Genomic DNA, 121,896 nt, shown 5'->3' with positions numbered 1-121,896 from the left:
AGTGCTTATTTTTTTCAGCTCCAGGTTCAAGCTCAAAGGCCTAAAGTTATCCAAACATCTGATGAAGAGGAAGATTTTTGAGACTGTGCCAGCCTATTACATAAAGGAAACATAACCGAGAATTTTGTCTAAAGGTTTTTATTTGAAACAAAGCAAGAGCTTCTTTTCCCCACTCCAAATTAAAACACAGTGCAACAGGGGCCACGTTTATTTGGCAGGACAGTTCCAACATGTGAACATCCTCCTCCTCACTGTGGTTGGGGCGACTTGACCCATAAGCAGCTGTTCTTACACAAAAAACCCAAACTACGTGTCACACAAAAGACAGTGGTCTTGATTGTGGATGTGGGCCAGCATGTTCTATAAATGCTGAAAGGTGGGAGAAGCACAAATAAAACCTACTCTTTAAAAAAAACAAATAATTCAAAGTAGAATTTTCTATGCCCACTCCCTCCCTACTCCCACTTTCTCCAATAATAACAAGTAGCATCCAGATCTGGTTTGTGTCCTGACCACTCACAAAGTGTTGCCCCATAGCCCTTGCATCATTAGGGTTATGGATAATCACAGTTCATTTGCTTTGAAGAGATGTGTGTCTACTCCTTCCTCCTCTTCTTGCCTTCATGCTCATGTTCTTTGGGGCTGCTGCTGAGGGTCTTTGAGAGCCACCATGCTGTCTGGCTTCTTCCAAAAACTTGTCCAAACCAAAAGGTTCTTCCTCAGACTGAACTGGTCCTTCTCATCCTCTTGGCCTCTCTGCCTGTGGTCTGAACCAGAAAACTTGTCAGGAACAAATCTAGGGAACAAGGGAAAAGACTATGAACTACTTTGTTTTCACTGGTGTAAACACTGAGACAGAGTTGTATGGCTTGATACCTGCTGGTCTTTATTCTGGCTTCTAGGTCATCACCAAACATGTCCTTGTCTAGATTTTTACTGAACCTATAAATACTCTGGGCCATATCTTTACCACCTCTCCAGGCTTGGTCATAGACATTATAAATTTCATCTTCTCCACCTGCAAATCCACTGACCATACCCTATAGGAAGGTGAATGATATCAAATAAAAGTGTAAACATTGTGTATTAAAAGATGAATCTGACAACATTCATGTGAAGCATCAACTCTTGTTAATTTGTAGCTCAAAATTTTCCACAATCTGAACTGCAAATTTTAAAAAGGTCTTCATTGGAATGCGCGTGGTGGCTCAGGCCTGTAATCCCAGCACTTTGGGAGGCTGAGGAGGGTGAATCACTTGAGGTCAGGAGTTCAAGACCAGTCTGGCCAACATGGTGAAAGCCCGGTTGTTCTCCCCACATGCAGAATCGCCCCCAGTTCTTGGGGTTGGGGCTGCCACCTCTGGTTCCTTCTGGGCTGAGGTCAGCGGGTGAGCCACGCACTGGCAGTGCACCCTTTACTCCTTCAGCTGCCCATGTGGCTGTGTCTGCTGCCCTTCCTTGGCACTGGCTAAAGCCGAGTGTAAAAAGGCCACCTGCAGGCAAGATGTGCGCATTCTTGTAGGGGGATACACAGGACAAACGGGGCAGGGAGCAGGAGAGGAGCCCTTCCTTTGGGGCCTCAGAGGGCGCACCTGTGGGTCACACGGTAAAATGATATCTGACTACTGGCTCCCAGGGAAGGCATGAGGTTCCAGAAAAACCAGAAGGCAGGAAACCAAGAGCATAAGGGGGTCTGGGAGGGACCACAGTGGAAGGCGGCAAGGGTGGGGAGCTGGAGTCAGGCTCATCATGGCTGCCCAGCTCTCCAGGTCTTCCAGGATGCTGAGCATGGGCCGAGGCAGCTGCTCCTCCTCTTCCTTCCCCCTCCTCTTCCTCCCCTCCTCCTCCCCCCTTCCTCCTCCCCTTTTCCTTCCCCCCTCCTCCTCTTCATCCCTCTCCTCCTCCTCCTCCCTGCCCAGTCCATCTCCTGTGGGGGGTGGGGGTGTTCAGAGGGGTCCTCAGACAACCCAAAAAGGGAGGTACGGTGGCCCACCCCTGTCCCCACCCTCACTGTGTAACTGTGGGCCAGCCCCTTCCCAGAGGGGACTGAGCAGCTGTTCTTTATTTTCATTCATTTTTTTTTTTAAGAGCCAAGGTCTCAGTGTGTTGCCCAGGCACAGTCCCACTAGCCATCAGTGCGGGAGTTCTGACCTGCTCCCTTTCTGATCTGGGCCAGTCCACCCATCCTCAGGCAACCTGGTGCCCCCCCCCCGCCCCCCCGCCCCCGGGAGGTCACCATATCAATGTCGAACTTAGTGCAGACACCTGGTAAGCATAATGACCAGCTGTTCTAAAGGTCTCTTCCAACTCCTCAATCCTACACTGCCAGCAGTCCCCGCTTCCTCCTGGGGCTCTCTCCTCTTCCTCTGAGTGGTCTCCTGTATCTTCCCCAGGGAGAGCCATGAGGCTCAACTGGGCCTGTAGCTGCTGGTTCTGCTGGCTGGCAGCTTCCAGGTGCTCCTAAGGGGCCAGGAAAGAGGGTGAGAAGGCACGGAGGTTGCCAGGTTGTCCCCCTCAGGGCCCAGCCCTCAGTAACTCTCTCATCTGGGTCTCCTGAAACTCTTGGCAGACCATCTCAGCCACTGTTTTGCCCTGAGCTTCCTGTTGCTGCAGCTGGTCCACAAGCTGGGTCTGCAGCAGTAACTGTCTGTACAGCACCTCCTTCTCAGAGGTCAGCTGCTGATAGGCGGCCACATACTGCTGCAGGTGACCCAGGTACTGGTCTGGCTGCCACTGCAGAGTCTGAGCCTCTTGGCTCTTCAACTCCACCTGAAGCCAGTGGCTGGCTTCTAGATTCTGGGCCCATAAGTAGGGTAGCGAGGGCACTTTGGGGCTGTTGCCTGCCCAGGCTCCTGGCCCCTTGCTCCAGGCCTAAGTGACTGCATCCATTGTCTTGCCTTCTTCCCCAGCCTCAAATCTCACACCTTTTTTCCTACCATTTAAACTGTAGGCCACAGACTGGTGGAAAAGCAGAGGGAGCCAAACAGCATCTGCTAGGTGTACTACATGCCTAATGTTTCCACATATTATCTCATTTAATTCTCAGCACCTCTGCAAGGAAAATGCTAACTTCATTTTGAAATTAAAGAAACCGAGACTTGGAGATGCAAGGTAGTTCAATGGTGAGCAGCGGAGCTGAGGCTGGAATTCAGTTTCAATCTAAGGAGCCTCTCATACCACTGTCTCTTTCCCTGTGATTGGGGAACTCCATGCCTCTAGCTGGTATAATGATGTCCAGACCTAGGAGGAGCCCAGGGCTACCCACCTCTAAAATTCAGAGGGCAGGAAGCAAGAAACAGTCACGGCACTGCCCTGGAGGGTGCTGGGGTCACCTGTCCCCCAGGCTGGAGCTGTCTCTGGCCTGGCACCTCCCTTCCCCAGAGGCTGGTGCCTGCCTCCCAGCCCTTCTTTGATGGGGCAGGGGTTACCGTCTCCTTCATTCTCAGTCGGCTGCTCCTTCAGCTTGTGGTTCTGGGAGAGCGTGCGCCTGATGGTGGTGCGTCATTCTGGTAGGTTTGCCTGTGCGCCTCCGCCTGCTCCTCCCAGAGCCTGGCCTTCCACTCCAGCAGCTTCTCCTCCTGCTCCTGCAGCCTCTCCTGCTCCCAATTCAGCTGACTCAAGCCCTGATTGTCTTCCACCTGAGCTTGGAGTTGTCCTGCCAGACTCTTCAGGTGCTCGGCCTCGGCTTGTAGCTGATGCTCCACCTCTGAGGGCCCTGCTGGGGACTCCAGGCATGGGGGTTCGGCTGAAAAAGGAAGCAGACAATAAGCGCCTCTGGATTCTCAAAAAAGAAAAAAACAAAACAAAACAAAACACCTTCCTCTTGGTCCACAACTCCTCACAGGCTTCCCACACTTGGCCTCCCTGCTAATGATTTCTCACACCCGGATGGTAGTCAATCTTCCAAGCCACTTTCAGACAGAGAGCACTGTGGGTGGCTGACAACTGGCACTCCTCCTTCTTTGCTGATGGGGACACTGAGGCTCACGGAGATTACAAGACTTGCTGTCTCCTGCCGCTGACCTCTTTCCCTCTGCCTCCAAGCCCTTCCATGCACCCACCTCCCTGGGGCATTCTAAGCCACCCCCACAGCCCTCTGATGCCGGTCCTACTTCCAGGTCACCCCAACCCCAGCTCACCCATCTGGTTCTTCAGTTCGGCCAAGCTTGTCTCCAGCTTCTGTACCTGATGCGCTCATGCTTCTTCTCCTCCTTCAATGTGTGAACCTGCCCGAAGCACAGGGGAAAGGGCCCTGGAGAGATGAGCTGGTGGCTGGACAGGCTGCCATCTCTGTCTCTGCTCCTACCTCCACAAAGCCCAGACCTATGACTACCTCTGGTTGTACTATTCCCATCTTACAGATGCCCAGAAAGATCCAGTGATCTATTTAAGGTGGGGGGCTGAAGGGTCAGGTCTCACCTCCTCTAACATTTTCCACATCCTTTCCTGCCACTGGGCCCTCTCTCCTTTTATATGTTGAACATATTCGTCTCTCTCTAGCTGGAGTTGTTTAAGTGACTCCATCACCTGCAAGAATGGGCACAGCAGTTAGAAAGGGCTGTCACTGGTCCTCACCTGCTCTGACATCTGCATCCTCTGCCACCATATGGCGTGCTCTCCATGGAGATACTCAGCATACTGGTCTGTCTCCATTTGCAGATACTGCACCCACTCCATCACCTGTGAGAAAGGACACAGAAGTTAGGAAGGTCTGTCACTGGTCCTCACCTACTCCTGGCCACCTGGGATCATCTTCCTTCCATGTCCACCTGCTGAAGTGTGAGGTTTGTGATCTCCAGTTTGTTTTTCAGCTCCTCTAAGTCATGCTGCATTGCTGCCTTGTGGATCAGTATGACTACAAGCTGCTCTGCCTAAGCTGAGTTCTCCTGCTTCAGCTCCTTATTGCTGTTGCTATGGCCAGTGGCAGCAGAGAAAGGAATTAATGAGAAATAGAAAGGATTGCTTTGGTGACCAACCCTCTACCCTTGCCCCACAACCACAGAACTGTGGCACTGGAAGGGACCCCAGGAATCAAATGTCACAGGTGGCAGGCCAGAGAGAAGACATGAGTTGCCCAAGTCTACAGCATGAGTTGGGGCACAGATGGCACTAGAGTTTAGCGGTGCACACATGCAAACCTGTACAACCACCTCACCATGCTCACCTGCACCCCTCTCACCTTGCCCACGCCACCCACGCTAAGGGCCCAGACCCCCCATTCCACCTTCCCCCATCCTAGGTGTTCTTGTCTAACTGCAGCCTGAGGGCATCTCTGTCTCTGCTTAACTGGTTGTTGTCCTGCAAATACAGAAAGGTTAAGTCAGGATATAGCAGGCAGAGGAGCAGCTGGCCAACCAGGAAGACAGCTACAGTGACTATTCCACAGCAACACTTCATCACTCTCAATCATGCCTGACATATTTTCAAGGCATTTCCAAGCCCGTGGTCTCATTGTTTCTCAAAGAACTCAGTAAGGGTGGAAGGGGCACAGAAAGAGATCGAATTTGTAGCTGGCTCACAGAGGCCCAGAGAGATCAGAGAATATTGCTATCGTTCTTACCATTATGACTATCACTGTTTGAACCTTTACTGAGTGCTTCACCAGGCATCATGCTAACAACCCCATTTAATCCTCACAACCACCATAGGAGACAGTTACTATTATCACCTCTATTGTGTAGATGAAAAACATGGGGTATTAGAGGTTAAGTGCTTGCTCAAGATCACTCAGACAGAGCTGGGATCTAAACATCCAGGTATATCTGATTATCCATGCCCATGTTTTCACTGTGAGGCAGGAAAATAGGGTCTGGAGGCAGGGAACGTAAGGCCAGTTCACACTTCAGCTATAACAGGAAATACCTTCTCCATAGGGCATATGCGTAAATGACTTTGTAACTTTACTTCATCCTCTCCAGTTACATAGGGCGTATCTGAAGTAACCAATGGAATCCTCTAGGGGGGTCATTAAATCCCCCAAAATTTTGTAACGGGGTCCTTGAGCCCCTGTGCTCGGGCGCGCTCCCACACTGGAGTGTGCTTTCATTTTCAATAAATCCCTTCATTCCTTCCTTGCTTTGTGCGTTTTGTCCAATTCTTTGTTCAAGACGCCAAGAACCTGGATGCTTTCCACCTTTAACAGCTGGGGGGTGGGGGCACAGATAGAAAGGGGGATAATCTTGTGTTCACTTTTTGAAGAGTACATTTGCATAGTCCCAAACTCAGAAAACACAGAAGGGAAATATCTCCCAGCCACCCTGTTCCTCTCTCCTGAGTTTTTTTACGAATCCTTGCAGACATGTTTTATGTATATTTTCATAGTACACAGACACACACACACACACACGTGTTCCCACTCTCTACACAAATGGTAACATACTAAAGATACTCTTCTGTATCTTCATGGTACAAGTATCCTAACCCCCACCTAGAACTTGGTCAATGCCACAGTCAGGTAAGGGCAGGGCAGGCATTTGGCCTCCAAGCTCCGTGTCCAGTACTTGCTCCCCTCAGTGCCCCCCAATTCACCCACAGCAGCCAACACAGCCCTAGGATGCCTCTAATGACCACACACAAAAGCAGTGAGAAATGGCCCATGCTGCCTTCTGGGTGGGACATGCCTTCCTGCAGACGGGACCTTTAGGCTCACTCCTCCATCTGGAAAGCCGGGCTGCCAGGGTATGGTTAGGTGGTTGACTCACCCTATTTGCCTTCCTCTGCTCCCTCTCCAACTCTCCCACACGCTGTCGGAAATCCTGCAGGCGGCTGGTCAGTTCCTCGGCGTCTTCTGGAATGAGAGACGTTGAGATGGGGCCCAAAGGACTTCCCTTAAAGGCCTGTCAAAATGTCAAGTTGAAGGATGATGAGGTGCCCAGATTCCCACCTTCAAACTGCCTGGCAGCATGCTGGGTGTAGTACAGCACTGTCTGCCGCTGAGTTTTCTCACATGTAAGGATTTGTATTGCATGAACCCGAGTCTTTGGGAGAAAAACCAAGCCAGGCGTGATGGTTATTGCCTGTAATCCCAGCACTTTGGGAGGCTGAGGCGGGTGGATCACCTGAGCTCAGGAGTTCAAGACCAGCTGGCCAACATCATGAAACCCTGTCTCTACTAAAAATACAAAAACTAGCTGGGCATGGTGGCAGACACCTGTAATCCCAGTCACTTGGGAGGCTGAGGCAGGGAAATCACTTGAACCAGGGAGGTGGAGGTTGCAGTGAGCCAAAATTGTGCCACTGCATTTCAGCCTGAGCAACAGAATAAGACTCGGTCTCTAAATAAATCATTAAATAAATACATAATGCTTTCCATTTAATAAGCAGTCAAAGCCCTTGATCAGTTTAAAATAAATACAAGCCCCTTGTAAAGTAAGGCTAAATACTAAGTGATGGGGGAGAGAAAAAGGACATAAGTAATTCCTACTCTCATGAGGTTAATGACTAAATCCTATTTTTCTAGACTCACCTGGCCTCTCTAAGCCCTGTGAATGAAACTGAATTTCTCACTCAATACCTGGCTATGACTTGCAATCATGAAAACCAAGAGTTGTGTTATGTCACCGTGTATTGCTTGTAACCTGAATTCCACACTAGGCTGGGATCAAGGGTTGAATCTTTCATGATTTGCTCCATAACCTGTGTGCTTCTTATCCCACACCAAACTAAGCTTTTTTCTAGAGGTCTGCAATTTACAGTTAGTATATAATAGTGGTTTTCAAACATGTAGTCTCTGGACTAGCAGCTCTAGCAGCACCTGGGAACTTCTTACAAATTCTCAGGCCCCACCCTGGACCTGATGAATCAGAAACTCTGGACTAGGGCTCAGCAATCTGTGCTGCAGTAGTCCCTCCAGGTGTTCAAGAACCTCTGGCATATAGCAGGTAGTAACATGTGTTTCCTTCTGTAGGTCCAAAGCCAGGGATACTATATGGTCTGTCTCAATATGAAAAAAATGACATGCAATTAAAAGACATATATCTCCTTCCTACTCCCATCCTCTATCCAATGTGTTTTATTTTTATGAGTTAAATAAGAAAATGAGTGGCAATCAGAGATTTCATCTAAAATGTATATTTACAGGTATCAGTTCTCATCCAGCCTGATCTCATCCAATATCATTTATATCCTCTTACATGTAAAGTTTTAGAAAAGGATCTTCACAATGTAAGACTCAGGGATACTAGGAGTTCTGTAATAAAACACCAAGTAGATCAGAAGGTCCAAAATTACTGGAGAAGAAAACTGGAATCATCGGTTATATTTTCAAATTGCATTCAACAGGAAATTTAAGTTTTGAATTTTTTTCACCTTCATCTTCCAAGTTAATAGAATTAAGCCAAAATACTCCAGTCTTCCGAAGCCTCTAGCCAGGCAAAATTTTACTATATTACTTCTTGCTTTTCAACGGCTATAAAGCAGACTCATATTTTGTATAGCTGCAAAGATGTAGACCTAAACAGTTCCATCTGTTCAATATTAAAACAAAAGTCCTGTAACCTCAGTTGGTGAGCGTAATACTTCACCATTCGCCCCAAAGCCTCAAATATGAAAAGATACTAAGAACACCACTAGCAATCGAAACTAAACTCTCGGCCAGGAGCACTAGTTCATGCGGTAATCCCAGCACTTTGGCAAGCCAAGGTGGGAGGATTACTTGAAGTCAGGAGTTCAAGACCAGTCTGGGCAGCATAGTGAATTCAAATCTCTACAAAAGGTTTTAAAAATTAGCTGGGTGTGACAGCACACTTCCCGGGGCTGCTGTGCCATTGCTGGAATCTGCTCTATGGAGAGTATTGAGTACTCCTACCTGTATCACTTTCCCTGGCTGGAATCCTGCAATTGTCACAGTGGCTCAAGATCCAAGAAGGCAGGGCAGAAGCATCGTGTCCCCTTCCCAGTGGGTGCAAGGTAGGCCGGGGTGTGATGCACAAGCCTATGGGAGGGTGAGGGGCAGGAGGGGTGCATGGTGAGCCTCTGTTGCCTGCTTGCTGCCTCAGCTGGAAGGTCAGGACCCAATGTCTATTACAGGTTAAATTACAGAAGTATTTCGGATTTCAGATTTTTTACAGATTTTGGAATTCGAAAATCTGAAATCCAAAATGCTCCAATGAGCATGTCCTTTGAACCTGGCCTTCGAACATCATATTGGCACTCAAACAGTTTTGGATTTTGAAGCATTTCAGATTTGGGATTTTCAGATGAGGGATGCTATATTATCTTCTGAATGAGGTCACTCATTTAGGAAAGCCCAGAGTTTGGGGACATGGAGCTGCAGGCCAAAGAGGTGATTTCTGAGGTGGCTTCCAGTGTGGAAGGGCCTGCAATGTGGTTTAAGGCAAGCCACAAAATAGGAAACCCAATATTTAGCTAACGGAACACTGATAAAACCTGCTCAAGATGTCTGTCTACTAACACAGATGGAGCCAAGCCAATGCATTATTATCATTTTAAAAAGGCACCAATCCCTCTGTAAAAGCACTGAATTGTATCATGAATCATCGGTGGTGGTTTTTTAGGGATATAAAGAAGGTGTTTTCACAATAGCTCGCACGACACACTATCTTCCAAATCTCTAAACATTTCTCTCCCCAGCCCAGTCCTCTCCATAGTTGTCCAAATCCCCCCCCTTTTCTCTTGTTGTCTCCAAAACTCAAAACCATGCTCTGACTTTCAGTATCCTGCCCTCCCCTTCTTGGACCACCTGGGAAGCCCCCTGGTTCCCCAGGGTGTCCCCTCCTCCCCTCCTGGGATCCCTGATCTTTCCTCAAATGGACCAGTTTGGCCTCTCTTAGTTTCTCCAGCTCCGCGTCTCAACCTTTCTTCCTTCGCTACACAATAATGTCCAGGAGGCAAAGAGCCCGCAAACCAGGGAACCTCCCTTTCCAGAAAGGAGGAGAGAGGTGACTACTAATATATGGTTATGATTTTCTTCCCTGGCACCACTCTTTCCAAGGGCAGCGCTGAGCCCCAGTCCTGGCAGACCTCAGAACCAGGCCCTCATGAGCTGGGGCAAGTGGGTCCTAGGGAGCCTCTGGGTTGAGGATCTTGAGTACTACTCTGCAACTGCCCTGCTGATTTGGCTCACTGCAACCTCTGCCTCACGGGCTCAAGTGATCCTTCTACCTCGGCCTCCCAAGTAGCTGGGATTTGGGCTACCATGCTTGGCTAATTTTTGTATTTTTTGGTACAGAGGGGGTTTCACCTGTAGCCCAGGCTGGTCTTGAACTCCTGGACTCGACTGATTTACCCTCCTCAGCCTCCCAAAGTGCTGGGATTACAGGTGTGAGCCGCAGTGCCTGGCCTTGTGCCAGCTTTTAAATATCAACAAGGACAGATTAGAGAACAGCGGAAGAGGGTGAGCAGCATGATGAGGTGATACAGAAATAATTTCACATGAAGAACTGGGCACGCTTGACCTTTTTTTTTTTTTTAAAGCCATTCTGGGCTGGGCACAGGGGCTCATGCCTGTAATCCCAGCACTTTGGGAGGCCGAAGCTGGTGAAACCCCATCTCTACTAAAAATACAAAAATTAGCTGGGCATGGTGGTGGGCACCTGTAATCCCAGCTACTCAGGAGGCTGAGGCAGGAGAATTGCTTGAACCCGGGAGGCAGAGATTACAATGAGCTGAGATGGCGCCACTGCACTCTAGCCTGGGTGACAGAGCGAGACTATGTCTCAACAACAACAGCAACAATAACAACTCCATTCTGTGAGGGCTAATTAAGAAAATAGGGTCAGGCGCAGTGGCTCACCTGAGTAATCCTAGCGCTTTGGGAGGCCGAGGCAGGTGGATCACCTGAAGTCAGGAGTTTGAGACCAGCCTGGTCAACATGGTGAAACCGATCTCCACTAAAAATACAAAAAATTAGCCGGGCATGGTGGCGTGTGCTTGTAATTCCAGCTACTCGGGCAGCTGAGGCAGGAGAATCGCTTCAACCTGGGAGGTGGAGGTTGCAGTGAGCTGATACCGCCCCATTGCACTCCAGCCTGGGCAACGAGTGAAACTCTGCCTCCAAAAAAAAAAAAAAAAAAAAAAAGAGAATATATGTATGCACCAGAGCTCAACATCAGGTCAGGAGCATTTCTGAGATTTGGAGCTATTCAGTGATGGAAGTTCCTGGTACACACATCAGGTATTCACAATACCCTTTCTCAGGGGTTTGGTCACTGCTAGTGAGCCTGCCTGGATCAGTGTTTCCCAAATGACAGTCATTTGCATCTTTGCATTTTTTTGGGGGGTGGGGTGGGGGCATATCCCATACTAGATTTTTAAAAATTGACATTAAAAATACATGTTTAAAATGTGTAAAGTGCACTAATCTTAAGTGCACTGGATGTATTTTTTATTCATGTATATACTTTTGTTATCCATCACCCAGGTCAAAATACAGAACCAGCACCCAGAGCGTTCCCTCCTCTTCCTTCCCAGTCAATAATCGTCCCCTCCTACCTAAACACTGTTCTTACTTCAGTCACTGTCAACTAGCTTTGCACGTTCTTGAACTGCATATAAAGTGTCTCAATTTTTACTTAACATTTTTCTTGAAGTGCACTTGTTTTTTGCCACTTTTTATTTGACCTAAGAAATAACATTAATGAAACAATGGTTTGACGTGATAGGCATTTCCCTCCTAATGCGCACTAAAACACTTAACTATTTGAAAAAAGAAGTATCTTTGTGTGTCAACTAATATATTCTCCTCGGCCACCGTTGATACACGGACCACATTTTGTTTCTCAAAGCAACCAGACGATTTCTGAGGTCATTTGCAGCTCGAACACGGAATGACTTTGTGGTGATCGAGTAGCCAAAAGTTCACGGAACGCACTGTCACAATTGTGATTCCGCTATAGCGCCGTGCATCCATCCAACACTTGTTTAATACCTATATTTAATACCTAATACCTTAGACTGTCCTAGGTTGTGCACACAGAAGACTAAACCTCACTTCCTGAGTTGAAGTGGGGGAAATAGAGGAGTAAATCATTTCACGATGTGTGGTTAAGTGCTGCAGCTCAGGTAACCACCGGCACACAGAGAAAGGGCGGTTTCTGGAGACAGGGCGAAGAGGAGACCATGGGTGGGCATTTCCCAGAGCAGCCTCTGCCAGCCACTCTAATTTGATCACTTTGCCACAAAGCAGCAGCTGCAGTCAACCTCAGCCTCCCTTAGCAATCTGAGTGCCCCGCCCAGGTGCCTTACTATTGGTCTCGTGGAGCGCGATGGGCAGCTCTGCCGGCAATCCTAGCTCGCAGCCCTTGCTCTGCGTGTACTCACGGGAGGACTCGCAGGCGTTACCGCCCTCCTGCGTGCCCCGCCCACCACCTGGCAGCTTGTAGCCGGTGCGTAGGCCGGGCTGTGTGCAGGGCCAGCGGGGAGCCGGAGCAGCAGCGGTGAAGTGCTTAGGCTCCGCCGAGACTGCCGTGCCCGTTGCTCGCCCCAGTCGCAGCCTCTTTAGCCACCGCCGCCGCTGCTGGGGGAGCGGCAGCCTATTGTTTTTCTGCGCGGCGAAGGTGAGGAGTTGTCTTCGCCCGCGGGGGAGCCCCGGGAGCCTCACTGTGAGAGCGCAACTTGGCGGAGTTGGGGGAAGTTTTGTGATTTGAGGAGGGGTGGGGGTGCGGAGCGCGGCCCGTCCCCTGCGGCCGCTAGGTGGGGCGGGCCCCGGAGGAGGGTCGGAGGCTGCGCGGGGCTTCGGGAGCAGGCGGGACGGACGGGTAGCCGGGCGGCGCGGGGACCTCAGCTTTGCGGACCCCTCCTTTCTGCGCTTCACCCTTCTCCCGCATTGTCTGCTTGGGGCTCGGCGCGCCTCCCACTCCGCAGCCCAACTTGGGAGCCGTCGTCGCTTTCCTGGGGGGAGCGCGCCCGGCCGCGGATGGCCCCGAACCCTGCCCCGGGTCCCCTGGTTGGCGCTGCTGGGGCGGGCTCACTCCTCCCCTGGGGCCGGCGGCCGCCGTGTGGAGTCCGCGCCCTGAACAAGTGCTGCGGGCGCGAGGGAGCGGCTCCCAGTGGCCGACGCGGACGGTAAACCTGTCAGACGGCGCCCGCCTGCTGGGGTCTCCGCTGCTTCTCCGGGCTGCGGCCCGGCTGAAACCCCGCCGCTGGGAGTCGAATGACCTAGGAGACCTCTGCGGACGGTCCAACTTGCAGCTATACTTTGAGACTAATCTTATTTTTCTTGTAAAGGCAAACCGGTATGTGAAATTGAAAAAAGGAAAAACCCTCAATCTATCTTTCTTTCTTTCGTTCTTTCTTTCTTTGTTTCTTTCTTCTTTCTTTCTTTCCTTTCTTTTCTTACTTTCTCTTTCCCTTCCTCCCTCCCTCCCTCCCTTCTTTCTGTCCTTTCCTTTCCTCTCTCTCTCTTTTTTATTTATTTATTTTATTTATTTATTTATTTATTTTTTTGAGACGGAGTCTCGCTCTGTCGCCCAGGCTGGAGTGCAGTGGCCGGATCTCAGCTCACTGCAAGCTCCGCCTCCCAGGTTTACGCCATTCTCCTGCCTCAGCCTCCCAAGTAGCTGGGACTACAGGCGCCCGCCACCTCGCCCGGCTAGCTTTTTGTATTTTTTAGTAGAGACGGGGTTTCACCATGTTAGCCAGGATGGTCTCGATCTCCTGACCTCGTGATCCGCCCGTCTCGGCCTCCCAAAGTGCTGGGATTACAGGCTTGAGCCACCGCGCCCGGCCTCTCTCTCTTTTTTAAACTCAAGAAAGGGGGTAGATAGGTTTGTTTTGGAAATGGTTCTTATAGCAGAGTGATACCGTCACATTTAATGCCCCTTCTGTGAACTCAGGAATTCACAATGGAAGTTGGATTGAGCGGTATTTTGGTGTGCATTCTTTGCTGACACTCATTAATGAAGTTATTTGGAGAGTTGATTGCTTCAGTAGAGTAAAAACCAGTGTGCCTTTTTTTTTTTGTTACTACTTCCACCCCACCCCCCGCATTGTTTTAATTTTCGAGGAAGCGGTTTATTCAGTTTTTCTAAACCATTGGATTGCCCAGATGAGGACAAACGGCGCAGTTCTTGAAAGGTCATTATTGGCAAGTTTGTGAAGGAGCTAAGATCAGTTGAGAAACCAGTGTTACTGTTCTTGTATTCCGTCATGGACTCTTAGGGATTTGCAGACTGCATTAAGTACAAGTCTGGTCCAGTTTTGGGTGCACGTATTCCACTGAATTTGGTTCGTGTGGCTTATTATATGCACATGATTCTGTTTCAGTTCCCCAGATGGAACTAACTTAAATGTCTGTCATTCATAGTGACAAATGAACAAAATAGCCAGAGTGTCATTTACTGTTAACTTCAGTTGTGTTCCTTTACCATCTGCTAAATGAAAAAGAAAAATTTGAGAAATACTGTGTGTGTCAGTTTGCTGTGAGTGATTTCTCGTGCTAAGTGAGTCATGTGGAGAAGCGTTCCTGGGCTTTTCTGGTTTGGTGGGCCTTGTGTTCTAAAACCAACTTTCTTCACCTGATGAAGCTAAAGACAAATTTTCTTCAGGCACAGGCGTTGCACTTTAAAACTATAGAGCCAGTTTTAGGATTCACAATACTCTCTCGATGGCTTCCCTTCCTGGTTGTGTGGTTGTGTGTGTGTGATTGTGGGGAAGGAGTTGGTGGACAGGTTGGAAGGGATTGTCAGGGAGGGACACAATGTAAGCAAGTACTGTTTACAACATAACTTGATGAGTGCACCAGTTCCTTTCCTTCTCTGGGCGGTGATGGCATGTTTTCCTGTAGGTACTATTGTTTTAGAATTTCTTACACTTGGTTTGCCTTGACTAAATGGTAACTGCACACATACTGTACTATAAATGGACTCCTCCTCTAGTCCTTAACTCCTTGAGGGCTGTGATAGACCTTACTTAGCTTTGTACCCTCTTTGCCAGTAGTCTTAACAGTGCAGGCACAGTATGTGTTTGAATTGGGTAAATTATTTTTACTGCCTAGTGGTAGCTAGCGTACTCACGAGAGAGCCACTAACTCTGGGGACTTGTCCAGAATGACAGTTCACTTGCAGATCTGTGATGAAATTTACTTTAAAAGGATTTCTAACTTTTAAAAAAAAATCTGTCGGTTATTATTTATTGAAAGAAGTGGGGCTTAACTAGTGCTCTAAGGATTTCAACAAGAGATTCCGATTTAGAAATCGCCCCCCGCCCCCGGCCTTTTGGTGAAATTATTATTTTTTTAGAGTAGGAATCTCACTGTTTCCCAATTGTCTGCCGGGAACCCAACCCATCCTCCCACCTCAGCCTCCCACAGTGTTGGAATTACAGGCCTGAGCCATCCCACCCAGCTGGTGAAATTATTAAAATTGTAGTGACAACTGTCCCTCTATTGTGAAATTGGAAAAAAATTAGACATTTTAGGAAAACGTACACCCTTTGGAGCTAGGTAGAGTTCAGATCCCCACATTTCCATTGACTAGTTGCATAGCCTCTCAGAGCTTCAGTTTCCTACTCCATAAGGGTTAGTAACATGCTTTGCAGTGTTTTTAGGGATGAATGAAACTGTGAGGTACTTAACTGCAGTATTTAACATGAAGTAGGTAGCTATTTCCTGGTAGCTGTAATGATTATAATTTTGATACGTTTTTACATGACTTAAGCATTCTTAAAAGTCTGATGCTTCTGAGTATAGGGGCTTAGCTATTTCTTTCATAAAGAAGGGGCCCTGAGACTTGTGAGTCTTATGGTAATGCATTTCTTAGGTCGTGTAAACTGAAGGATAATGGAAACAATAGCGAGTTTATCTTCTCAGTCACCTGTGAGTCTTCCTTTGAGAGTGGGACTCGCAGAGTGCTTGGTGGGGTAGAGCTCTTTGTGACTATGGTATTTAGGAAATGGTGAGAGATGGATTGTTTTCAGTACATCAGTCATAAGGGGATATGAGTTAGTTCCGACTTTCTTTATTTTACCTTAGTCTTGAGAAATAAGAAGTGTGGATTATGTCTGTATTTCTCAGACTTGTTTAAGGTAGAACTGGACTGGGTGTTAACAGTGTTGGTTCAGTACAGAGACATGAGCAAATCACTCACTTCCCCTTCAAGATAACACTTTAAAGGTGCCACCATTTACAGAAGAAAGCAGTGATTTAAAGCGGCTATACCAGCACAGTTTGGAATACTTACAGTACCCGATGGAGTAGATACATTCTAGAAATATTTACTTGTAGTGGGAGTTGAACAGTGAGAACACATGAACACACAGAGGGGAACATCACACACTGGGGCCTGTTGGGGGTTGGGGGGCTAGGGGAGGGATAACATTAGGAGAAATACCTAATGTAGATGACAAGTTGATGGGTGCAGCAAACCACCGTGGCACGTGTGTACCTATGCAACAAACCTGCACGTTTTGCACATGTACGCTAGAACTTAAAGTATAACAATAAAAAAAGAAAAATAAATATTTACCTGTTAAGGACATTTTCTGTATATTTTATTCCATCTTTCCAATAGTTTTCTTATGAACAGATTATAGTAAACCTTTAAACATTATGTTTGATCAAACTTATAGATTGAGGATAAACCTTTAAAAATTATATTTGGTGACACAGAGTGAGGGTAAAAACATTCCTGACAAAGCTAGGCAAAGAGAGTTGGACTGTTTCTTTTTTCTTTTTTTCTTTTTTTTTTGAGAAGGAATCTCACTGTGTCACCCAGGCTGGAGTGCAGTGGTGCGATCTTGGCTCACTGCAACCTCTGCCTCCCAGGCTCAAGCGAATCTTCTGCCTCTCCCGAGTAGCTGGGACTACAGGCACGCACCACCATGTCTTGCTAACTTTTGTATTTTTAGTAGAGATGGGGTTTCACCATATTGGCCAGGATGGTCTCGAACTCCTGACCTCGTGATCCACCCGCCTCAGCCTCCGAAAGTGCTGGGATTACAGGCGTGAGCCACCGTGCCTGTCTGAAACTTGGACTTCTGATGTTCCCTTCTTTTAAAGTTAACATCTAGCACTTGAATAGACTTGGCTATTACTGATGGGGACAGGCATCCATTTGGAAGTAGCTTCCCTCTCTCTCTGTCTTTCCCAGGTTAGGCTGTCTTACTGCTGTAAATGGGGAGACAAGAGAAAGCTGTGGGTGGAAGAAAGTTTGTTTCATGGCCTGGCACGGTGGGTCATGCCTGTAATCCCAGCATTTTGGGTGGCCGAGGCGAGTGGATCACTTGAGTTCAGACGTTGAAGACCAGCCTGGCCAACATGGCGAAACCCCGTCTCTACTAAAAATAGAAAAATTAGCTGGGCATGGTGGCGGGCACCTGTAATCTCAGCTACTTGGGAGGCTGAGGCAGGAGAATTGCTTGAACCCGGTCGATGGAGGTTGCAGTGAGCTGCGATTGCACCACTTCACTTCAGCCTGGTCGACAGAGCAAGACCTTGTCTCAAAAAAGAAGAAAGAAAGATAGGGTCCCACTCAGTTGCCCAGGCTGAAACGCAGTGGCAGGATCACTGCTCACTGCAGCCTTGACCCAAGTGATTATCCCACCTCAGCCTCCCAAGTAACTGGGCTCACATGCATGCACCACCGTGCCTGGCTAATTTTTTTGTTTTTGTAGAGAGAGGATCTCTCTATGTTGCCCAGGCTGGTCTCAAACTCCTGGGATGAAGTGATCCTCTCACCGTGAACTCCCAAAGTGTAGGGCTTACAGGTGTGAGCCACCGTGCTCAGCCTGCTGGGTTTTTGATTGGCATTGCATTGAAGCTGGAAATCAGGAGGCAATTGACATTTTAATAACGAGCCATGACCATGGTGTATCTATTTATTTAGACCTTCTTAGATTTTTCATCAGTGTTTTGTAGTTTTTAGCAATTGGATCTTGCATGTATTTTGTAATCTTATATATTTATTTCATGTGTTGTGGTGCTGTTGCGAATGATACTTTTCGATTTCCAGTTGGTCATTGCTAGGATATAGGAAGATGATTTTATGTTACATGCTGACCTTGGATTCTACAACCTTGCTAAACTCATTTTTAGTAATAGAAGCTTTTTTGTAGATTTTTGGAATTTTGTGCATAGACAGTAATGTCACTGCCAAATAAGGGCAGTTTAATTTCTTCATTTTCACTTTGTATATTTTTATTTCCTTTTTTTTTTTTTTTTCTGAGACGCAGTTTCTCTCTTGTTGCCCAGGCTGGAGTGCAATGGTGCGATCTCGTCTCACTGCAACCTCTGCCTCCTGGGTTCAAGTGATTCTCGTGCTTCAGCCTCCCCATTAGCTGGGATTACAGGCGCCTGCTACCACGCCTGGCTAATTTTTGTATTTTTAGTAGAAGCAGGTTTTTACCATGTTGGCCAGGATGGTCTCAAACTCCTGACCTCAGGTGATCTGCCCGCCTCAGCCTCCCAAAATGCTGGGATTACCGGCGTGAGCCACTGCTTCTGGCCTAAGAGGACACACTGTTTTGTGGCTTATTAAGAGGTATTTGGTTAGTGTTAGACCAGGGGTTGGTACATTATAGCTTGCTGACTGGATTTAACATGCTGCCTCTTTTTATAAATAAATCTTTATTGGAACACAGCCACACCCATTCATGTACATGTTGTTTAACAGAGACCATATGACCTGCAGAGCCTAAAATATTTACCAATTTGCGCTCCACAGGCACTTTGCTGACCACTGCTGTGGACACCAATTTTAATTTAGGTATATAAACTTTTTTGTAGCTTCTGAGGTTTTGCATTAATTTTGGTCAGGCATCTAGGTTGGTGGAAGTGCTTTCTGTTCCTTCTCCCAAACCAATCACACAACCATGTAACTTCATGCCTGAGTTACTGTGTGGTCCTCTATAGTGATTGAGTTTTTACATAGTTCTTTGCAGGCAGCATGAATTTCAAAAATCTCCAAACTTTTGATATTGCTAATCTTTGTGAACTTTGCACACTCAGCGCTGGTACATTCTGATGATGGTGTCCACACTGCACTCTATGAAGAAAAGACTGATGATTGTTTATATTAAAATACAGGAAGAGAATTGTAGCAGCAACTTTTGCTTCTCTAATCAACACCGTAAAAGACACTATGTGTGGGCAGTGGGGGAGAATGTTAATTTATAAATTGAGATAGTTGTATTAAAATTGAGTGACTCTTATTTTGACATAAAGTGAATGTGTCTCTTTTATACAGCAGAAAACTATTAAATTTGTTTTTTCTCAGCATTATAAAATAAAGTGGAAAATGTGGGAAGAATACAAATCCTTAACTAGTGTGCTTCTGCTTATTTCACACCCCTCAAATTTCTGATTCCTTACAACTATAGCTGGCTTTACTCCTGAGTGGTGAAATTGATGAACATACTTAAAACCACATCATTTAAGACTTTGAATTTTGACATTTCCTCCTCTTCACAGTCTTTCAAATACTAGGCAACCTGTAGGGTTCCACTGTCTCTGTCATGTATTGTCCCTGTGTTACCTGAAAGCAGCCCCAGTGAATTGTGAATATGCTCAGTCATTTCACTGGCTACTCAGTGAGGAAGAAGTAGGATTTTCTCTCTTAAAATTCCTCGGTGAAATCACTGGATGGGCATGGTGTGTTTCTTTAATTTTCCTTTTGGTCAAAAATCTGACAAAGCAAAGACTTTCAGTGGGTCTTGGTCTTTCAATAGGTTTAGTTTTTAAGTGTGTTTACTCTGACCGAAAACTGCCTTCCTGTAATATGCTCCTTCCTTTAGAACACAGTTCTTAAGTAGAGTTTGTTTAAATGTATAAAATAAGTTAACACATTATATGCAGCGAGGTTTTGCCTCAGAACCCTGAGTTCTCAATGTTGTGGCCAGTTTAAGTGTCACCTTTTACTTTTAAAGTAAAAAGTGTTTTAAAAGGTAAAACATCTTTTACCTGTTTTTTCTCTTACTTGCTTTTTTATTTTTGGGGTAAATGATATCTTTCTCAGGGAGGCCTTCCGTCAGCACCATGTTTAAAATGGCATCTCCTTCATTTGCTATTCCTTCTGTTTTAGTTTTCTCTATAGAATTTGTTACTGTGTGAAAGCTATTTATTTTAATGTTTTATTTACCTGTGTACCCCTAGAATAATATCTATGGAGGTAGAGATTTTTGTCTGTTCCTTCTGTACCTACAGAATCTTGAGGATTATGGTGTCTGGCACATTGTAGGTGCACAATGACAGCTGAATTAACAACTTCAGGGAGAGTTTGTAGGATGGGGGCTCGAGGTGTAGGGCAAGTCAGTTTTTAGATTTGAGGTCATTAGCAGGAGATCCTCTTATGATATGGGGGGAAAAACACATGTTTTAACATCAGACTGGGTTTGAATCTGGTCTCTCCAACTTACCCTTTGACCTTGGTGTTAAATAATTTAACCTTTGAAAGATCAGTTTTTTCAGTAGTGAAGTAGGGGAAATAGTATCTTTTTAATGGGGATTAAATATAATATAAAATATAATGCTCTGTAAATGTTAGTTTTTACTTTCTCCTTGCATGCCAGCATTGGGGAAGTCTAAAAGCAACCTGAATTTACCAGTCTGTTCTGGAACCTTCTGGGGTCATTACTTTGATTCCTTTTGACAGATAAATTCTTTTCAGCAGCCTGTGTTGCCAGCATAACAATGTCCTGTCCCTTTGACCAGTGTGGGGGACAGACACTTTGTCATCCCTCTTTTAATCCGTGTATCAGAGCAACTCTTAGGAGGTCTGGCTTTGAAATATATTTAGAGGAGTTTATAATTTCAAACAGTTCAGATGACATCAGCCCTTTCTTATAGTCCTCTGAGTTTGCTCAGCTTCCTCGTTCCAGTGTGGTGGGAACCATTCAGTTAAATTGATGTTTGTCATCTTTAGGCATAGTCATCCTAAGTTTCTTGCAAATCACGAAAGATCAGAGGGCTGCTAGGTCACTAGTTTGTCTTTGTAGATTTCTCTAATCCAAGCTTGTACAACCGCGTCCTGCAGGCTGCATGCAGCCTGTGAAGGCTTTGAATGTGGCCCAACACAAATTCGTAAACTTTCTTAAAACATTGGCCCGGCATGGTGGCTCACGCCTGTAATCCTAGCACTTTAGGAGGCCGAGGCGGGTGGATCACCTGAGGCAGGAGTTCGAGACCAGCCTGACCAACATCTCTACCAAAAATACAAAAATTAGCTGGGCGTGGTGGCACGCGCCTATAATCCCAGCTACTCGGGAGGCTGAGGCAGGAGAATTGCTTGAACCCAGGAGGCAGAGGTTGCAGTGAGCCAGGATCATGCCACTGCACTCCAGCCTGGGTGACAGAGTGAGACTCCATTTCCAAACAAACAAACAAAAAATTGTGAGTTTTTCTTTTTTTGCAATTTTTTTTTTAAAGCTTAGCGGCTATTATTAGTGTTAGTGTATTTTATATGTGGTGCAAGGTAGTTCTTCCAGTGTGGCCCAGGGAAGCCAGATACCGCTCCTTTAATTTTTATGGATTAACAAGGTGTTAATTCCTGTATTTGTGTTTCACTGATATTTCTTCTGCTTGATGCAGGAACACTTGACAAGTTAGTTAAGGTAGATTGGTCCATAAATTTATGGGTTCTTTCATTTCCATGTCCTACGCAAGTCTGAGCAGGACCTGGAAAGCTGATTAAAAGGCCAGTGAGCACAGTGAGCTTAATTGTAAATTACATGGATATTTAATATATTGAGAAGGTCCTCAAACCTTTCAATCTTTCATTTTCATCCGTGCTTGCTATTTGAATCTGATGGGCTTGAAATGGACTGTTCTTCTTGTAAAAATGTTGGTTGGTTATTGCTGCCTTTCTCAAGCTTGGTTTTCAGTGTGGATTTCTGCAGATAATTTTTGCACCAAAAAGTACAAAGTCATTAAGTGAAAGCAGTCAGGAAGGAAAGAGTACCCTGAGCCAGGAGGTCTGCTGTAGCTCATGGGGTGGACCAGAGAATGAATGGGCATGGGCCCGGAGGTGGTTCAGTCAGTGTGGGAAAGCCACCTGCTTGTCAGCTTTCTACTGCGTTGTCCAGCAGAACACATTGAAGCTTGGGACCTGCAACTGGTGTGGAGATGATTGCATTTAGGAGGCTGATGTAGATTTTTTCCCTCTTAAGTGTGTGTTAACTGCTTTTTGGCAAAGTCTTGATCTGAGACATACACAGCTTGATCTGTGGCAGATCTGTGAGGATTTTAATATCGAGAGGGTTCTGTTATTTGAGTTAGGCATGATTAGGCTACCAAGGCATTGCTTTTCAGTGCAAACATTTGGTCATTTCAATTTATTGTTAGTGAGGCTTTTGTGATTTGTTAGAACACAGAGTTTGGGATTTTGTCTGTTTTTTGCATGTATGAATGACACTTTATACTGTTGCTTATATTGCTGGTTAGTATGTGCCTTCATTTACCTATTGTGAGTAAGAAACTTCCTCAGATCAAATTATAGAAACAGAACCAAGTGACTATAGAAACAGTCACTTGGTTCTGTTTCTCTCTTTAATATGTTTCTTATGTTTAATATGTTTCTTTGATATGTTTCTCTGACTCTTTAGTATGAGATCACTTTATACTCTAATTCAGGGTGTTTGGTAAAGGACCTACCATTGTGAGCGTTTATAGCCTAGATGAAGTCCTGGCCCAATCTCCAAGTTCAACTTTTAAGAACATGCTATCCTTAATGTTCAGCAATTCAACCCTGGAAGCCTTCTCTAAATCTTAATGAGATTTTTATGAGAATTCATTTAGTGAAAATAACAATCAGGGAATCCAGCTATTAACTCTGAGGAGGGTCATGCCTTTTAGTGGTTAGAGAGGCAAGCTGTGGCCTCCCTTCTCAGAGAAGGGGAGTTGAGGAAGAGAGTTCTAGTGGCCTTTGGAATCCTCGCCTCACTTTCCAGGCTCCCTAGTAAGACTGGAAGAAGTCCCTGAGTAAACAGCATTTTGTGAGTTTGAGGGACTAGGTAAAAACATACGTGAACGTACAATGGTTTTGCTTTGATAACTTTTAAATATCCTGTTGGTTGTTGAAATTTCTGTGACAGTGAAAGCTTTTGTCCTTATTTTTCAATTGGAAGATCTTTCTTCCCCACCTGAAAAGATGGAGTTTGGGATCAATCCCTGACCCCGCGTCCTTCCTGAATCTCTTAGTGTATAGTATACAGCTGGGCATATGGTAATCTCAGGGACGGGATTGTACTCATAGAGCTATGCTTGACACCTAGGACTTTAGGTGGCTTATGTATTTTTGATGACAACTTTTGATTTTATTCTCATTTATTCCATTTCTGTTTCAGTGTCTTGGGTCATGAAACTTAATCCACAACAATCTCCCTTATATGTGAGCAAATAATGAGATTTCTTTTCATTTTGTATTTATCTGTTCTGTTTACTTGTTATAATAAGCTCCCACTCTCACGTGATAGATTCTCAAGGAAAATTTTAACCATATATGCATGAATATATTGATGTAAGACACTTCAGAAATTGAGTTTGATTTAGTAAATACTAAATGGCTAATCTGTGCATGGAACTGAAAACAAATAATACCTGTAAGACTTGAGAGTTAATTTAGTCAGGGCGATAGTATGCACATATGAAACAAACTGTCCTGCAAAACAGTACTGTAGCTTCTTATTTTTTTTTTTTTTTTTTTTTTTTTTTTTTTGAGACAGAGTCTCGCTCTGTCGCCCAGGCTGGAGTGCAGTGGCCGGATCTCAGCTCACTGCAAGCTCCGCCTCCCGGGTTTACGCCATTCTCCTGCCTCAGCCTCCCGAGTAGCTGGGACTACAGGCACCAGCCACCTCGCCCGGCTAGCTTTTTGTATTTTTTAGTAGAGACGGGGTTTCACCGTGTTAGCCAGGATGGTCTCGAACTCCTGACCTCGTGATCCGCCCGTCTCGGCCTCCCAAAGTGCTGGGATTACAGGCTTGAGCCACCGCGCCCGGCCAGCTTCTTATTTTTTACCTGCAGTGCATTCCTGTAAAAGTAGTGTGGAGATCCTCCTGCTGCCATTGTGATTTACCTTATGTTGCAAGTAGGTGGAACTATGTCATTGGCAAGAGTGCTGTTTTCTTTAGACTCTGGGTGAAAGCTGATGTATCATCTCCCTAAAGTGAGGGACTTTGAAGGTAAAATTGAATGATTGAATCAAGGCTGGAAAAGGTAGGCTGTAGGTGACTATTCTTTATTATTGTAAGAGTGAATTAGTTGAATTTGGGTGGTGAAAAGTGCCCATTTGATGAGAAGCGAGCTTTGGGTTGTGGATGGTTAGGGCTATGAGAAGCCAGTAGTTGCTGGGTTGCTATGCTCTGGAGAGGGTGAGAAAATATATTTGTAATAGGACTTGATTCCGGCCTTGAAGAATATGGATCATTTAGTTGGACAAAATGTCCCCAGAATTAGTTGAATACAAAAGGCAAATGGTCAGGAATGGGAGGCAGTGAACATAGTGTTGGATGAATAGTGGGGAGATGGTCAGTGGAAACTGGCCCACCCAAGTTTGTGTCAGGTAATAATGGGAGATAAGCCTGAAAAGATGGATAAAGCTCAATTGTGAAGGAAGACAAAAGTGTGAGGGTTTTGTTTTGTGACCACGAGGAGCCATTGATGGTGTTTATTTTGAGCATGCTTTTCCTTTTATGCATTTATACATAAATACATAAACATACTGCTGTATTAATAATAGTCATTTACCTTTCCAACATAAAATGTTCATGTAACTTCTGCATAGCTGATTTTTATGTTAAATGTAACATGTCAAGAAATATATGTGTGTTTTTAGAAGTTGTCTTATGTGCTCATTTTCTTTCTAGGCTACTTGGAGATAGTTTATGTTTACCAGTGGGTTTACATATGAACTGAGTACCTTGGGTTACTTATTTTTATTTTTTTTGAGAGAACGGGTCTTGCTCTGTCATCCTCGTTGGAGTGCGGTGGAGCGATCATAGCTCACTGCAGTGATCATAGCTCGCTGCAGCCTTGAAGTCCTGGGCTCAAGCAGTCCTGCTTCAGCCTCCCGAGTGACTGGGAGTACAGGTGCATGCCACCACACCAAGCTAAATTCTTCCTTTAAAAGCGTGTGATTCTTTGGTTTTTCATGTGTATACAGTTTTGCAATCACCATTGTCTGACCAGAACATTTTCATCACACCCCGAAAAAAGTGCCATACCCATTAGCAGTCACTCGCCATTTCCTGATTCTCTCAGCCTGTGACAACCACTTATATACTTCCTGTCTTTGTTGACATACCTATTCCGGAAAGTTCATATATATATATAAAGTTCATGTATATATGAACTTTATATATATATAACTTTATATATATATAAAAATCATGCAATACATGGCCTTTTGTGACTGGCTTCTTTAATTTAGCATAATGTTTTCAAGATTCACCCATGTTAGAGCATGGATCAGTACCTTGTTCTTTTTATTAATGAATGACAGTCTAGTGACTGGACATATCACATTTTACTTATCCATTCACCAGTTGATGGACAGTTGAGTTGTTTCCACTTTTGGTCTATTATGCATAATGCTGCTGTGAACAGCGAGTTCTGGTGAAGACATATATTTTCACTTCTCTTGGGCATATACCTAAGAGTGGAATTTCTTGGGTGTATGATAACTGTATTTAACATTTTGAGAAATTGCAAAACTGTTTTCCACAGTGGCTGCACCATTTCACATTCCTACCAGCAGTGTATAAGGACTTCAGTGTTTCCATATGCTTGCCAACACAAGTTATCTGACTTTCTGATTTATAGGCACCCTAATGGGCATGAAGTGATACCTCATTGTGGTTTTGATTGCATTTCCCAATGGCGAATGATTTTTAGCATCTTTTTATGTGCTTATTGGCCGTTTTTCTGTATCTTTGGAGAAGCGTCTGTACAGATCGTTTGCCCATTTTAAAATTTGGTTGTCTTATTGAATTGTAAGGGTTCTTTGTGTATTCTGACTACAGGTCCCTTATCAGATACATGATTTGCAAAAATTATCTCTCATTCTGTGGGTTGTCATTTCACTTTCTTGATGGTATCCTTTCAAGCAAAATTTTCAATTTTGATAATGTTCTGTTGTTGCATGTTTTTTTTGGCATCATATCTAAGAACAATTCTTTGCATAACCCAAAGTCGCAGAGATTTACTCCTATGTTTTCATGTAGGAATTTTATAGGTTTAGCTGTTACATTTAGGTATGTAATGTGAGAGTTCATTTTTGTGTATTTTGTAAGGGAAGATTCTAACTTTTTTCTTTTGCATGTGGATCTGTAGTTGTTCCAGCACCGTTTGTTGAAAAGACTATTCTTTCCCCGATTGAATTGTCTTGGGCATCCTTGTTGAAACTGATCATAAATGTGAGGAATTTTTTCTGGACTCTGAATTCGATTCCTTTCGTTTAGGTTGTCTTTGATTTCTTTCAACAGTGTTTTGTAGTTTTCACTGTATAAACTTGGTACTTTCTTGAAATTTGTTGCCTATGATTTTATTCATTTTGATGCGATTGTTAATTTCGTTATCTTAATTGTTCAGTTTTTGATTGTTCATTGATATAGATATACCATCGATTTTTGCATACTGATCTCTGAAAGTATAGCCTTGTTTCAGAGGTCAATTATAAACTATAATCTGGCTTTGTTTACTTAAGTGGATGCCTTAGGATTTTCTATGTACAGGATCAAGTAATTGGAGATTGTTTTCTTCCTTTCCAATCTGGATCTTTTATTTCTTTTTCTTGTGTAATTGCCTTGGGAGTCATCTCCGGTACAACATTGAATAGAAGTGGTGAGGGCAGACATCCTTGTCTTGTTACTGATTTTAAAGAGAAAGCATCCAAGTTTCACCATTAAGTATGATGTTGTTAAGTGTGGGTTTTTCACAGGTACCTTTTGTTAGATGAGGACGTTCCCTTCTATTCCTAGTTTGACTATTTTTATGATGAAAACATGTTGGATTTTGTCAGGTGATCTTTCTGTATTGAGATGGCCATGTGGGTTTTTTTCCTTTCATTAATGTGATATATTAACATTGACTGAATTAAATAGCTTTTATTTATTTAAAGAGATGGGGCCTTGCTCTGTCACCCAGGCTGGAGTGCAGTGACATGATCATAGGTCACAACATCGTGGAACTCCTGGGCTTAAGGGATCATCCCACCTCAGCCTCCTGAGCAGCCAGGACTACAGGTGTGAGCCACTATGCCTGGCTATTTATTTATGTATTTATTGAGACAGGATATTCCATGACTCCTTGTAGCTGCGATCTCCTAGGCTCAAGTGATCTTCCCACCTCAGCCTTCTGAGTAGCTGGAACCACAGGCATGTGCAACCATGCCCAGCTGTTTTTTATTTATTTTTTGTAGAGACGAGATCTGACTATGCTGCCCAGGCTGGGCTGAAGTTATCCTTCCACCTCGGCCTCCCAAAGTGCTGGGATTACAGTATGAGCCTTCATGCCCGGCCTATCTTTATTTTTAGAGATAAGGTCTTGCTCTGTTGCCAGGCTACCTTGTTTGAATGTTAAGCCATCCTGGCATTCCTGAGATAAGTATCATTTGGTCATGCTGCACAATCTTTTTTATATGTTGCTGGATTCATTTTAATAGTATTTTGAGGACTTTTGTGTCTATACATAGAGATATATTCTGTAGTTTTCTTGTGATGTCTTTGTCTGGTTTTGGTTATCAAAGGTTTTTAATTAGGGAACTGTTGTAAATAAGTAGTTGTGTTATGCAGAAGGATGGCTCCGCCAAATTTATTCACTTCTCAATCCCTAGAACCTGTGACTGTTTACCTTACATGGCAAAAGGAACTCTTCATACTTAGTTAAGGATCTTAAGATGGGAGGTTATTCTGAAATATCTGAGTGTCCCAGTGTAATTACAGGGGTTCTCATGAGAGAGAGAGAGGGAGTATCAGGAGAGTCAGTGGGCAGAGTCAGAGATTTGAGGATGCTACACTGCTGGCTTAGAACATGGAAGAAGGAGACCATGAGCCACGGAATGCAGCTCTAGAAGCTGGAAATGGCAAAAGAACACTTTCTCCAAACAGAGACTCTAGAAGGAACACAGCCCTGTCAGCGCCTTGAATTTTAAACAAATGAAAGTCATTTTGGACTTCTGACTTCCAGAAATGATAATATGATAATAAATTTGTGTTGTTTTAAGCCACTGAGTTTGTGATAATTTGTTGTAACAGCAATATGAAACTAATAGAATAGTAGTTTGGGAAAATTAGTGATAAAGGATAATTGGCAAGGAGAGGATAAGTGCAGTTGGATCAGTTTGAGTTCTCTGTATGTTTTACTGTCAGTGTTTTGTAACATTTTAGTTTTTCCTAAAACCAAAGGATTGATTGGCCTTCAAAGGGCAGCTCCTTTTTGATGTTAGTCTGTAACCTTTTATCAAAGCAATATTTTCCCCAAATAGGGTTGACAAGAAGACATTCTAAATTATCTCCTGATAAGTTGTTTTGACTTCAGGATGTTGAAATTGCAGGCCCATCTCCCACCCATCTCTGTTTTCTCACTTTTTTTGTATGTTTTATAATAAGTCTTACATTGACTTATTATAATAAGTAAATTATCAGTGGTTATTGTATGTGTCTGTCTGTCCTTCCCTCTTTCCCCCAACCCCTCCCTCTCCTTCCCCACTCTGTGTGTGTCTCTCTGTGTGTGTAATTACAAAGAAGTTGTAAAGGCCTTTTAAAGTAATTATGATGTGATTTTCCCTCCTTTTAAAAAATAAAATATGTTAAGCGTAAGTAGTAACATCTTAGAGGGCAGATAGGTGGAGACTTTGACTTTCTACTTTATCTTTGAATTGTTTAAATGTTTACAGTGAGCATATTATTTGTATGATACATAGTAATTTTTGATAAAACATTTTGAAGGCTGAAAAGAATGTCCTGTCTTTTGAGAATAAACCTATCTTTGTGCTAATTAACACTGGAGGTCAGCCAAGGCTTTATAATAAAATATTGCATTCAAAACAGCTATGAAAGTGGCTAGTTGAAGAATATAATTTGCTTTGAAACATATCTTGAAATGGAAGTATATTTCTAATAATGAAAGGTGTTGTTTTAGTAGTAAATGAAAATAAAATATCCCATTATTATCCCTTCATAGAAAACAAAGACAACCCTAAATGACATTTTAATTAACCAGTGATTTTCCTCTAAAGCTGAGTTTTTTTTAAGACCTAGGTAGGATTGGCAAATAGTGTACAGAAATCTGGACATTGTTTGAAGATAATTGTTTGGGTGGAATAGAGGCATAGAGTACTGTTTTACTGTGTTCATTTTTATTAATGAAACTGAATTTAGACCAAGTAGTGATTTCAGAGTGGAAGATGGAACAAGATGTTTAGTGGGTTTTGTATACTATTTTTGTAAAAGGTTTTGATGCAGAATCTTTCATAAAATGAAATCTTTTTTCAATATGCCTGTTATTTACTTTTAGAATTCATGGAAAGGGTTCTTGTCTGAAGAACTACAAACCTTTATTGACTCCAAATTTGACTCAGCTCTTTTATATTTTCCTTTTCTTTCTCACTGATAAGGGAAGGTACTTTATAAAGTAGATTCTTCATTAAAAAAGAAAAAAAGACGGCCGGGTGCGGTAGCTCAAGCCTGTAATCCCAGCACTTTGGGAGGCCGAGACGGGCAGATCACGAGGTCAGGAGATCGAGACCATCCTGGCTAACACGGTGAAACCCCGTCTCTACTAAAAACTACAAAAAAACTAGCCGGGCGAGGTGGCGGGCGCCTGTAGTCCCAGCTACTCGGGAGGCTGAGGCAGGAGAATGGCGTGAACCCGGGGGGGCGGAGCTTGCAGTGAGCTGAGATCCGGCCACTGCACTCCAGCCTGGGTGACAGAGCAAGACTCCGTCTCAAAAAAAAAAAAAAAAAAAAGAAAAAGAAAAAAAAGAAAAAAAGACTATATTTACTTGGTCAGAAGTTGTTTTGGGTTTAAAGAAAAAAATTGTAGCCCAGGTTGCAACAAATGGTCTGATAGTTATAATGTGTTACATCTTGTTTGTTTGTTTGTTTGTTCGTTTGTTTTTGTTTTGAGACAGAGTCTCACTCTTTTGTCCAGACTGAAGTGCAGTGGCACAATCACAGCTTAGTGTAGCCTTGACCTCCCAGGCTCAAGTGATCCTTCTACTTCAGCCTCCGGGAAGCTTGAGCTTCCCTTCTTCTAACCTTTGATGAAAGTGTGGTCTCTCTCTGGGCTGGTGGTGGTAAACTGAAATTCAAGGGGTGGTATCTGTGCCAAGAGGCCTTTAGTCCAAAGGAAAGAGAAAGTGGAGGATAGACCAAGTATATAGTTCTTGAGAAACAGATCTTTTGTTTTGAATGAGGAATGTCAGCAGTGGAGGGTGGATAGGGCAACCCATACAGCATTTGGTAAGGAGATAAGCCGACATCTTTCTGAGGGGCAGTTTGGAATCTTTACAAGGCCATGGGGAGGCATTTAGTCCATGGCAACTGAGTCTCTAGGACTAATTTGCTTAGGTGGGTTTTCAGAGTCTGATTCGTTCTTTCTACTGTTGCTGATGAAGGTGGGTGCCAGGGGTTATGGTAGTCCCATGTTCTATCTAGAACCTCGTTCAGTCCAAATTTTTCCAAAGCTGTGAGCTACCCCAAAGGTGTACTTGGAATCAGTATAAATAGTCTCTTCTTGGTTTTGCAAGTGCTTTAAGGCTTGATTTAATGCAAACAGGTCACATGTTTGGGCAGACCAATTATTGGGCAGTCTTCCTGACTCTACTTCTTCAAGTGCCTCCCCATCGACTACTGAGTACCTATTATGCCTTTTTCCTTCAATTACTTGGGAAGAGCCATCTATAAATAAGTGCTGCCCTGTTTTGTAAGGGGTCTCTCTTAAATCAGGCCTAACTTTTGTATGATAATCAATTAAATCCAGGCACTCGTGCTCAGGTCTCTTTAGATTTGGATCTCCAGTCAGGAAACCTGCTGGGTTAAGTGAATTATCAGTGGTTAGTGTTAAATCATCTCTTTCTAACAGGATAGCTTAACACTTTAAAATTCTCAAGTCGGTAAGCCACCTTCTTGCCTTTTGATTTAAGATCGTTCTAACCTGATGGGGCATGCTTACAACTGACTTTCCCCCCAAAGGTCAGTTTTCTGCTTTCTTCAGTTCACAAGGTGGTAGTTGCAATGGATTGAAACATTCAGGCCATCCACAGGTTACAGGATCTAAAACTTTTGATAGGAAAGCCATGAGTTGCTGGTGACCTCCGTGTTCTTGGGTAAGGACCCCTAAAGCTACCCCCTTGTTTATGTTAACAGAAAGGTGAAATGGCTTCTCTAGGGAAGGCAAAGCTAAAACAGGGGCAGTTACAAGCAGATGTTTTAGCTCCTCAACCTGGTGGATTTCTTCAGAAGTCCACAGGCGAGGGTCAGGCTTTTCTTGGGTAGGTTTTAGGTAGAGAGGCTTTGTGAGTAGTGCATATGAGTCCATCCATAAACTGCAATGTCCAGCTATCCCTAGGAATTTTGTGAGTTATTGTTTAGTCTTAGGCAAAGGTGTGGATACAATCCCTTCTACTCTCTTGGGGCCTATCTTTCGTTTGCCCTTGCTTATTAAGTGTCCTAGGTATTTAACTTCAGGCTCTACAAATTGAAGCTTTCCCTTTGAAACCCGTAGCCCTTCTCCTTGCAAATGGTTAAAGATATGGATGGAGAAAGCAGATACCTTTTCTTTTTCTTTCTTTCTTTTTTTTTCTGAGACGGAGTCTTGCTCTGTCGCCCAGGCTGGAGTGCAGTGGCTGGATCTCAGCTCACTGCAAGCTCCGCCTCCTGGGTTTAAGCCATTCTCCTGCCTCAGCCTTCGGAGTAGCTGGGACTACAGGCGCCCGCCATCTCGCCCGGCTAGTTTTTTGTATTTTTTTTTTAGTAGAGACAGCGTTTCACCGTGTTAGCCAGGATGGTCTCGATCTCCTGACCTCGTGATCCTCCCATCTCGGCCTCCCAAAGTGCTGGGATTACAGGCTTGAGCCACCGCGCCCGGCCAGCAGATAGCTTTTCTATAGCCTAATGAGATATTAATAGGTCATCTACATACTGGAGCAGACATATACATTTTGATATAAACTTGTTCTAACACTTGATCTAGAATTTGACCAAAAAGATTAGGGGAATCTGTGAAGCCTTGAGGTAGAACTATCTATCAATACTGTTGCTTTCATCCAGAATGGGGATCTTCCCATTCAAAAGCAGAAATGTCTCAGCTGTCCTCAGCCAAGGAGCATGCTCAGAAGGCATCTTTTAAATCTATTACTGTAAACCATTGATGTTCATATGGAATTTTACTGAGAATGGTTTAAGGATTAGGGACAAGAGGGTGAGTAGTCATGGCCCAGAGGTCTTAACGCTAGTTGATATGACCTATCTGGTTTCTTCACAGGCAGTATTGGGGTGTTATAAGGGGACATACAGGGTTCAAGGAGCCCACCCTTGATGAGGCTTTCAATGATAGGTTTTAGGCCTATTCTGCCTTCTAAAGGAATAGGATATTGCTTTCTTCTTACTATTTCTCCAGGATTTTTTAACTTTATATGTATAGGGGGAATTTGGAGTTTTCCCCAATTTCCTTCCCTTGCCCAAACATCAGGATGAATGTATGTTTCGTCTACAATGGTGAGCAGGTTTAATGAAGTGTAGAATCCTTCTGAGCCAACATGTAAACCTATACCTAATTTTAACATTAAGTCTCTTCCGAATAGGTTAGTTCCTGCCTCTGGAATTAACAAAAATTCAACATTAGCTGAGCGGTTTTTACATCTAATTTCTGTTTCTTCTGAACTTTTTACTTTGATTCCCTCTCCTTTTACCCCTGAGACTACAAGTTCCTTTGAGGATCAGGCTATATTGTAGGGGAAGGTAACAGAGGAGCGGTTGCTCCCGAGTCTACTAAAAAGGTCATAAGTTCAGATTTGGGTCCCACCTCTAAATTTATCAAGGGCCCTTGGTGGGATTCAAGGTAAAAGAAACAGAGCCCCTAACCCCCCATTCCTCCTCAAAGGTCATAAGTGGGACAACTTCTCTTTCTGGTTTTAATTCGTGACAGTACCTCTTGAAGTGGCCTACTTTCTCACAATTGAAGCATTCATTCTGTCTCCTCTCTCTATTTTTGTGTTTCTTGGCTTTGCCTCCTTATGTTCTTCATATGGCTTAGGAAGTGGGGGCCTAGGATCTTTATAGGTTTTGGCTCTCGGGAGGCTTTGTTTGGGAGTGTATGGGTCTCCTGGCAACAGAGAGTAATACTGGTGTGTTTTATCCTTTGGGGCCCCCTGTTGGAAGGTGGATAACATAATTTTCATTTTTTGTCTTTGTTTCTCCTTGTTCCTCCTTACACACACTTTCTGAGCTTCTCTAAGAAAGTTCGTTCATGGGATGGTCCTTCCAGTTTTCTATTTTTGTAATTTCCTTGTGATATCTGGCTGTTAGTAATGAAGTGAAGCTTTAACATTCCCTGCCCTAGAGGATCTTCTAAATCTTGGTCAGTGTATTTTCTCATTTGTTCTTTCAATCTGTCTAAAAATTCCATAGACCTTTCATCTTCCCTTTGTTGTATGTCGAATGCTCGAGTAAGATTTTGGGTTTGGAGTACTGACTCCCGAATCCCTTTTTTAAATCATTTCCTTAAGGTCTTGCATATCCTCTCGGTGGGCTGCATTACTATTGTCCCACCGGGGTCTTGGTTGGGGAATTTTTGATCTGCTGCGTGAACTTTTTTGCCAGGAGGGTGTTCATGTTCCCAGGCTACCATAGCAACTCTGCGGATCATGCTTCTTTCTTCCCCTGAGAGGAGGATGCCTAGGATGGACATTAACTCAGCCCAAGTGTATAACTATGGTCCTAGAAATTGGTTAATTTGATCTGCTACTCCATATGAGTCATCTAATAGTGTGGCTTGAGCTCTGTTTTTAGGTTTCGGACCTCTGAGCTGGTTAAAGGAGCATTTACAAAGCCAATGCTGGCTCCTCCTCCTAGGGATACCTCTCTTAAGGGGAAGAGAGATGGAGCTGATTCTTCCAAGTTAGAGGGGAAGGGAAAGCCCTGAATAGCCTTTTTACGTTGCTCTATCTCACATTGAAGTCCTTTCAGGGAAGGGTACTTAGGCTGGCAGTGAGCAGGCTCTTGGGACGATTCCCAAGAGGCAGGGTTATAAGTAGGGGGATGATGTGGGTAGGAGAAGGGTCTGACAACTGCCTCTGCTTGAGGGGGAGGGAGGTTGGGGTTAGGGGTATTGGACGGGGGAAGGTGGTAGAGGAGGTTCCATGTGTTGGTGAGCTGTCTAGGAATAGGGACCTTATCTTTCTCAGAGGAGTTAATTTCTGACTTGCTCCCTCCAATCTTTAGAGGATAAAGAAGGACAGGTCCTTGTCACCGACATAGAGAATAGTCTGTTTCCTCCTAGAAACAGACTATGCGCTCTTGTCATTAACATGCCCTATTAAAAGCTGACAAATCCAATCCTCATCTGACCCAAACTTTGGCCACAAGATTGAGGGCTTGAGGATTGGTTCCTGAGTCCAAATGAAACAACAATATTTTATCATTGGCTGCCTTTTGTTGTATTTAGTCCTTTCATTCTCTTTCCAGTATTTTAGCAAAAGCCCTAGGGGACTATCAGGAGGAATGTTAGTGTTGCTAGCTTTATTCTTTTTATCCCCTACCTTACTTGGGGTATTTCCCATCTTAAAAAGGGTTTGGGGTGAGGCTCAATTTCTCCTATTAGAAATTTCTTGCCTTCCCAGTTACCAGAGGTTTGTGTGTGGCTCAACCTCCCCTACTGGAGATTTCTCACCTTTCCTTTCCTTTCCTAGAGGCTCAACCCCCCTGCTGGAGGTTTCTTGCACTTTTCTCCTTTCACTTTGTCCTTCCCTGGCTGCTTCCCTTGTGGGAACGTTGGGTTCCTCTTAGCAATGGCGGGTTCAGTAGAAACCCCTGACCCGGACTGCTTTACAGAATGGCCACCTTAAGCAGTGGAAGGTGACCACAGAACCGCAGATCTGGACTGAACACTTGCTTCTCACTCAGTTGTGAATTTCAACACACACTTTCAATCTCCAAGATATCCCAACCACCAAGGAACTATTTTGTTGCTCTTGTGACGTTTCTTACTTTGGTCTGTGCACGTGGTTACCTGGTCTCCATGGTATGTGAGGATCCTTTTCTCTAAGTTGTTGGTCTGTTCCTTTCCACATTGCTGAGAGTCCGGGTTTATTCGTCACACTGGGTGAGCCCTGATCTTTCACCATGAGGCCACCTCAGTGAGGCAGTGGGACGCCTCTCCTCACTAGAGGTGACAAGAGACCCTTTCCCTAGAGGAGAATGGGAATCCTGGACAAGCCCCCAGATTGTTGGAAACAAATGATCAGTGCCGCAAGGAAGAACCAGCACTCAGGCAAAAATGATTTTCTCAGCAAGACAACTTCTGCAAAAGAGTGCTGCTTGGGCTAGTCACAATTGCAAGAGCACACCGAGTGGGTTCTCTCTAGAGCAGGGGTTTTTATCCCTAATGTAGTCCCTACTTCTGTGTCATTCCCCCATGGGCTGGGGTCGGACCACACGATCTAATCGGACCTGATTTGCTATTGCGAGTATTTTCCCTAATAAGGAAGGGAGAGGGAATGTGAGTTACAGGTTGAGACTGAGGGGAAGAGTTGTTTACAAGGCAGGTAACTGAGCAGATAACTAAGCAGGTAAGTAGGGGTGAGAAGGTACAGGGAAATTGTTCTTAGGAACAAGGAACAAGGAAGTTGAACAAGTTAAACTTTTGAAGAACTTACTGTATCTAATAAGTTTTTTTTTTGATTGACTAATTAAATGTCTATTCATTTTTGCCAAAAAGTGCCTCCCCCAACGACAAGATACTAAATTTTAGAAAATGTTGGAGCTCTCTCTGAATCTAGGAGGAAGTGAATAGTTCAGCTTTTATTTAGTAGTTAGGACCTTAAGTAAATCACTTTTTTTTACTGTGTTTCTGTATAAAATAGATAATATTTTTTGCCCTGCAAGAGAACATACAGAGGAAAGCTCTTTGGCAACGATACTGTGCCCTATGAATAAAAAAGTGATGATGTCATTTGTGGCTGAATAACACTTTGTTTTGAGAATGCTTTATAACAGCTTTTCATGGGAAATAAATCTATGCTGTTAACTTCATCTTGCATTTTTCTCATTTTTGCTATGATTAAAAAGCAGTCCAGTCAAACTTGTACAAAGGAAATAAACAAGCTTTGACTCAGAAGCCTAGGACTTTTTTTTTGGTTTACCCTCCTGGGACAGATTACCTTTCCAAATTTAATTTGTGGAGGAGCATTGGGAAATATCAGAACTGTCATATTAAGCACCTAAGTGGTACTTTTAATAGAGGAGTTATTCAGAAATTATATTAGGCAGATAGAGAGGGTAAGGAGTCCTCAGTAAGGCTTTCCCTTTTAATAGAAACAACTCCCGAAACATTTCTCTTCTTTTCTTTTTTTTGGAGACGGAGTCTCACTCTGTCGACCAGGCTTTAGTGCAGTGATGTGATCTCAGCTCACTGCAACCTCTTCCTCCCAGGTACAGTTGCATCTCCTGCCTCAGCCTCCTGAGTAGCTGGGATTCCAGGCTGCCAAGCTTTAATATGCAAATGTCAGCACTTGGAAACTGAGTCCATTCAACATGAAAATTCCCGCCCTCTTCTTCTAGTCACCACCTCAAGATGACACCTCCAGAAGACCCTGTGTGCAGGACAATATAGTGACATACATTTGCAAATTAAAAGGCTAGGGTGGGAGGGCGTTTTTCTTGGGCTACATGAATGACATGCCTGGTCAAACCGATTCCCTGGGCCCTGTGCAAATCAGACACCACCTCCTCCAGCCTCCCAATATAACCAAGTACTTTTCTGCTGCACACAGGGCTTTTTCTCTGTTCGGAGCCCTGCTGTCTCTGTACAGGGGGGAGCCTTTCTTCTTTCTTGCCTATTAAACTTTCTGCTCCTTGAAACCACTCCTCTGCATCCATGTTGTTTAACTGGTGTGAGCTGAAGGACCCCGATGTTTCTCCAGTCATCAGAGCCATATCACTTTCAGTCCAGAGGAATCATTGTTTCATTTATCTGACCGATTTATAATATAGGGTCAAATTCATAGTGGTTGTCTATCCTCCCTCATCCCCATTTTTGTACCCTTCCTTGAAAGGAACATATATATGAAGAAGATACAGGTTTCCCTTTTGTGAATAGTATATCCCTTAGTATCTTGATTTTTTTGTTAGTGTGGGGGGCGCGGTTAAACTTACTTAGACTTGATAAAGGGCAGTATTTGATACATATCAGCTAGTTAAGGAGTAGGGAATTGAGTTGACTGGAGATAGTCACTGCCAAAAAGCATGACTGGAGAACCAGGGTCCCTCTCTTCAGATCCTTTGTAACAGTGTTATGTGATCTCTTCTAGAAGATCATCCTGAAAGATAATGCCAACTCAGAACCTAGGAAACCATCCACCGGGTTTCTGCAGGTTAGGTGGTTCAAATCCTCTTCAGCATGTTGGTTTTCTCTGCCTCAGTTTGCTTACAATGATGTTCTCAGTAGCTGTAATTGCTGTCTTTGAATACTTAAGCATTTTTTTAGCCCACACGGGTATGTATGCATTTTTATTTTACCAAGTGTTAGAACTTGACCCTCCTTTTGTGGGCTCTGGGTTAGCAACTTGGTTGTTTACTTGTAAAATGATTAGCAGGGAAAAACGTGTGTGTGTGTGTGTGTGTGTGTGTCTGTATTTTAAGTTGATTTTGTTGTCAGAGCACTTAGAATTTTATATGGAAATTCTTGTCAGTTTACTTGATTCTCCACCCCACATTTATTGAAGAGCAACGTTTGAAAGTAATGTGTCCCATAACCAGCCTTCAGAAGAATCACAACTGCTTTATCTCTGAACTTTCAAGAAGTTTGTGCATCAATTTTCAAATAATACGAAATCCCTGAAGATAGCTATGTCCTACATTTGGAAAGATACAAAAACTGAACATTCTAGCAAGCAGTTTTGCTTGCTGATGCTTGAGATAGAGCCACACATTGATCTCAGTGGATTTATGGAGAAAAATAGATCCAGAAAGTTACTTCTAAATAAGACCAAAAAATCCTTTTCTTAAGCAGTGACAGGTAAAGAGGTTGTCTTGGCTAACCTTGAATTGTGTTGCCCTTAATTGAGACAGTTTTGTGGTGGGGATGGTAGTGGTGATAACCTTGTTTGAAATTTGTCTGCTTATAGTAACCTTGGTGGTAGCTGTCACAGACAACTTCATCCTCACAGGCCTTAAAATTACTATAAAACTAATAGAATGGAGGAGAAACAAAGGACCTGAATAATTAGATGCTTGGATAATTGTTCTGTGTTTTCATAACCGGTGAAAAAGAGCAGTATTAGAAGCAATTACACATTCTATGTAAGGAACACTGCCTGAATTTATATTGCGATTTTTGAGCACCATTCACTGTTTAAAAGCTGGCATATTTTAAAGACAAATAGAACACTTATCTTTTCAAGATGGATCTAAAGCTTAACCTTATCAAAATTACAAAATTTAAAGCATGTGATTGAAAAATATTAATGCATAAGTTTAAATATTGGTCATCATTTTAAATGTCTTTCAAAATAGATTGACTCTTAAACTGAACAAATTTGAACACTATGTAGAGTTTGTGCTGAAGGTTAAATTTCCTGGGGTGATGGCTATTTTATAATATGGAAAGCAAAACCTTCTTAGGAAATTTAGCAATTTTTTAGGGAAAACTAGAAAATATTACTTATATAATTCTACCACTCAGAAGGTGCCACTATCAGAAATTTGTATCTTTCCAAGTCATCTGCTCATCTCTTTTCTCCTATGCTTGTGTATGTTTCCTCTCCCTTAAAAATCAGATTTTTGTTTGTAATCTGCTTTTTCACTCAACAATATTGTAGATCCATGTCATAACTTACTTCTCTACATTGCCTTCAGTTATTGTGTGCTTTCTGTTGGATGACTGTACCATGTAGTCAGTCATGTTTCCTGGTACTGAATACATAGGGGTATGTGTGTGTGTGCATGCGCGTGTGTGTGCGTATTTTTTTCTAACTTAACTAATGCTTTAGACATCAATAGGTAGACCTAAATCCTTGAAACCTTCCACGTGGTGACTTTCAGTTCCCATTGCTGAATTTGTTTCCAGAGATGGAAGAAATTATATTGTATGGGAACTTTTTTTTCCCTTTTTTTTTTTGAGACGAAGTCTTGTTCTTGTCTCCCAGGCTGGAGTGCAATGGTGTGGTCACAGCTCACTGCAACCTCCGCCTCCCGGGTTCAAGTGATTCTCCTGCCTCGGCCTCCCAAGTAGCTGGGATTACAGGTGTGTGCCACCATGCCTGGCTAATTTTTGTATTTTTAGTAGAGACGGGGTTACACCATGTTGGCCAGGCTGGTCTCTAACTCCTGACTTCAGGTGATTTTCCCACCTCAGCCTCCCAAAGTGTTGGGATTACAGGCGTGAGCCTCTGTGCCCAGCCTTTTTTTCTTCTCAGTACCAGCTTTTATTTATCAGATTGGTAAAAAATGTTAGAAAGTGTGCAATGAAATGGGCATTCTTACAGTCATGGCAAAAAATATAATTGTCTTTGACTTTCCAGAAAGGAGTTTGGCTTTCTAGAAACTTGTCTGAACTCTCCCTGATTAGGCAGGATGAATTCTGACTGCCCCAAGGTGGCCAGCCTTGTCCCTGTGATTCCAGATCTCCCAGAAAGAGAGGTCTAGTCTCAGGGAAAACCCAGATTTGCTTGGCTTAGCCCACCTGGCAACTAATCACTGGAAATGGGGTGGGCTGGTAGAGTCCTTTGCTCAGGTTTTGCGTTGAGAGAGAGGTGGAAAGATGGGAAGGAAGTAGCAAAACTGGCCTCAATGGAACTGTATAAGTTAATATAGAAGGGCAAAGGGATGCTTCTTCCAAGGAAGAAAGAAATTCTAGGGAAGGAAGGAAACTGGAAGGGAAGGCAACAGTTCTCAAAGTTTTGGGGTCAGGATTCCTTTACACTCTTAAAAATATATTGAGGGCCCAAGGAGCTTTGGTTTATGTAGGGCATATCTATTGGTATTTATCACTAGAAATTAAATCAGAAATATTTAAAATATTCTTTAAAAGCTCACCACATATTGTCATAAATGCTCTTATGAAAAGAAAATTTCTAAACCCAAAGTAGTACAGTCTTGCATCTTTTGCAAATTTCTTTGATGTTTGATATGCCATTTGTGTCTGCATTCAATTTATTGTGTGATATTTGTTTGAAAAAATGTGAACAAAGGCCAGTCTCATACAGATAACCATTTTAGATCATTGTGGATGTATATGTATATATTTTTGAGATGGAGTCTTGCCCTGTCGCCCAGGCTAGAATGCAGTGGTGTGATCATGGCTCACTGCAGCCTCAGTCTCCGGGGACTTGGGTGATCCTCCCACCTCAGCCTCCAGAGTAGTTGGGACTACAGGTGTGTACCACCACACCTGGCTAACTTTTTGTATTTTTTTGTAGAGACAGGGTTTTGCCATGTTGCCTAGGCTTCTTTTTTGATACTCCATCGAAGTTTGGTTTTTCTTGAACTTTGGATCTTTCACCCTTGCATGATATTATAACATCATGCCTTGGTCATTTATAAAAAAATCGTTCACTGAGATCTTCTACATGTTGATACAATTGATTGTACAGTATCAAAATACATTCATCAGTACCAACATCAATCTCATCAGAATACTTTTGGAAAGCGATGGTGGGTATAAATTTTCTAAAATTCTTTTTTTTTGTTCAAAAGCTTGAATTTTATTAGCAATTTTATTATTGAATTTTATTATGGCCTGTCTGTTTTCCTTGAAATGACAGAATCTGATTTTTTAGAAAACGTCTGCCAGAAACTCAAGTTGAAATAACATTGTTTGCCAGTCATCCTTTCAAGTAAAAATGGTTTTCCATTAAAGTGGTTAATTCACTTCATGACTTAGTCACTCAAGGGTTTTTTCTCAGGCAGCCTGTAGGAATGCTCGTGTATGCTTCCCGTTTCATCATTTGAAATATTAAGAAGATATATTCAAGGACTAAGATGTAAAATATTCACTGCTTCATCATAAACATTTTTTTTTTTTTTAATTTTTGAGACAGGGCCTTGTTCTGTCACCCAGGCTGAAGTGCAGTAGTGTGATCGCAGCTCACTGCAGCCTCAACTTTCTGGGCTCAGTCAATCCTTCTGCCTCAGCCTTCCAAGTATCTGGGACTACAGGCATGCAGCCACTGTGTTCAGCTAATTTTTGTATTTTTTGTGGAGATGGGGTTTCACCAGGCTGCCTAGGCAGGTCTTGATCTCCTGGGCTCAAGTGATCCCCCTGCCTGGGCCTTCCAAAGTGCTGGAATTATAGACATGAGCCAAAATTCCCAGCCTTATCATAGACGTTCTTAAATGAAACTGACCTTTTGTTGCTCTTCCTTTTTCTTTTTCTTTTTGGAGATGGAGTTTTGCTCTGTTGCCTAGTCTGGAGTTACATAGGCGCGATTTCAGCTCAAGGCAACCTCTGCCTCCCAGGTTCAAGTGATTCTCCTGCCTCAGCCTCCCAAGTAGCTGGGACTACAGGCACGCACCACCACACCGAGCTAATTTTTATATTTTTAGTAGAGATGGGGTTTCACCATGTTGGCCAAGCTGGTCTCAAACTCCTGACCTCAAGTAATCCGTCTGCCTCAGCCTCCCAAAGCACTGGGATTACAGGCGTGAGCGACCCTGCCCTGCCCACCCTTCCTTTTTAAACATTTCCTGTGCATGGTGAAGAATACCATGACTACTGGTAGTTTGGTGTTACTGCTTTTGTTTGTGCTAAAGTACCAGTATTTTTACCCACCATTGTATTTGCATGCTTACAGCTAATGTCACCATGTTATTATTCCTGTCACAATAGTTTGGACCTGGGGGTCTGAGGGCCGCACTTTGGGAACCACTGAAATAGGTACTTAGACCTACTATATATCGTATCTTTTCATCTTCAAAGGTTTTAAAAACTTGATTTCAGTTAATTTTTTTTTTTTAATTTTTAAAATATGGTTTTGAGGGGTTTCAGTCCAGAGCAACAACACGTATTTTATTTTGCTTATGCTGAAGTTTACTAGACAAATACTAACCTAACAGAATGAGGTCCTAAATCTAATTGCAATTTCGTTAGCCAAAATACAAAAGCCCCAAAATCAAAAGCGTAAAAATGGTCCATATGGTGTATTCTCAGTGTATGCTGAAGAATTTATAGAAGAAAATGCAATACTCAGTAAGTGGTGTTCTTTAAGAGTAGGATTGGCTGGGCGCGGTGGCTCACGCCTGTAATCCCAACACTTTGGGAGGCCAAGGTGGGCGGATTGTCTGAGATTGGGAGTTCTAGACCAGCCTGACCAACATGGAGAAACCCCGTCTCTACTAAAAATAGAAAATTAGCCGGGCGTGATGGCACATGTCTGTAATCCCAGCTACTCAGGAAGGCTGAGGCAGGAGAATTGCTTGAACCTGGGAGGTGCAGGTTGTGGTTAGCTGAGATCGTGCCATTGCACTCCAGCCTGGGCAACAAGAGCGAAACTCGGTCTCAAAAAAAACCAAACAAAGAAAAAAAAGAATAGGATTAATTCTGAAGACTTTCTTTTAGCCTGTAAAGAGATTTGGAACACAGTAAGAGAGGAATGAGAAGAATGATAATAGTAAAATAAATCATTATTGAAGAGATATACTGTTAATGATGTTCTCCTTCAATACAACTTTTTTTTTCTTTTTCTTTGATTTTATTTATTTATTTATTTTTGAGACAGAATCTATCGCCACGCTGGAGTGCAGTGGCACATCTCAGCTCACTGAAACCTCTGCCTCCCGAGTTCAAGCGATTCCCCTGCCTCAGCCTCCTGAGTAGCTGAAACTACAGGCGTGCACCACCACACCTGGCTATTATTTTTTTTAATTTTAGTAGAGACGGAGTTTCACCATGTTGGCCAGGATGGTCTCGATCTCCTGACCTTGTGGTCCACCCGCCTTGGGCTCCCAAGGTGCTAGGATTGCAGGCATGAGGGACCATGCCCAGCCATCTGGTTCTTCTTTTTCTTTCTTTGTTTTTTGAGATGGAGTCTTGCTCGGTCGCCAGGCTGGAGTGCAGTGGCGTGACCTCAGCTCACTGCATGCTCTGCCTCCTGGCTTCATGCCATTCTTCTGCCTCAACCTCCTGAGTAGCTGGGACTGCAGGTGCCCGGCACCATGCCTGGCTAATTTTTTTGTATTTTTTTTTTAGTAGAGACGGGGTTTCATCCTGTTAGCCAGGATGGTCTCGATCTCCTGACCTCGTTATCCGCCCTCCTCGGCCTCCCAAAGTGCTGGGATTACAGGCGTGAGCCACCACGCCTGGCCCATCTTGTTTTTCTTAAAAGTTGTTTGTGCAAGATTGTTTTCCATGACTTGAACCTAGTTATTCTGAAGCTAATAGATAATAATAATGGCTTTTCCCCAATTTATAATAGAAAACAGTACAACATAACAGAGGGAATGTTTGTTAGTGGGTGAAAGCACATAATGCTTAGTTCATTAGCTTTTTTTAAAAAAAATCACATGTAATTGTATTCCAAAAATATTATGTATAGTAGTGGCATTTATTGGTATTACTTGGTTCATGTGATAGAATAAAATGTTAGAATTTTATGGTGTTTGAATTACTTATCTATTGCTCTGTAACACATTTAGCAGCTTAAAACAATAAATGTTGTCTCACAGTTTCTGTGGGTCAGGAGTCTGTGCAGTTTACCTTGGATTCACTGGCTTGGCCTCTCACCAGGCAGTGAAGGTGTTGGAGGTGGCTGTGATCATCCCAAGGCAGGATAGGGAGAGAATCCGTCTCCAAGCTCACATTGGCAGGATTCATCTCAGAGGCTGTTGGACTGGGCCTCCTTTTCTAGATGGCTACTGGTCAGAGGCCTTTTGCAATACCTTGCCATGTGGGCCTCTCCATAGGGCACCTCATCACATGGCAACTGACTTCCATCAGAGGGAGCAATGCAGAGAGCAGGAGAAGGGTGACCAAGACAGGCATCATAGTCTCCTTGTAGTCTCACCTCAGAAGTGATGTTATTACTTCTGCTGTATTCTCTTTGTTAGAAGTGAGTCACTAGGTCCAGGGGTGGAAGTTTTACAGGGGTGTGAATGGCAGGAGGTGAGGGTGATCGGGCCCATTTAGAGGCTGCCTACCAGTGTTGAAGAAAATTGTTGACTTCTATGAGCTGTGGCAGCAGACAGTGCTATGCAAGGAGAATGGCTGTCTCAGAAGTCCAGCGCCTCACATGGGTTTTAATGTGTTGCCTTTTCCCCCTGATACATTTTGTTTAAATCCATGGTCATCTTGCCATTTAGTGATGTGGTTTAATTGCATATTTGGGTTAATCTGCATGTAAACGTTTAACACAGGTGTCTCTGTGCTAAACAGGAATCCTATTCATCTTCTTCACCACTATGGTTTATGGACTCTGATGAGCCAAATCTGACATCAGTTCTGGAATGTCTAGAAGATACTAAGAACAACAATTCGGTGAGGAAAGAAGCCAAGCTATTTTCTCTTTTCCTCATGAACATTATAGTTACAAATTAAATGTTAAGTGATAATGTGATATAAAAGCATGATTAATAACTATAATCTTAGAGGAATTAAAGTCTAGGTATTTTAAGTCCTGCAAATCTTATTTACTACCTGGTTTCTCTTTATTATTTCCCACATGTATAACCTTAGTTTAGATTAGGAATTCAGGATCTCTTTTTCCCTGAATTCTAACCATTTAGCCAACCAAGCATTTTGGGTAGCGACCAGTAGCCAAGGTGGGAAGTAGAAAAAAGACCAAGGTGGAAGTGAAGGCAGAGATGGGGAGAATGACAGCAGAACTAGTGGGAGGGAATTGCCTTTTCTTTCAAGGGTCTGTAAGTCTGCAGTAAAAGTCAAAGGTATTCAAATAGGAAGTTTTGTTTTTTTCTTTAGTATATAAAGAAGTATAACTTCCCATTTTGCAAAAAACTTTAGAAACCTTTTTTTCATGATTATAAAACTTATAAAGAACCATTATTGAGACCAGTAGTAAAATATAAAAAAATTAAAATCTCACGTAATTTCTCTACCTAATATAACCACTGTTGACATGATGACTAGTTTCTATCAGTATGTATTTTTTTTTTTTTTTGTTATCAAAGTACATATACCCTTACAGATATGTTTAAATAGTTGAGGTCATATTCTATAAATAGCCGGGTGCTGTGGCTCACGCTTGTAGTCCTAGCACTTTGGGAGGCCAAGGCAGGCAGATCATGAGGTCAGGAGTTTGAGACCAGCCTCACCAATATGGTGAAACCTCATCTCTACTAAAAATACAAAAAGCAGCCGGTAGTGGTGCGGGTGCCTGTAGTCCCAGCTACTTGGCAGGCTGGGGCAGGAGCATCACTTGAACCCAGGAGGCAGAGGTTTCAGTGAGCTGAGATCGCGCCACTGCACTCCAGCCTGGGGGACAGAGCAAGACTCCATCTAAATAAATAAATAAATAAATACACATATACACACACACACATAGATATACACCTACACATGGCCGATCGCCTCGCCTCTAGTGCTGGGAATCAGTCACCGTGCTGTCCTTGTGGAGTCTTGTGGCCTAACAAGAGGAAGCTCTCCCCTGACTTTGTCCCTCCAAAGTGTGCCACCTCTGGTGAGCCTCCCTGTCATGTCTGGCCTGTGGACAGCCAGCCCCCGCCATCCCCCTCACCCCCCCCAAGCATGGGGGTGCTGTGCAGGCAGCCGTGTGGCCTGACAGTCTCTACTAGTCCTGCTGTCCCTTGATTGAGAATCAGACCCATTTCTGGATGACAGATAATGTGTCCTCTGCTGGCTGTGTTCTCTGTGGAACTCGGGAGGGGAAAGGCCAAACCATTTCTAGGGTGCTGTTGGGAGCGGTGAAAAGGTCACACCTTTTCCAAGGGACACTTTTCCTGGAAAGCCCCTGGAGCTTAGCTGGCTCTTATCCTGTGATAAGCCAGAGGCTCTAGTGGGTGAGGGAGCAGAAACCCTCCTCACCCCACCCAATGGGGTCCTGTATACCTCTGCCAGTCTCTCACTTGGACTTGCTGCTGTCCTCTGAGACTGCCTGTTCCTCCCTCTCTGTGACTCTACACCACCATCACCTCCTCCAGGAAGTCTTCTGGATTGACTCCTAGCTTATTAAATCTTTATCCTGCAGACCCTCTCCATTCAAAGCCCCTCTTCAACTGCCCCGGCCCATCACCACCTCCAAGACAGAGATTCTGGGTTCTTGCAACTGCAGCCCCTCAGAGAGTGTAAGAGGGGCAGAAAAACGAGATCAGAAGGTGGGGGAAGCGGCGCTGTCAGAGTTTCCAAAGCCCTGGCCAGCAAGGCCTCAGAGGCCTCTGTTGGGGTGGGGTCCTGACTGGCTATGCAATCCAGCAGCACAAGACAGCCTCTGTGAGCCCCTCCCGCTCAGCCCCACGGGAAGCATCAGGGCCCAGCCCCTCAGTGGACCCATTCAGACCCCAGCGCTCTGGAAAGTACCTCTGTTTCTTGCCACCGTTCCACTCTGGCCAAACAGGCTCTTCTCTCTTCTGCTGGGAGGGGGCTGCAGGCAGATGGTTCAGTGGTTAGAGCCAACCGTCTCCTTCAGTTCCTGTTTGGCCCAGATTCCTGACGTTGACCATGCCCTAGTGGGTGTCCATATACCTTTAGTGCAAGGGTGGTGTGATGGTTAATACTGAGTGTCAACTTGATTGGGTTGAAGGCTGCAAAGTATTGATCCCTTGGGTGTGTCTGTGAGGGTGTTGTAAAAGGAGATTAACATTTGAGTCAGCGGACCTGGGGAAGGCAAAGCCACCCTTAATACTGGTGAGGACCATCTAATGAGCTGCCAGTGAATATAAAGCTGGCAGAAAAATGTGAAAAGGCAAGAGTGGACCAGCCTCCCAGCCTACATCTTTCTCCCCTGCTGGATGCTTCCTGCCCTCTAACATCAGACTCCAAGTTCTTGAGTTTTGAGACTCGGGCTGGGTCTTGCTCCTCAAACTTGCAGACAGCCTATTGTGGGACCGTGTGATTGTGTGAGTTAATATTTAATAAACTCCCCTTTCTATCTATCTATCTATCTATCTATCTATCTATCTATCTATCTATCTATGTCTATATATCTCTTATTCTGTCCCTCTAGGGAACCCTGACTAACACAGGTGGGTAGGCACAGGGAGACGTGTCCTCTTCCCCGTGGGTGCTGGGTAGGTAAATGTTTAGCAATGGGCTTTCTTGGGGAGAGGGAACCCTGATTTTCAGTATTTGCCTCTTTGCCTGGTATAAATATTTCCGTTGTGGGCAGTATCACCTGGCTCTCAAAATTCCTGAAAATGCAACAGTTGGCTTCTGGCAGCTGCTGTGAGCTATTCCAGCCAGTGATGGTGGTGGCTCCATCCTGCAGGGCCGTGTGCCCCCACCCCTTGTGCTATGGCCTCCCTCACTGTGTGTCGCTCTTAGGAATCAATGTCTTTGCAGATAAGGCACCCCAGTAGGTGGCCACCACCTGCAGTTCCCTGGTCTGTCTCTTGCTGGCACCAAGCTGTGCTGTGCCTGCTGAGCCTGCTAGGCCGCCCCTGTGCAGATGGTCTGCGGGGCTTACTTGATTCCCTTAGCTTCCCAGACAAGGTGCTGGTGTTGCCAGCAGTGCTGGCAGGAGGAGGGGATAACTACAGGGGATTTAACTCAACCCGGGGGCTCTTAGGTGATCTTTCCTGGACATCTCTCCAGGTGGGGCCGGCTGCCCTTAGGGCGTAGAAATCTCCAACTCCTCCAATGGCTGAAGCTACTTCCTCGAACAGATGGCAGCTGGCTTAGGCTGGCCAGGGACCAGCACATGTGAGGCCAGTACTGGATCACCCTATCAAGGCCATCAGCCTTTGCTTGTTCTTGGGGTTTGAGGGAAATCAACAGGGATGAATCATGGTTTTTAACCTGTGTTTGTCTGCCCCCTAGCCCTGGACATCTGCAGGCAAAGTCAAAGTTGTATTTGGCTCTTATCACCACAAAAGGCATAGACCAGAAATTATGGCAGCAGGTTGGAAGTCAGGGAGGCTGATTTGGGGAAACTGCCTGGAGGAAGCAGCAACTCAAAAGAGGAGGAGTCCCGGTGTGGGACAGAAAGGGCCTTGCATGGGAACCACTAACCCCAGGCAACCCCAGACATGGCCTTCTGCCTAGTGAGGCCCTCTCTGGCCTGCCCTGCAGACCCTCAGCCCCTCCTAGGCCCTGTCTTCAGCCTCAGCCTGAGTGGTGGCCTGGGGCAGTTGGGAGCTCAGCTGTTCCATTCCTGGTTCCTTGGCCATGGTGGAAACAATGGGGCTGGATCTGACTGCTCAGCAGATCTGACTGTGAATAGCTCTCCAGCAGAAAGCAGTAGCAGGGTTAATGGAGGAAGTGTGGGCCCACTTTGGTTTGACACTGCATGTGGTCCCCATCTGGCCTCAGAGCCTTTGCTCCTTGGCAAACTGAGGCCAATAAGCTCCCGCCCCCACCCTCAATGGCAGCTGAAAGAATGACCTGATAGAGAAGCGGGGACAGGTGGGCTGCACTGAAACCATCCCCAGATCCCAGCCATGGCCCCAGCCAATCCGTGGAAGCAGGGCTTGGCACGGCAGGTGCTGCACAGGAGCCCAAGCACAAGGGCACTTAGGAGAAGGAATATCAGCAGGAATCCATCTGGACTGGGGGTGATTCTCCAGAAACTCCATTCCTCAGGGCTGTGACCACCAAGCCAGGTGATCAGGCCAGTGATGTTTCCCTTTGGGCTGGGTCAGGGAGCCAGACCTGGGAGGGAGACTCCTCTGGGGCCCAAGGGAGGTGAGTCAGAGCTGGCGGAGGCCTCTGGCTCCAGGAATCTCTAAGGAGGAGAACTGAGTTGCTGGGAATTTCTGGGTCTGACCTCCTGCAAAGTCAAGGTCTGGACTGGACACAAGGTGAGGCTGTGCCTTCTGGTGCCAGGACCAAGGAAATGCTGGGATCTGGGCAGTGCTCAGAGGCAGCACCATATAGCAGAACCATGAGGGTGCACCAGCATGAACCCCTTTCTGCAACCCACCGGTCCATCTCTATGGCACCTCGCCTCCTCCAGGCAAGAATCTGAGCCTTGACCAGAGCTCCCTCTCTCACACAGCTTCCTTCTTCGGTGAGAACCAGCTGGAGGTGTCTGTGGCCACGGCTCTGACCGACATAGACCTACAGCTGCAGTTCTGCACATCCCAACCTCAAGCCCTCCTTCTCCTGGCAGCAGGCCTAGCTGACCACCTCCTGCTGCAGCTCTTCCGGACGCCTGCAGGTGAGTGACATCCCCCTGGGATGGGGGTGAGATTCCTTCTCTAGCTTTGAACCCCAGCTGGCTGTGTGACTTTGTGTAAGTCACTTTTATCTTGGGGTCTCAAGTTCTCCACCATGGGATGGGCAGCAGCAGCCCAGAAATGGTAAATCCTTCCTGAACTGGCTCTGCCCATCAGCTCCCTCCAACCATGTTTCCCACCACAAGCCCTCCCTGGCCATTTGTGCTGTGACTGCACTGAACTGCTTTCAGTTCCTGGCCATCTTATGGTCACTTGCTGCCAGGCCTTTGGTCACTACACTGCTTCTGCCAGCTGCGTGCCTCACTCATTCCCTGTACCTGCCTAACTCTAGCCTCTCCTTGAAGTTTCAGTGTGAGCATCCCCTCCTCCTGGTCGAGGCCCCCTCCTGAGTCCCCATGACCCCTGTGCATCCCTATGGCACTGCACCAGTTTCTCTGTACTACCACTGTCTGTCCACGATGGTAACAGCACCAGTACTGCCTCAGCTTCATTTTTCCGTTTCATCCTTCAAGACACCACAAGCTTTATTATCAAGGAGTCTTGTGGCTCGTTCTTGAGTCTTCCCCCATACCATGAAGAGTTTAAGAACCCAGGGTCTTAGTCCAAATTTGGGGCAGGCTGGGTGCAGTGACTCATGCCTATAATCCCACCACTTTGGCAGGCCAAGGTGGGAAGATCACTTGAGCCTAGGAGTTCAAGACTGCTCTGAGTCACACAATGAGACCCCATCTCTATTTTAGAAAGAAAAAAACAAAAAAACAAATTTGGGGCAACCATCTCCTTCCACACCCCAGTGAGAAGAGGACTAGGGCTTGGTCAGTCTGCTGCTGTCATTGCTGCTCACTGCCACAAGGTGTCACTGTTGAACACCAATGTGGTGCAGTCTGGCACTGATGCCTGCTGAGCTCTGCGGGTACAGTGATGCCACACCCCTACAGAGATGCACCATACCAGGACTCCAAGATCATGGCTCTTATTGTTCTGGTTTTGCAGTTCCCATACTCTGCCACCACCTGTTCTAGCATCTGGGAGCGCCATACCAGCTCCATTTCTGGTGTCATTGTCATAGTGACAGAACTATGTCCTTCATCTGTCCCTGAGATCTCCCTCCACCACAGGTCAGGGAGCTTTTGTTTCCGAACACAGAGCATCTGCCTGGGCTCCCTATCCCTGAACAGTTAGCCTGGCTTCCCTCAGTGACCTTGAAAAACTTTGCCAAACTTAGGGGGACTGATCAAGGGATTCTTAGTTACCCATTATTCCAGGGGTGAAATCTAGATTCCGAGACAGTATTTCTGGCACCTCTCAAGGAAAGAGAAGGAGAATTTAAAAATACAGGTTGGGTTTCTAGAAGAGCATCTTGCTATAGGTCAGTTCCTTGTGGGCAAGGAGCACATCTGATTCACATCAGGGTCCCCAGAGCCCATTCAGGCCTGGCCCAGAGTTTCCTTTGGTGAGTGTTTGGAGGATGAATAAAGAGATGGCAGGAAGTCAAGAGGGGTGGCACCAGAGGCCCTTGTCCTAGGTTTTCTGCTTTGGGGCCCCAACTGTGGGGAACCCACTGTGCGTTTTATAAGGGAAATGATGGATTCAAAGTGCTGCCCCCCATCTCCCATTCCCCATCTCTCCTCAGGTGAGACTTGTCCTGGGCCAGGAGGAGCTGAGGCTGCGGACCCCAGCAGAAATGCTGCTGAACGACTCCATCCCCCACACTACAGTGCTGACTGTCTCAGAGGGCTGAGCCACATTGTCAGTTGATGGGTTTCCGAACGCCTCCTCTGCAGTCCTGGGAGCCCCCTAGAGGTCCCCTGTGGGCTCTTCGTTGAGAGCATTGGGAGCCTTGGCCTGCCCTATCTGAGGGGAACCAGCTATCCCCTGAGAGATTGCCCCATGCAGCCACCCTCAATGGCTGCAGCCTCCTCCGGCCTCTGACCCCCGACGTGCGTGAGGGCTGTGCTGAAGAGTTTTCTGCCGGTGAGGATGTGGCCCTGGGCTTCTCTGGGCCCCACTCTTTAGCTGCCGTCCCTGCCTGGGGCACTCAGGATGAAGGAACCCTGGAGTTGACACTCACTACACAGAGCCAGCAGGCACCCTTGGCCTTCCAGGCAGGGGACCCGCCTGGGGACTTCATCCATGTGGACATATTTGAGGGCCACCTGTGGGCCATGGTCGAGAAGGGCCAGGGTACTGCATTGCTCCTCAGCAGTGTGCCTGTGGCTGACAGGCAGCCCCACAAGATCAGTGTCCATATTAACATTCACCAGCTGGAAATCTCCATGGACCAGCATCCCACATGTACTTCGAACCGAGGAGTCCTCAGCTACCTGGAGCCACGTGGCAGTCTCCTTCTTGGGGGCTGGTTGCAGAGGCCTCTTGTCACCTCCAGGAATACCGCCCAGACCTGACACGAGGAGCCGCCAATGCCTCCCTGCTGGAATGGCTGCATGGAAGACCTCAGTGTCAATGGCCAAAGGCGGGGGCTGCGGGAAGCCTTGTTGACGCACAACATGGCGGCTGGCTGAAGGCTGGAGGAGGTGGAGGAGTATGAGGATGATGCCTGTGACCATGATGAAGCTTTCTCCATGCTGGCCACCAAGGCTTGGCTGGCCATGGAGCTAGCTGAGCCATGCGTGCCTGAGCTAGGGCTGCACCCTGTCTGCTAATTTCACCCAGCTGTTGACTATCTGCCCACTGGTGGTGGCTGAGGGTGGCACAGCCTGGCTTGAGTGGCAGCACGTGCAACCCATGCTGGCCCTGATGGAGGCTGAGCTGCGCACATCCCAGGTGCTGTTCAGCGTGACCTGAGGGGCATGCTAGGGCAAGCTTGAACTGGACATCCCGGGTGCCCAGGCATGAAAAATATTCACCCTCCTGGACATGGTGAACTGCAAGGCCTGCTTCATCCACGATGGCCCTGAGGACACCTCTGACCAGCTGGTGCTAGAGGTGTCAGTGATGGCTCTGGTGCCCATGCCCGCATGCCTACGGAGGAGCCAAAATGACCTCCTGCCCTTCCAGTTTCACCCTGTCAGTGACCCACCCGGCATCATCTTCCCACGTGGCAGCCTCATGGTGTTCCTGGAACACACGCAGAAGCCACTGGGGCCTGAGGTTTTCCAGGCCTATGACCTGGACTCTGCCTGTGAGGGCCTCGCCTTCTAGCTCCTTGGCGCCCCCTCTGGCCTCCCCGTGGAACACTGAGACTGTGGAGCAGCCCGGGGAGCCGGTGACTGAGTTCTCCTCCTGGGCGTTGGAGGCCGGCAGGCTAGTCTATGACCACCGCGGAGGCCCTGCACAGCACTTGACTTTCTGGATCAGCGATGGACTGCACCCCCCGCCCCCGGCCATGCTGAAGGTGGTGGCTGTCCAGCTGCCCATACAGATCCACCATAGCACAGGACTGTGCCTGGCCCAGGGCTCTGCCATGCCCATCTTGCCCACCAACCTGTTGGTGGAGAGCAGCGCCGTGTGGCAGGATGTGAGCGTGCTGTTCCGCATCGCTGGAGCCCTGCAGTTCAGGGAGCTGCAGAAGCAGGGGGCTAGTGGGGTGGAGGGTGCTGAGTGGTGGGCCACACAGGCATTCCATCAGCAGGACGTGGAGTAGGGCTGCATGAGGTACCTGAGCACCGACCCACAGCACCACGTCGAGGACACTGTGGAGAACCTGGATCTGGAGGTGCAGGTGGGCTGGGAAATCCTGAGCAATCTATCCTTCTCAGTGACCATCCAGAGAGCCCCAGTGTGGATGCTGCAGCTGGAGCCACTGCACACTCAGGACACCCAGCAGGACACCCTCACCACAGCCCACGTGGATGCCACTCTGGAGGAGGCAGGCCCAAGCCCTCCAGCCTTACACTGTGAGGTGGTTCAGGCTCCCAGGAAAGGCAGCCTTCAACTACAGGGCACGAGGCTGTCATGCGGCCAGGGCTTCACCCAGGATGATGTATAGGCTGGCCAGGTGACCTGTGGGGCCACGGCACGCACCTCAGTGGCAGTGGAGGACACCTTCTGTTTCTGTGTCACAGCTCCACCATATTTCTCCCTGTTCTGTACCTTCTCCATCCATACTGGCGGTGACCTAGACATGCCTGTCCTCACCAATGTCCTCGTGGTGGCTGAGGATGATGAGTGTGTCCTCTCTACTGACCAGCTCTTCCAGAGTCTCAACAGTGCCAGGTACCTCTATGAGGTCATGTAGTGGCCCCCGCCATGGGAGGTTGACTTGGCATGGGACACAGGACAAGACCACTATGGTGACATCCTTCACCAATGGAAACCTGTTGTGTGGCCGGCTGGTCTACCAGCATGATGATTCTGAGATCACAGAAGGTGATATCCCATTTGTTGCTACCCGCCAGGATGAGAGCAGTGGTGACATGGCCTGGGAGGAGGTACGGGGTGTCTTCCAAGTGGTCATCCAGCCCGTGAATGACCACGCCCCATGCAGATCATCAGCCACGTCTTCCATGTGGCCCGGGGTAGGTGGTGGCTGCTGACTACAGTCGACGTGGCCTTCAGCAGTGCTGATTTGAGCTTTGCTGATGCCCAGCTGGTGCTGACCCACAAGGACCTCCTCTTTCGCAGTATCATGGCCGTGGATGAGCCCATGCAGCTCATCTACTGCTTCATCCATGGGGGACCTCAGGAAGAGGTGAGTCCTGTTTGCGCACTCGGGCTGACCACGCTGGATCCAGCTGCAGGTGTCTGATGGGCAGCACCAGGCCACCACTCTGCTGGAGGTGCAGGCCTTGGAGCCCTACCTCTCTGTGGCCAATGGCTGTGGCCTCATGGTCCCTCAAAGAGGCCAGGGTACCATCAACATGGCTGAGCTCCACCTGGACACCAACCTCGACATCCTGCAGTGGGGATGCAGTCCACTACCACGTCATAGAGTGTCCTCGCTAGGGACAATTGCTCCGGGCCACTCAGCCAGCCACAGTCGTCTCCCAGCAGTACTTGCTGAATGGGGCCGTTCTCTACGGCCACAATGGCAGCCTCAGACCCCGCAGCACCCTGGCCTTCTCAATGGAAGCAGGGCCACTGCACACAGATGCCACACTACAAGTGACTGTTGCCCTAGAGGGCCCACTAGCCCCACTGAAGCTGGCCCAGCACAAGAAGATCTACATCTTCCAGGGAGAGGCAGCTGAGGTCAGAAGGGACCAGCTGGAGGTGGTGAGCGGGGTAGTGGACCAGGTAGAGGGCCTCCCGCCCAGCCTCCATGCCAGGTACACATGTGACTTGGGCTGTGGCTGTGGTGGTCCCAGGTTGTGTGTGTGCACGTGTCTCAGATGTGCTCCTGTATATGTTGTGTTCCCAAGAGGTTTTGGGGAGCCTGCTGTACACCCATCCTCCTGGGAGTTGTGTGTGCCTCTAGAGGTCGTGTCCACTTGTGTCCATGGCGTGGTTGAGCATGCAGATTCCTGGACCCCACCCAGCCCTACGGAATCTCTGAAGTGAAGCCCAAGAATCTGCATTGCAGTGAGTTCCCTGGGAGGGCATCACGGGTCCTGAACTTTGGGGATTGCTGGCCGTGGAGACAGGCCACTGCGCCTCAGACCCCCGTGTATCCCCCTCTCTTCTCGGAGCCCAGACCAGGACTAGGAGGGTCTGTCAAGGGCTTCTGCCCACCCAGGAACCCCACAGAGCAGCCATGGGCCCTCCAGCGAGCTCACTGACATGCCCTGTGACCTCAGGCCAGTTCTTGCCCGCTCTTGGCCTTACTCTTCTACTCTGCTTATTTCGGAGACCCTTCTGGTCTGCATGTCTGGACCTTGGGGCCCATGGCAAGCCAGCAGATCTGGCATCAGGAAATCAGGAAGGCCTCATGAGAGGAGGCAGTGTTTGGGCCGGGCTCTGAAGAACACAGGCCATTGGGAGCAGAGTATGGGGAGTGGTATTCCAGGCAAAAGGAACATTCCGGGCAAAGGCACAGAACAGGAATGTGAGTTTGGGGGTGGTTTAGCCTCTTGTGGATGGCCCATCAGGTGAGGGAGCCCGTGTGGCCTTTGGGGCATGAGCTCTGTAGGGCCTGTGTTGGGGGCGCCTGTGCCTCTAGGAGGGGTGGGGTGGGGCGGGGCATGCTCTGATGGTCCTGGATGGTGATAGCAGGGGTTGGGGAATACGTTGCCAGCAAACCAGCCACAGGCCTGAACAGATCCTGAGCAGGGGAGCCTGTGTGTGTGCGTGTGCACACGCGCATGTGAACATGTGTGACTGCGTCAGTGTCTGATGAAGTCCTGTGTCTGTGTCACTGAGTCTGGGGACATGTGATTACACACCTCCCCGAGGGAGTGCATCTCAAGCTGTGTGACCAACCCCCTGGAACCGTGTGTGGGGTGGGTATAACATGTGTCCAGCAGCTGGGGCAACTCAGTGAAACCCCGTCTCTACAAAAAAAAATTTTTAAATTAGCCAGGCATGGTGGCTCATGCCTGTGGTCCCAGCTACTTGGGAGGCTGAGGTGGGAGCCCTTGAGCCTAGGAGGTTGAGGCTGCAGGGAGCTGTGATCACATCACTGCACTCCAGCCTGGGTGACAGAGTGAGACCCTGTCTTAAAAAACAAAAAATGTGAACAGCTGCATGTCTGGCTGCTGTGTGTGAACCCACGTGTGTGTTTGTGTGACTAAATGAGCAGTGGTATCTGGTGAGCAAGATCAAGCCTGTTCTGGCTGCCTAGGGCCACAGTGGGCCCCTCTGAGACCCATCTGTGTTCCCTTGTTAGTCCTCATGACCTCTGTTAACCAGGTACCCCAGGAGGCAGCCCAGAAGGCAGACATCGTTTTCTCAGTGAAGAGCCCACTGAGTGCCAGCTACCTGGTGATGGTTTCGCCTGGCGCCTTGGCAGATGAGCCACCCAGCCTGGACCCCATGCAGAGCTTCTCTCAAGAGGTGGTGGACGCAGGCAGGATCCTGTACCTGCACTCCTGCCCTGAGGCCTGGAGCGATGCCTTCTCGCTGGTTGTGGCCTCAGTCTGGGCGCTCCCCTCGAGGACGTATCATAGAGCCAGAGGTGCTGCCCACTGTCATCCCCACCGGGAGTGCAAAACTTCAGCGTTCCCGAGGGTGGCAGCCACACCTTGGTCCCTCCACTGCTCCGCATCACCGGGCCCTACTTCTCCACTGTCCCGGGCCTTGGCCTGCAGGTTCTGGAGTCATCCTGGCATGGGGCCCTGCAGAAGGAAGATGGGCCTCATGCCAAGACCCTCAGCGCCTTCTGCTGGAGAGAGGTATGGCTGTGAGAGAGGCCCAGGGGCTGCAGCCCAGCTCTGGGGGCAGAGTGGAGGGAGCTCCAGGGACTCCCAGTCCAGGGGGTTATACACAGAGAGGAGCCAGGGAGTCACATTTCAGAAGCACCTATGCTTTCAATACTGTATCTCAGGCCAGGCTCAGTGGCTGACGCCTGTAATCCCAGCACTTTGGGAGGCTGAGATGGGTGGATCATGAGGTGAGGAGATCAAGACCATCCTGGCTATCACGATAAAACCCTGTCTCTACTAAAAATACAAAAAATTACAGGGTATGGTGGCACGTGCCTGTAGTTCCAGCTACTCAGGAGGCTGAGGCAGAAGAATCGCTTGAACCTGGGAGACAGAGGTTGCAATGAGCCGAAATCGCGCCACTGTACTCCAGCCTGGGCAACAGAGCGAGACTCTGTCTCAAAAATAAAATAAAATAAATACTGTATCTCCTTTCTTCCCCACAATTCTTCTGGGAGCCAGAACTTATGATCCCCGTTTTCCACCAGTGGAAGCTGAAGCCCTGAAAGTCAGTCTCCTCCTGCACCCAAAGGCAGGGCATCTGGGTCCTGACTGCCAGCCCTGGGCCTGCCCCTCGGTGGAAGAGCAGCTGATCTGCTATGTGCACGAGGGGAGCAAGACACTGACAGACAGTTTTGTCCTGATGGCTAACGTCTCGGAGATGGACCGCCAGAGCCATCCTGTGGCCTTCACTGTTACCATCCTGCCTGTCAATGGCCAACCCGCCAACCTCACCACAAACTCAGGCCTGCAGGTGAGCTTATTCCTGGGATCACCCTCCATGTCTGCTTTGAGAAAGAGGCTAGTGTCCCCTACTTCCTGCCACAGATCTCCCCCTCTCTGAGCCTCAGTATCCTCCTCTGCAAAATGGGGCCACTACCATGTGCCTCATGCAGTTGGAAGGAGAGATGTGAGATTGTGCTGAAATAGAACACTGGTGGGAGGTTTTGTTATTGGACGTTTGCAATACTGTAGGTAGACTTCTGAGCAGCCACGGGTGGCTCTGCTGTTCCTTTTCCTATGGCTTAGGACCAGAACACCTGACGGAATCACTTATAAGCCTTTAAGGGCAGATGTCAGGGTGGGACCATTAAGCTTCCCACCTTTACCCCAGCACGTGAAGGCCACAGCTTGGCTCCCCAAACTCCTGCCCTTGTGCCACAGCAGAGCAGGGCCCCCATTTGGCAGAGGTGGAAGTTGAGGCCCAGACATGGGATGGGACTTCTCCATGGTTGCAGAAGTAGTTCTGGTGGAACAGAAAGGGCGTGGCTTTACTAAGCCCACATGGCAGGGCTTTGAACGCCAGCTTCTGGGGTGCGTCCTCCCCAGTCAGCAGGAGTCACTGAAGGTTCCACAAGAGGGCTGACTTGCGCTGTCTCTGACATGGGGCACCGCGGGGGGCTTTGGTGGTCTAGGATGTGCCTGTAGAGGGTGGCCTCCTGGTGCGGAGGCCACAGAAGAGTGGGACACAGCGTCGTGGAACCATGGAGTGGGATAGCTGTGTGGCAGCATGGCCACCAGGTGGGACCATCCCCCTGTGTTTGCTCCAGGAGCCCAGCGATGGGGCCCTGCACCCCACACTATGGCCCCTCCTGCCAAGGCTTGGCCTGAGGGCTCCCTAGGGCCAGGGGAGGAAGCCCAGGAATGCCAGAGGGCTGTTTTCCGGGCACGTGAGTCCTACTGTAGCACTGCTCGCAAGTAATTGACCCAGCAAGACTGGTACCAGGACCTCAGGAATAGGCGCCTGCTCTGCTTTCAAGTGGGAGGCCTGGAAAGGGGTCCCCTTTGCCCAACACGAGGAGGGCCCGTAACTGCTCTGGAAGCCCCTGGGCCCATCTGACCACTGCTTCTGTGCTGCAGGATAGTGCCAACCATCAGGCCCCAACTCTCTGTGCCTCCCACCCCTCCCTCAGCTGGAAGGAGGGCCCATTTCTAAAATCACCATTCCCACCTGTGCCCAGCCCCTTCTAGGCACACATGGAGGGTCTGAAAGGAGACCCCTGTCCCACGAGAGACAGATGAAGGAGAACCGTTGGTCAGCATTGGGGGTTTCTGGCGGTGAGAACTTGGTGAGGGTAAGAACTGGGGCCTTCCTGGGTAGGGGACACAAGCTGGTCTTGAGGGACACACAGGACTAGGGCAGAGGAAGAGCAGGGAGGCTGGGCCTGGAAGGTCGCCTTCCCTGGGGTGACAGGGAAGGTGAATGCGGGGAGGTCCTTTTGTGCAGGGGAGCCAGAGCAGCGCCAGACTCGATGCCACCTGAGGGCCTGAGCTGCAGGGCAGCCTAGGGCCGGGGAGGAAGGGGTGGGTGAGCGTGGCAGGGCAGAACCTTCACAGGCCTGTGTCCCCAGATGTCAGAGGGGGCCACTGTGCCCATCCCAACAGAGGCTGTGAGGAGCATGGATGGTTATTCTGGGCCCAAGGACCTGGTCTAGACCATTGAGCAGCCCAGCAATGGGCGGGTAGTGCTGTGGGCGGTGCCGGCACCGAGGTGTGCAGCTTCACGCAGGCCCAGCTGGACGGCAGGCTTGTGCTGTTCTCACACAGAGGTGGGTGCTGAGGGCCAAGCCTCGGGTTCCTGGTGCCTGCAGGAGCACCCCGAGGTGGGGAGCCAGCTCAGGTCAGTCAGACCCAACGCCTCTGTCACCAGAAGCCCTGGACGGAGGCATCCACTTTGGCCTGACGGTGAGCACACTTCCTCTAGACACTTCTGAGTGACGGCCCAGAAGCAAGTGCTCCTCTCGCTGGAGGGCAGCCAGACACTGTCTGTCTTAGTGGGTGTGCTGATTGTGGGCATTCCTGGGTGCTGGGGGCTAGGGCAGAGCTGAGAGTGGCATGCCAGGGTCACGCTGCCTCTCTGCAGCCACAGGCCTGGGCCTGGATCACAAAGGCTGATGGCCCCTTTTGCCTCTGGCAGGGTCGGTCCAGCCACTCAGCAGCCAGAGCCTCAGAGCCAGCTCCAGTGCAGGCACCAACCTCCAGCTTCTGCTCTTACTGTGTGATGCGGGGTCCCCAGCTAGGTCGGCTCTTCCATGCCCAGCATGACAGCACAGGGGAGGACCTGGTGAACTTCACTCAGCCAGAGGTAAGGGCCCCACTCTGCAGCCACTGCTCAGATGCCACCAGCCTCAGGTGGCTGCTGTGCCATGGACGTCATGTGGACATCAGCACCAGCTCCAGCATCACTGTCAGCAGACACTCCCGGGCCTACCATGGTCCAGGCCCTGGTGTTCCTGCCCTCCAGGAGCTGTCTGGCTGGCAGGGCAAGTTCATCTTCCCAGAATGAGGGAGAAGGATGCAGGAAGTTGGGGATACAGGCCCTAGAGCAGGGCTGGTGTCTTGAGATGTGGCTTCCAAAAGGAAGCTGTAGCTGGACCCGAGGGTCTGGAGAGGGAGCACCAGGTAGGGGCACTAGTGGCACCCCAGTAGCTGGTGAGGGGCAGTGCTTGGTGGGGGAGGGAGTTGAAGGTGAAGCAGCTGCTGGGCCTGTGGGCAGAGGTGTGAGCCTGGGATTCAGATCAGGTGCCAGCCAGAGGCAGAGTGGATCCTAGGAGCAGATGAGCTGATGAAAGGCAACTGAGTCGGCCAAGAGGATGAAGCTGCCATTCATCCATCCTGGTGGCTTCAGAGAAGAACTAGAGCTCTCAGGCATGGATAGCGGCAGACTCTCTGTGGTAGCTGTGCCATGGGGGCCAGCCCAGTCATCGTTGAAATGAACACCTCTCCCCAAAGGCAGAACAGGAGTTGTTCCAGAGCAAGGCAGAGCAGGGCAGACGCTTTTGTAGGCCGTCCTGGGCCTACAGTTAGCACCGCTGGTGCTCCCACCAGGAGACTGTGTGGGCATCTGAACCCAGCACGTGATCACAGTGAGTTCTGGATAGGGAGCAGTCTTGTGGGGTGCAGAGCTGACTCTCACTCAGAAGCCATGGCATGCGGTACTGCTCCAAGTACCTCCAGAGGGGTCCCCCTGCCAGCCCTTGAAAATGGCAGAGCCAAGGACCTCCTGAGCCTGGCACTCTCCCTCCTGAGAGGTGCAGATGGTATTCAGCAAGTGCAAAGCTGAGGTTTCTTGGGTCTCTCACATCAGCACCTCTGAGGCCTGGGTTCTGTATTTCCCTGGAGCCCCACTCCTGCTATGGCCCCCTCCCCACAATGAGATATTCATCAGGCTGGTGTCTACAGCTGCTGCTTACCAGTTGCCGGGAGCCTTTGTCAGGAATGCTCAGGAATGAGGAAGGGACGGGACCAGACCATCAGCAACCATCTCGCACTCTATAGTCTCATGTTACTCAGAGCTTCCCCATTCTCCAGCAATATGAAGGACTAGATTGAACGGGCACCAGGGGGCCAGGCTGGCAGTGTCACCCAGGAAAGCCTGGAAGAGGCTACATGGGCTACCTGGCCCAGTTGGGGAGGAGGCCAGGACTGAGTCTTGTCTTGACAGCAGCCCTGTGCGACAACACTGAACTGGGCAGGGGAGGGGTCAGGTGTCCCCACTTTTCAGATAAGGAAACTGAAGCTCATGGAGGGCAAGTAACTGTATTCAGAGCACATGGCGAGTAAGAGGCACGACTTCTGCCTGCAAGTCTAGGATTTCCTTCACCAGAGGACACTGCTTGCTCCCCGGAGCTCAGGACCCTGTGTTTTGTTTCACTCCCACCCACAGGGCTCCTGTATCCAGGCATCAGCTCCCACTCCCACTCCTGGAGGTGGAGGTGGGAGGATCACCTGAGCGCAGGAGTTCCATACCAGCCTCGGCAAGATAGTGAGACCTTGTCTCTACACAAAAAATCTAAAAATAGCTGGGCTTGGTGGTGGCACGTGACTGTAGTCCGAGCTACTCGAGAGGCTGACATTGGAGGATCACTTTGAGCCCAGGAGGTTGAGGCTGCGGTGAGCCGTGATCACTGTACTCCAGCCTGGTGACAGAGCGAGACCCTATCACCACCCCCACCCCCGCCAAACAAAAACAACAACTGAATAGACAAGTATCCTATTGGCGTGGTAGGTCCTGAGTCCCCTCCCAGATCAGTAACACTGGACAGGTGTCTTTTCCTCTGGACCTCGGTGTCCCCATCTGAGTGAGAAAAGGCAGTGGGGCGGTGCATCTTCCAGTTGAAGCGGTGTAGAAGCGGGTGTGAAAAGCCATACTCCAAGAGGCTCCAAGTCCAGTGCACCGTCCCAGCAGGGCCCAGCACGGCAGCCAGTGCGGCACAGGCATCAGGTCCCCACCTTCTTCCCTGATTGCCCACTCTCAGACCACAGAGTTCATCATCTTGGAGCTGCTGGCCAGTCTGTACTCATGTGGGGACCAGAACACACTGGTGGAGCAGTTGGCAGAAGAGGCACAGCGGCGCGACCAGATGCTGCGCATGCACCACATGCTGAAGGAGGTGCTCACCATCATCCGGGACATCAGCACGACCACCGTGAGCCTGCCCGTGAGCGTGCGGGTGGACGACTCCTGGCCGCAGGTGCAGAGCGTCCCGGATGAAGGCAGATACCAGGGCCGGTCCCCACGGCCCCAAAGTCCCCCAGCCTGGGCCGCCGAGAGGAGTGCCAAGGGGGCAGTGGCGTGGCCCCTCACCAGGGTGGCTCCCACCTGGAGTGAGAGGCGGAGCTTGCCAAGGAGCACTGGCTGCGGGGCGGGGTGGAGCTGGGCTGTTGGTGCTGCTGGGGTGGGGCTTAAACTCTGGCGACCTCATTGGGGCCTGGCAGGGAGGAGCTTCCGTGCATGGGTGTGGCCGGCAGTGGGCTGGGGCGGGGCCTCGGGGCGGAGCCACCCATTTCTCCTGTTCCTGTGTCTTGCTGTCTGTCGCCTTGCAGGTCGCCCAAGTTCAGCTCCGGGATGCCCAGCCCCCGCCATGTCCCCAGCCCAGCCTGGGTTGCGGGCCCGGCTTCTGGGCTTCCTCCTGCTGGTCTGCCCTTGGGGAAGTGCCACCCCATATCCTCCAGACCAGAGGCTTCCCGATCCCTTCGACCCTACTCACCAGGTGCTCTCATGCCCCACTCGGGATCACCAAGTAAGTAGGGGCTGAAAGCAGCCAAAGAGGCCGCTGGACGGGTGTGGCCGGGAAGGAAATGGGACTGGATTGCAGAGCATCGGACCTGGCCGCCAGAACTGGCCATCTCCATCCAAGAAACTGGGACCATGGCTGCCGGAGTCACGTGTGGCCGAGGGCTGGCGGAGCCTGTCCCCCAGGGATGGCTGAGCCCTGGAGGTAGTCGTTTTTGAGGAGAGGGCTGTGGGGCTCATCCCACCTGCCCCCTTCTTTCCAGCACTTAGGTGGCACTTCCCTCTATTTTCACTCTTGGCGGCCGCCCACACGTTGCATCCCGCATCCTTTCTTCTCGCCCTCCTCCATTCTCCATTCTGTCCAACTCCTCCCTGGGAAACCTACCTCAGGTCTGAGAGTCTGAACCCCGAGATGCTCTGGGTGTGTGGATTTCCTTCTGCTACCCTGATGTCTCCACATCCAAGTCCTGACTCCTTTGAGCCATCCCTGGGGGTATTGGGCCACTTGACCACGGGAGCAGAGGCCAGCCTGTGACTGTGTGACCAACAAGGTGTGTGATGTGTGTATGGGTGAGCACACGAGTGTGAGAGTGTAAGGGGGGCACCCAGGCCTGAGCTAGGACAGAAGCAACTGGGGAAGGAGCCCGGGGGCCACAGGCAGTCTGATTTTTTCTCCACATCTCCCCCCACCCTCTGACCCTGTCTAAACTAATGGGGTAGTGGTAGCTGCAGGGGCAGGGACGGGAGTGACTGAATCCTACTTCACTCCCAAAGATTTCCAAGGAAGAGCGTTCTACTGCAACCTTTGGCTTGGCCTTGTTGACCCATGTCCCTCTTTCAAGGACATTCACTCTGATTTCCAGTGTGCCCTGTTTCCACTGGCCACGTTCTCTAAGGAAGAACAATAGCATCTGTTTTTGTGTCCAAATGGCTGGAGAGTGGGGCTGTGGGTCCAGTGCCCATATACAAAAACAAAGTAGGGATTGGGGCTTGCCCTATGACGTGCTGATGACCAAGTTACATGGGTAAAGGCAAGCAGCAGAGTATTGGGCAAGAGCACTGAACTGGGAGTCCAGAGATGCTGCTTCACCCTGGGGCTTTAGGCAAGTCCCTTTCCCTCCCAGAGCCTCAGTATCCCTTCTATCAAATGATGATGTTACCACCTGGGAAAGGCTGTCCCCACCCCGCCCCGTCCCCCTCACCCTCACCCCTCACCCCTCACCCCTCATCCCTCATCCCCGTGCGCCCCGTGCGCACCCATTTCGGCTGGTACAATGAGTCCAGAGCATGCGCGCGCTTCCGGCCGCCCCTTCCTCGCCTTGACCCAGCACTGCTGGACCCGTGTGGTCTGTTCCTCACACTCATGGACTGGAGGCTCTGGGCAGCACAACCACCAACTCCGGTGTGGGTTGAGGGGGGGCGGGGCACAAAACCACCAACTCGTGTGTGTGTGTGTGTGTGTGTGTGTGTTTGTGTGTCTGTCTCCCAAGGGAAGCAGCACTGCTGAGTTCAGCTTGAGTATTAACTCATGGACTGTCAGCAAAATACAGTCACCAAAAGGCTATGGGCTGTTTTGTCTTTTGCAGTGACATCATGTTACTCATGTTTTATATTTTTCAGAGTTCGTTAGTTTCTGTTTGTTCTCAGTTAATGTCCAGCTCAATAGATTGTGTAAGTAGAATACCCCCAAACTGAAAGTCACTTACAAAAAATATAGTGAAAAATATGTCACCCACTTAAACTATAGTTGAAAATAGGATACCCATTAGTTTTGTGTAGCCAACACTCGATACTGGGTAAGGACACAGGATCCCATGGCTAGACTGCCTGGGTTCAAGTTCCAATTTAGCCACTTGCTGGCTTTGAAATGCTTGACAGCTTTAAGCCTCAATTTGTTAAATTTTTTTTTTAAACTTAATCCCAAATGTGATAGTAAGTCTCAGTTTCTTGATCTGAAAAACAGAAATTATTCAATGCGAGTCTATGTGAAAACTTCATAGTTTTTACAGCCACTATCTGGCTCAGGAAAGTCCTCAGCTTTAGGGGTTAAAGTTTTAAAGGCCACTTTAAAGTTTTTCAAGCCACTACCTGGCTCAGGAAAGCCCTCAGCTTTAGCCATTATTAGCACATTATTGTTGTGCTGGCTACACATGCATTAATGAGGCAGAAAAATGCTCAAGGATAACAACCCAGATTATCTCATCAGACCGAGACCGATGCATATGCGTGCATGCTCATGTTTTAGCTCAGAGCCATTTGTCTAAAAGCCTCTTGAACTCAGAGGCCCAGGCAGTATCAACTTTTCTTTGCAGTGGAGCCATCAGTTTTGTTAATGAAATTCACATAACGCTCTTTTTTTCTTTGAAGCATCAACCACGAGCCTAGAGCTAACTGTGTCCAGAAGAGCATGCTTCAGGTGGCTGGAGTGAGCAGTTCAACTTGTGGAGGAATGAGAAATGATAGTGTTGAGACAAGAAGTACAAAACCCCAGGGTAAGACAGGAATCACTGAAAGTCAGGCAAAGGAACTGGCATCCAGTGATGAGTCAGGCTTTGCCAGCCTCTGGCCCTACAGATGGCTCTTTGGAGAGGAAAAAATTAAGTCAGACCCGAGGGCACAGATTGTAAGGGAATGCCGGCAGCTCTAGGCTGTCTATGAAAGTCCAGATTTGCTGCTTCACCCTGGGGCTTTAGGCAAGTCCCTTTTCCTCCCAGAGCTTCAGTATCCCTTCTATCAAATGATGATGTTCTGCCTTTCTCCTAGGATGGCTGTGGAGATCCAGGGAGACAGTGGCCATAGGGATGCTATGTGAACTGCAGATGCAGGTGTCGGAGCACTTTGCTAACTGCCAACGTGAGTTCAGACTCTTCAGGCTATTTGGCACCCAGGTCTGTGGTGAGGTGTGACATATGGGATGTAAGGTTTGATGCCTGCTCCGACTCCAGTCTTGCTAACACCCGCTAAACATTTGGCAAATCATGACCCTACCTTGGGGAAAACGGCAGTCTGGGAGAGCTTCTTCAAGGCAGGCTGGCTTCAATACAGTCCGGGGCATGACTGAGATAGGCTTACGTGGTGAGGAATTGGAGGATAACTGGGTAAAGAGCTGCCATGGGCAGAGGTGTAGTGTGGGTCTCGTCGAGGATAGCCCCTGGCCAAAGCAGGGAACAGAGACAGAATGAGGAAGAGCTCTGTGGGGAAGGTGGGGCATAGGGTGGAGAACTTTCAAAGTCCGAAGAGTGTGACTTGTTGGGGTTCAATGCTGTAGGCAGTAGGGAGCCATGGAAGGCTCTTAGGTGGAGAAATGACAGCTGCACGTTAGTGAGCAAGCCCTGTCTCCATGAGCAGCGTGGGTGGTCCTCTGAGCACACCAGGCACGAGTGTGCAGGAAGCTGGTGCAAATGCTTCTGTGTGCAGGCGAGCATCTGTGTTGTGACTCTGCCCACACATGTGCTTCAGTGTGCTGACTGGCTGCATGTCCCAGATCCATGTGGCACATGCCGGCCAATGAGGGTGCTGGGCGGAGAAGGCAGCGTATGCGTGTTGTTTGTGGGCATGTGTGTTAGCGTGTGCGTGCAGGCCGTGGGGCCTCACAGCATGTGTGTGCACACTGCGGCATGTGCGTGTGTCCCCCACCCTCAGGCCTGCCCCACCCATGCGTGTGATCTGCCATGTGATTTGATGCTGTCTTTCAGAATCACTATCGGTGCTCCCTGAGGAGCGTCATCCTTGGTAGGTACATGCCTTGCTGCCTGCTGCATGAAAGGTCTGCTCGCCCCGCTGCCCCAGCTCCACACGGGGGGCACACCTGGGGACTCCGAGCCAGGCTCCCTGCCCCTCCCTTCTGGAGCTGCAGACTTGCTCTTTCCTCTTTCTGTCCTTGTGCTGCTGGCTGTCTCACTTCCCTCCCTGCGAGCCGTGGGACTCAGTGTCACTGCTCAAGGTCTCCATGTCTGAGCCTGGGGGCTCTTAGAACAGGCTCCATGCCCAAGCTCACAGATGTGGAGCCACCAGAGAGGGCACAGAGCTCATGGTTTATGGTGTAGGGGCTGGGAGCTTGGAGGGGGTTGTGTGTAGGGCTGGAATCTGAGGCAGCCAGAGGCCTAGGAACATCATCCTGGGCACACTGTACCTGTCATGCAGTCTGAGTCATGCTGCCAGGGCAGGGTATCCAGCTCCCAGCCTGGGAGTGCCGAGAGCCAAACCCATTGCAGATTAAGGGTGATAGTTAGGGTCCCACATCCTCCAACTGTCAGCAATCCAGTGGTGATCTAGGATAAAAGCCTGAGAGTCCGATACACACAGTCATCCCACAACACACTTCACAGACCAGGCAGGGACACACAGCCCCCTTCCCTCCCTCCCAGGTACCATCATAGCTGCTAGTGTGGACTAAAGACAGGGTCTCTGGCCCCCACTGAAGCACCACTGCCAGCCAGTGGGCTCACTCACCTTGGCCTGTTGCTCCTAGGGGTCGCCTGTGCTATTGAACCAAGGAGACTGCAGTGCCTGCTGGCCCAGCCAAATTCTGCCTAGCGAGCCCACCTGCCTTTCCTGCCATGGACTCTTCCTCTTCTGCTTTTCCCATCATAAAGGGTCCAGCCTCACCCATGCAACCTGCAGCCCCCTGCCTACCAGTTGAGGCTTCCCTTTTGGACTTAGAACTGTATGGCCGGTGGCGTCCGGCTACCTGCCCTCCCAGCCTTCCCCAGGGTCCTTCAGAGGACCCTGAGCTTTCTGCCCACCCAGAGGGGCCTCTGGTGCTCACTCCAGCCAGCCATCCCCTTATAGCTTCACTATTTTGTTTCAAGCAGTGTTCCTTCTCTATGAAGAGTGGTGGCTGTTGGGTGGGGCTCCCCAAGCAAGAGGTGGCCCTGGGCCAGTGGGTTGGAAAACAGGGTGACCAGAGAAGAGGGAAGTCCTGGGGGCTGGCATTGGTCTGAACTGTGGGTGGACTGCCTGGATGCCATGAGAGAGGTCAGCGTGTGTGGGGTGGGGAGGGCCGCCGCAGACCCTGGGCACTTCCTATGAAGCTCTGGCTTCTCCCTCCATCTTCCTCCCCTTTCCCTTCCAGCCTCTCTTTTCCAGGAGCCTTGCCATGCCCACACTTACACCCTCCCCTTCCCAGCCCTCTCACAGCTGCTACGGTGCACCCAGTGCTCTGCACTTGCCTCACCAGCTCTGGCTTTTCTCTAACCTGTTTTCTCTCTGCGTTCTCTCCAATGCCAGCTGATTGGGTCAGGCAAGTCCATCCCGTCCTGAGAGCCCCAGGCCCCGCTTCGACCTCTGAACAGATGAACAGATCCCTCCTCTTCTCAGAGACCTCCCTTTCCAAGCCTGCCTGGGCAGGTGTCCTGTGACTTGACAGTGGCTCCTGCAGCCCCAAAGCCAGCCCCCTTCATCTGTGACTTAGTCTGTTGTAGTGGTGAGCTGACATATCCAGGCGTGACCATTGCTGAAAACTTGTGCCCCCTCTGTGGTATGCCCCTGCCCTGTTCTATAAATAGCTATAAATTCTTATACACACACACACACACGTGGCTGACTGCCTCACCTCTAGCAGGGGAATCAGTTCTCGTGCTGTCCTTGCGGAGTCTTTTGGCCCAGCAAGAGGAAGGTGTCTCCTGACATTGCCCCATTAGGCACCATGGCAGTCACCGTGAAATCCACCAGGTGTCACCAGGCAGCATAAAGGCAACAGGCCTGGAAGATCCCCAGCAGCCCAACTGGACATGCTCACTCTGGGGCTCCTCTTTCAATGGGACAAACTGCAGGACCCACTGAGGGAAATGGGAACATACCAGGCTGAGCAGTATGGCTAAATCCATTTATTCCCAAATAAAAAGCAAAGAAAACAGGAGTCCCATCACCAGGGAGCCATGACTCCATCCCCGCCTCCTTCCTTGCTACTATGCTAGCAATAAATAAGTTTCCCAGCTGCAAATAACTATCAGAACCTCTTCCTCATATGCCAGCTGCAAGCTCCAGTTAGGTACGATACATACAGAATGTTACCCAGATACAGTATGTACATGGGGGAAGGGTGGGTCACCCCCAGCGGCCCATGTCCTCGCCTGGTCTACAGTTAGCTCCACTGTCCTGCCTGAGCTGCCTCTCTAAGAAGATGGGAGCGCCCCTGAGAGAGAAGTTGCCTTGGTGAGAGTAAGGAGGCCATCGCACCTCCTCCAAACAAACCAAATCCATCAACCTCTGGCTCTTAAATAACAAACATCATCATCCAGAAATGTAAGGACTCAGCCTTGGTCAAGGTGGTAAAGGGTCTATTTTTCTGTCTCCATTAGACAGGGGTCTTATCTTGCTACCTAATGGTAAACAGGTGACTGGGAAGGGGTTGTAGGGACATGGTGGGCGCGAAGACTCCAGACCCACTTCTCCAGGCTTATGCTGACACGGGGGCTGCTTTTATTTATTTTTATCCCATGACTTTTTCCCGTAACTTCTTTCTCATAACTTTTTAAAAAAACTTTTCATGCAACTTTTTTTTTCCTTTTTCCTACAACTTTTTGTCACAATTTTTCCACCATAGTTTTTTATCCCATAACTTTTCCATCCCACAACTTTTAATTCCTATAACTTTTTTAGTTTATGTTCTTTTAATAAGCACACTTACATAGTTACAATTTTGTGAGAATAAAAACCGATTATCTCACGACAAGCGTGCCCAACATTTGCAGTCTCAGTACCTTTAATATTATAATTTTCAAGACACAAAATTTTAAGGCAAAAACAGCACCTTGCAACAATTTCATAATTTATTACATTATAGTAGCATCACAGATGAAGTCAATAATGCCACTTTAGACAAAAGTCAGTATTTCCATTATACATTTTGTTTACAAGAAATCATAAGTTGGTAAAAGTCATTCTAAGAAAACTTGGCAAATAAAGCTTTGGACTGGAATTGGCATTTCTTTCTCTACTTTTCCTTCCCCTAGATTGTTTTACACTACAGTGTTCATATTTTAAAAAGTTTTAACTTATTTCAAGATATTATTACAGCAGTTATGTTTTTGAATAGTTATTTGAAAATGACTAAGATAAAGTTTTAGAGAAAGTATTATGGATAGCGCTGATTTACATTTTCATGTTTTATAAAACTCAGCTTTGGTTTTAGAACTGATTTTTTTCATTTCAGGGAAACCTATCAGGTTTAATCAAATACTTTAAAAATAATTATCATATATTGCAGTCTTTAAATTGATATTTTGATTCTTCCTACAGAAATTCACATTTATTCAGTTTGAACTCACATTTTAAAATTCTGTTTCTGCTGAACTCTAACCTTCTAATGTTGCCTTCTAAGCAAATTGAAAGCTGCCTTATACTGAATGAGGAAGAGAACAAATACTTGGCTGAATGAGGTATTGCAAACGACTGCATGCACTTTGAAGAAAGACTTAAGTTACTGTCATAGGATTTCCATTCTTTTTAGCTTTTTCTTAAACATATGACAAAATTCCTACACAAAGAGTGGTATTTTAGTTAATATAGCACATTTATTTTTCATTCTGACATTCAGCTTCAATATGCCAGTATGTGATTTAATCCAGAGGTCCCTGATGAACACATTATTGTCAGATAGGTTACAGATGCTAAACACTATCTGAAAGTCATTCCTAGTCATTTATATGTGTCAGGTAAAAGTGAAGTGATTTGAACTATCAAAATACAGAGTGAACATGAGGGAAAGACCCACTCTCCTTTAACTTTCTACAAATAAATTTAAAGTAAGTTAGAAACACAAATAAACGTGAGTGGCTCTAACATTCGAATGAAGTAAATGAATTGTGTAGGAGATTAATCCCTTAACTGTTTTTTTTTTTTTTTTTAAATTTCTTGAGCAGCACTTAGATGATGATGATGTTTATCTCCCTGTTCTTGGTAGCCCGAAAAGAATGGCATGCAGGGGTTGCTGCCCAAGCCTCGGTGCTCCTGGGGAGTCCTGCGTTAGAGGAAGCAGCTGCACAATCTGCTGCATAGTGGGGTGGTCGTGGGGAGAACCCTCTCTGGCCTCTCCTGGTGCAGGCTCCATGCTGTCAGTGAGGCTCACCTCCCGAAGATCTTCAGACAGAGGGAGGAGAGGATCTGAGCTCAGTGCGAGCCTCCCCTGCTCCTGCCTGCCCACCCCGCCTGAGCTCTCTACTCACCACCCTGCTTGTCAGCACACCCAAGCTCCTGGGGGATTGGGGCTTCTAGAGCGGGCTCATCAGCAGGGACTCTGGGCAGTGGTCAGGAATTTGTCGTGCCCCTCATTGTGGTCGCCCACAAGGTGCAACACATGTCCCTGCAGCTCCAGCAGGTTCACCTGGAGGGAGGGGTGCTTAGCTGTCATGCTGGTGCCGGTGCCCAAGTTCACCCCCAACCGTACCCCCACCCCCACAGGGATGTTCCACACCCTACTTGCGTCTCCTGGTCCTGAGCCAGCCTGATGATGTCCTCCTCTGTGAGTGCCGAATCTTTGGCACTGCCCCCTGGCTGATGTATTTTCCTGTGGGAGGACACAGCTCAGAGGCTGGGGCCCCTCTGACAGCAGCAGCTCCCCCTGCTGTGCCCTGGCCTCCCACTCACTTATGGTGTCTGTCCCAAGAGGTGGATGAATCGAAGCTCTAGTTACTCCACTGGCTCCTTCAGGTCGACCTTCTCCATAAAGTCGCTCTGAAGCCAAAATAATGTGGTCACATTTCAGGAACCACCTGCCTTGCCCAGCCCCCACCGTTCATGGGCCCCTGCAGGGCTCGGTGGGTCTCCCCACACACAGACTCACCCCCAGTCCCTGGGGTCCTCTGGGATGAAGCCACTGGGTGAGCCAGGGGCTGGCAGCACACCCTTTGCTATTCCTGGGCATTGGCTCCAGCGTCGTTGAAAAATGCCACCTGAAGGCAACAGGTGAGTATTCTTGTAGGGACATACACAGAACAACTGGGCAGGGAGGTGGAGCGCAGCCCCTTCCCTTGGGGCTCAGAGTGTGCACCTGTTGGTCACAGGTGAAATGGTGTTTGACCACTGGCTCCCAGAAAGAGTGAAAGTCCACAGAAATCAGAAGGCGGGGAAACCAAGAACATAAGGGGATCTGGTAGGGACCACCGAGGAAGGTGGCAAAGTAGGGGCAGGGAAAGTCAGGCTCACCTGACCTCCCGGCTCTCCCGGTCCTCTGGCATGTTCTGCATGGGCCGAGGTGCCTCCTCCTCCTCCTCACTGTCCAGATGTCCTCCATCTCTTCTAGGGAGTGGCCAGAGGGGTCCTCAGACAACCCTACAAGGGAAGTACTGGGGGCCCACCTCTGCCCCCACCCTCACTGTGTAGCCCTGAGCCAGCCCATTCCCAGAGGGGAATGAGCTGTTCTGTATTATTACTTTTAAGAACCAAGATCTTGCTGTATTGCCCAGGCACAGTCCCACTACCGATTGGTGCGGGAGTCCTGACCTGGTCCCTTTGTGACCTGGGCCAGTTCTCCCATCCTTAGGCAACCTGATGGCCTCCTGCTCCCAGGAGGTCACCATATTGATACCGAACTTAGCGCGGACACCTGGTCGGCATAATGACCAGCTGTCTTAAAGGTCTCTTCCAACTCCTCAGTCCTATGCTGCTAACAGTCCCCCTTTCCTCCCGGGGCTCTCGCCTCTTCCTCCGAGTGGTCTCCCTTACCTTCCCCAGGGAGAGCCATGAGGCTCAACTGGGCTTTAACTGCTGTTTCTGCTGGCTGGTAGCTTCCAGGTGCTCCTAAGAGGCCAGGAAAGAGGGTGAGAAGGCACGGAGGTTGCCAGGTTGTCCCTCTCGGGGCCCTGTCCTTGGCAACTCCCTCCCTGGGGTCTCCTGCAACTTTTGGCAGGCCATCTTAGCTACCACTTTGCCTTGAGCTTCCTGCTGCTGCAGCTGGTCCATGAGCTGGGTCTGCAGCAGTAACTGCCTGTGCAGCACCTCCTTCTCAGAGGTCAGCTGCTGATAAGTGGCCACCTGCTGCTAAGCGACCACATACTGCTGCAGGTGACACAGGTACTGGTCTCCCTACTGCTGCAGACTCTGAGCCTCTTGGCTCTTCAGCTTCACCTGCAGGAAGACCCTGGGCATGAGGGCATTTACTAGCTGGCTTCCAGATTCCTGGCCCATTAATAGGGTAGCAAGGGCACTGTGGTGCTCTGTGGCCTGCCCAGGCCCTGGTCCCTTGCTCCAGGCCTAAGAGACTGCCTCCCTTGCCTGGAACCCAGTGCATCCTTCCCCAGCCTCAAATCTCACACACTTTTCCCTATCATTTAAACTGTAGGCCACAGACTGGTGGAAAACCAGGGGGAGCCAACCACCATCTGCTAAGTGTACTACATGCCTAATGTTTCCATGTATTATCTCATTTGATCCTCAGCACCTCTGCAAGGAAAATGCTAACTTCCTTTTGAAGTTAAAGAAACAGAGACGTAGAGATGCAAGGTAGTTGAATGATAACCAGTGGAACTGAGGCCGGAATCCGCTTTGAATCTACGGAGTCTTTTTGGTTTTTCCGTTTGGTTTTGTTTTGAGACAGTGTCACTCTGTGTCCCAGGCTGGAGTGCAGTGGTGCGATCTCAGCTCACTGCAAACTCCACCTCCTGGGCTCAAATGATTCTCATGTCTCAGCCAGCTGAGTAGCTGGGATGACAGGCATGCACCACCAGGCCTGGCTAATTATTATTATTTTTTTGAAATTGTAGTAGAGATGAGGTTTTGCCATGTTGGCCAGGCTGGTCTCAAACTCCTGACCTTTCTCCTGCCTCAGCTTCCCAAAGTGCTGGGATTACAGGCATGAGCCACCACACCCGACATAAGGAGCCTCTTTTTTTTTTTTTTCTTCAGGCAGAGTCTCATTCTGTTGCCCAGGCTGGAGTGCAGTGCTGGATCTCAGCCCATGCAAACTCTGCCTCCTGGGTTTACACCATTCTCCTGCCTCAGCTTCCCCAGTAGCTAGGACTACAGGTGCCTGCCACCTCCCCTGGCTAGTTTTTTGTATTTTTTAGTAGATACCGGGTTTCACTGTGTTAGCCAGGATGGTCTCGATCTCCTGACATTGTGATCCACCCATCTCGGCCTCCCAAAGTGCTGGGATTATAGGCTTGAGCCACCGCACCCAGCCAACCTCTTATACCACTGTCTCTTCCCCTGTGACTCGAGGGTTCCATGCCTCTAGCTGGGATAATGATGTCCAGACCTGGGGGGAGCCCAGGGCTCCCCACCTCTAAACGTCAGAGGGGAACATGCAAGAAACAGTAATAGGATGCCCTGGAGTGTGTGGGTCACCTGCTTGCAGGCTGCAGCTGCCTCTGGCCTGGCGCCTCCCTTCCCCAGAGGCTGGTGCCTGCCTCCCAGCCCTTCTTGGATGGGTCAGAGGTTACCATGTCTTTCAGCTCGCCCAGCATCTTCAGTTCCTTTACCTGCGGCTCCAACTGCAGTGCGCTCTTGTTCTCATTGTTCTGGACAGAGAGAAACAATCATTGGCCACCCACTATAGCTGGAGACCCCAGAACTTGGTGTCTGCCTCCCATAGCACCGGGAAGGGTGGAGGCAGGTTAGAGAAATCATCCCCTCTCTCCCACAGCCATCAGAGCAGGGCTGTGGCTCACAGGTGCCTTTAGAAGTACCATTTCATGTGAGGGCTACAATGCCCCATTTTACAGGTGGGGAAACAAAGGCCTGGAGGGCTAGGGAAGAGGGCAGGCTCCCCAGATGGGGCAACCCACCAGCTCCTCGAAGCTGCTGTGTGGCTCTGCCTGCTGCTCGTAGAGGGCTTCCCACCCCAGCTCCAGCATCCTCTCCAGCTCCCGCAGCCTCTCCAGCTCCCGCAGTGTCTCCTGCTCCCACAGCCTCTGATCCTGCTCCCGCAGCCTCTCCTGTTCCAGCAGCTCCTCCACTTGGTCCAGCAGCTGTTCCTCCTCCAGCAGCCTCTTCTGCTCCTCCTGTCGCCTCTCCCGTTCCAAAAGCTTCTCCACCTGCTCCAGCAGCCTCTCCTGCTCCCGCAGTCTCTCATCCTGCTCCCACAACCTCTCCTGTTCCAACAGTTCCTCCACCTGGTCCAGCAGCCTCTCCTGTTCCTCCTGCCACCTCTCCTGTTCCAATAGCTTCTCCACCTGCTCCAGCAGCCTTTCCTGCTCTGGCAGCCTCCCCTCCCGCAGCCTCTCCTCTTCCAGCAGCTTCTCTACCTGGTTCAGCAGCCTCTCATGCTCTAGCAGCTTCTCCTCCTCCCCCTCCCGTCTCTCCCATTCCAAGAGCTTCTTCACCTCCTCCAGCAGCCTCTCCTGCTCTGGCAGCCACTCCTGCTCCCATAGCCTCTCCTCCTGCTCACGTATCCTCTTCTCCTGCTCACGTAGCCTCTCCTCCTGCTCACGTATCCTCTCCTCCTGCTCACGTATCCTCTCCTCCTGCTCACGTATCCTCTCCTCCTGCTCACGTATCCTCTCCTCCTGCTCACGTAGCCTCCCCTCCTGCTCACGTATCCTCCCCTCCTGCTCACGTATCCTCCCCTCCTGCTCACGTATCCTCTCCTCCTGCTCACGTATCCTCTCCTCCTGCTCACGTATCCTCTCCTCCTGCTCACGTATCCTCTCCTCCTGCTCCTGCAGCCTTTCCTCCTGTCTCCTGTTCAGGAGATTCAACATCTGATTGTTTTCCACCTCGGCCTGGAGCTGTCTTCCCAGATTCTCCAGCTCCTTCCTTAGGTGTTTGGTCTCATCTTGTAGCTGCTCCACCTCAGAGGGCCCTGCTGGAGGATCTGGGGCCCGGGGCTCAGCTGAGAAAGGAAGCAGACAATAAGGGCCTCTGGATTCTCAAAAAAAAAAAAAAAAAAAAAAAAAAAATCCTCCCAGTGGTGCAGAGCTCCTCCTCTCAGGCTTCCCAAACTTGTCCTCACTGCTAATGATTCCTCGCACCCAGATGGTAGTCAGTCTTCCAAACCACTTTCAGATGGAGAGCACTGTGGGTGGCTGACAACCAGCACTCCTCCCTCTTTGCTGATGGGGACGCCAAGGCTTAAGCATATGACAAGGCTTGCAGTCTCCTGACACAGACCTCTCTCCCTCTGCCTCAAAGCCCTTCCATCCACCCACCTCCCTGGGGCATTCTAAGCCACCCCCACAGCCCTCTGATGCCGGTCCTGCTCCCAGGTCATGCCAGCCCCATCTTACCCCTCTGGTGTTCGAGTTTGAAGAAGCTCCTCCCAAGCTTCTGTACCCGATGTATCTCATGCTTCTCCTCCTCCTTCAATGTGTGAGCCTGCCCAAAGCACAGGGTGAAAGGGCCCTGGTAACAGGGGCTGGTGAACCTCTAGAGACAGAGTTTGAAAAAGGCCCCCCCATTCTGCCAGCTTGTGATTTAGAAAGGTGCGTTCATTCAACATCTACTGAGCACCTACAGGCCAGGTATGGTTCTTGACAGCAGAGATATTAGACAGAAAAGGACAGACAGGAGCCCTTGGCCCTGAGGTTTCCATTCTAGGGGCCTTTAAATCTCGGACTCCCAGAGCTAACAGAGACCTTTGATACTCTCTACCTCCTCCAGAAACGAGCCCAAGGAGGAGAGAAGGTTTGTCCAGAATCAAAAAGCAAATTAGGGACAGAGTCAGGGCAGAAATACGGGCCCCTGACAAGCAGTCAGGCTAGTGTTTCCCTGAGAGGCAACCCCAGGGGGTGTGTGGCAAGGACTCGAGCAGGGGTGTCTGGAGAAGAGGGAGTCAGCAAAGAGGGCAGTGCAGAAGAGCCGTGCTGCACATTCTGTGCTCTGGGGTCCATCCAGGTGAGGAATGCGTGCCCCAGCTCCCCATTTACCCTTGGCACCAGGGGCCCCTAGACCCTTTCTTCAGGGCCTCAAGGGGAAACGAGTCCAGGATTGGCAGCGTGGAATCCGCGGACCCCACTGGACTCTTCCCAGTGAATTGATGTTTTCACTGGGTTGACTGATTATTGCAGAGCTTTGAGTCCGGGGCTCCTGCTAGTTCTTGTTACTGGCTCTGAGGTGCATGCAGAGAGGAGGAGTTAGAGGAGGATTGCGGGGAGGGGTAGAGAGAACAATCATTAGGGCTGGGGAGGGGAGCGTGTGGGCTGTCTCAGCTGGCAGACGGGCAACCAGCCCCTGCTGTGGGAGGAAGTTGGAGGGCTGGCCTGCAGGGTCACTGAACCTCGGCCCAGGGCCTCTTACCTGCAGATCTTTCAGGGTAGTAGATGACACAGGACCCTCCCTGTAGACACCTGTTGCTGACTACAAGAGATGAGAGTGCACATGGAGATGTTCTGTCCCCCTCAGTGTCTAAGCCCTCTGACTTCCTTTCTTCCCCATCAGCTGACAAACATTTCTTTTCTGCCTATCTTGGACCAGTTGTCCCATAACTCCTTTGTGCCAACTTCTCTCATGGTTTTTATCACCCCACCATCCCACCCTGGGGCCCTTTCAGTGACTCCTAAAGGGACAGCCTGATGGCAAGTGACTCTTCTCATTGGTCTGGCTTCCCCTTGAGACTGGGAATGAGGAAAATCAAAGTGCAACGACCATTTCGTGGGTGTCCTGGGTGTTTACAGCAGGCCATGTACTAAGGATTCTCATAAAAGCAACAATAACAAATCTCATTTAAACTTCACAAATGGAAGTAAAAAACTTCCACCACTATTATACAGATGTGAAAAGAGAGACCCAAAGACCTCAAGCAACTTGCCCTAAATCATATCTTAATCAATCCCTAATCAATCATTAGCAGATGGAGAGGCAGGATTCAAACCCAGAATTCTTAACCAGTACCCAACAGTCCATCCACAAACTTAACAATTATCCTCTACTGCCCCTTGGGTCCCCTGTTCCCAGGAGCCTGGCCAGCCAAGACTCACATCCCCAGGTGAGCGGTAACCACCAGAAGCGGCTGTGTCAGGGCTACTGCCATTGATTTTCTTTTTCCTGTTAGCTCCTGCTAGAACACCAGGGCTCTTCCTCTGCCAATATTCTTTTAACTGTGGGAAAGAAGAGCAGTAACACTCATGAGAACTATCAGCCCTACAGCCACATCCTCCTTCACAGTTTTGACAAAATACTCTTATATACCACCTGATTTAATCCCACCACCAACTGTACAAGGTGCTGTCACAATCCTTTAGTGACTGAGAGGGGTTGATAGCATGGCTAGAAAAAAAGAAAGAAAGAAAGAAAGAAAAAGGCAATACTGGAACTTAAACTCAGTCTTCTGACTCCAAGCTCTGGGGTTTTGCCATAAATCAGCAGCTGCCAGGGACCAAAACCGGGGCGGAGTTAGAACAGTAAACATGAAGCAGGCAGGAACTGTATGTCGTGTGGTTTAGAGTCATACATCCTCACACGTCTGTTAGTGTGAAGAAGTGCACCAGTACCTCTCACACTTTCATATCAACGTGTCCTCATGGCAGAAGGCAGCTTTTTTGTTAAATCTGGGAATTTTCCAGAAAGAGGACAATCCAAGCCTGATTTCAGAGAGATGTCTGGTATATACTTCGAAACCTATGTGACTGTCATCCCTAAGGACATTAATGTTTTATCTGAAGAGAATCAAGGGAAAATGATGCTTCAGAAAGATGTCCCACATTCATCCTGTGGTACTCAAAGTACCCCAGGGTTGAGATGATATGAGCAAGATTCAAGCTGTCCAGTTTAGTTTCCCAAGATCTACTCTACTGAAGATGAGCTAATCTCACTTCAGAGACCACTGACTGAAGGGTGGTCTGGTCCCACAACTGTGGAGAACTCAGAAAAGAATGTTAAGGTCTCTCTGCAAAGTAGAAGCCTGGGAGAAAACCAAACCAAACCCGTTCTCCCATGGCCACCCAGAGATACTGCCAACATTTTGAGCACACAGGGGAAGTGCAGGCTTTTCCCACTGTCAATATCTATGTTAAGGGAGTAAGCAGTCTGAAACCTCTTCCTCCTGGGTCCCATAGTGCCCATTCCCCTTCCAACTGGAAATTTGTGCTATGACCAGAGGAACAGGAAATGGGGTGAGAAAACTTAGGGAATTGGGTTGTAAGATGAAAGGCTGGTCTTGCAGCAGTAATGACAGTTCCTAGGGGGACTGTGACATCACCACATTCCACTCCTCCCAGGGGAGGGGATCACATCAGCGTGATGCCCATGTCGCCACTCCATGATGGGGGAGGGAAACACAGGGTTCAGACCCAGGTCCTTGGAGACACCAGCCTAAGGAGCCCAGGGAGGTCGAGCTTGGGACAGCAGGAGGGGAGGGCAGAGTGCAGTAGGGAGCCCTGGGAGTCACCAGCCTGAAGTCACCCAGGGACGACTGGCGAGGGTGGCGCCTGGTGCTGGGGTACCCAGGTCCTGGGATACGCAAGCCCAAAGAGTCCAGGGAGGTCAGGCTTGGGGCGGCAGGAGGTGAGGGCCGAGTATGGAGCGGGGAGCCCCAGAAGCCGCCCGCCCAAAGTCACTCTGGGGTAAAGATTGGCAAGGGAGAACCTGGGCTGCTTGCTGAAGGGGTGGGGCTGACTGACAAGAATTTGGTAGGGGGAGCCCAGAGTCGCTGGTGTTGGGGGGCCCAGTTCGGTATGCCTCAGGAGTAGTTTGGACTCTGGCAATGGTCTTGTCATCGGAGGGGATCTGTGGCTGGGTTGGGGGCTATGACCTGGTGCGTTTTACCTTTTTCTTGGCTGCGGTGAATTTTCCCTGTCGTGTTTTTTCTGACATCATGGGGTGCGGAGGGAGGCGGGGTTGGGGGTCACATCAGCGAAATCCTAGTGAGCAGGGCTGAATGCCTCCAGTCACCTACCAGGCCGCTGTGCAACTGAGCCAGAGGAGGCGTAACCAGGGCCCCACTAGAACTCAGAAGAGGGGCGTGGCCTTAATGCTCCAAGCCCATTGGTCAGTGAGAAAGATGAAAGGGAAAGGAGGTGTGGCCAGGTAGCAGGGTGTCCAGTAGGACCTGTGCTATCACAAGGAAAGCCGCCCATGCAGCTGCTATTCCCGCCCACTCAGAGAGAGTGGAGGGGCCACCCACTCGGAGAGGGGAGGGGCTGGCGTTTGCTTTAAAAGCTTTCAAACTGTAAAAAATAAACTTAAAAAACTATACATGTGTATACTTTATATATATGTGTGTCTGTGTGTGTGTATCTATGTTTTCCTCCAGAGCTGTCTTCATTATCCATCTTCTATGCAAAGTCTATGATTTTGGCCTATATTTTTCATCTTCAAATGGAGTACAAGAATTACCAGTATCACCTTAACTGAGATACAGATCTTAGAAAAATGGAAAATCCATAGCATGCTTGATGACTAATGAAGCAGACTATAGTACCAACATTCCAATAAGACAAAATAATCACAATGATTTTTCTTTTTTGGAAGAACATTTCTCTTATTCACCTACATTATGAAGATTTTTTGTCTTTTAAATGAGAAACCCGTCTAATATCTTTAAAAACACAAGGCTTTTGGGCCGGGTGCGGTGGCTCACGCCTATAATGCCATCACTTTGGGAGGCCGAGGTGGGTGGATCATCTGAAGTCAGGAGTTCAAGACCAACCTGGCCAACATGATGAAACCCTGTCTCTACCAAAAATACAAAAACTAGCCAGGTGTGGTGGTGGGTGCCTGTAATCCCAGCTATTTGGGAGGCTGAGGCAGGAGAATTACTTGAACCCAGGAGACGGAGGTTGCAGTGAGCCAAGCTCATGTCACTGCACTTCAGCCTGGGTGACAGAGCAAGACTCCATCTCAAAAGATGTAAAATAAAATAAAATAAAATTAAATAAAATAAAATAAAATAAAATTAAATAAAATAAAATAGAAAATAAGGAAGAACACAGAGCTTTCAATTTAATAAGCACTTAAAGCTCTCTACTGGTTTAAGAGAAATACAAGTCCCGTTATTCTAGAATCACCTGGCCTCTCTAAGCCTTGCAAATGAAACTGAATTTCTCACTTGACACTGTGGTTTGCAATCATGAAAACCAATAATTATGTTATGTCACTGTGCACTGCTTGTTACCTGAATTCCACACTAGGCTGGGATCATGGGTTGAATCTTTCATGATTATCTCCATAACCTGTGTGCTTCTTATCTCAGACCAAACTAAACTTTTTTCTAGAGTTCTACAATTTACAGTTAATAGACAAGAGTGGTTCTCAAAATGTAGTCTATGGACTAGCAGCACCAGCAGCACCTGAGATCTTTTTATAAGTGCAAATTCTCAGGCCCCACCCTGGACCTGGTGAATCAGAAACTCTGGAGTAGGGCTCAGCAGTCTGTGCCGCAGCAGTCCCTCCAGGTGTTCAAGAACCTCTTGTATATGGCAGGTAGAAAAATATGTTTCCTTCTGTAGGTCCAAAGCCAGATATACCATATGTTCTACCTTGTTATGCAACAATGACATGCAATTAAAAGACATAAATCTCCTTCCTACTCCCACCCTGTATCCAATGTCTTTTATTTTTGTGAGTTCAATATGAAAACAAGTGGCAATCAGAGATTTAGTCTAAAACATATATTTACAAGTGTCAGTTCTCATCCAGGCTGATCTCATACAGAACCATTGACATCCTTTTACATCTCAAGCTTTTAAAAAGTATCTTCACAATGTGAGACTCAGGCACACTAGCAGTTCTATAATAAAACACCAAGTAGATCGGAATGTCCAACCTTACTAGAGAAGAAAAGTGGAATCACTGGCTATATTTTCAAATTGCATTCAACAGGAAATTCAAGTTTTGAATTTTTTTTCACCGTCATACTTCCAAGTTGTTAGAATTAAACCAGAATACGCCATTCTTTCAAAGCCTCTAGCCAGGCAAAGTTTTACTGTATTATTTCTTGCTTTCAATGGATATAAAGCAGATTCCTGGTAGGCACATTTTGTATTCCTGCAAAGATGCAGAACAAAACAGTTCCATCTGTTCAACATTAAAACAAAAGTCCTATAAACCTTGGATGGTGAGTGTAATACTTCAGCATTAGCCCCAAAGCCTCAATTATGAAAAGATACCAAGAACACCACTAGCAATCAAAACTAAACTCTCGGCCAGGAGCAGTAGTTCACGCCTGTAATCCCAGCACTTCGGCAAACCAAGGTGGGAGGATTGCTCGAAGTCAAGAGTTCAAGACTAGCCTGGGCAGCATAGCGAATTCATGTCTCCAAAAAAAGTTTTAAAAATTAGCTGGGTGTGGTGGCACACAGCTGTAGTCCTAGCTACTTGGCAGGTTGAGGTGGGAAAATTGCTTGAGTCCAGGAGTTTGAGGCTGCAGTAGCCATGATTATGGCACTGCACTCCAGCCTGGGTGACAGAATGAAACTTAGATCATTATATTTTCTCCTGCTCCTGTTTACACTAAAATCACTCAGTTAAAAGGCTTTCAAATTTGGCAGCATAAAAATTAAGTGAAATGTGACTTTGGAGGTTGGCTGGTGAAAGAAAGAAAAGAGAGAAAGAAGGAAAGAAGGAAGGAAGGAGGGAGGGAGGGAATAAAGAAAGAGAAAGAAAGGAAAGGAAGAAAGAGAGAGGGAAAGAGAGAAAGAAAGAAAGAAAAAGAGAAAGAAAGGAAAGAAGATAGAAAGAAGGGGAGAGAGAAAGAGAGAGGGAAAAAGGGAGAAAAAAACAAAGTGAGAACGGCAAGGAAGGAAGGAAGCAAGGAAGAAGGAGAAGGAAAGAAAGAATGATGAAAGAGAGAAAGAAAGGAGGAGAAAAGAAAGAGGAAAGCAAAGGAAAGGGAAGGGAAGGAAAGGGAAGGGAAGGGAAGGGCAGGGAAGGGCAGGGAAAGGAAGAGCAGTGAAGGGAAGGGAAGGGAAGGGAAAAGAAAAGAAAAGAAGTATGAAAAAATGAAATGACAAATTACTTACTGGGAGAAAGTTTTTGTAACCTCATTGACACATAAAAGTTTTACATCCTTAGTCTATAAAGAAATCTTTAAAATTACTAAGAAAAACAAAACAAAAAACAAAACAAAACAAACAAATGATTTTCAACTGAGAAAAGGCAATGGAGAAAGTGGCACTTCTCATGAGAATAAAAATGACCAATGGTATACAAAAAGATTCAAAAGCACTAGAAATCAAAGAAATCTCATGAAAACAATGAGATTTTCTGTATAAAGGCAGGAAAGACGACAAATGGAAGGGGGAACCTGGAACTCTGTCCTTGTTGGTGGGAGTATAACCTGAGTCACTTTTCCTGGAGGATAATTTGAAAATTTTGATTAAAAACCCTAAAAATTATTTTCCTCCAGAAATTCTACTTCTATGAATTCAGTCCAAAAATGTTTGCTCAAGTCCATTAAAATGTATATATAGGAAAATTCACCTCTGGGGTGTCAATGATTAACTTAATATACATCCAGCTGTTAAAAATGATGATGCCAGGATATATTGACTGCCACAGAAATATGCCCAAAATATAGTACGTGACAAAAATATTATGATTCTACCTTTAAAAAGGTTTATATGCATAAAAACTTATAAAAAGCAACAAACCAGAATGTTTTGAGTGGCAAATTAAAGATTTTTCTTAATATTTGTCATTCAAATTATTACAAAAGGAATGACTTCCTATACAATCAGGGAGAACTGCTATTTTCACGTATCTGTATTTAAATCTCTTTTCTTTTTCTTAGTTTTTCTGCTGTATGTTTCCCATGTAGGTTCCCGTGTAGGTCAGAATCCCTGCCTCTTGAGGTAAATCAGCCCATTTTTGGGAAGTGCACTACATAACACTGCCCCATCTTCCTTTTAAGAGATCTGGAGACATTTTTATTTCAAATTGTTTTATTGTTCTCAGATTTTTTTAATATATGAAATTGAGGAAAAGACAAAGGAAAGGCTGACATCCTGGGGCTACTCTTCCAATATTTGCTGCTATTGTTATGTATTAATATTCACGGTACTAAAAAGATGGGCAGCCCCTTAGATTCTTTGTTCTTATCTCTTTCTCATTATCCTACTTCATTTCTTCATTCACTTATTTTTAAAAGGGTCATGTGTACAAATACATAGTTCACAAAATTTTTAAATATAACTATTTATGAATGTATGTGGCAAAATCCCATTCGCAGTCTTATTCTCCTTCCACAGCCAAACACTTTTAACTGGTTTCTTATATATCATTTCAGAATTTATCTTTGCAAATACACATGTATATTCTTATTCTACTCTTCTCTCTCAACACAAAAAGTAGCATACCGTTCATGCTATGCCATTTCTTGTTCCTTTTATAACACTCACACTATATATGTGAGTTTTTCTACATAAGTGCAGAGGTCTTTCTCATTCTTCTTTACAACTGCACAGTATTCATCGTTAGGATGTACCACAGTTTACTTAACCAGTTTCCTGTTGGTGGACACTGAAGTTATCACTATCATACTATTAGTAAAAATAATGCCAAGCAAAACCACCTACACACACCGAGTTCATTTCTGAATCTGCCTTTGATGAAGTCTCTGAATCACCACAAGGTCACAAGGCTGAAATGTTAGCCCCCTTTTTAGTTTTCATTACGTACAGCAGGATGTAGCAAAAGACTCCCTTGGGCAAAGCAAATGTGCTCTTTGGGGATTTACTTCAAAACAATAAATGGATAACAGAACACCAAGGAGAAATCTTTCTATTTAAGCATGCACATGTATGTGTATAATACACATACATGCATAGAAAGTATACAATAAATCCATCAAAGCATTAAGCATTGTCTCAGTATGGTGGATCTGTGGAGTGCTTTGTAGACAGCCCTCCTTGCCTATCAATTCTAGTTTCAAAAGAGTGAATATGTACTATTTTTGCAATATAAAATTTCAAAAAATGTTAACTCAAATTAAGGTGGATACATTTCTTCAGTCTGTCCTATATTTGTAATCCCAGCTACTCAGGAGACCGAGGCAGAAGAATTGCTTGAACCTGGGAAGCAGAGATTGTGGTGAGCTGAGATCACACCATTGCACTCCATCTTTGGTGACAGAGCGAGACTTCATCTCAAAAAAAAAAAAAAAAAAAAAAAAAAAATCAGCTTAAATAATACCTTCTCTGAGAAGTCTTTCTATCTTCCTATTCTTTCAGTAAGAGTCCAAAATTCCTCAACCCTTGAAACATTTGTGCCTCTATTACTATGTATCAGTCACTGAACTGAGTGCCTAGGATAGAAAGAAGAAACTGTAGACCCTTCCTTTATGGAGCTCATGATCTAGTATGGAAAACAGCCATATGAAGAAATAACTACAGTATAGGTCCTCAGAGCTCAAAACGTATCCTAAATACTGCTAAATTAATATTCTGTGAGGTTTTGAAAGTACTAGGGCCTAAGACAATATCGCTGTTTGGATGAATTTCCATCCAAGTGAACATTGGGCCCTCATCATCAAAGGTGATATGTGTGTGCCTCTTCCTTGCAACCCACCAGGGCCTAACACATCATATCGCCACTGTTGAAATTAGGAAACAGGCTCAGAAGTCCAAGAGCTTGACCCAAGCAACTCAGCTGTTAGGTAGCAGAACCAGGTCGGTATGATTCTTCTTCAATGTCCTGCCAGTTACACGGGCAAGTGGCCTCAAAATCAACAAAACACAAGTATGGATTGACATGCATCAATGGAGAGAGGCTGAAAAGGAAGAGTTTATACACAAGAATAGAAGAGAAATGCTCTAGAAGAGAAATGTTCTAGAAGTATGTCTTTGGATGTGAAGTACGAGGGGACACATCAGGTTTCACCTTGGTCAAGTGAATCTATAATTCCAACCTGGGCCTCACCCCTGAGCTCCAGTCTTAGTTGTCTCTTTTTTGTACTCTAATATAAAATCCACAGGGCAGAACTTAATCTCTAGGTTGTTCACCATAAATTAAAGCAGAGTCTGGTTTATAGTCAGTACTTAATAAATACATGAACTATCAAAGAAGATAAAGAAACATTCCACACTCTTGGGGGAAGGGATTACCATGAAACAGACCCTAGCAATCACTTACAAATACAGTTGACCCTCATTATTTATGGATCCCACATTTGCAAATTTGCTTACTTGCTGAAATGTCTTTGTAATCCCCAAATTAATACCTGTGGAAGTTTCAAGGTGATTCATGGATATGCACATAGTAGTGAAAATTCTGTCACTCCTTGCACACGTCCCAAGCTAAGGTCAAATAAGGTGACCCTCGGTCTTGTTTCAGCTCTCACACAAATATGACCCGAGGACAGAGACAGTAGAGGGCAGTGTAGTGTGGTGCAGAAGCTGTGGCTCTGGGGCCAATTGGACGGGGTCTGAATCTTAACTCTGGCACCTGTTAGTGGAGCGGCCTCAAGCAAATCACTTAACACTTCTGTACTCCCCTTATTCTCTTGGAAAGAAAGAAAATCAATCTATCAGGATGAGCGGTTTTTAGGAATTAAGATTATAACCTATGTGAGATATGTACATATGTACGTATTTACCCTGGAAACAATGGCTTAGTATTTGATTAATTCAGTGTTCCAGGCAACTTTACTTTACTACTGCAAATAGGAATAATTGACTGTAATCATTTATAAAGAAAGAACAGAGATGTAGACAAAACAATTATTTGGATGAGCTAGAGGCAGGCTTCAAGAAGCTTTTGAAGAAACAGAACTTCACCAGACACATAAGGCTTGCAAGGAGAAAGAACGGTGCCTACAGAGAGAGGTCTAGATGGTGGAAAAAAACAGGTAGGTTCAGGAAGCGGCATTTAGGAAGTCTAGAGCAGTAGAAGATGAAGCCAGAACACGGTGCCACAGCACTTCTCTGCACCCTGTATACACCCTGTACTGCAGAACCTCACTCTTTGCATTAAATTCTTGGTTTCTAGTTCTCTCTTCCATTAATCTCTAAGCCCCTCAAGATCAAGGTCTCTAAGAGTAAATCATAGGTACAATCCTCTAAATTTGCAAACAAGTTATTATTAAACACAGATACACCCAAAAAGACTGTACAAAAATAACATTGGATTTCAACTGCAGTCATAGCAATTCACAACTAGTATAGATTTGCAATTTGTCCATGATTTTTCTCTGATGACTGCTGTAACTCTGTTGTAAACCCTTTTCATTGTTTTAGACACACAGACATTTGTTAGAATTCTAACATTCTAAAAGAGCCAGAAAGATCTTGGTCTTTTTAGTGTAAATGATTGATTGGTTGATTGACTGAGATGGGGTTTCATTATGTAGCCCAGGCTGGTCTGAATCTCCTAGGTTCAAGCAATCCTCCTGACTCAGCCTCCCAAGTGGCTGGAATTACAGGCACACACCACTACGCCGGGCTGTAGTGTGATGTATTAACGAGGCTTAAACATACAGTCCCTTAGACAAGGCTGCCACCTCAGACTGAAGATTTCTTTTAATTCACTCTAATAGACTTATTTCTCTATATGCAAGATAGAATTTTACCATAGTAAAACACAAGGAAGCATACTGACATACATATATGTTACAAACAGGATAAGGAAAGTAATATAATTATCTCCACAAAAACTTGCAAAACCCTGGCCAAAACACAGTAAACAGGATGCTAAACTCACAGCTTACATTTCTCCACTGAGACCTAGGAAAAACAATGCCAGTTTTTGTGCAGTCACAAAACTAAGCACTGTGAGAATTTGCAAGATTTGGTAAACTTGTATATTCTCCCCACCCTGATACACAAGTAGCCAAAGGAGTCTATCAGTCTTACCCCAACAAAGGAGGTTCAATCTCCAACCTCCAAAATGAAACCCTCACTGTCCAATATCTGAATTTACATTTTCAAACATGTAAAATCTTAATCAAAACTAAAAGCATTAGCTTTTCCCCCATAAAATTCTTGGTATAATTTTGCTCAGGCAGGACACACTTTGTACTATTATCTAAAAACATAGGGATAGAACCAACATTACTAGAAACCAAATGAATATATTACAAAAGTGAAAAGGAAATAGGGAGTGTTGTTTTTAAACCGATTCAATGCTGTTACTCTCCACTGATAGATTGGGTCTGATCAAATCACATCGTGCTGTACAGCTAAGGATGTCCTACATTTTATGACAAAGTAGGGTAAGAAATTATTTATTGAGGACCTGTTGGGTACACAGAGGCATGCTAGAAGCTGTAAAAGATTTGATTCTTGCCCTCAAGAAACTTTCAAGGTTAAACACAGCCTGATAGAAGGTAGTCAAAAAGCAAATACTTCAAGGACTATCCATCACAACTACCTTAGGTATTTACTTTACCCTTCTACAAGTCTCTGAGTATTTCCAGGCCCCCTTTACTATCTCCAATGGACTCTATGGCTCAACATTCTTTATAGCCACAGGCTTTCCTGGTCTTCACATTATTATCGAATCTACATTTCTCTGTATCTGTCTCATTTGCCAATTAAAACTCCACTTTGCATCCAACCACCACTTCGGCTTTGGAACTGCCACCTGATATTGACACTTCGTAGATGTAATATGACTATACTTATATGCCTCTATCTACTCATGAGGATCCTACCCTTTTAGTATAAATAGTGCCATTGACTTCCAATCAATTACTTTTGATAATTCCCAAAGTATTGGATAATATCTGATAATACTCCCAAAAGAAATAATGAGTGATGTTCTCTCAAATATATGTATAATCAAATGTGAAATGGAGGAGATGATGGGGAGGACCTTAGACTCAGAGACTGTATTCAGACCTTTGTAGTGGCATTTGTTTGACATAATTATGCATTTAAAAAATAAGTAAATTTGTCATCAGATCAGTCTGAAATTTATAGAGGCTTTTGTTGGTGAGAAACATATTTTATGTATAATCATTTACCCATGGGAATTCTTTTGATTAATGTTATCTGTTAAAGCCTTCAGTTCACAATATCTCCACTGTTAACAGTATATATCTCTTTGGAGCTGATCTGGAGAATTCGAGGACCACGTGCTAATTGCGAGTTGATGTTATTCTGGTAGGACAACTGATTGGCTTTGGGTTGCGGGGAGTTGGAATTTGAAGGCGGGTCTGAGTCTAGAGATCTTGCCACTGACTTTTGGCAAGTCTGTTGATTGTGCCTTTGGAAGTGCCTTTAAATGCCTTATGGAAGGCTGGGCACCATGGCCCATGACTGTAATCCCAGCCCTTTGGGGGACTGAGGTGGCTGGATCATTTGAGGTCAAGAGTTCGAGACCAGCCTACAAGGTAAAACTTTGTCTCTCCTAAAAATACAAAAAAGTAGCCAGGTGTGGTGCCACATACCTGTAGTCCCAGCTACTCAGGAGGCTGAGGCAGGAGAATCACCTGAACCTGGGAGTTGGAGGTTGCATGAGCCGAGATTGTGCCACTGCATTCCAGCCTGGGTGACAGAACAAGACTCCATCTCAAAAAAATAAATAAAATTAAATAAATAAATTAATTAACAGAGTACATGTTATGACCGTTCTGTACATTTCCAACAGGGTAACAGTAACATCACAGAACATCCTTGGGGCATTGTTTCTATAAGTTTGGGGTTACTAACAGTTACCAGGTTAAAAATGTAATAAATACATGTAATAGAGGTAACAAATTAATAAATAAGTTTGGGAAACACTTGGTAAATTCAACAGGACTTCTCAGAACAATGAATTTATATGGCCATGATTGTGGGTTTTTTGTTTCTTTTTTTTTTTCAAGGAGCATTTGCAAGACTCTGTTGTAGTGCACAAGTTTGGGAACTGTTGGTGTAGGAATCAGGGTAATTAGGATTTGGCCTTTTCCAGGTAGAGGTTGTCACTATGTTCAAGCAATTGTTCTTAGTCTTTGGTCTTTGCATATATCAGCAAATTAACAAGCAAAAATATCAGAATTGGGCCTTGGCTCAGGCCTAACAAATTAGAATATCTGAAAAGTGTGGGTGTGGATAAGCTTCTGGGTGATTCCATGTACTCCAGAGACTGAAAACCACTGAATTACAATAGGCCTTCTCGCCCCTTGCTAAATGACTTGTTAATCCTACTTGAGTATGCTTCTGTTTTGTTTTCTTGGGCCTGGTCCAGAGCCTAGACTGTTGCTACAATTAAGTTCAATTTTATCATTCTTCCCACAGTATCTGTATCCCGATTTTCAGATTCCATTTCATCAGTGGGGCAAATTTATAGGTCAGTATAGGACAAGTTTTAAACATTAATGGAAAAGACATTGTATTATATTGATATCATCCTTCTAATCTGGCAGCCTTGAATTTAATTTAGAAAATGCCTCTATTTCTAATTTTACCTTGGTTTTGATATATTTTACTATTAGGGATCACATACATAATTTTCCTCTTTTTCTTTACTTCCTTGTCAACTAATATGTTTTTGAAAGCTTCTGGTTAACTTCTAATTACAGGTAAGTGTTGGTTCCTTGAGGTTGTTTTTCTTTGAGACTGAGTCTCGCTCTGTTGCCCAGGCTGGAGTGGGATGGCGTGATCTCGGCTCACTGCCACCTCCACTTCCCTGGTTCAAGCAATTCCCATGCCTCAGCCTCCCCAGAAGCTGAGATTACAGGTGCCTGCCACCAAGCCCAGCTAATGTTTTATATTTTTAGGAGAGATGGGGCTTCACCATGTTGCCCAAGCTGGTCTCAAACTCCTGACCTCAGGTGATCCACCCAATTCAGCCTCCCAAAGTGCTGGGATTTTAGGCATGAGCCACCACACCTTGCCACTTCTCCCATTTTTTACAGGGTAGTCTTTCTGAACTTCTAAGAGCTCTTTAAAATAGTAAAGCCCTGCCATAATGCTGTTAAAAGCCTAAGATATAAAATGGGTAGTAACATGCTTTTCTTAACATTAATGAAAAAGTGTTTTTTAATCAGTCTGTATTTTCGCAAAAAGGACAAAAATAAAAGATTTAGAAACAAACTGTACATAGAAAGTACATATTCGCTGAAATTCCCAAGTGAGTGTGAAGGAGTCACTTTCAAAACCTACTGCCCGCCACCCAAAACACAAGAAGAAAATAAGAATATTATCCTCTTCCATACTCAATCATCAGTAGCAAGGTACTCAAAGCCCACTTTAAAGGAATGCTTCTGCAGATTCTTTACTGTACTGGAGATTTAGCCCTTTCTATTCTTCTCACTCACTGATTCCTACTTGTATATCTTTTTTTTTATTTTTTTTATTTTATTTTTTTTTTTTTGAGACATAGTCTCACTGTCTCCAGTCTGGAGTATAGTGGTGCAATTTCAGCTTGCTGCAAGCTCCGCCTTCCCGGGTTCATGCCATTCTCCTGCCTCAGCCTCCCGAGTAGCTGGGACTACAGGTCCTGCCACCACGCCCGGCTAATGTTTTATAATTTTAGTAGAGATGGGGTTTCACTGCGTTAGCCAGGATGGTCTCGATCTCCTGACCTCGTGATCCGCCCACCTCAGCCTCCCAAAGTGCTGGGATTACAGGCATGAGCCACCGCACCCAGCCTCTACTTACATATCTTTAATAATTTCCCCATTCTCCTTCCGTCAGGTTTTCTGATTGTCCTTTCTAAGAATGAGTTAGAGGCTTCATTCATTTTCATTCTTTTCTTAATGACATAAGGATTTTAAGGCAATGAATATTTCTCTGAGCTCTCCTCCAGTCTCTAATCAGTAATGATTGCATTATTGCTATTCTCTACATATTTGGCAGTTTTAATTTCAAGTCCCTCTTTGACCTAAGGGCTGTTGCATTAATTTTAAAATTCCACAAATCAACATTTGTTTTCTGGTTTTGTTACTAACTTATAGATTCAACTAAGATCAGAGAATGACATCTGTCCTTTTTCTACCTTTCAGTATTTGGGGTGATCTTCATTGAAAAAGACTAGCTTCTTGAATGTTCCAGATAGGAAGACAGAGGAAGAGGGAGAGAGAGGAATAGATAGAAGTTTTGTATTTTAACTATGGTTCAATTCTAAGCATTCTGAAATTGCATTGTTTCTTAAACCACAATATACAAGGGTGTTTGATTTCCAAATTCACATAGCTTTTTGTGAATCTCTTCATTATTGCCTTCTAACCTTAACTGCTTCATATTTAAATGATAAATTATATGGGGTGGGTGGTACCAATTGTTGTTAAATCTTCTGACTTGCTTTATGAATTAATATATAATTAATGTTTCTCCCACAGTCCACATATGCTTGAGAAGAAAATAGAATATCTAATTATTGGGTACAAAGGTCTATATTTGTCCATTATACCATGTTCTTTCACTGGTTATTCAAATCTACATATGGGCATTCTGTGTAACTTACTTATGGTAAGCAGGGTGTGCTGACATCTCCAAATATGATGGCAGACTTGTCAGTTTCTCCCTGTGGTTTAGTCAGTTTTTCTTCTGTATTTTGAGGTTATTTTTACAGGTACCTAAAATACGAAAATTGCTACATCCTCCTAATTAACAGTCATTTAGCATCAAGTTCTTACTAATGCTTTCTGTTCCAAAATCCCTTTTTGTTTGATACTGAAGCTCCATCACTTGCTTTTGGTTAATGTATACTGGCATATCTTTATCACTCTCTCTCCTTTATAAAAACTTTCAAACTTTTCATATCTTCATATTTTAAATGTGATGGATTAAAACAGCTGGATATTGTATTTTTAGTTCCATCTGGCTAACTGGTAACTTTAGTCCATTTACATTTGTTGTGACTGATTTACGTGGATTTCCTTCTATCACCTTTAGAACTTCTATTTCTCTTTCTAATATAATTTTAATATCTTCTCCTAGGATTTCACTAAGACATATTTTAGACCTCATGCTGGACTTCCTCCTCCCACAACCCCACCAACTTCTGCCCTATCATCTATCATCATGTCCCTCTCTGTAACATACTGACTTACTTTTGGGAGATAATTGTCTAACCAATTAATTCTTTCTTCTTATGTCTAATCCATCCACTGAGTTTCTTATTTCAACAATTACATTTTCTATTTCTTTATTTCATTTTATTCTGAGACAGAGTCCCACTCTGTCACCCAGGCTGGACTGCAGGGGCACGCACCTGGAGCCTTGTCCTCATAGGCTCAAGCGATCCTCCCACCTCAGCCTCCTGACTAGCTAGGACTATAGGCACATGCTCCACACCCAGCTATTCTTTTTTTTCTTTGGTGGTGTTGGGGCATTTTTTAAAGAAATGAGTTCTCATCATGTTGCCCAGGCTTGTCTCCAGCTTCTGGTCTCATACCATCCTCCCACTTCAGCCTCCCAAAGAGTGCTGTGATTACAGGTGTGAGCCACCATATCAAGCTATATATTTTGTTTCTGTAAGTTCTATTTCATCCATTTTCTTTTCAGGTCCTCCTCATCATTCCTGGCGGTCTTACTGGTTGCTCAATTTTATGAGTCCATCTTTTTTTATATTAGGTTTCACATGTAAGTATTTTCTCACAATTCTAATATTTGAAGTCTGTGTTCTGTATCTGATAATTCCAACACCTATAGTCTTTGGGAAACATATTATTATTTCTAACAATTCTCAAATATGTTGGGTTGAGACTACTTGAATGCTATGATTTGACTGAATTCATATTTGCCTGCTTTTAATCTTTGGGAATCCTACAGGCTTAAGGTAGAGATGCTTTACTACAAAAAGCATCTGTGTCTGCTTCTGATAAGCGCTGTCGGCACAACTAACATGAGACCACTTTACCACCATGCATAATCCTGACATTCTCTTGGATTCTCTTGGAGAATCTCAGCATTACACAAGGTTCTCAAATTCGGCTCCCCAACCTTGCTCATTTATACACAGAAGACTAGACTGCTTAGTATAGGTGGTGACTCCCTTCCTCCTACCCTGGAAGAAACAAAACCAATCTCTCATCTGAATGTGATCACAGATTAGGAAATTCTGAAGGTGAATTACTGGAAGCTTGGGCAGCAGGGAAAGATGGGTGTCTTTCCTGACCATAGAAATAGATCAGAAGCTGCCCTAAAGGCTGTGTGCTGCAGCATTTCACTCTTTAGCTCAACTACCATTCCCTCCACAAGAGTGTGAATGGAAGCTTCTTAGAGCACCATGTTGTCTTTAAACAAAATCAAATTTTTGCTAAAAGTCATGGTCATGGTTAAAAAAACAAAACAAAACAAAACAAAACAAAACAAAACAAAACAAAACACCTCTGGCTTTAGAAGGCTTTCTCAGTAATGTCCTAGAATTCAGGTTACAGGCTGCATTTCATGTTAACTAAACAGAAAACCAGCCTGACCAACATCCTTCTGCCCCATGGCTTGCTCTCAGCTCCTCGTGGTTGGGCCTAGGGCAGCCAGGCTGTCTGGTTGCAATCCTCGCTCTGTTACCTGTGACCTTGGACAAGTTACCTACCTTTAGTTGCCTCATCCATATGATGCAGATATTAATAATACTCTCTTTTTAAGTTATTAAGAGGATTGGAAGAGCTAATAAAAAGTAAAACATAAGAGCTAATAAAATGTAAGAAATGAAAATACTTGGTAAGCAGAGGCACAGAGGGAAAAAAAAGTAAAAATAAGTAATTGAAAAGGCTAGTGCCTAGCACATAAAAGTTCATCAGGAATTAATTCTATAACATGAACACAATTTTGCAAAACTTCAAAGTACATATAACTTTTACTAGGGTATATATACCAATAATAAATTTACAACTGTAGACATGTTTGTCTACACTAAATATAACAAAGACCAAACAATTAGATACTAAATCATTAAGTGATTATCAGTCAGTATGTTTAATTTTCTTATACTGCTATATTTTCTACAGATCATCTTTGTAACAGAAAACAAACTGAATGAAAATGAAATGAATAAAAAATAATTAAGACAGGAAGAAGGTTCACAAAGTAATATAAAATTTATCTTAGGGTTTATATCAAATTCTTAATAAAAGTACCTTCTTTGCTCCAAGCTGCACGTTGGCTTTGCCTTTGACTCATTTGGCATTTATCTGCATGATGACTGATTCTATCGAGTAGGCACTGCTTCAGCCCTACAGGAAGAACAAAACATCTCTAGAACACCGCAGCATTCCTGATTCCCACTTGAGAAGGCCTAACAAAATAGCATATAACTTAACAGCAGCAGATCAGTGTTAAAAAGTCTGGAGTCAAGGGGAAAAAGTAAAATTGGAACATTTCCAGAGTCTCACAAAAAACAACAAACCGATGTTCTAAGTGCCCAACATGACCAAATTAGAACCTTACATAAAGGTTACTGTTAATGTGTATCCTAGCAGGTAGTTCTGTCGCCCAGACTGCAGTGCAGTGGTGCCATCTTGGCTCTCTGCAAGCTCCTCCTCCCAGGTTCATGCCATTCTCCTGCCTAAGCCTCCCGAGAGGCTGGGACTACAGGCACCCGCCACCACGCCCAGCTAAATTTTGTATTTCTTTTTAGTAGCGATGGGGTTTTGACGTGTTAGCCAGGATGGTCTCGATCTCCTGACCTTGTGATCCGCCGGCCCGGGCCTCCCAAAGTGCTGGGATACCTTTTTCATTCTTGAAAGTAGGAGCTACAAAAAAAAAAAAAATACTAAAATGTCTTTAAGATAACCTTGTACTCATGATCTAACTTACATAATCAAAACACTGTCTTGAGAGTGAAAATTGAGTATTATAAGAAAATAATCACCTGTTTTGTGAGAGGTTCCATACATAGTGCTCCTCCATCCAATACATACCTTAAAAAGAAAAAAGGAAAGTTACATAATTACCTTGAGAACTATTCCTGCTTAAACAATTTCTACGTGCCATTATTAAGAAAGTATGCACACAGTAAAGATAAGAAGAGAACATGCAAGTATGAACATACTTGTTAGGGATATAGGACTATGGGCAATTTAAAAATTCTAATGGTATTACTCTCATGTAATTGCTCTGAAATCCTAGTCAATTGTTTGAAATGGCTCTTACAACAGAGTACTTTGAAATTTTGATGATGTCAAAAACTAAGAACTTAGCCCTAAATATTACAAAGAATAGGGGCAGAAGAACCCGTTTCCTCAAATGGCTTTTGAGTATTCCTTACAATGGAAACTTTCTCTCCCATCCTGTCATGGCCAAGAGTTGTTCCTCTGACAATGGCACTGACTTTACCCTCGCCAAAATATGAACATCTGCATGGTTTCATGGTTCACATTTTTTTTAATCCATTCTGTTGTGAGAATCAAATGGTTCACAGCATGTGGCTCCTCTGTGGGACTCCTCAAGCCCTTTCTAGGTCTGAAGACTGTTCTCTGAATCAAAGACAACTTCTGGGGATGTACCAAATCTCCCATTAGAAAATTATTTAGATCAAGATATTTTAACCTTTTAACTCTTTCTCAAACAAAATAATTTTATTTCTCCTTTAATGTTATTTTAAATTTCAAAATACACAGATAGCATGCCTAAAATAAAATCAAGGGAATGATAGTTTTAGAACAAAAACTGTGGTAATTTTGAAAACACAAATATAAGACCACTGATTAGATCTATGTGGACACTAAGTCCACCACATACTGTTCTGTCCTCCGGGGCTCTCCCCACATCTTTCCCTTGCCTGAGATTCCTTCTGCTGCCTACCCTTCCAAATGCTGTATTTTCCCCCTGCTCACTGCACCCTCTTCCTCCCTAGTTCAAGCGATTCTCCTGCCTCAGCCTCCAGAGTACCTGGGATTACCGATATGTGCCACCACATCTGGCCATTTTTTTTGTATTTTTGTTAGAGATGAGGTTTTGCCATCTTGGCCAGGCTGGTCTCAAACTCCTGACCTCAAGCGATCTGCTTGCCTCGGCCTCCCAAAGTGCTGGGGTTATAGGCACGTGCCACCGTGCCTGGCCCATGGTTATCACATGATAATCAATAGGGTACTTAGAGTTCTTAGTACTTTTAATTTCCTCTTATACAGCTGGTATTTGGTATAATGAAAAACACTTTACTAGGAATCAGAAGATTTATTTGGGCAGGTCATAAGCTGACTTATTGTTCAAATTATTCATCCAAATAATGAGAACCATAACACACTGTGGCAAAAAAGAATCAATGAAGAAACTATGTGAGAGATTTTAAAACTGAAAATGGCATGACTCATAACTTCATGTATTTGTCTCAATTCTAGGTGACATACTAAGATCATACACTTACATTCTTGGAATTCTTACAACAAAATGTTGAAAAGCTATACTGGTCCATTTTAAAATCACATTTTAAAATGTTTTAATTACATTCATCCTGAATTTGCAGATTTTTATCCAAATCCTTTCCTTGATCATTTTTTCCCCCTCAAATTCTGAACAAAAAATGACCCGTTTTCCTTTCCTATGCTTATGGGAATATTGAGTCAACATACACAATTTTATAAACCAGCGCATAAAACCACAGCAGAATACTTATGTCTTTTCTCCCCATTCAGTAAGGGCATCATTAAAAAGGCATTTTAACATTCAACCATGAAAAACAAAAGAACTATGTCTTGGAGGCTAGTAAAAGGCTGGTGTAGTGAGTAAGAGACACAAAGGTTAAATATTTACTATTTATCAGTCTTGTGTTTATTTTACATACATAGTATTTGGCTGGGTTACCTAACTCTGAACTTCCAAAACTGACCATGAGGTTTTATGCCAAGAGAAGTACTTTTTATATCATTTTCTTGCCGAAACCAAAGCAGCCTAGAGAAGCTTTAAAGGTAACAAAACGGTACACAATTCTAAACAACTCTGCTTCACACCCAACCTGGGACTTCCACTCACTGTAATAGTATATTTGTGATCAACTTTGTAACAAGCTGTCAAAAGGAGACTTCTAACATCTGCTCATGAAGGAATCACTTCAGCATGTCCTGCTCTGCAGCAGAAAACACATGGGAATCACTCAGAACTCCGGATTTCCAACAGAGCAGCATTTCCCAGAGAGTAAGCCAGAGGAGAGCATCCTCTGAGATGCTGTCAGCAGCACTAGTAAATGAATTTGGGAAAAATAGAAAATGGCAATAAGGCTCCAGGAAGTCCTTTGGTACAAGACATTTTGAACCTGGTTTCCCCCAAACCTTGCAATCCCCACAAAACAAATATCTATTAACATTCCGCTATATTAGCACTCACAGAACACTTGGGGAGATATGGCAAAAATTTGGCTGCAGGCGTCGGGTAAGTAAACTCTTAAAACACAATATTGAAAAAAATAGAAATTTAAAAATTAAAACAGAAAAGCAAAATTAAAAGATAGGTAAATAAATACAAAATTTTAGCAAACAATATTGGGCTGGGCAAGGTGGCTCAGACCCATAATCCTAATACTTTGTGAGTCTGAGCGGGGTGGATCGTTTTAGCCAGGGAGTTTGAGACCAACATGAGCAACATGATGAAACCCTGTCTCTATCAAAAATGCAAACATTTGCTTGGTGTGGTGGCATACACCTGCGGTCTCAGCTACTCAAGAGGCTGAGGTGGGAGGATGGCTTGAGCCTGGGAGGCAGAGGTTGCAGTGAGCAGTGATTGCACCACTCACTCCATCCTGGGGCAACAGAGCAAGATCCTGTCTCAATAAAATTAATTAAGTAAATAATAAAACCAATATTTCTTTGTGGGGAAACTCAAAATGAGCTCAGCACATCCATATGTAATACTAAGGGTTTCTTTTCCCCCCCGCGCTTTTGTTTCTCTGAGCTTTCACAGATGGATATCATGTCCAGATAACTATTCTGTAGTATCAACACCACAGTTAATATGTATTCTGAGTATACAGAACTATTCTTAACAGGATGTTAGCCCCCAAAACACATACATAAGCATGTAAAGGAAATACAACTGAAAAAATAACTACAACAACAAAACTCTTCTGGAGAGTTCTGTAGTCTGAAGTAGTCACTCATATTTTTACCCTAAATGCAACTATTACTATCTCAACCATAGAAATGATCAAAGTAAGGGCTGGAGATATTCAGATTTTAATCACCATAATGTGGATTATGTCACATAATGGAATTAGTCAGCTGAATGTTTGAAAATCCTCAAGTTACTTTAAATTAGTCATATTTTGAGGGTCTACAGAACATTTCATAACTAACCTAGCAAACTGTGACCTTTATCCCACTTCTGCAAGACTTCCAATCACAAAAAAGAAGCAATACAAATTTCAGTAAAACTGCATGTCTGTTTTTTCATCAAAATACTTCATATAGCCATAGATTTTAAACCATTACATCTTATCCAGATTCCATATTAGATCATTAACATTTTTTCTAGATTTTCTTGTTATTCATTTTTAACCTTTATTTTTAGTATCATAAATATACTTTATTAAATATAACATGTTCAGAAAAGTACACAAAATATACCTGAAAGTAGACCTTAATGAGTTATTCTAAATTATTTGTCCATGTAACCACCAACCCTGGTCCAGAAATACATTACAGCCAGTATCCAAGAAGCCCACAGATGTACCTTTCAGTTCACACCTCTCTACCTCCCACCTAGATGGACTCCTTACCCTACCCTGTGTGTAATCACCTCTTTTTTCTTGATAGTTTTACTGCCCAACTATGAATCCATAAATAAGTGTTTCTCAGTTTTCTTCTCATTTATGTTCTATGGCTCCTTGGAGGGCAGCAGACCATTACAATAGGTAAGACTTTCTTTCACTCTAAGGACCGATTTTCACTCCACTGAAGGCGACATTGCCTCCACTAAGAATGTATGCCCTAACTAACATTGGTTTTGCCTATTTTTGAACTCTGTATAGAGGAAATTGTACAAAATAAGTTTTGAGGGTCTGGTCTCTTTTGCTCAACGTAGTGTTCAAGATCTGCCCATCTCGTCCCACATAGCTGTAAGCCATTTTATGAATACCACAATTCTCCAGTTTATTGGAATGAACATTTGAGTTCTTCTCTGTTTGGGGCTATTATAAATGATGCTGCTCTGAACATTCCTGTGTCTCCTGGCACCTATGTACTCATTTCTTGTGGAGTATATGTCCACAAGATTCCTGAACCATAGGGTATGAGTATCTTCCACTTTGCCAAACTGTTTTCCAAAACACTTGGACAAATATACACCCTCATTAGAAGGATATAGAGTCTCATAACAATTTTCTTACCTTAAAAGATAAGCAAAATGTCTCCTATCCCTTGTTTTTCTTTTAAGATCTGAAGATCACTGTGCAAAGGACTATCAGGGTCAACCTTGAGATGTACAAAACAAAAAAACAATTCAAACAGAAAGACTATTATTATTATTATTACTTGTACTAACTCAAAAATGAACCAATCTGAAAGCTAAAATAGAGCACCTAGGGTAAGTTCCAGAAAGAGGATATCTTAAGCTGCTCTATATCCCCGGGAAAACTGGAGGCCACTATAGCTTCCAGCTCCTGTAGAATAAGTCCCAAAGAGATCATATAGCCTAAATCTAATCTAATAAGGGGCTTCAGAGTTTGCAGTCATTCTAAAGGAAAACAGGCACATGTATATAATTTTCTCAAGAATTCAAAAGAAGTTTAATATGCTTTCCTAAACTTGTATTACTAGCCAAGCTGTTCAAGGAGGAAAATTTGCCATAGACGGAACCATCAAAATTTAAATCACTAAAAAACAGCATGTTTCTACGACGGTCCTATATACACATATCCAATATGTATCCCACCCCTCACTCCCCCTTAGTTTTGTTTTATGAGGCAGGTGTCTCACTCTGTCACCCAGGCTGGAATATGATGGTGCAATCACAGCTCATTGCAGCCTTGACTTCTCCACGCTCAAAAGATCTTCCTGCCTCAGCCTCCCACCAACCCTGGTAACTGGGACTACAGGTGTACTCCACCTACATATTTTAAAAGTAATAACATAACTACCTCCACAATAAGAGTTGATTATGTTGCTTTCAAAACTGGGGGAAAAATCACAAAAATCAACTTGGTAATCATTCTCTGTAGAATGAAATGTATTACTCTTATTTACTTATCAAGCAATATTGCTCAAGCTTTTTGACAGAAGATAAAAATCATGTAAATGTTCACTCTATCAGGAAGATGACAAAAAGAATTCCAACAGGCCTACAAAACCAATAGCATACTCATCCTATCTTATCCCCTACATCTTTTGGAACTTGATTGCATTCGAGTTTCACAAAATAAAGCTAGTAAATATTTCCATTTCTGTCCAGTTTTAAGAAATGACATTTATAATCTGACAAGAGAAAAGAACAAAAGAACAGTAAGAAGAGTAGGGATTTAGAGATCCTTACCTGTCTTATAACTCTGTGATCTGTATATGTCCCTGAGCCCTTTCATAAGTCTGTCTGAAGCTTGCACTGGCCCAGACACTGCAGGCTGAAACAGAAAGGCCGCTGTTTACCAGGGTCGACTGAATCAACTCATGTAAAGATTTGAGGTATTTCAACCTGCTCTAAAAGATTACAGTAGCCAGGCACGGTGGTTCACACCTATAATCCCAGCACTTTGGGAGGCTGAGGCAGGTGGATCACTTGAGGCCAAGAGTTTGAAATCAACCTGGCCATCAGGATGAAACCACATCTCTACTAAAAAATTACAAAAGTCTGCCAGGTGTGCTTGCACGTGCCTGTAGTCCCAGGTGCTCAGGAAGCTGAGGCAAGATGATCAGTTGAACCTGCAAGGTGGAGGTGGTAGTGAGCTGAGATGGTGCCACTGCACCATGGCCTGGGCCACAGAGCAAGGCTCCATCTCAAAAGAAAAAAAAAAAAGAAAAGAAAAAAGAAAAAGATTACAGTAAAAATTGATCACTACTCAACAATCTAAGAGTGAAAAAAAAGTACAATTAAATGAAGAATTATGAAGTTTCAAGAGAATATAAAACTAGACACAAGTGGTTCATTTCCTTTTTCTTATCACCTAAAAACCTCTAGCCAACATGTTCATACCACCATGGACTCCATGATAGCCTAGAATTTAGTATGAGCGTATTCCAAACCCCAGCAATTTTTGAAAATACTAAGGACACTCAAGGTGACATTATTAACTAAAATAGGCTTCCATTCATAAGACTACAAGCAAGAATATTACACAGATGGTCTAGTTCACACATTAGACACTGAGAACCATGTGTGCCTACATGCAACTGGTTTCAGTTTTTCAGTGCAGGGACTTCTGTAATGATGAAAACACATCGATATCTTATCCTAAGACTAAACAGAAACGAAACTACTTTTTGGTCATGTGAAACTAAAGGTTTTAAAGACTGCGCTAGACTTTGAAGGGCACAAAAAATCAAGTTGATAAAAATATTACTTCCTAGCTATGTAACCATGAACTCATTTCGTATCTATAAAATATGAGAAGTTTTTCCTATCTCTAACATATCAAGAGTACCTATTTCACACAGTGGCTATGATGACTAAATGAAAAGATCTATAAAGTATTTAGCATAGTATCGGTCATGCAAAAGTGTTCAATAATTTATACTTCTTTTGAAGATAACTCAAACTGGAATTGATCACAAGACACAGAAAGTACAGTGACATTAATTCAAATGCTACAGTCTTAGTTTTGTAAATAATCAAAATATGGGGGATTAACTAAATTTCTTTGCTGTATGAAAAACTACCTATTAAGTTAATATATAAATACGATTGAAGGAGGGAGAGTTAGCTATCTGATTTCAACATTTGGCATGTACTTGGCTAACAATTCATTCCCTGTTTTGGAGAACCTGTACCCAAGACAAAGTAACTGGTCCTCGGATATTGTGGGGTCAGTAAATAGCTCTAATACAAGACAGGAAGCAGTAAGTGTTCAGAAAAACATCTGATGTTTCCCTACACTGTCTAAGCATTTTATGTGTATACATGTATCATTTTAATTTATTTTTCATAGCAACTATCCAAAAGATATGTACTGTCTATCCATATTTTAGAGTTGAGAAAAGTGAAACCATACAAGGGGTGTTTGTCACCAAACTCAGTGTTCCTTTCCCATCCTGCTGCTTCACATAAAGAGATGTAAAGTCAAAAGAGAAACATTACTTTCGGTCTGGTCAGAGCAGGATAGATCAAAGTCAGCTTCATGAAGGAGAAATAATTTGAGCTGTGCTTTGTAGGAAAGAATGAATTTGAATGTACAGATGCCACAGAAGGAAGGTCAGCAGACAAAACAGCATAGACAAGCTGGAAAGGAGCACATACAGGGATCAGCAGGTGGTTCCAGGATGTGAAGAGCAGATGAACAGGATAAAAAGTGGTATTCATAGATGAGAAAGATAACCTTGGGCAACAAATCATATGAGTGTGGCTAGGCATGGTGGCTCATGTCTGTAATCCCAGCACTTGGTCAGGGCAAGGTAGTAGGACTGCTTGAACTCAGGTGTTCAAGACCAGCATGGTCAACACAGTGAGACTCCATCTCTACTAAAAATCAAAAAAATTAGCTTGGTGTGGTGGCACATGCCTATAGTCTGAGACACTTGGGAGGCTGAGGCAGGAGGACCGCTGGAACCTTGGAGATAAAGGCTAGTTACAGTGAACTATGATTGTGCCACTGCACTCTAGCCCAGGTGACAGAGCAAGACCCTGTCTCAAAACCAATAACCATATGACTGAATCCACCACTAACTCAGGAATGGAGGAGGAGAGCAGCTGAGATTGGCATGTTCATGAATTGCCTGGTATTAACTATAATTACTTAACCAAAAGGTCCAGGCTCCAGATATTTATACACGCTTCCACATTTAAATGGTACCTTTCAGTCTTCCTAATTTTCTCTAATATTGCCCAATTTTCTTTTTCAGTCCTTCATCTTCCAACTGTTTCCCACTCACAGGCTCTTCTTTCATCTCATAGTGATCTAAGTCTTCTATATCCTGCAAAAAGAAGAGAAATATTAGGTTATTCAACGGATATTTCTTCAGCAGTTTCTTATGCCAAAAGTTCAATTATTCTTGACTCAATGGGGAACAAGAAACAGAATATATCTATCCTATGGGAAGAGAGAAAAAGCCCCACATTCCATTCAAGAGGCTCCCACCTTTTATATCCTGTATTTTCTTTAAAAGCTAGACTCTAGGTAAAGCAGATTTAAAAGCTTTACAAAGTCACAACTAGTATGAAATAGACCATCATTAATTTATTCACTTCTTTATTTAACTTATCTTCTTTTATTTTTTTTGAAGACAGAGTCTCACTCTGTCACTCAGGCAGGAGTATAGTGGGGTGATCTCTGCTCACTGTAACCTCTGCCCCCCAGGTTCAAGTGATTCTCATGCCTCAGTCTCCTGGGTAGCTGGGATTACAGATGTACACCACCACGCCCAGCTAATTTCTTTGTATTTTTAGGAGAGACAGGGCTTCACCATGTTGGCCAGGATGGTCTCAAACTTCTGACATCAAGTGATCTGCCCACCTCAGCCTCCCAAAGTGCTGGGATTACCAGCATGAGACACCACGCCCGGCCAAGCCATCTTTTAAATCTCCTCTTAAGAGGAACCTTTGAAACAGTTTGGCAGCAGGTGTCAAGAACCTTAACTGTTCATAGTTTGTTCCAGAAACTCAACTTCTAGAATTGTATTAGAAGAAACTAGTCTAAGACGTAAGCACAAATTGAGGCATGAGGATACCAATTCCAACCTTGCAACCACAAAAAAAAAAAACAAACACAAAATCTGCATGTGCAAACATAGCAAAACAGTTAACTCAAGTCCATGAACTATTAAGAGGCCACTGAAATACCAACACAGCATCATTTCTCCTGTATTGAAAAACTTTGAAATGAAAAATGGAATACACAAAGGAATAGAAAGAATTTCAATTATGCTGAAATGAGCACAGAAAAAGACCAGTAGAACTCATATTGAAATGTTAATTTCAATTAATTTTAGTTATTATCTCTGGAGAGATTTGGTGCTTCCCCTAATTTCCAGGTTTACGGTTTTATGTAGGAAGCATCTATTGATGTTAACAACTTAAAAGTAATTTAAAAAAAGCATTTGATCTCAGGTGCTCAGGAGGCTGAAATAGAAGGATCGTTTGGGCCCAGAAGTTTGAGGCTGCAGTAAGCTATGATCACGCCACTGCACTCCAGCCTGGGTGACAGCGACCCTATCTGAAAAACTAAGAATACTTGGCCGGGCGCGGTGGCTCAAGCCTGTAATCCCAGCACTTTGGGAGGCCGAGACGGGTGGATCACGAGGTCAGGAGATCGAGACCATCCTGGCTAACACGGTGAAACCCTGTCTCTACTAAAAAATACAAAAAACTAGCCGGGCGAGGTGGTGGGCGCCTGTAGTCCCAGCTACTCGGGAGGCTGAGGCAGGAGAATGGCATGAACCCAAGAAGAGGAGCTTGCAGTGAGCTGAGATCCAGCCACTGCACTCCAGCCTGGGTGACAGAGCAAGACTCCATCTCAAAAAAAAAAAAAACAAAAAAACTAAGAATACTTTTAAAAGAATTTGAATAATACCCCGTAGAACAAAATCTTTATTCACATCATTCTGCTCCCTCCTTTCCCATACTATCTGTTCTTACATATATACAAATATATGCAGAATTGTTTAAATCCTAACTTTTTTCAATTATGTTATTTTTCTACTTCAATTGCCAAAATCTCTAAAGGAGTAGTTTATATTTATCTCGATTTTTTCCCTCCAAGCTGGCTAATTACCCGATTTCTAGACCAGATTACTGACTACCTGCACTCAAACTCTGCCCATGACTCTGTACTTCATGGAGCTCCCTTCTCCCTGTGTGCACTTTTCAGCTCTGATCTTCCATCCTACACTTGTTTTCCCTACAATGCTCACAAATGCTTTTGGCCTGTATTTCCTCCTGTGTCTTTAATCTCAGTCATGTTCCCATCCACAAAACTTCTCCACCTAAGTATTAGTCAGCACATCCCAAACAGAATTCAACATATCTTTCTAAAACAATATTATGAGCACACGATTCCCTGCTTAAGGCCTTCTTATCAACAAACACAACAAATAGAAATGTTCCATTTTCAAATTCAAGACTTTTAACCATCTTCCTTTTCTGGACAATCTTGTTTTCCATGACTTCAACACATCAACCTTCCTTCTCAAAAGAAAAGCATCCAATACGCCCAAACACACCACGTCCAAAATTGCTCTGGGCTGTTCCCACGTTATTTTAGGAGCCTAGAATATCTGCTTTTCACCTGTCCTAATCTGACATCTCCAAAGTTCAGTCTCCTACCTTTGTAGATTTCCCTCAAAGGGGCAGTCCGTTGTTTATTAACTTGTGAAGGGGAAATGAAAGGGTTCATGAACCTTAGCACAATGGATGTCTGACTCATGGAAAAGGTTTAATGTTTCCATGAAGTTTATTCTACCTAAGCTAAACTGAATAAAAACATTAAAACAAACTCTCCTTGTAATTGGACAATTTAAAGAAGTATTTTACTCCCAGACTCATAAAACAAGCCTACAGCCAGTCACAGTGGCACACACCTGTAATCCCAGCACTTCGGGAGGCCGAGGTGGTGGATCACTTGAGGCCAGGAGTTCAAGACCAGCCTGGGCAACAGAGCGAGACTCAAACTCTACAAAAAGTGAAAAAGAAATGAGCTGGACATGGGGCACGAGACTGTAGTCCCAGCTACTCAGAAGGATCACTTGAATCCGGGAGTTCAAGGTTATAGTGAGCCGTGACTGCGCTACTGCCCTCCAGCCTCTGTGACAGTAAAACCCTCTCTCAGAAAACAAACAAAAAGAAGCCTAGGCCGGGCGCGGTGGCTCAAGCCTGTAATCCCAGCACTTTGGGAGGCCGAGACGGGCGGATCATGAGGTCAGGAGATCGAGACCATCCTGGCTAATACGGTGAAACCCCGTCTCTACTAAAAAATACAAAAAACTAGCCGGGCGACGAGGCGGGCGCCTGTAGTCCCAGCTGCTCGGGAGGCTGAGACAGGAGAATGGCGTGAACCCGGGAGGTGGAGCTTGCAGTGAGCCGAGAGCCGGCCACAGCACTCCAGCCTGGGCAGCAGAGCAAGACTCCGTCTCAAAAAAAAAAAAAAAAAAAAAAAGAAGCCTAAAACACTACTTTGTTAGTTCTGAAGCACTCTAAAGTATGTTTTAGATTAATAACTTCCAAACTAAGAAAATGGAATCCTAAATTAATTATAAGACCCCAAACAGAAAAAAGTCTTTTAAAACAATCAAGACCATGGAATTCACATATATTCTATTTGGTCAATGCAGAGACATAGATCTTTGTTCCAAAGTTTAAATTTAAATGCAAAACTTCAGAGCCTGAAAACATCTAAAATTATACCCATGACTGACAACTGGCCTAGGCTCAATGTCTTTGGAATTTGCTGTACTAAATTTGCTACTGTTTGAATGTATTCCCTCCAAAATTCAAGTGTTGCCAATGTGATGATATTAAGAGGTAGGACTTTTAAGAGGTTATTAGGCCAAGAAGGCTCCTTCCTCCTTCATGGGATTAAGGCCCTTATGAATGAGGCTTCACACGTTGGACTAGCTTGCTCTCCTGCCCTTCTGCCTGCTACTATGTGAGGATGCAACAAGAAGGCCCTGAGACACCAAATGTTGATATTTTCATCTTGGATTTCCCAGACTCCAGAACTGTCAGAAAAGAAAGGACTGTTCTTTATAAATTACTCACTCTCTCTTATTTTGTTAAAACACTATAAAACAGACTAAGACACATTTCTTTGAATGAGCTTTCAACAAGAGACAGTTTCACTACTTCTGGCAAGCAGTCCATAAAGTATGTTCAAATTCCCCTTTTATGCAAGCATAAAATTTTTTAAACTCAGTAGTTTCTCTTCCAAAAAATAACCAAATACATGTTAAGTACTGATTGGTATAAAATATAATTTTAGTGCTAAAAGTTAAGAGCTTTTGTTTTCCAGAAAATCAAATCCAAGAATTCAGATAAAAAATTTGCTCAAAGGCATATCATGAGTTAGAGGTAAAGCCAGAATTTATAAATTAAATTGTATTCCAAATATGATGTGCTTTCAATTATGCCACATTAGTAGTTATTTATGAAGGAGATTAGAGAATTACTCAAATGTTCAAAACTGAAGATATTTATGGTTTTTTCTTTTTTTTGAGACACAGTGTCGCTCTTGTCACCCAGACAGGAGTGCAGTGTCATGATCTTGGCTCAATGCAACCTCCCCATCCCGGGTTCAAACCATTCTCCTGCCCCAGCCTCCTGAGTAGCTGAGATTGCAGGTGCCTGCCACCACGCCCAGCTAATTTTTGTACTTTTAGTAGAGACAGAGTTTTGCCACTTTGGCCAGGCTGGTCTCAAACTCCTGACCTCAGGTGATCTGCCCGCCTTGGCCTCCCGTAGTGCTGGGGTTACAGGCATGAGCCACCTGGCCTGGCCAAAATGTTATTCTTATATAATATACCTACTTCAGCCATCTCTTCTTCCTCTTCTTTGAAGTCACTTCTTCTTTTGTTCCATTCAAAAATAGAGAAAGAATCTTCCAGGGCTACACGGAACAAATATGCACATTAGAAGACTGGTGTCATAGCTTTAGGGACAAACTCCCAACCATCTGTCACTGCAGTCCCACTACCAGAGAGCTTATTAAAATTAAAATGTGCATTTTTAAATCCAACTTTGATTTGACAAACAACAGTTCTCAGCTTTTCAAAACGAAATGATTTTGAACAATTTAACTTAATGGATGCTTTCAGAATAAAGAAAAGCAATCAGTCAAATATAAAGCAAAAATGAAAAAATCTTTAAAATGTAATCTAATTTAAAATAAGGAAACCTTTTACTTATATGGCTATGTGCATAAGATCAAAGGCTTACTTTGTTTAAAATAAATGTCCCAAACTATCAACTTCTTAAAACAGCTATCTTTGTAACTTTGAAAAGCCTGAATCATTACATAAATTCAATTTCTTTACATTTTAAAAGGTCAGATATGTTACCTATAGTAGACACTTCCCAAAACTAAGAATTTGAAATGATTACCACCTCACTATAAAGCAAATTTTCTTTTTAAAAGCATGTAATTTACTATCAAATATCTCTCTACAAGACACAATTTACCAATTAACACAAATTACAATTATCAAGTTCAGAAATGAATGTAATGAATTTTTAGGAAGGGCCTTCATACCCAGTTTGGGCAAAGTTCAAAAGATAAGCTTCCTGGTTAGGACATAGTATATAAATGCATCTTTAACCATTAAGGCCAGTTCAGGTTAGAATCCAGACCTTTTAGTTCAAAATCTGGAAAGCTCACCGGCCAGCACCTCCCCATCCTCATGCCACAGGAAGAGCACAGGTCTGCAAACCAGGAGGGGGAGGCCACAGCAGAAAAGAGTGACAATTCTGAAGACATTCATAACAACTGATACTGCTCAAAGGTGTACCTCATGTCTAAATGAACAGATAACCATGTATCATCAGAGAGTTGAAGAAAATTAGCAACCTGAAAGGAAGGTGCCAAGTCAAAGAAGCACAAATGACCTGAAGCACTGCTAATGAAGGAAATAAAAAGAATTGTGAAACCTAATTGGAATCTTTAGCAGTAATTGAGAAGATACTGTATCCACAAAATACAAAACAGATTACAATGCAAAAGACAATTCTAGAAGGTAAAAATAAGACCCCCAAACCAAAACAAACAAACAAGAAAACAACCAAAAACCATCCAATCAAAACAAACAAACAAACAAACAAAAAAACCACTTGTAGAAGGGCCAGAGCACAATGGACTTGACTCAGCAAAGCATTTAAGGTGGCTCATGTCTGTAATCCTGGCACTTTGAGAGGCTGAGGCAGGCCGATCACGAGGTCAGGAGATCACGACCATCCTGGCTAACATGGTGAAAACCCTGTCTCTACTGAAACTACAAAAATCTAGTCAGGCATGGTGGCACATGCTTGTAGTCCCAGCTACTCAGGAGGCTGAGGCAGGAGGATCATTTGAACCTGACAGGTGGAGGTTGCAGTGAGCCAAGATCGTGCCACTGCACTCCAGCCTGGGTGACAGAGCAAGAATTCCTCTCAAAAAAAAAAAAAAAAAAAAAAAATTAAAACCCCCACACTTTACAGTTACACAGAAAATCATACTAACTATCAGAAAGAACTACGAATCAGATAGGCATGAGACTTTCCATCTATAACAATAAATATCAGAACATAAAAGTGTAAAGACCTGGAAAGAAACTCAATTATGACCTCAGAATTCTATATCTAGCTCCATCAAGACAGGAATCATATCTGTGTATGTTTGCCTCGGGATTCTCCACACTGATATGGATGGAGTACTTCATACAGAGTCAAATATTTGTTGAACAAGTGATAACACACAGCAAGTTCATGGAACACACTCCATACACATCCCCACAAACTCTTTCTAGGAAAAAAAAACCCAGGATATTATTCAGGGATATACTTGTGGGGCAGGGAGCAGGAGACATAATACAAGAAGTAGCAATAACCAAAGACAACAGTAACGCCAACCGTGAAGTCTAAATGATTGCTGACAATCTAGCTGAAAGGTCACAGGCCGTATTCTCTGGCCATATTGATGCACTTAAAATACCTCAAAAGCCACCTGAAAATGCTTTTTAAATTTTTTTTTCCTGGATAAGTCTTGGGTAAAAGAAGAAATTGATCCTCATGCCTCAGTCATCCAACTCCTAAGTATGTGCCCCAGAGAAATGCTGGCACAGGGGTACCATTAAATATAGATAAAAATGATCATAGCAGCATTTGCTCTTCCTAATAACATGGGAAACAACCCACATGTCTGTATCTAGTCAAGGGAATAAACGGTATGGTGTTTTCAAACAATGGAGTAAATACAGCAATGCAAAAGAACTATAGCTACACACAATAGGAACAAATTTCATACACAATGTTGAGGACAACAAAGAGATGAAAAAATACATATGGTATGATTTTCAAAAGTTCAAACAATAGGCAACACTACACTGTATTGTTCAAGGATGCATACATGAGTGATAACACTAGAGAAACATAAGGCAAGATGAAGTGTACAGAGGCATGGTGATAGGGAAGCAGCCTGCAGAAGGTTTCTGTGGTGCAAGCAATGTGCCTTCTCTTCACCTCGGTGCTGGCTAGGTGTTGGTTCCCAAGTACTGACTCTAACTATATGTTACACTAAGCTTATGTTTTATATAATTTCAATACATGTCATATCTCACAATAAAAAGTTTTTTGTTTTTTTTTTTCAGAGTTTCGCTCTTGTTATCCAGGCTTGAGTGCAGTGGCACGGTCTCAGCTCACTGCAACCTCTATCTTCTGGGTTCAAGCTATTCTCCTGCCTCAGCCTCCCGAGTAGCTGGGATTATAGGCATGCACCATCACACCTGGCTAGTTCTTGTATTTTTCATAGAGATGGGCTATTTCCATGTTGGTCAGGCTGGTCTCAAACTCCCGACCTCAGGTGATCCACTTGCCTTAGCCTCCCAAAATACTGGGATTACAGGCGTGAGCCGCCATGCCTGGCCAACGGAAAGTTTTAATAGTAAGAGCAATGTGAACAGAGGTTGCAATAAAATGACTTAGAAAATACAAACTATTTAGAAAATAGATTTTAAAACTTGTGCAATAAAGTCAAACAGCACCCAAAGGAAGTGTATACCCTTATATGTTTGTTTAAAAAGCAATTTAAATTACATTGATCCACTACACCAGAAAAAGCAAAATAAACAAAAAGGGGAAATAATGAAGACTTAAGGAAAATGTGAAAAACACCCCACCAAATTTAAAAAATAACACTAAAGGAGGATTCTTTCAAAAGACTAAGATAATAAAACAGTCACACCTCTGATAAGTGATCAAGATAAAGAAAACTTTGAAAAGGGCATATAGCCACATGTGAATATGATGTAAAAAGTGAAAACTTCACACATCTTTAAAACACCTTAGAAGTATGGATGAAGTGCTCATTTCTTTTAAGAATCTACAGTTACAAAAACTAACTGAAGAAATGGAAAATCTGGAGACCAATATGCAGAAGAAGGAAAAAGACAAAGACTCATCTTCCAACTGGACATTCATTTAAACCAGCGTTTGTCAGCCTCAGCAATATTGATATATTGGGCCAGACAATTCTTTGTGGAGGGTTCTCCTGCTGTGTTGTGGGACATTTAGTAACATCTCCTCTACCCATGGAATGCCAATAAGACCTCCCAAGCATGACCAGTTGTGACCACAAAAATGTCTCCAGATATTTCCAAATATCCCATGGGAGGCATAATATTCCTGTAGTTGAAAATTACTGTGTAGACTAGATCTACATCCTAGGTCTTAGAAAAAAGATGTAATGTTTCCCAAGCTATCCCTGCATACCCTTGATACTGAAATGAAATAAGAGCCTTAAAGGAAACAAACAAAATATAATCTTATTTAATACAGAAGTAAAAATGCAAAAATGAAATATTACCATAGCCATTCTTACAGTGTTTATTATAGGAATGCAAGGATGATTCAAAATTAGGAAAATTTCATCAGGTAATTCACCAATCACATTTCTCCATAGAATTGTAGGCACAATCATGACAAACAAGGTAGCTCTATATGCATTAAGTCCATGTGATATTCAGTGAAAAACACAATTTGCAAATGTCTTACGGAAAAAAACTGAACACTGAACACATATTTCCACCATCTGCTCTTTGTCCTGAGGCTCCACTAGAAATACAGTGAAGAAGAAACATTATATAAACACACAATTACAAAAAAAGAAATGGGATTACCAACAGAAGATTCACCTCCGTTAGACAATGACAGTAAATGGAAAATGGTTAATTAGTCGAGCAAAGCAAACAAAAGTGGAGGTTGGGGGATACCCATAACAAGGAAGCTAATTTGTCCCACAGCAACCTGGAAAGGTTCTAGACTCAGACACCAGGTACCCCCGTGGGTGGGACTGATAGGCAAGACTGAAAACAGAGATTAACCAAAAGCCTACATAGAGAACACATTTTCTAGGCACTGAAATGCACTGCCCTCCCCCATCTCCTTAAGCAGGACCCAAGCAAACATATCTATCTCAGACAAGAGAATGCAGATTTCATCTCCAGAGGAATGGAGTAGTTCCAGCCATCATTTATGATTGCACCGGGAGATAAGAAAGAGGGGTAGAGGAAAACAATCAGGAGTCAGCATACATTCCCCCTAAAAGCTATCAGTTGCCAAGTCTTGGCCATGAAGAACTCCCAATCAATTTTTTAATTTTATTTTTTATTTGTATTTATGTATTTAATTTATTTATTTATATAGTTATTTAGTTTTGAGACAGGGTCTTGCTCTTTCACCCAGGCTGGAATGCAGGAATGCAGTGGGATGATCACAGCTCACTTCAGCCTCAACATCCCGGGCTCAAGAGGTCCTTCTGCTTCAGCCTCCCAAGTAGCTGGGGCTACAGGTGGGTGTCACCACACCTGGCTATTATTTTCATTAATTTTTTGTAAAGATGGGGTCACACAACATTGCCCAAACTAGTCTTGAGCTCCTGGGCTCAAGTGATCCTCCAAAGTCAGTCTCCCAAAGCACTGAGATTGTAGGTGTGAGCTGACACACCCAGTCTCCCAGTCTTTTAGTACCTCTCTGAAATATGAATGAACAAAAAAAGGAATTAAAAAAAAAAAGAATACAGACCGGGCACTGTGGCTCACGCCTTTAATTCCAGCACTTTGGGAGGCCTAGGTGGGCAGATCACCTGAGGTTGGGAATTCAAAACCAGCCTGACCAACATGGAGAAACCCCATCTCTACTAAAAATACAAAAATTAGCCAGGCATGGTGGCACATGCCTGTAATCCCAGCTACTCAGGAGGCCGAGGCAGGAGAATCACTTGAACTCAGGAGGCAAAAGTTGCGGTGAGCCAAGATCACGCCATTGTACTCCATCCTGGCAACAAGAGCGAAACTCCATCTCAAAAAAATAAAGAAGACTATAAATGATAAGCAACATAGAATAGGTAAAATTTAAGGAAAGGCTTTAAAAAGAAAAATAAGACCAAAATAAACTATGAAAAAAATTTATTAAAGAACAAAGAGATGCTAGAGAGAAGACAAAAGAGTGTCAACATCACTTCATAAAGACACTTGTGAATATATTACACGAATAAAACAAAAATAGAATATGAATAAGGAATAATCAGAGAAGAAAAAGGTCTTAGAACCCAGGATTCATCTTGGGTGTTGGTCCCCAATGAGCCACACCTCCTGTCATCATGTCCTTGGACAGGCCCATCCCACAGTGAATCTGCGTTGGCCCCAAGACTCACTCTAGCCTAGAGAATTTGGTAGAAATGACAGTGGACCTGTTCCAGGTCTAAGTCTTAAGAACACCTGGCAGCTCCACACTGACTATCTTCTTGAAGAAAGAGAAGCCACATGAAGAGGCCTTAGAGCATGAGCACATGAAGCCTTGAGCCTGAGATGCTAGGCAGAGAGGAGCCACATGAAGAGGCCTTAGAGCATGATGCTAGCAGAGAGAAGCCACATGAAGAGGCCTTAAGCATGAGATGCTAGGCAAGAGGAAGCCACATGAAGAGGCCTTAGAGCATGAGATGCTAGGCAGAGAGGAAGCCACATGAAGAGGCCTTAGAGCATGAGATGCTAGGCAGAGAGGAAGCCACATGAAGAGGCCTTAGAGCATGAGATGCTAGGCAGAGAGGAAGCCACATGAAGAGGCCTTGGAGCATGAGATGCTAGGCAGAGAGGAAGCCACATGAAGAGGCCTTAGAGCATGAGATGCTAGCAGAGAGGAAGCCACATGAAGAGGCCTTAGAGCATGAGATGCTAGGCAGAGAGAGGAAGCCACATGAAGAGGCCTTAGAGCATGAGATGCTAGGCAGAGAGGAAGCCACATGAAGAGGCCTTAGAGCGAGATGCTAGGCAGAGAGGAAGCCACATGAAGAGGCCTTAGAGCATGAGCTGCTAGGCGAGAGGAAGCCACTGAAGAGGCCTTGAGCATGAGATGCTAGGCAGAGAGGAAGCCACATGAAGAGGCCTTAGAGCATGAGATGCTAGGCAGAGAGGAAGCCACATGAAGAGGCCTTAGAGCATGAGATGCTAGGCGAGAGGAACGCCACATGAAGAGGCCTTAGAGCATGAGATGCTAGGCAGAGAGGAAGGCCACATGAAGAGGCCTTAGAGCATGAGATGCTAGGCAGAGAGGAAGCCACATGAAGAGGCCTTAGAGCATGAGATGCTAGGCAGAGAGGAAGCCACATGAAGAGGCCTTAGAGCATGAGATGCTAGGCAGAGAGGAAGCCACATGAAGAGGCCTTAGAGCATGAGATGCTAGGCAGAGAGGAAGCCACATGAAGAGGCCTTAGAGCATGAGATGCTAGGCAGAGAGGAAGCCACATGAAGAGGCCTTAGAGCATGAGATGCTAGGCAGAGAGGAAGGCCACATGAAGAGGCCTTAGAGCATGAGATGCTAGGCAGAGAGGAAGCCACATGAAGAAATACCAAGGCGGCAGGCCTGTGGGTGAAGAAGCCGTCTCAGACACTCCACTGCAGCTGAGCATCCAGACGACCAGTCCCTGACACCGTCTAACCGCACAGTGAGAGATGCCAAATGAAACCAGCAGAAAAACTGTCCGGCTATCCCCAGTTAACCCATACAGTAGTGACAAAGAGATAAATGTGTAGTTTTGTGCCATTAAGTTTTGGGAAAATTGGTTAAGCAACAATAAATAACCAAAACAAAACTTAAAGTTTTGACTGTCCAAATAACATTTCCTACAATCAAAAGATAAGAAAAATATTCCAGAACTTAAAATTTAAAAAAAATTAGAAATCACATGAGATACAAGAGTCAAGACAAGAGGACTAAAACCCAATTAACAGACACCTCAAAATGAACAAATAAAATGGAAAGGAGAAAGTTAACAAAAATATGACAAGATTCAAGATTCCAACTTTGAAAGAGCCTATCCATAGGCCTGTCCATTAGGTGTACCCAGCACAATGAATGAGAAAAGACCTACACTAAGTACAATGTTGCGCTATTTCAGCTCACCAAGGAAAAGACAAAATTCTAAAAGCTTCCAGAGAGAAAGTCATGCCTAAATGGTGAAACTCAGGATGACATGAGGCTTCACCACCATGACTGGTTAGAAGACAACAGCACAGACTTTGAAATTCTAAGGTAAAATTATCCTCAATCTAGAAATACATAATCAACCAAACTATCAATCAAGTGTGAGGGTAGATTATGACAAAAGTAAATAGTGATGGGGATGTGCTATGCACCGGGCACTGTTCTAAATGGTTTACATATACCAACTCATTTAATCCTCATAGCGCCCTAGAAACATAGGTACTAATACTATTGCTGGCTCCCCCATTTTGCAAATGGAAAACTGATGCATAGAGCACTTAGGGAATCAGCTCAAAGGCATACAGCTAATAAGCAGTAGAACCAAGATTCAAACCTATCTTGACTGACTCCAAAAGCCAAACACTGCATTGCATTTTTTTTCAGAAGCTAGAGATCAGAAAATATGCCACTCTATGCTTCCTTTGGGTTTTACTGGAGGAAACAGTCAGGTAAAATGACAAAGGGAAAGCCAAGAAAGATGACATGGGATCCAGGAAACAATGGATCAACTCTAGGAGAGCAGATGAGAAAAACCTCAAGATGACATCTGCACAGCCAACCCAAAGAACAACCTGCCAAAATGGGCACAGAGGAGCCAAAGGCTTTGGAAGAGAAGGAGATCTCAGAGAAAGGGCTACGACAGAGTTTTTTTTAATTAAAAGTTACTATTATGAGGAAGACACTGCAAAACAAAAGGCAGGACCATGAAAAGAAATATCCTATCCTAAATATACTAGAAAACTTGGCTTTATGAAGTCCTAATGATAATTAGTGATTACTTATATGACTAAGGATAATATTTGAGGAAGGAAAAGTGGGTGGTATAAGAGCTAAATTCTCATGTATTATACTAAAATGTCAATAACTGATGCCTAAATAGGTACATCCAGGAAGAAGTTAGGGGTAGTGGTGACCTAGTGGAGATTTCTGTCACTTGCAGGAAATAACATTTGCGCGAGTCCTTAAGAAGCATAGACAGACTTAAGGAGATGGCATTTCTAGGTGAAGGTAATTCATTGAGAAAACACAAACTATGAAAGAAGCAAGAACATTTACGGACACCAAGAATATTCACAACAAAAAGCTGGTGTTAGGGAAAAGGGCAATTGTTGCCTGTCATACTAAACAACAGCAGCTCCAAAGAATGAAAAGGTTATTTTTAGTATCTAACACAGAACAAACAGAACAATTCAATAGGTACAGAAAAACTAACTTCTAAATAAGTTGAGTAATAAAAAAAATCATCCTAGTTTGACTTTTGTTTGAGACAATTTATTTTATCTCTTGAAACTAGAGAATTTTTACTTTACCTGACCCATGGGTAGTGGTTGATCTGGCATCTCAACATCCATGTGCTTAGGAAGGTTATATAATCTGCAGAGTCCACATATCACCGAATTCAATTGCTGATGAAGCTACAAAACACATTTCAGTAAATAAGCATTATGTTAAAGAGCCCTTAGAAGACATTAATAATGTTATGTCTACGGTAATCAATCCAGGAGGAAATAAAAAAGTTTGTTACTGTTCAACTACAGCTTACAGATTAATAAAAACTCTTTAAAATATTTTCAGGAGTGTCTAGTTTAAGAAAGTTACTATTGCTTGGCATATAATCACTACAGCTGATACCTAGCAGAATGACAACAATAAAGACAGAGGAAGGAAATTTCAGACACTGTCCAATTTCTCATTGCTACCTTGTTTTGTTACAAACTTACAACTTCAAACAAGAGAACATTAATGCATTAATGAGGTTACCAAAAATAAAGAAAAAGAAAAAAAAACACACACAGGCAGTGTTGTTACCCATGGATTATAAAAGTATATATTTCAATCATAGTCAGTTAAAAGTACAAAAGCAAATGTGATCCAGCAGACAGAGCCAGGAAATGTAGATGACCTTGGATATCATATCTAATTCCCTGAGTTTGAGTCTACTCATCTGTAAAACAAAGAAATAAAAACTTTCCCAGAATGGTAAAGATTAAATAAAACCTGTAAAACACTTGATACTTAATAGGCTCTTAAGTGTCTGTCTAAAAAATAATAATTCACTAGGAAACTGCAATGAATAACTGTAAATTTCCATGTTTAAGTCCTAATTGTGTTGTAAGCATATTTACTTTAAGGAAGTAAGCAAGGTAAACTATGTGCACAAGTGTGGTTTTCATTGTTTAAAATGTTTTTCAATGTATAAGGTGACTCAAATGGGACCTAATAAGGTGACTCACTTCATTTGGTCAGGAACAATTTTCTGGGGGCCTCCGACCCAGAAAAGAAATGAAGAGAAAGAAGCAGGTTTACAAAGGACAAAGAAAGAAGACACAGGATTAGAATGGGTTAATGAAGCAAAGAATAAGCCTTCCCAAAGTGAACAATGAAGCAAGTGGAAACTAGAAGGTTGAACCATAACTTAGGATCCACCAAAAATCCTCATGCTTAAAAGGAAGCCAAGCCCCAGTGTGAATTTGTTATGCACCCAACGTGCTCCGTTTTGTGCTAAGTACATAATGAAGATGAGGCATGGTGATCTGGACACAGACCTGGACACTCTGACCTCTAGCACAGAAGGGGCTACAGGAGGGCTGGGGTGAAACAGGAATTAAAAGAAATTGAAGAACGTGTAAGCAAAAACTCAGTTGTATGTTAAAAAATACCCAATTCCCCCTAAGACAGAAAAAGAGGTGGAGTACTTTAAAAATCAACTGTCTGTTTTTCTGAGGCTAGTGAGCCTCACCTTTTCTCCTTTCCCAGGCGTTGTGAAGACCCTGTTTCTCTAGACGTGTAGCTGCAAGGTCACTAGACAGTAAACACAAGTTGTAAAACATGTTTTTTCTTGAAAAGTAAGAAATAATGTAATGCATGTCTGAAATGAATAACTGTCTTTGTTTCTTGTTTCTATAATATGCTTCCCCCTGCACAGATCTCCCCCCTACCCCACAAAATGCTTAAAAGGTAACCTGACTCTTTGTTCAGGGCTCTGTCCTTTAGATGTTAATCTGACTGGGCCGGTGCGCCTAAATAATAATATATATCCTCATCAACCCCACAGTCTCTCTGATTCCTAAATTATGCTGCTGCAGGGGGAGAGAGGCAGCAGGGTAGTGGAGTCCTACCAAGGAACAAGAAAGACAGGGTAGTGGCCGGGTGCGGCAGCTCACAACTGTAATCCCAGCAATTTGGGAGGCGAAGGCGGGCGGATCACCTGAGGTCAGGAGTTCCAGACCAGCCTGGCCAACGTGATGAAACCCCATTTCTACTAAAAATACAAAATTAGCTGGGTGTGGTGGCAGGTGCTTGTAATCACAGCTACTCAGGAGGCTGTGGCAGGAGAATTGCTTGAACGCAGATGGTAGAGGTTGCACTGAGCCAAGATTGTACCATTGCACTCCAGCCTGGCGGATGAGAGTGAGACTTCATCTCAAAAAAAGAAAGATTGAATCAAAGAAAGAATGAATCAAAGAAAGAATGAATCAAAGAAAGAAAGAAAGAGAGAGAGAGAGAGGGAGGGAGAGAGGGAGGGAGGGAGGAAGGGGAGGAAGGAAAGGAAGGAAGGAAGGAAGGAAGGAAGGAAGGAAGGAAGGAAGGAAGGAAGGAAGGAAGGAAAAAAAAGAAAGAAAGACACGGTAGTACATTTTCCATGAATTTCAATTTTACTCTCTTCCCCGACCACACACACACAAAAAGAATTTGAGGGATTGGAGGAAGAAACCGAGCTCACAGGGAAAATATTAAGAGACATTCAGAAGGACAGGTCTTAGAAATTTACTAGTTTTGGGGGGTCAGAGAACAGTAGTATATAAAAGAATGCTAAGACAGTTCCCAGGGTTAGGCATGGGTGACTAGTTTGATTATTTCATTTTGTCCCACTCACAATGACAAGGAGAATTATTGATGGAACACATGATGGGGCTGATAGAGTGCTAGGAGGTGGATACATGAACATTTAAATATCATCATTTTGAATAGCCATGTCACTCCAAGTGAGATTCCCTAACATATATGATATACAGACAGATATATGGGCTTGAAACTCTGGAGATGAATATGGATTTAGGAATCCCTGGAACATAGGTCATGACTTAAGTAATGGGAGTCAAAGATTACTCAGAGGAAGCACAGAATGAGAATAGAAGAGAGAAGCAGGCCAAGGAAGAAGAGATCGGAGGAGACCAAGGCAGGGAGATAAGATCAAAACAGGAGAAAATAATCTGATAGAAGTCTCACTTGATTATCATGTCCCTTACCAGAGGACAGGGACATGCCTTTTTTGTCTTTTATACTGAATTATCACAGGTCCTGGCATAGAAGACACACATTTTTTTTTAATTGTGTTCTACTATTCACAGTTTCCTGTATCCACCAGGGGAGAAAAAGTAAGTAGAAATAAGCACAGACATAGAGTGTTTTTACAGTATATACTAAAGGGGCCAGATGATACACAATATTTTATGTCTTACTTTTTTTATTGAATATATCTTAGAAGTTTGCACATGCTCTATGGAAAGACTGGCTGCATTTTTTTGGTCCACAACAGAATATTCTGTTATAAAATGTACACTATAATTTTTATTTAACCAACTCTTTATTGGTGGACATTAAGAATGGAGGAATGTTTCAACAAGGGAAAAAGCAACAGTATCAAAATACTGCAGAAGGGTCATTTTGGGGACTAAGAAGGGAGCCACCGGTTTTGGCAACTGGGAGATAAATTTTAGCGCCATGATGAAGGCAGAATCCAGATTATAATGAGCTCAGTGAAAAAAGGTGAAGACACGTAGCTTATTCTCTCAAGAAACTAGGCTATGGTAAACTGGCAGAGGCTCTAAGAGTGGGAGGTGACTTTTCTCTTTCATGTAAATATATTTACTTTTTAAAACACTAGGCCCAATTTTATATGCTACTTCATTTCACTTTATGAACATGTTTATATATGTATGTCATGTAATGTTTTAGACACTGAAAAATAACTCATTTCTGCTATTATAAAACTGGTATCTTTAGATGTTCAGAAGCAACTTCCTAAAAGGAGGTAGCAGTAATGGAGCTATGTCTATCATTGTTTCCCATCAATCCCCTTGCTGGAGATGTAAACATGTGTCCATCAAGCCTTTAATTTTTACCTCTTATCTTCATGGCTCTCCAGACAAACCTTAACTCTTTTTTTTTTTTTTTTGTATTTGTATATGTATATTTATAGGTATATCTATATCTAGAGAGAGAGAGAGAGTCTTGCTATGTTGCCCAGGCTGATCTCAAACTCCTGGGCTCAAGCAATCCTCCCACCTTGGCCTCACAAAGTGCTGGGATTAAAGGCATGAGCCAGTGTTCCCAGCCTCAGCCTTCACTCTTAAAATATCTTCAGACCGATGTTCTTCTGTTCTAAATTTTAATAATAGATGTGTTTAAACCAACTCTAACTTATTTTGACAAAAATTGGAGTTAAGACTCAAACTTCCTGAAATTGTCAGTTCTCCTGAAACCATTTACAGAATAATCTATCTTTTCACTATTAAGTTAAAATACTACCTTTTCCTTACACTAAATTTTCCTTTGCATGACTCTGGTTCTAAACTTCCATTGCCTTTATCTGTCTGGCCCAGGGCTGGTCCACAGTATTTTATTTAATATCTGGTTGAGAGTCTATACTTTATACTTTTTAAAAATTTACTCTTCTAAACAAACTTTAGAGTCACTTTGTCAAGTGCCAAAAATAAATCTGCTGGAATTTGTACTGAAATTTGTAAATATATATATATATATGTATACACACTCAGTACTTTTTTTTTTTTTTTTTTTTTTTTTGAGACAGAGTCTCACTCTGTCATCTAGCCTGGAGTTCAGAGGCATGATCTCGGCTCACTGCAACCTCTGACTCCCAGGCTCAAGTGACCCTCCCACCTCAGCCCTCAGCCTCAGGAGTAGTTGGAACTACAAGTGTGTGCCACACACACACAGCTAATTGTCATCTACCCGCCTCAGCTTCCCAAACTTTTGGGATTACACGTAGGAGCCACTGTGCCCAGCAGAAATTACATTTATAAATTAATATGAAGACATGTTGATAACTAACATACTTATAACATGAGATCTGCTCATCCATGAACATAGAATGAAAATCTTTCATTCCATTCAGCAAAATTTTGTCATGTCCTTGATAAAAGTCCTGCACATCTAAGTTTATTCCTAGATATTTATTTTTGCTGAAATACCTGAAAAAATACTTCATCACTATATCTTCTATGTG

General features: G+C 45.0%; 1 protein-coding gene and 3 pseudogenes across 1 annotated transcript; 2 read left to right on the top strand and 2 right to left on the bottom strand.

Annotated features, from left to right (window-relative positions):
- Nucleotides 1-627: 627 nt before the first annotated feature.
- On the bottom strand, nucleotides 628-4,524 carry LOC104679280 (annotated as a pseudogene).
- Nucleotides 4,525-12,874: 8,350 nt separating this feature from the next.
- Nucleotides 12,875-69,241, top strand: LOC104676790 (annotated as a pseudogene).
- Nucleotides 69,242-70,552: 1,311 nt separating this feature from the next.
- Nucleotides 70,553-71,471, top strand: LOC115897520 (annotated as a pseudogene).
- On the bottom strand, nucleotides 71,465-95,727 carry LOC104682462 (putative golgin subfamily A member 6-like protein 3). Its single transcript, XM_030930844.1, has 10 exons — nucleotides 95,694-95,727; nucleotides 94,496-94,533; nucleotides 77,535-77,654; nucleotides 76,855-76,914; nucleotides 75,846-75,984; nucleotides 74,406-75,451; nucleotides 73,966-74,138; nucleotides 72,346-72,420; nucleotides 71,827-71,919; nucleotides 71,465-71,573 (listed from the first exon to the last, which is right to left on the bottom strand). The coding sequence occupies exons 1-8, from the start codon at nucleotides 95,725-95,727 to the stop codon at nucleotides 72,381-72,383; spliced, it is 1,650 nt and encodes a 549-aa protein (XP_030786704.1). The 3' UTR covers nucleotides 71,465-71,573; nucleotides 71,827-71,919; nucleotides 72,346-72,380.
- Nucleotides 95,728-121,896: the final 26,169 nt, after the last annotated feature.

Source organism: Rhinopithecus roxellana, chromosome 5 (assembly GCF_007565055.1).
Source record: "Rhinopithecus roxellana isolate Shanxi Qingling chromosome 5, ASM756505v1, whole genome shotgun sequence".
NCBI lineage: Eukaryota > Metazoa > Chordata > Mammalia > Primates > Cercopithecidae > Rhinopithecus > Rhinopithecus roxellana.
Note: the sequence above shows the minus strand (reverse complement) of the source record. Positions and strands in the feature narration are given on the sequence as shown.

Excerpts from the sequence above, each read along its gene's own strand:
- LOC104682462 (XM_030930844.1), bottom strand. The coding sequence starts at position 95,727 with ATGAAACCATGCAGATGTTCATATTTTGGCGAGG. Across the intron at positions 77,655-94,495 it reads TGCAGCTTGGAGCAAAGAAG|TTAAAAGAATATTGGCAGAG; the intron begins GTACTTTTATTA and ends TCTTTCCCACAG. Across the intron at positions 76,915-77,534 it reads GTTACCGCTCACCTGGGGAT|TCAGCAACAGGTGTCTACAG; the intron begins GTGAGTCTTGGC and ends CATCTCTTGTAG.